Source organism: Dermacentor silvarum, chromosome 8 (assembly GCF_013339745.2).
Source record: "Dermacentor silvarum isolate Dsil-2018 chromosome 8, BIME_Dsil_1.4, whole genome shotgun sequence".
NCBI classification, from domain to species: domain Eukaryota; kingdom Metazoa; phylum Arthropoda; class Arachnida; order Ixodida; family Ixodidae; genus Dermacentor; species Dermacentor silvarum.
In genome coordinates, this window is record NC_051161.1 from 78,358,384 (window position 1) to 78,502,562 (window position 144,179).

The window sequence follows — 144,179 nt, forward strand, 5'->3', positions numbered from 1 at the left end:
GCGGTGGCCTGTCTTGAAGCGTGCACAGGTAATAAAGTTGCCATTGCTGTCAAAGCCTCCTTGTGCAACAGTTGGCGTTTGAAATACGAAGTGGCAGTAACCATTAAGGACTTTTACCAACTCCACAGGCGTAAATGCACATAAAGTGTAGCCCAGCAGATCTGCGTAAAGGTACGCCGCTTTGCATGTTGTCGAAACAAGACTAAGAGTTCACATTCTCAGTTAATGGTGGTCATACAAGAATTAGCTTTTAAAACCACGAAAAAATTATGCACATATCTAAAAATCTTAAGCACCTTTGCATCATGAAGGGCCCGAGCCAACTCTGTCAAAGGACAGGTAGAAACATATTGCACAATACTGGCGCTACACACGAGCCAATACAAATTCTGTTCATTCGAATATAAACATTGTCATTGCAAAGTACATATGTCGAGCACAAGTAAAACTCTAGTAAGTCCATAAAATTATCAACTGAGATACATGCGGTTCTTTCAAAAGTAAGGACACCATTCTGTTCAAGAGAGGGTATTAAAGTTGTGAACAGTTTTAACGGTAGTGGCGAATAAATCTACGGCATTGAAGCTTTTCAGGAACTGCGTAACGTAACCTGAGTTTTTAACGAGGAACGGATCCTTCAGCTGAAGCGTACTAAGATGCTTGAAAAGATATCTACCTGCTTACGACGTCTTGCCATGATAATCGCTCACTAACAGTATAATCTGCGTGGAATTTTTGGCTCATATGCTTTCACACCGAAAAACATTCGACAAAACGGCTTGCTTTCAAAGCACTCACAGCCTTAGAATGCTTCCATAGGTTAAGTGATTTGCACCGCCTGATAGCCACCCGCCGCGGTAGCTCAGTCAGCTAAGGCGTTGCGCTGCTGAGCTCGAGATCGCGGGATCGAATCCCGGCCGCGGCGGCCGCACTTCGATGGAGGCGAAATGCAAAAACGCCCGTGTGCTTGCGTTATAGTGCACGTTAAAGAACCCCAGGTGGTCAAAATTAATCCGGAGCCCTCCACTACGGCGTGCCTCATAATCAGAACTGGTTTTGGCACGTAAAACCCCAGAAAGAAGAAGAAGAACCGCCTGATAGCCTTGGCCTTTACCTTGCTATTCTTTGCGCGCCTTTGTCCCTGAAAACTACGGTTGACTGAACAACAAATCCAACCTTGCCCCGGCCCTCCTTGTCCACCCTCCCAGCCTTTCCCACCGTGGGCTCATTCCTATAGCCGTTTCGGTTAGCGATGGTGTCCGCCGCCGCCGCTGCTGACCGTAAAGCCGCTATCGCCGGAAATGCGAAGAAAAAAGTACCCGGTCACCGCTGGGATCGAACCAAGGCCCGCTGCGCAGGTGTTGGATACTTTACCACTGAGCCACGCAAGCGCTTGCAATCAGGCAGCGGAAAAATGCCCTGTAAACGTGCCTAGGCAGGCGCGCGGGTGCAGACGACCCGAGCCTTCGCCAGTATGGTGGCGCCATCTAGGTAAGGCACCTGTAAACGCAGCGTGCGCAGGCACAGACGACGAGATGCGATTCAGACGAGGCGCGTAATAAAAAAAAACGCGATACCCAGCCTCCGCCAGTATGGTGCCGCCATCAAGTTAAGGTGCCTGCAAACGCAGCGTGCCCGAGAGGTAAGTTGCATATAGCAATTGCATGCTGCAGGTAACTGGACCTGTTTAACTCGAGCCGGCTAGGTGACTGTTTGTCACCAGCTTGTTTTGAAGATTCCAATAAACAATCATGATCATCATGATCATCAACAACAACGAAGTACCGTGCCACGGGTCAAACGATATGAGATGTGCGTCACCTATTCTGGGTACCTCTTCAGTAACACGTTGTGGCGTCTCCTCACAAGGTACGAACCGCTGCTGAAGAAGCGAATCGTAGAGCTACGTGCGCGGCTACAACCAGACATCATCGGGCTCTGCAGACTGCTGCGCAGAGAGCATTACAAGCCGCAGCTCGCTGTCGACGCTGGGCACACCGTTCAGATCGTTCTAGTCAAAACGAGGCGAAGAGACTTAGCCGCGAAGACTCTGTTGTGCTTGGTGCCGAAATAGGAACTACTCTTGAGCCGCTCCACCAGCTTATGCTGTGACTGTGCGGCGTGTGCTGCGCCGGCCTGTTACCTCTTTTCTTCCTTTGATGCTGTGGGTCTAATTCACTTTAATCAACACGCATAAAATACCCAACAAGTCATTCTACAACGTACTTGCCTTTATTTTCTCAGTTACTGCCTTGTCTACTCTTTGCACTATGCTTTGTGCTTTGTTGTGCATTCTAATATTATTCTGTCCTCTATAATGCCGGTGCTTTGCGCCCAAGGAAGTTTTACATTTGAATGAGAATGTAGCATTTTCTTAAGTTTGCCTCTGTCCCCTACGCTAGAAAGTTCGATAGGCACTGCTTGCACTTGAGTATGACATTTTTTAAATAAAAGAAATCATATAATTCATCTTTTGCACTGCTTGTCTTCATCTGTTTGCACTGCAATTATTTCGTATTCTTGCTCTTTGTGGCATTTCAGAACAGGAATGTCTATAATAGTTGACATCGTTTAACCATTTTGCACATCATGCTGATGTATACTTAAAGTACATCGCCAAAATGAATGTAATGAATAGAAGTTAATTATTTCAGAGTAGTGCCTCTTTGCATGCTGGCACAGCCACGACTTGTGGCAATTAGGCAACAACGCTACAGGCAGCGCTGCTTCTGCAGAATACAGTTACGCTCTAAAGACCCAGCATCGCTGTTCGTATCTGCATTTTAATGTTTGCATTCCTTGAGTACTTAACGCACTTTCCAGGGGCTATCTATCTATCTATCTATCTATCTATCTATCTATCTATCTATCTATCTATCTATCTATCTATCTATCTATCTATCTATCTATCTATCTATCTATCTATCTATCTATCTATCTATCTATCTATCTATCTATCTATCTATCTATCTATCTATCTATCTCCAGATTAGCGAGGTAGTCGCACCACACTTCGCTCCGCTTGCAACGTGCAGCACGAGACATTGTCCGCACCAGCCAACATATCGCGAATTAGTTCGAAAACTCAACGCTGTCAGGGCTGGATCTTTCTCGTGTTAGCTCCGACAGTTAATGGTGACCCGATAATGAACACGCAACCCCAACCATCCCGCATGGATCCCGCCGGCTCTTCCACCCAGCCTACCGGTCCTGACGCCCAAGAAGACGCCAGACCTAACAGTGCTGCGGTGGCTGCGATCCAACACGTCAACCTGCCACCATTTTGGCCAAACAACCCCTGCACATGGTTACTGCAGGTCAAGGCGTACTTCCGTCTACGGCAAATCACCAGCCAACAGACCAGGTACTGGCATCTGGTGTCCTCCTTACCTCCGGACGTAGCCGAAGACTTCACAGATATTTTAGCTTCGCCGCACCCGAGCCATCCCTACGACACGTTGAAGGAAGCTATCATTTCCCGCAAGTCCGAGTCTGAACACAGCAGACTCCAACAGCTCATCACGGCCACAGAGCTCGGTGACCGTCGCCCATCCCAGCTCCTGCGACACATGCGCCAGCTCATTGGCGGGACCTCCGCCCCTCAAGAGGAGAAGCTTTTGCGTGAGTTGTTCCTTCAGCGCTTACCGCAGAGCATGGTCCCGGTCCTCGTCGCTGCAGGAGATGTCCCAGTAGACACGCTCGCTGAAATGGCTGATCGAGTGGCAGACTACTCGCGGGCACATAGCCTCAACGCCATGACCACGTCGCCACCGGCCACTGCTGCAGACCCCGCGCTCGCGAGCATCGACAACCGTTTGGACGCCATTGTCAGACGTCTCGATGACTGCGTACCTGCGCATCGCCGATCGGCATCCAGGTTCCAGTTCCACAGTCGCTTCTCGACGTCTCCACGCTCTCCGGGACTTCAGACAACCGACGCGCCACAGGACGACTCGTCCTCGACCATGTGCTGGTACCACCGCCGATTTGGGGCCTCTGCACGCAAGTGCACTCGCCCGTGCTCCTGGTCGGGAAATGCGACGACCGGCCACTGACGGCGGCGAGTGGTCCTGGTAGAACGTCATGCCGCCTTTTCTATGTTTCCGATAAGATCACTGGCGCTTGCTTCCTCGTCGACACAGGAGCCCAGGTTAGCGTCATACCGGCCTCCTGTGCAGATCGCCGTCGCAACGAACAGACCTGCCCACTCCAAGCGATCAACAACTCCGCCATTCCCACATACGGCCAACGCTCTCTTACACTTGACTTTGGACTACGCCGTACGTTCCGCTGGATTTTCATCCTCGCTGACGTCTCGCAAGCTGTTCTTGGAGCTGACTTCCTCAGTTTTTTCAACCTTGCTGTGGACATGCATGCTCATCGCCTCATCGATCTCAACACGCGCCTATCCATCAACGGTATACCCTGCACTTCCTCGTCAACGAGCCTTCGAGCTCTCACACCTGCTTCGCCGTATGCAAAAATTCTCGCTGACTTCCCCAACCTCACGAAGCCGCACACCAGAGAGTCACCGGTGAAGCATTCCGTCACTCACCACATTGTGACCACTGGACCTCCCGTTTTTACACGGCCTCGTCGACTTTCTGGAGAACGCCTCACCATCGCCCGCCGTGAGTTTGAGCACATGCTTGAACTTGGCATTGTGCGGCCTTCCTCCAGCAACTGGGCATCGCCACTCCACATGGTCCCGAAGAAAGATGCAGCCCTGACAGCGTTGAGTTTTCGAACTAATTTTTTATTCGCGCTCTGCACCTGCCGCGCGTTCGAATGCCAACTTCTTCTTCCTTGACGGGCGCCGCATGCTGAGGCGCTACACACGTATAGAACTGCACTCAAATTTCGCATTAGGGATGTAGTGAAGTGCCAAGAGGCGCATGGACGACGACAGCGTGTAAAATATGCAAGCACGTGCACCGTTCTCTGCAGGACGACACCTCGCTGCACGTGCACTCATGGCGTCGAAAAATGATAAATCACGAAAATTACGAATAAGCAAGCTCCATAAAAGGGCACTGAGCGATCAGAAAATAACGCGTGGCTCGTGCAGGCTACAGAAGGAGAAGGGACCACGTCAGCAGAGCGGACGGAGCTGAGAAGCGGAGCAAGGGTAGATGCTTTCACTTGGGTCGGACGTCAACGTTCGGGAAGCCAACAGCTGTCGGAGGGACACGCTTGAGGCCAACGCACGAAGGGACGTCTTAACGACACGTCTTCCGCTCCCGTCAACCAGCCGACGAACCAGAGTCTGCGAGAGCTCGCGCACCGTCTCCGCTCGTGCAGTTCATCGAAAGATGTACCACGCCAGATTCGGAGGACACCAGCCAAACTGTGAGCGCGCTGTGGTAGTCGGTTGGGACGCTTTGCAGTGCCGCTTGGTCTCGCTTGCCCCCATGCCCTGTGTCCGTGTACTTGCACATTTCTGACTCTCACAATTAAGCCTGCTCCCCGAGCCACATCGTAACAAGGAAGTATCATATTCGTCGGTGAATTCGTCGGTAATTGATGCCAACTTGGGTCGCAGGGTATGTGTCAGTAGCTAAGCGTCTTTGAGTGCAAACCTGTGTAGCTAAGCACTTGCCACCGGCAATGTGCGGGAATACCATGACGAGAAATATCCCTTAAATTTCTTCGATGCTGAGCGGTGTCATACCCCTCGTCAGGAGGGTTCTTCAAGGACAGAGTAACCCAACGCATTAGCAGGCTGCACCACACATGCACTGGGTATGAGAAGCTTTACGATGAACGCATCACACGCCAATGCTTTAGCGAGCTGCGCCATGAATGCACTGGGCTTTCTTTACCGCTCTTCAACGAACCTTTCGTCAACTTGGATCACGGAGTATGTGCCGCTGAGTGTGCAGGAAGCGACGGAACACTTTTCGGTGTTCGTAGGCACCGGCGCGCCATGCTTCTCGTCTCGGAGGCCACTCTCGGACTTCGCGGTAGCGCCACGAGATGGCGCAGCCCGTCCAGGATGAAGTACGATGTTGCCCTTGCAACGTGCGCCTTTATGTACAGGGTGTCCCAGCTAACGTTAGCCAAACTGTTCAACAAAGAAAAAAAATTGCAACCTCGCTGCATGGTGCGGTCTTAAGACCTACGGCGTTTAGTCGTCAGACCGTTGGCGCTTTATTATTGTATCTTGGATCAGGTTTTAAATATTTTTTTTCGTTGAACATCTTGGCTGTAGTTAGGTACACCTTGTATGTATGTCTCTGTACGGCCTGGAAGTCCTTCAGGAGCTTTTTTTTTCTTTTTTATCACGAACTTCTTACCTTTCGTCGGAAATCTTATATTTAGAGTGTTTCGTAAGCTAGTCATACAGCAGCCATTCTTGCTTCGGATGTTTGTTTGCAAACAGGCTGTGAAATTGTTAGGGTCTATTTGTATACTTTTTTTATTGACGATTAGTGATCGTGTGTTTAGTTTAAATCGATCCTAATTGTCTGTGACAGTTTTTTTTGTCACTAGTCAATGTAAGCATCACACCTAATTAAACCGAAATAAGTATTCCTGCTATAAATATATGCGTCTGGGTTTGACTATTAGATATTAGAATCGGTAGTGTATACTTATTTCGATTTGTAATCGAAACATTTGATATTCACCCACTCTACTAATTCGCGAAATTCCTTTAAGTATTCTTCTGAACTTAACGTCATGAGCGACAAAGTACGCCCGCCCAGCCTAGGAACTCGCTCGAAAAAATGCCATGTTCGTTTACCTTCATAGGCTTTTTTTTTACACAGACTTACATAGCACGAAAAAAGAAAAAAAAAAAGAAAAGAACACCCTGTATATGCTCACGCTGCGTAATGCGAAGGTTGTCGATTCTGTCTCCAGCGGCGACAAGTTATATTTCCGTCCACTTTCATTTTCCCTTTTGTTCTTTAGTTTCTACATTTCCCTTTCAACCACAGCTGATTACGCCTATGCTTCGCTTGCCTTCGTTGCCTGCTGTTTTATATGGTCAAGATTAACAAAACTCGAGTGCCTCTGTGTCCCTTCTCCCTGTTTATACAAATAAATTTGAGATGAGGACAATGCAAACGAAAAAAAAAATCAGGAACTGGACTGACAATCCCATGAAGATTCTATTACTACTTGGATAATACGCTGCCAGACCTTTCTAAAAGCGAGCTGAAACAACTGTCTTTCGTTTATATATATAAATTGATGTCCCGCAACCCTAAACCCTAAAGCCGCCATAACGCGGTGGCGACGTGTTATCAAGGCGTGCCCGCAAGTTCGTGGTTCGATGCAGAGGTGTGGAAGAATCACACCTGCAGACGGTGCGTTGCGTGGTTGGGTGCGTTACGTGCGCAGCAAGCTCATTGGCTTCAGCACGCTTTCCATGATCTTGTGTGGTCGTTTGAGGTGCGGGTTGCTGCTCGGTGTATGCACGGCGCACAGCTTGACAAGCAGAGCCGTGGCCCCACCACACGACATCACGGCTAACAGGGTGAAGTACCAGTAGCGCTGAAACATGAAGATGACCCTGTATTACAAGCCAAGCAGGGCAATGCATGTTAGCATGCTGCCTCGTTTCGCGTTTACACCATAGTCGCATACTTATTACGCAGAGCCCCAATTACAGTGCGCCAATTGAGACGTCTAGTGGTATGAAAGTTTGGCGGATGCCACGCATATGGGGGAGTGCGCCTATACTAGAACAAATGCTAGGCAAACATGAGGTTACGGATGCATCCTTTCATGTAGATTGACGCAATGGAATGAAATGTTTATGTATTACAGCTCACAAGAAATCATCACACGTTCGTCGATGCCGGCCAGCTCCAATAATGTGTCACAGAAAGACAAATATATGAATTTCTGATTCCCTACAACACACAGTACACGTGCCCTTTCTCGCCATGTGCTAGCCATGTGGTGAAGATGTTCATGTCCAACGCATCACAATAAATAAAGGCGAGCGAAACCATTGCCGAGCGGCCTGTTCTTTTTTGCGATAGTTGTAGTACATGCACGAAAAGCAATTTCACAGCATATGCGTACTTGCATTCTGTTGTTCTGCTTGCTTGATTGATTGATAGGGCTTAACGTCCCAGAGCAACACTAAGGCTACGACAAATGCCGTAGTGGAGGGTTCGGGAATAATTTTGGCCACCTGACGTTGTTTAACGTGCATAGAAATCTAAGTCCACGGGCGTTTTTGCATTTCGCCTCATTGAAGCTGTGGGTGGGAGCCAAGCCCGCGACCTCGCGCTCCGAACGCTATAGCTACTTCAACACAATAGTGACTGCAGACTGCTGTTCTCAAGGGAGGCATAACGTAAAATAATCCTGAGTTCAGCACCTCAAAGGCTGTACAGCACAAATGAACCATAACGAAACAAAAGGGTGCTCTTACCACGAGCAAATTCTGTATGCCCTGCCCGCCAAACACGAGCCAGTGTAGACGGGCGAGGGGTCCCTCGGCGTCCACCAGGCGGCACCGCTGGAAGACGTCGCAATAGCCACGCAGGTTGTCGCACGGCGCTCCGGGCTCCATCTTCTTGTTGCAGAAGTCCTTCATGCGCTCGAAGTGGCACGCCTCCATGCATGCGCTGCCGGTCACTGCACGCCCAAAGATGACACCATGGCAACGGACAGAACGCCGGTCGCTCCGCTGAAGCGTGGTGTCGGCCATCACGTGCGTCGCACGAGAAAGAAAGTATCCCCCAAAGTGACAAGCCTAATTTTGCCGTTAAGAAGAACGCGCGAGGGCGATTACGAATGGACGTTGCCTCTTCGGCAGGCGGTCTGACGAAGCTGGACGCTGCATCACTTACCGAAGTCTTGTAATTGCTGTCTACGAGATTGCGCGTTCCGGCTACGCTGCTCCGGCTGCATACACAACGTCGTATTTTCAACACCGAAGGTTCTCTAACGCTATATTTATGCCATAGTGGAGAGGTCTGCAGGAGCCTTCGAATAAACAATGCTGTCACCATGCACAGCAAACTCGTTCGAGGCCCGAACACTGTAGGCTATGGCGTCATCCGGTTAATACGAACCGAAGCACAATTCTGAGAAAAGTTCGGCTGAACAGCGGTTAGTTACTGGTACCAAGCAGTTGAGCATTTGGTTTTCGCAGATGCTTCGCAGATACAACAGAAAGTGGGCTACCAAAGTTCGTACATGTTACCAGACAACGCTAGCTAGCCAGATAATGCCCGCCATGCTACAGTGTGCTAGCATTCTAGTACACTGTATTCATGCTAATTTCTGCCGGTATCGCGCTCCCTGTGTCCGCTCTTCTTGTGTGTACGCAAGGGTTTCGGGTGCGCTATTCTAAATGACCATCAGTCTGTCAGGTGACAAACGAGTCCCAACGGCTGTAATGAAAAGAGAGCACACGCGGAACATCGCCATTCCTTTTTGCATTTTCTGACATCGCCTATGCATGAAACGGTCATTTCCCTGTTATATACACAAGATAAGAGTGTGGCAGCAGGTGTAAGGTACGCGTATACCATTCTCCCGGCAGGCGATGAGGCACATGTCGTCCGGCGTGTGGTGCGACCTGGTGAGGTAGCACTGCTCGAGGTCGTACAGGCGACATACGGAGCCCGTGCACTCGCCTGCCTGGCACACCTGGCTACGGTGGTTGCACAGCACGCCGTCGCGCTTGTGTTCAGAAGGCGGGCACTTGCCGCCCGAACCGCTGACGTCGTAGCGTTAAGGCGCGAACGCTTACGTTTGGCGCCGTGAAGCATGACCAAGCGGGTTTCCGAGCGGCTGAAGTCTAATGCTCCGGATGACAATATTGTTACGTAAAACGACGCAAGGCGGGACTATTTACACTGTATTTACACTACACAGACACAGTAGCCAAGATGGTGGACAGCCACCAGGGGTGCTCTGCAGGATGTGCCGAGTTTCTCGTTCGCACGAGTTTTACCCGAGTTTGCTCGATGGTAGTCAGTGAACGGAGATAGCAAGGAACGTGCAAAAACAGCAGGTAAAAAGAAATGTAGAGATAAAGCCGCGTATGACAACATGAGCGCACCCTGCGCGGCACAGTGCTTCCGCGCTTCAAGCACACAAGACTGCGCAACAAAATGCGCCAGCGCCGCGTATTGTTATCAACGTATTATCGCAATTTAGCAATACCGTCACTGTCCCGCTCTCTATCTGCCCACCTGCCGTGAGCGGTTTGCCACGCCTTTCTCGGGCGCGTCAACGGCGTGCCTCCTCTTTCGGGCATTATCTCTCTATCTTCCGTCGAATGCGAACGGGGCACATGCGGTGCGTTCTTGGGCCTACACTTTCCCTCAATCGAATACTTTAAAATACAACAAATAAAATAACGAACATTTTATTTCTTAATGTATCGGTTTTTCGTTTTGAATGGCATAAATTTGTGATAACAAACGAAGATCGAGCGAATTATTAAATTTTGCACTTTTTGCACTTTTTGCGACAGTGAGGCGAATGCTTACAATCGGACACATTCTAGAGTGTCGCACGCACGAGGGAACTCATGCAGTGAGCAGTCGCCAGGGGCGCTGCAGGGCTATGTTCGATAAAGTCGATGCGATAATGACGCATAAAGTCAGTCATGACAATGATCTGTCGATTCCCTGCCTATTAAGGGAATGGCAACGCAGCGCTGCGGCATGGCTGTTCACCGCAGGTGCTTCACTGAGGCGGCTGTTAAGGCCGCCGCTTTACCAACTAAAAACGACACTCTAGCCATAGAGACGGGAGCAACGGCTGTCGCTGCACGATGTCTGTGTGGCATTCTAAGGGTCCGTAGTGACGCACCACAGTGAAAATGCACCAGTTTATCTGCGTGGCGAAGCCTCCGCGATGCATTGCGAAGAAAGCATGCTGCCCATCGACACAATTCATCGCTCGTCATCGCTTGCCCAGTGAAGGTGTCTCCGCGCGCATGTACGCAGAATTTGAGTGTGTTGTGCATTCCAAGCACTCCAATGTGCTTGCCGATTGCTTCTGCTGCGGAGCTAGCAGCAGTCGCAGATGGATATCGTAACGACAGCACAGAAATCGCATTTCGGCGCGTGAGGACTCTTGTGTGTAGTTAGGAAATTAAGACTTCGAACGCGGGAAGGTGTTGCAACTGTTTAGTGTGCCGTGCTTGTGATGAATAAATGACATCGCACTGGGTCTAGAAAAGCGAGCGTTTCTCGACGCTGACCGTGTTTGCGACACTGCGGCTCTGATACATCACCGATGATAGAGCAGCCATCTCAAACGACAGCTGCGATACGTTGTCGTTGGTAAACACTACGCACTGCTCAGCATCGTCGTCCACCACGGCGCATCGACGCCTTGCAAGCAGTTACAGTGGCGTGCCGATAATTATTTCCTATGCGCTGCATAGCCACAATGCAAGCAATGAAACAGTGCTGGGGTGCCATGACAGCGCAAGAAGATATATGCAGAGGCGAGCGAAAGTCGACGCTTTGTTTTTGATAGTGGTGCTCAGTACATCACCGATAACAGTGTGTTTTGCATGCTTTATTTCGGCAGTCAAGATTGTTGATGCCTCTCAGTTCCGCACCACGTCGCTGTTGCCGAAAAATAAGTTGGGCGTGGCGAAAACGTGGTGGGCGCGCGCACCAGTTACATGCCTCGCGTGGGGCGTCATCTATGGTTTTGATTGACAGGCGAACTCGTGCGAAACTCGTACATCGCGAAACCCCCCTCGAGTTGAACTCGGGAACATGGCGGCGGCGGCAGCAGCCTGTGTCATCGCATCCAGCGGCAGCAAGTGTCAATATGACCGTCTGGACCCGTTCACCTACATGACCGACGTAGAGTTTCAGCGTCATTTTTGCCTTTCCAAAACGTCAGTGCGCTGGCTGTGTGACGAGTTAGGCGAAGGCCCTCGTCTTCGCCTATGCTTTCAGAGCACAGACTGGTGTGACTAGGCTGCGGAGGAAAAGTTTGTGCGATTGCTTCGGCTCTCTCCGGCTTCAAGCGCTGTTCGTCCACCGCGCCCCAGCCCCAGGCCAGGTCTGGCGGCGTCATCAGAGTACTGGGGCACCTGCGAGCACCTGGCGTTCAACCCGGACCAACCAACCTGCGAAGGCGAAGTGGTCACATTATATAGGAAGACTCAGAATGGACGCCGGGCTGCCTTCCGGTGAAACAGGTGCTGAAAGCAGTTTTCGCAGTTACATGGTACCGCTGCACTGCACGGGCAGAGAGGTGAAGGAAGTTACTTCGCCAACACGGACCACCTCAGTCGTCCGAACCACCACCTCTCCAGGCGAGAAATGATTTGGCTCACGTACTACGTGAGCAAAAGCATAGACATATGGCTGTTGAAGGAGATGACCGGCGACTTGTTTCCTCTATCGGAGCACGCCATCGCCGACTGGAGGAACTACACCCGTAAGGTCGCCAGAAACGAGCTGATGGCGCGACCTCCATTCAGTGGCCCCGGGAAGATAGCGCAAATTGACGAGTGCCTTCTTCACGGCGAGCAAAAGTACAATCGAGGCCGCCTAATGACGGGCGACAACGTTCCGCCGAGCCACCAAAATTACGGCGGTGTTAAAGATGATGGCCCATGGGTCTTCGGCATGTTCTGTGCGACCAAAGGGGTGCGGCGACTTTGAAGGTCGACCGACGAAAGCGGCGACACTAGGCGCAATTATTGCAGCCAATGTTCAACCGGGGACCATTAATATTGACGAATTGGCCGCATACAACTGTATCCCAAATTTACTGGATCCTAATGGGGCTATGCATCAACCTGCATTAGGATACAGTCAACCACAGCGTGAACTTTGTGGGCCCCATTACGGGCGTTCACACGCAAAAAATAGAAAGTTATTGTAAAAAAAGTGAAGCGCCACCTCGTCAGCGGTGGGTACACGGCAACTGCACCGATGCTGGAGTGCCACCTTGGATAGATGTGGTGGCCGTCAACAGCCACGTGCGCTGCAAAGACCCTTTCTTGCGTTTGTTAGAAGCCACGGATCGCTCGGGCTACCCAGTATAAAGATTCTTTCTTTCCTGCGGTTGTTATGAGCCATCGCTCGGCGCTATCCAGTATGAAGGTGCATCATAAAGTAAAAAAAAAAGCATTTTTCTGACCCTTGTACGAGTGCTTTCTGGCATTCCTGAGTGCTTACACGGTAAGCGCGCGGCAAACCATTTCTGCGCTAGCCGACGCTCACTTCGTCTCGCAGCCTTACTTTAGCGCGAGCAATGTGCGATCTGTTAAAGCCTAGTGGGAAAACCAGGCACACAGCAATCTGTGCTCTGAAATGGGAGCGCAAGCACGTAGCGAGCCGCACCAATTCAATCCAGAGGAAAGAGGAGGAGCAACGAGCGATCTGTTGATAGCCTAGTGCGAGAACCAAGCGCACACCAATCTGGGCTCGGAAATGCTAGCGCAAGCACGTAGCGAGCCGCGCCAATCCAATCCAGAGGAAAAAAAAGTATGAAACGAAACGTACGAAATAACGTACTAAACTACGAATTAGTCTAATACACATTCAGTGTACACCTTCTAATCTTTAAAATGCTTATAACCCACGTTAGTGTGACTAATAATATTATATACTGAATGCATTTATTTCATAACTTGCTTGTGCCTGTAATGCACTCAGTGGAACGACAAACAAGTGAAAGAGGGCACGACCATGAACTAACCTTATCAACACGTGAGGCCCAGTTTGTCCACCGCCCATATGGCAACGCCCAAGGGATGATAGCCACCCAGAGGGAATCTAGATAAACCAATGAAACTAGAGGCGTGCCGACGGACAAACTTGAGTCTTGTTACCATTAGTTCTTTCATCTTGGGGCGTCGTTAGAGCTCGTTAATATCCCGAGTTTCGCCAAACTTGACGCATCCTGCATAGCACCCCAGCACTCGACAGAACCGTCTTCTTTATCGTCTGCCCCAGGCAGAATGTGTGTCTCGTAGCATTACCCCCGGCGGTAGAAGCGCCGTCTCGGCACACTTCAAACATTGTCGTTAGAAGGAGGGTGGTATGCTTTCAGTCTGCTGACGTGAACTACGTCACTGGGAGTGATCGCAGGCGGCAATGTCGGAGAGACGGGAACAATCTCGCAGGTGACGTCCGTGACCTGGCGGATGATTCGGTAAGGACCCGTGTACCGAGATAACTTCTCGAACAAGCCAACACGACGGAATGGACACCACAGGAGAACTAAGGCACCGGGTGAGAAGCGAACGTCGTGATGCCGGCTGTCATAGAGGCGCTTTTGAGTCACTCGCGAGGCCGACAGCCTAGAGCGGGTGATCTGACGCGCGTCATCGGCACGAGCGATGGCATCACGTGCATATTGTGTCAGCGTCGGAAGAAACCTGCGACTCTACCCGCTGGTCTCCTTCAGCCAATTGACGTTCCAGCCGATCCATTTTATCGAGTGAGCCTGGACTTGCTGGGTCCCTTTCCAATTTCCACGAAAGGCAACAAATGGATTGCAGTCGCTACGGATTATATCACTCGATTTGCAATTACTCGAGCGTTGCCAACCAGCTGCGCCACAGACGTAGCCGACTTCCTACTGTACGACGTCATCCTCCAACATGGTGCTCCACGTCACCTACTCACAGATCGCGGTCGCTGCTTCCTGTCTCGTGTGATTGACGATCTACTTCGATCATGTGCTACTCATCACACCTTCACGACCTCATATCACCCTCAAACTAATGGACTCACCGAACGCTTAAACCGTACACTGACCGACATGCTTTCCATGTACGTTTCCGATGACCACCATGATTGGGACGTTGCGCTCCGGTTCGTCACATTTGCATACAACGCATCGCGTCATGAAACTGCCGGCTACTCACCCTTCTACCTTCTCTTTGGACGCAATCCCTTACTACCCTTTGACACCTTGCTCCCTTCTGATCCGGCCTCCACGTCCACGACTTCCTATGCGCAAGATGTCATCACGCGTGCGCTCGTCGCGCGCACAGTAGCCCGCGCTCGGCTCACGTCATCGCAGACCGCACAAAAGGCCATCTACGATCGTCGACACCGGGATACTGATTTTCCACCGGGCTCTCTCGTCCTTCTCTGGCTCCCATCTCGTCGTGTCGGCCTGTGTGAAAAGTTAATGTCGCGGTACGTCGGACCCTACCGCGTGCTGCGCCAGGTGACTCCTGTCACCTATGAGATATCTCCCATGGCATCCACCTCATCGACGGCCGCACCGCGAAGTGACATCGTACATGTTTCCCGCCTCAAACTTTACAACTGTGATAACCAATTTTGATCACAACAAGCACCGGGATGGTGCTTCATCGGCCGGGGATAATGTCACGAGCAATGGCAAAGACAAAGACATTGTACTGCAGGCTGGGTCAGAGGCTCTCTTGTCGGACTGAAAACCAGCTGGAACCTGTGCGCTCTGTGCAGTCTTGACTAGGCAAGCGCTAGCTATTCAGGGTTAATTAAATACTCCCCGTAACAATATATTCGCTAGGCGGCGCGGCAGCAGCCGGAAGTAGGGTGTCCATTGGTAACGTCGGTTCACGGCCAAATAGCATATAAAAGCGTGATTAACCGGCGGTATCGTGACGCGATGGATTGTAGGCGAAGGTAACGTAAGGCAGCGCCAGCTCCCAGTCACAGTGGTCAGAGGAAACATACATTAAGAGCATGTCCATGAGGGTGCGATTTAGGCGCTCGGTGAAGCCATTTGTATGAGGATGGTAGGCGGTGGTCAACTTGTGCTGCGTTCAGGAGGAGCGCAAAAGATCGTTGATTACTCGGGATTAAAATGCGCGGCCTCGATCTGTGAGCAATTTGGCTAGGGGCGCCATGGTGTAGAATAACATCGTGGAGCAAAAATTCGGCAACGTCTGTAGCAGTGCTGGTGGGGAACGCTCGAGTGATAGCATACCCGGTCGCATAATCGATAGCAACGGCAACCCACTTGTTGCCGGATCTTGACTCAGGAAAAGGACCGAGAAGGTCTAAACCAACGCGAAAGAATGGTTTGATCGGGATGAAGAGTGGTTGAAGCAGTCCAGCACGGGGTGCGGCAGGACGTTTCCGACGTTGCCATTAATCGCAGGAGGTCACGTAACGTCGAACAAACCGGGCGAGACCGCGCCAAATGAACCGGAGCCGGACACGGTCGTACGTGCGGGATACGCCAAGGCTACCAGCAGTTGGTTCATCGTGAAGCTAATGCAGTACCGTTGAACGCAGATGTTTAGGCACAACGAGGAGCAGCTCAAGGCCATCGGACTGGACGTTACGGCGGTAAAGTGTGCCATTCACGAGGACGAACATGCGCAGTGAGGCGTCGTTAGGTGCAGATTCCAGCTGGTCAATGAGCTATCGCAAAGAAGCATCACGGCGTTGTTCGACACCAATCTGGAAAAAGATGAGACATGGACGTGACGCAAGCGCTAGGTTCGATTTGCGATCCGTCTGGTTGGTCAACAGGGTAGCGGGACAAGCAGTCCGCGTCCAGATGGAGGCGGCCAGACTTGTAGGTAACTGAGTAAGAGTACTCCTGAAGGCGCAGCGCCCAACGACCAAGTCGTCCAGTAGGGTCCGGCAGTGAGGAAAGCCAACAGAGAGCGTGATGATCAGTGACAACACGAAAAGGGCGGCCATACAAATAAGGACGGAATTTTGAAACCGCCCAGACAAGGGCAAGACATTGCCTTTCCGGGATCGAGTAATTGCGTTCAGATTTCGAAAGGAGACGACTTGCGTACGCAATAACACGATCAATGACGCGTTGGTTTGCACTGATGCCGTGACCACTAGCGTCTGTGCGCACTTCTGTGGGAGCAGCTGGGTCAAAATTGGCAAGAATAGGTGGAGTCGTTAGGGCGGCGATGAGCTCAGAGAAGGCGTCAGCTTGTAGAGTACCCCTAAAAAACGGGACGTCTTGCTTGAGAAGGTCAGTGAGTGGACGTGCGAGCGCCGCAAGTTTTTCACGAAACGGCGAAAGTATATATAGGAACACAGCCCCACAAAACTACGAACGTCATGGACAGACCGTGGGACGGGGAAGTTCGGGGCAGCGCATACCTTCGCTGGGTCTGGTCGGACACCGGAAGCGTCATCGAGGTGTCCCAGCACAGTAATTAGACGAAGAGCGAAGTGGCACTTCGAGGAATTGAGCTGGAGGCCAACTCGTCGGAAAATTGCTAGAATGGTCGGAAGCCGCTCGAGGTGTGTTGCGAAAGTGGGAGAGAAAATTATCACGTTGTCCAGGTAACATAAACACGTAGACCATTTAAATCCTTGAAGCAGTGTGTCCATCATTCTCTCAAAGGTGGCTGGTGCGTTGCAGAGACCCAAAGGCATGACCTTGAATTGGTAAAGGCCATCAGGGGTCACGAAGGCGGTCTTCTCGCGATCGAGGTCGTCAACAGCGATTTGCCAGTAGCCAGATCGAAGGTCCAGAGATGAAAAGAAAGTCGCACCATGGAGGCAGTCGAGGGCGTCGTCGATACGTGGAAGAGGGTACGCGGCCTTCTTGGTGATTTTGTTGAGGTGCCGATAATCAATGCAGAAACGCCAGGAGCCATCTTTCTTCTTTACTAATACGACGGGGGAGGCCCAAGGACTAGATGATGGTTCAATGATGTCCTTCGCAACCATTTTAGCCACTCTGCTTTTTGAATAACATCGCGCTCTGATGCGGACACACGGTAAGGTCGACGGTGAATGTGCAAAGAGTCGCCAGTGTTGATTCGGTGGGTGACAATCTTAGTCTGACCCAGGGGTCAATCACGAATGTCGAAAATGTCGCTGTATGAGGCCAAAACCCGGCAGAGAGCGTCGGCCTGGTCAGGCGAAAGGTCTGATCCAATCAGTTTGCGAAAAATGCTGTCATGAGAACTTGGTGACCGGGAAACTTCAGCTTCTTCAGGAGCAGTTATGGCGACAACCTTGACGTCATGGTCTTTTATAGCGGTGAGGTGGGCAAGCGACATCTTGTGGGGCAACACTTGGGAGGTCAGACCAAAGTTTAGTAGCGGGAAGAACACACAGTTATCAGCTAATGTCGCGATGGTATGTGGCAGAGTAACATTGCGCGTCAGGCGTACGTCAGTAATCGTCGTGACGATATAGTCACCGTCAGGAACGGGTGGGGTCGATGACAAACACACGTACGTGACGGCTCGAGGCGGTAGGCGAACAAAAGCGGTGGGGCAGCGGCTGACGGGCGTTTCACATGCATTTGGTACAAGAGGAAGATCGAGGCAGAGTGTTTCAGAAGAACAATCAATTAAGGCCGAGTGTGCCGAAAGAAAGTCAAGGCCAAAGATAAGGTCCTGGTGGCAGTGAGCAAGGACTGCAAAAAGGACGACAGTCTGACGACAGTGATCGGAATGTGCACCACCCATGACAGACCGGCAATGCTGACACGGGCGGTGCACATTCCGATCACTTGAACAGCACCAGCGGCAACACGTATTGTCTGTGTCGTAGACGGCGTCATAATCTTCTGCAGGCGGCGGCGTAAAGGGGCGCACATAATAGACAAGTCTGCACCAGTGTCGATGAGGGCGGTCACAGGAACATTGTCGACTTTGACTTCTAGGAGGCTATGGTGAGTGGGAAGAGTCAGCAGAGGATTTGCAGGGGACGACGGCATTGCAGCTTCACCTGCATAAGCTGCACTATCTAGTTTTCCGGCGGCGAGCGTCCAGAGAAGGACGGCGAGGAAAAGCGGCGAGGCTGCGGAGAGCGGGACTGGCGGCGTTGCGGCGACGGGGAGCGGGAGAAGCGGCGAACAGGAGCAGTGGCGTCAGGGGGAAGAGGCTCGTGGGAGGACGACGGGTAGTAAGTAGGGAAACCAGCGGCTGAACGTCTAGAAGGAGCAGGGTGCATAGAGGTCTGGCGAGATGCGTAGGTCCAACGGCGACGACAATAACGAGCAATGTGCCCGGCCTGATGACAGGAGAAGCAGATGGGCTGATCGTCGGGTGTTCTCCATTCCGCAGGATTGCGGAAGGAGACAGGAGAGGTGTAGGATCGTCGAGTGGGTCCAGAGGAATAAGGCCGAGCATCAAGACGAGTCAGTGGGCACGCCGATGGAAGGCCGAGATTGGCAAACTCCTGCCTGACTACAGCTTGAATGAGGGACACTGATGGCTGCATTGGGTCACTGGCGTGGGATGTAAACACAGGTGGTTGCATAGGTGCAGGACGGGCAGCTTCAATCTCGCGACGAACAATGCGCGTAACGTGGTCACAGGTGGGGGCAGGCGAACGGCATCACACGATGAACTTGCAGCCGTATTGGGCAGCCGGGTGAATCTCTGGGTTATACGGCGGCTCTTGGCGTGTTCAAACCGCCAACACTCTTTGATGATTGTGTCGACGGTGTCAACGTTGGTATACACGAGCACGTTAAAGGCATCATCGGTAATACCTTTGAGCACATGAGAAACCCTCTCGGACTCAGGCATGTGCTCGTCAACCTGGTGACAAAGAGCGATAACGTCATGAATATAAGAGACGTATGACTCGGAGGATGTCTGTGCCGGCCAGTGCCGTCACCGAAAAGGTCGCGGATCTTCTCTTTGAAAGAGTCCCAGCTTGTAATGTCAGCCTCGTGCGTCTCGAACCACACACGCGGTGGGCCATCGAGGTAAAAAAGCACGTTGGCGAGCATAAGGGTCGGGTCCCACGTGTAGCTGGCGCTGATCCGTTCGTAAACGTTGAGCCATTTGTCGACGTCAACCCCACCCTGGCCGGAAAAGACACCAGGATCACGAGAAGGAGGCAGAACGATGTAGGTGGGAGCCACGGGAGGGGCAGGGGGTGAAGACGATGTGCCTGCACCGACGGACATGGTCGGAAGCGTGATGAAGCGGCCGTTGCGGAGCCCCGTGATGGAAACAGGGAACTACCCAGCATTTACACCACAAAGATGTTACGCAAGGCGGGATTATTTACACTATGTTTACACTACACAGACACAGTAGCCAAGATGGTGGACAGCCACCAGCACTCGACAGAACCATCTTTGTCGTCTGCCCCAGGAAGAATGTGTCTCTTAGCAATATCTTCGGCAGCTTATGCTGAATCGGTAGAAGAGTTTTCATTTTTTTAGAAAGACGCTTCAAAAAGTGTAAACTGTAATCAGCTTAGACGTTAGTGAATGACTATAAAATCGAGCTGTCCACAAACGCAAGCACTTCACTAGCCGAGATGGCGTTATAATTTGATGAAAAACGCAGGAAACTACGTCCCCCGTGACTGCGTCGTATGTTGCTGTTACCAACCCACTGACCCTTTCTCATCCTGTCTCCGGTCCTTCTTCAGGCTTCAAGCGCTGAAAGTACCGATCATGAATTGTTTATATAAACGTGGGCAGTATGGATGATCTTTAGATTAAAGAACGCTGCAAAGAAGGCTGTCTCGTAAGCCCGGTGCGACCACATATAATGGGAATAGGCAACTGCGAAGAGGTGCTTCACCAACGTTCCGCATTAAGCGCTTTTCTCGTCGAAGAAGTAATCGCTGTGCTGACTAAACAATGTGCGGGAGAAGAAGCACACATTATTCAGCGGACGAGAAAGGTAGCCGTGCGTTGTCCCAAGAAGCAGTTGAAAGGAGGACTCATTATATAAGGGCAGCCACTGGAAGGCTTCGAGTGCAGCTGAACCAGCAGGGCTGAAATTGGTTACATGGAAAGAGACGTTACGGGAATACGAGTAGGGTGTGAGGTTTAAGGGTGTTTCAGGGGTTTGGTGCGACTATGGAATTCGGATAATTAAGATGAGCGTTTAAAACTGATACATTACCGAAACGCGGACTTTGACATTAGCACGTGCGTGAGTCTGCAATGGTCGGAGCGATCGTAAATAGGAGTAGCACAGTAAGCGATTGGGCCTCAACCAATGGCTGACTATAGTAGTTCCAGAACGCAAATAACCAATGGCGGCATGTTCACACTCAGATGAATGCGAGATCGTCATCACTTGGTCACTCCAAGCATCGTTAACTAACATCACTGCTGCTTTCCAGATCACATACGCCATTGTGCTGATTTAGAGAATGCGGTATAAGCACGTAACCACATCAGCGGCAAGGATACTCGCAGTAGGCCTCGAACTGGCAGTCGTCGTCCTTCCTGCACACCCAGGTAGAATTGTGGTACTGGCAGCTGTCGCTGCAGCAGGCGCTATTCGATGGGCTGCGGCAGAACAATATGGGTGAGCAGCACACTGTAGTCACGTGTCGGTGGTATGCGCTACGCAGACGGGGAAAAAATGTTCAACCAACGCGCATGGTCTTGCAAAGCAATAATGAGCTTTCATTCACTCGTGTTTGCATTGCACATTATTGCATCGTAAGCCTCGTCATGGGGGACGGTCTTGGCTAAAAGTTATTTCCGCTTTCTCTTTGTTCAGTTGACGTGTGCGCTCGCTTGTCCTTGCTAGATTCGTAGATGTGTCGCCTATAGATGGCGTGCTGTTGGCTCGCACCTGAGTTGCTTCCCGGGAGCGCCTGCGAAGCGTTCATTGGAGGGAACGGGGACGAGACGTGTTCCAGCTGCCAAAGAAAAATGCGGTCTCGCACTGTTTCTTCATTGCGCCGTAAATCGTGCAGTGAGCAGCGAGCGACAAATGAAGATGGAGAGTGAATGTTTGGGTAAGGGGCGAGCCAAAGTGGGTGGCTCGAGTCGCGCCAACCGCCGGCGCAAGTTACGAGGTGAGGACTCATTGGTCCCAGCACTGGGCGTGGGAATGTGCATGACCGAGCAAGCAGAGCTGTTTGATAATTGAGAGGTAACGGACCGTCTTTCAAGTGCCCGATCGGGGCGACAGATTGCCGCTGAGGCCTTTGCTCAGCCAGTTTCATTTGTGTATTCATTTTACTTGTTCGTTACTCGCAGCGTAACATGTAGTGTCTCTGTTTACAGTTAAATTCAGTTTGAGTTACTTTCATCGAATATCGTAGAGTCCTTAAAGGCTGTTTCACATGGTGCGATTTTCATCGCACCGGAATTGCGCTTTTCCGTCGCATGCGATGAAAATCGCAGTCGCAGGGCTGATTCTGCGATTTTCGGCTGCGACCAACCGGTTGGTCGCAGCGTCGCAACGTCGAAATTGCGCCGAGAGCTACTTCGCGGTCTGTTTTGGAAAATGGCGGTGGTCGCTCAACGCAACATTTATAGATACTTTTTTTGTCTATAAATATTGGCTCAAGAAGCCTCGAACAGTGCAACTAATTGAGTGGATCCTTGGACTGCGCAATCGGTACGTAACATAAGCACCGACACGTGAACAGTGCAGATAAAAAAGGAGGAAAGAGACGCTTAATTCTGCAGCTCTTCAGGGAGCACGGCGAAGAACGCGCGTTTGCTCTCCGACGTGCGTTCGCTCCCCGTGAAAGCGCGCGTCCCTCGCGCCCTTTCACTCGCACATGCAGCATCCGGAGCGCGGCGACGATTTCATCGCCGTTGACGTCATACGGAACCTCACGGCGATGGCGACGGCGACGCCGACGGCAGAAATCTGCTTTGGAGTGTCCATATAATTGCTATCGCAATAAAACTCGTAGGTGAGATTCGGTTTGGTGATTTTTATGCGTTTGTTGACACGCTACGTTGATAATCACGCGACGCTTTTTTTCTAGGTTGGCTTTGGGTGCTGATAGCACGTACTTTTGCGTGATTTTCAGTTATTCACACGCACTGCTAGTTGGTAAATACTACGAGGTGTCCCTCACGGGAAGGCATGGCCTTCGGATGTCATCCCAATTTTCTGGTTGTAGAGGCAACTCGCGATATACGAAAACGCCACAGTTTTAGCATGGTATGCTTTTACGGATGGAACAATTTAAAGAATATGCAACTACGGACAAATGCTACAGTCAATAGGTCACGCTATACGCGCGACTATTTAGTTGCAGGCGGTTGGTTTGGGCTTTCATGCGCATTTTCCCCAATGAATTATCTCATTTCAAGGTTCTGTGACTTCCGCTGCGAGACGCGACTGCTTATCAAGCTCGCAAAGCGAACGTGCAAACTATATATCGTAATGAATGTTCTACAATAGCATATTTAACGCTTTGACTGGGAGTAAACAGTATTGTCAATTTGTTTTCGAAGCAATATTTTAACAGTTTTTTTCACATTTTTCTGATTATCATTTTTCTCCTGCACAAAAACCAATAAATCTTCAGTGTGTTGCAGACTTTGTATCCTTACTGCATCTGTATTAACCCTCACATTAAAAGGTAATTGCATATTTCGCTTACTTCAGTGCATCGAACTACTTTTGTTTATGCTGGTTGTAACATATCGCAGTAATCTAAGAAACTACTTCACCATAAAGATCCTTGCCTTTTTTTGGTTCTCTGTCTCTACTTCCTGTAAAACACATGCAATAATGCGAAAAGCAGGCAAACACCTTGTTTTTATAAGCAGTACATAACTCATTAAACAAAAGCAGATCAACATTGTGCAGTGAAGTCAGCCGGTTGCATTCCTTCCTGCGAATGATAGCATCTTTTCAAGTGTGGGTGGTTCTTGCATGTCCACAGCTCATAAAATGTGCAGACTGATCACGAGGCATAGGTATTGCCCATCAAGATGGAGGCAATGTTGCTAATGAGTCTGCACTTACATGTAATACCGTATAAACTCGTATAACCATATCCCATCATTACTCAGTCGAGATTGCTCAGAGTCATATTGGCCTAAATTCTACTCGGTCGAGTTTGATCTGACTAATATTCACAAAGATTCTACTCAGGCAAGCTAGCACCGAGTCATATTCACCGAAAATCTACTTATCCGAGCTTGCTCTGACTCACAGTCACCAAAATTCTACTCAACTGAGCTTGCTCTGACTTATATTCATCAACATTCTACTCAGGTGAGTTTGCACTGAGTCATATTCACCAAAAGTCTACTTGCCGAGCTTAATTTGACTCATATTCGCCAAAATTATACTCAGATGAGCTTGCCCTGACTACCACGTGACAATATTCACTAAAAGTTTACTCAACCGAGCTTGCTCTTACTCGTATTCACCAAAATTCTACTCAGATGAGCTTGCTCTGACTTATATTGATCAAAATTCTACTCAGGCGAGCTTGCACTGAGTCATATTTACCAAAAATATGCTTAGCCGAGCATGCTCCGACTCATATTCACCAAAATTCTACTCAACTGAGCTTGCTCTGACTTATGAAACACAGAAAGCCATTGCGACATATGGCAGACAAAGTGGCTTGTTTCGAGTAGTGTAGAAGGGGTTGACCAGCCCGTGCGAGAGCGGCGGAACTGAACATGCAGCTGAGTGTGCATAAAGCGGGAGATGAAAGACTGAGCTGAAGATGTGCCTCAGCCAACAATCCGGGAACCCACACTCCTTTCCCACCTAATCCCCAACAGTGGCATAGAGCCGTCCCCTTCCTTAAAATAAAGGCTTTATTCATTCATTCATATTCATCACAATTCTACTCCGGCGAGCTTGCAATGAGTCATGTTCACCAAAAATCTACTTAGCCGAGCTTGCTATGACTCATATTCACCAAAATTATACTCAGATGAGCTTGCCCTGACTACCACATGACAATATTCACTAAAAGTTTACTCAACGGAGCTTGCTCTCACTCGTATTCACCGAAATTCTACTCAGTCAGGCTCACAAGAACTCAGACTCATGGTTAGTTCGAAGTCTTAGTGAGCCGACGTTTTAGTGAGTTCACCGTACTATGTATACATTACATTATGTGACCAGGGGTGCTATGCAGGATGCCCCGAGTTTGGCAAAACTCGGGATCTTCACGAGCTCTGGCGACGCCCCAAGATGAAAGAACTAATGGTAACAATACAAAGTTTGTCCGTCGGCACACCTCCAGTTTCATTGGTTTATCTAGATTCACTCTGGGTGGCCAGATCCCTTGGGCGTTTCTATATGGGCGGTCGACAAACTGGGGCTCACGTGATCATGCGGTCAGTGCATGGTAGTGCATTCTTTCACTTGTTTGTCGTTCCACCGAGTGCATTAGAGGCACAAGCAAGTTATCAAATAAATGCATTTAGTACAATGATATTAGTCACATTACCGTAGGGTATAGGTGTTTTAAAGTTTACAAATTGTACACTCAATGTGTATTAGACTAATTTGTAGTTTAATCGTTTCGCGTTATACCACGAGGGCACGCTCGCCCTCCTCTTTCTTCCTCTGGATTGGATTGGCGCGGCTCGCTACGTGCTTGCGCTACCATTACCGAGTACAGATTGGTGTGCGCTTGGTTTTCGCACTGGGCTTTGAACAGATCGCTCGTTGCTCTTTCTCTTTCCTCTAGATTTAATAGGCGCGGTTCCCTACGTGCTTGCGCTCCCATTTCCGAGCACAGATTGGTGTGCGCCTGATTTTTACACTGGGCTTTGAACAGATCGCTCGTTGCTCGTGCTAAAGTAAGGCTTCGAGACGAAGGGAGCGTCGGCTAGCGCAGAAGTGGTTTGTCCGCGCGCTTACCGTGTAAGCACTCAGGAATGTCGGAAAACACTCATGCAAGGATAAAAAAAAACTACGCTTTATTTTCTTTTACATTGTAACGCACCTTCATACTGGCTAGCGCCGAGCGGTGGATTCTAACAACCGCAGGAAAGAGTCTTTATACTGGGTAGCCGCAGCGATCCGTGGCTTCTAACAAACGCAAGAAAGGGTCTTTGCAGCGCATGTGGCCGTTGAGTGCCACCACATTCATCCCAGGCGGGACTCCAGCATCAGTGAAGTTACTCTGTACCCAATGCTGACGAGGTGGCGCTTCACGTTTTGACAATAACTTTCTATTTTTCGCGTGTGAACGCCCGTGTTGGTTTCCACAAAGTGCACGCTGTGGTTAACTGTCTCCCAATGCAGATTAAGGCATAGCCCGTTAGCATCCACTGAATTTGGGACACAGTTGTATGCGGCCAATTCGTCACTATGAATAATGGTCCCCGGTTGAACATTGGCTGCAATAATGGCGCCTAGCGTCGCCGCCTTTCGTCGGTCGACCTTGAAAAGTAGCAGCACCCCTCAGGTCGCGCAGACCATGCCGAAGACCCATGGGCCACCATCTTTAACACCACCGTAGTTTTGGCGGCTCGGCGGAACGTTGTCGCCCGTCATTAGGCGGCCTCGATTGCACTTTTGCTCGCCGCGAAGAAGGCACTCGTCATTTTGCGCTGTCTTCCCGGGGCCACCGACAGGAGCTCGCGCCAGCAGCTCGTCCCTCGCGACCTTACTGGGGTAGCTCCTCCAGTCGGCGATGGCGTGCTCCGATAGAGGAAACAAGTCTACGGTCTCTTTCAACATCCATATGTCTACGCTTTTGCTCACGCAGTACGTGAGTCAAATCATTTGGCGCCTGGACAGGTGGTCGTTCGGACGGCCGAGGCGGTCCGTGTTGGCGCAGTAACTTCCTTCGCCTCTCTGCCCGTGCCGTGCAGCGGTACCGTGTACCTGCCAAAACTGATTTCGGCACCAAAACTGATTTCGGCACTGGAAGGCAGCCCGGCGTCCATTCTGAGTCTTCCAATATAATGTGACTACTTCGCCTGCGCAGGTTGGTTGGTCCGGGTTGAACCCCAGGTGCTCGCAGGTGCTCCAGTACTCCGATGACGACGCCGGACCTGGCCTGGGGCTGGGGTGCGGTGGACGAGCTTGCTTGAAACAGGAGAGAGCCGAAGCGATCGCACAAACTATTCCTCCGCAGCCTAGTCACACCAGTCTACGCTGGGAAAGCATAATTTGCCCGCCACCCTATCTCCGCAAACGACGGCCTTCGCCTAACTCGTCACACAGCCAGCGCACTCACGTTTTGGAAAGGCAAAAATGACGCTGAAACTCTACGTCGGACATGTAGTTGAACGGGTCCAGATGGTCATAGTGACGCTTGCTGCCGCTGGATGCGATTACACAGGCTGCTGCTGCCGCCACCATGTTCCCGAGTTCAACTCGAGGGGGGTTTCGCGATGTACGAGTTTGGCCCGAGTTCGCGTGTCAATCAAAACCATACGTCACGCCCCGCGCGAGGCATGTAACTCTTGTGCGCGCGCCCGCCACGGTTGGGCCACGCCCAACTTATTTTCCGGCAACAGCGACGTGGTGCGGAACTGAGAGGCATCAACAATCTTGACCGCTGACAGAAAATGCGCACAGCACACTGTCATCGGTGATGCACTGTAACTGAGAACCACTATCAAAAACAAAGCGGCGACTTTCGCTGGCTCATGCATCTATCTTCTTAGGCTGTGATGGCCCTACAACATGGTTCATTGTCTGCATTGTAGCGACGTAGCGCGCAGCAAATAATTATCGGAACGACACTGTAGCTGCTTGCGAAGGTGTCGATGCGCCGTGGTGGATGACGATGCTGAGCAGTGCGTAGTGTTTTCCAACGTAAAGGTATCACAGCTGTTGAGATGGCTGCTCTGTCATCGGTGGTGTATCGGATCTGCAGTGTCGCGAAAACGGTCAGCGCCGAGAAACGCTCGCTTTTTAAACCCAGTGCGATGGCATTTCTTCATCACAAGCACGGCACACTAATTAGTTGCCACCCCTTCCTGCGTTCGAAGTTTAATTTCCTAACTGCACACAGGAGCCATCACCCGCTAAAATGAGATTGCTGCGCTGTCGTTACTATATCTATCTGCGATCGCTGTTAGCTCAGCAGCAGAGGCAATCGGCAAGCACATTGGAGAGAACAACACACTCAAACTCTGCGTATACATGCGAACGGAGGCACCTTCACTGGGCAAGCGATGACAAGCGATGAATTGTGTCACTGCTCGCAGATAAACGGGCGCATTTTCACTGTGCTGCGTCACTACGGACCCTAGAATACCGCACAGCAATTTTGCAGTGACAACCATTGCTTCCGTCGTTTCAGTTGGTAAAGCGGCGGCCTTAATAGCCGCCTAAGTGAAGCACCTGCCCTGAACAACCATGCTGCAGCGCTGCGTGGCCATTCCCCCAATAGTCAGGAAATGGAAAGATCACTGTCATGGCTGACTTTATCAATGATTAGAGTGCCTCGATGCGCGCGGGCATCAAGGCACCCTATCAAGGATAGCACTGCAGTGCCCCTGGCGACTGCTCACCGTATGAACTCCCTCGTGCGTGCGACGCTCTAAAATGTATCCGCTTGTAAGCTTTCGCCTCACTGTCGCCACTCACGGCAAAAAAGTGCAAAATTTAATAATTCGCTTGACCTCTGTTTGTCATCAAACATTTATGGCATTCCAAACGAAAAACAGATACTTCAAGAAATAATGTGTTTCTTATGTCATTTCGTGTATTTTAACTTAATCGATTGAGGGAAAGTGTAGGCGCAACAATGCACCGCATGTGCCCTGTTCGCATTCGACGGAGGATAGAAAGATAATGCTCGAAAGAGGAGGCACGCCCTTTACGCGAACTAGAAAGGCGTGGCAAGTGGCTCACGGCAAGTGTGCAGATAGACAGCGGTACAGTCACGGTATTGCTAAATGGTGATAATACGTTGATAACAATACGCGGCGCTGGCGCGTTTTGCTGCGCAGTCTTCTGTGCTTGAAGCACGGAATCACTGTGCCGCGCAGGGTGCGCTCATGTTGTCATACGCGGCTTTATCTCGACATTTATTTTTGCCTGCTGTTCTTGCACGTTCCTTGCTATCTCCGTTCACTGACTGCCATTGAGCAAACTCGGGTGAAACTCGTACGAACGAGAAACTCGGCGCATCCTGCATAGCACCCCTGTGCGGTGAATAACCAAACATTGCATATGAGTAAGTGTTGCATCGGGTGAAATAACTGTACACACTGCAGTTAGTTTTATAGTGTTTAACTCACGATTGCGTGAAAGCTTCGCCTCATGTCGATTCAAGCAAGTGCATTGGATCTGCATCATATTTTTTTGCCAAAAGCTGGCTGTCCTGGCCATTACTGGGTGGCCACATTTTGTACATTTCAACACAAAGTTGAATAAATGACTGTGGTACAATATATTAAAAAAAGATGCTTGCATCACTGCACGTATAACAATCAGAACATGATACGAACACATGCACATAAGATTTACACAAATTATAAATACATAAACAGAAGGAATCAGCTAGCCACCACCTATTGAAAAAAAAAAATAAAAAGCACAGGCCAATTCTGCAATCGGTCTACATATAACCATTTTCCTTGCCAGGTACACGGGCTATATAGGAGAAACACACGTGCAACCTAGCAGTTACCTCGAGGTAGCAGCTATGGACGCTTTTGCATTCGCAGCTGGCCACTCAACCAGTCACGTGTGTTCAGTGTGTACATGTACTTAGGCACACTTTTTATCTCCTGAAAATTTGAGAATGTTTGGATTCTGAGGCTCGCAAAGGTAAATATTTGTATTACATTCTCGTTCAAGGGGCTCATACGAAAGCTTAGAGATATTGTCAGTGCCCCTCACTTTCCCTCAGAACATAAGTAGTCTGCAGCAAGCAGCAAGAAAGGGAATCAGCTTCCCCTGTTTTCAGCATTTGGTTAACACAGGCAATTCAGGGAGGCATAAAGTTTTGCTAATACAATCGGTTCGGGAATACCAGATTAGATTGTACCTTGACGCTTTCCTTGCACTTTCTTATTTTGGTCAAATAATCTAGTTTGAAATGGCTCCAGTTAGCGTGCTCTAACATTGGTTTAATATGGGTTAAGCACATGACTAGCTCAATAGACTGGGATGCTGCCTTTCATTGCCAGTAAAGGAACCATAGTGTCTGCTCCAGTTGAATATGTTTTTGGTTATCTGGAGTTTTGAGCCTCACTTTTAAGATAATGTGCTCAAGCAGGTAGAAGCACACGTATGCTATTAGCGGATAGTTTCGATAGCTCCTTACTTTACACTTGACACTATGAATACAAAATTTTAGCGTTCGATTTTGTTATTAAACAAACAAACTTACTCCTAACAAGGTATTTTAATATTAGCCGTGGGGCTACGCGGCTGCGCTACGTACTGCAGAATATTGACTTAAGCTTCTTGATACAGATTCAAAGCTCACTAACAGCGCGTGAAACTGGACGAGAAAATAGATGACGCCCATGTATGTCAAAATGATATCATACTACGTACACAAGTAACTGCAGCTAGAGCACTTCACGGGCTCGGGCATACCCGAAAGCCCGGGCCCGGCCCGGCTCGTGGGCCGGGTCGGGCCGGGTAGAGCAGTTTTCTCACGGGCTCGGGTCGGGCTCGGGCACGGCACCTGCATTTTGACCCGGGCCCGGGCCGGGCTCGGGCTTTCTGGTGGAGTGCACGTAGAACTTTGTGTGGGCCTAGGTGGTGCATACTTGATAAACTTTTTAGAGCAAAAACAAGAGACAAGGCGCCTGTCCTGTGTTTACCTGCCTTTTGTGCCTTGTCTCTTGTTTGGCTCTAAAAAGTTTATCAAGGAGTGCATGTAACGTGCGGCGAGTTATCCTCGCACATCTCGACTCTGAAAAACATATTTTTTTCGGTCTCGGGCCCTGTTCGGGCCGGGCTCGGGCCTAAGGTAAAGGAGTGGCGGGCGGGCTGGGCGGGTAACGTAAATTATTTCCGGGCTCGGGCCGGACCCGGGTCTCGCCATAAAACTTATGGTCGGGCTCGGACGCGCCGCCCAACGTAAAAACGGGCCCGGGCCAGGCCCGGGCTTAAAAAATCGGCCCGTGCAGTGCTCTAACTGCAGCTAACAGGAAGAGCAATGCATTTCGCCTCACATCTTGAGAACGTACATACAGTGGTGGGCACTGTTAGGGTGAACGCCTCATTAGTACTCAAGTTGGTATAACTTCAACATACCCTCTACTTCAGGGGGGAAAAGTGCCGAATGCGACGCCTAATGATGGTGCCGATAAAACAAATAATAGTTTTCTTTATTTCGCGCTAAACATTAACTGCTATAGGCTCGTTAATACTAATTAGGTGTTCACCCTAACAGTGCTCACCACTGTACATCTCTAAGAACTGGTGCTAGCGCCTCGAAATTTGTGTGCCTGTCGTCATGGCTTGCTCCAACTTATCTCTTACAACATACCAACTAACTAATTGCATAAGATAGCCATTATCACGCAGATACTGCGTTCTCAGCCGCCAATGACCCACAGGCAAATAAAAAAAGGAGCGTGCTTTTAACTTTGCTGCGCTGTGTAGTAACCGATATCTTATCCTGAAGTAAACCGCATACGTCTTCAAGTCAATTTTTTATGCATAACATTGCTGTGTACGTTGTTCGTAAAGATTTTTTTTCAAAAGTCAAAAGCGGGCTCCCTCACCTGCACTTGGCGTCTGGTCGCAGCGTGCAGCCCTTGCGATTTAGTAGGCCATGCTCGCGCGGGTAGCAGCAGGCCTCGCGGCACTCCTGCCAGTCGTAACCACAGTCGCATTCTTCATTCTCTTCCCGTATAGAGTTGCCACAGAAGGGGCCGCGGAGCTCTGCGGGGTCGGGCAAGAAACAAAGAAGCACACACACCCTGAGCTCCCCGTCCCCAGCATGTGGCTATCTTCGGAGGTGTAGACTTATCAGTGCGACAGCATATATGAGCGTACTCCGGCATCAGATTGTGTTCAGCGGTGGGTACGCCTCATATCGCTAGCAATATGAATCAGCCGCAGAGAAGTACCATGCACGCGTTGACTATATAGTGTCGCGGTGTGACCCCAACAAGTTCACTAAATAGTCGGCCGATAATTATTGAGTGAATGGATGATTGTAAATTATGTTGTTCTGGCTGCAGAACTACTACGTAGCGCGGTGCTCGTGTTCGCACTTAAGCAGTTTTGTTGGAGCTAAATAAATTTCTGGAGTTATACTTCCCGGAGGAAACCCAAAAGGCTCTCCGGAATTCGGCCGTCCCGAGGGATGAATCCATGGACGGGAGGACTGTGTGTTGGCAAGTCTTCGATTGCTTGGCGAATAGAAGTCCTGAGCACTCCTATAGATCAGGTGCTCCAGGTCAGAACATGGTATATGTACCAACGGTTGCTCCCGCAGGGATCGCCACACTTCTCCTGCAACAACGGTGTCTGGAGAGCGCCACGACCATTTCGTCGCAGAACCGTGCTCCGACGAAACCTGGAACCATCGCAACTATGATACCCTGGCATCATCCGTCTTATTTCGCTATATGTATACTTGCTCTGCACGAGAGTAGTATAGTATGTTCTTCGAATAACGTATTTGGCCGGACTAGAACATTTCAAAAGCTGAGCCAGTTGGTGAGAATTTTTTCTTTGACAAGTCAGGGGTAAAGAAAGTTGACACACACTTTAGCATACGATAAAGAAGATGAAGGCGAAAGCCTGCCCGCTCACGAGACATTCATTACATTAATTACCACTGTGATTGTAATGTATTGTTACTTCTTATTACTTTTATCCCACCAAAGGTCGTGGTTCGAGTGCTTTGAATTGACTCTACCTTATTTAATATTGTCTTCATTAACTTCGTCCTAGTTAACACCAAAGGTCGTGGGTTCGAGTGCCTTAATTCTATCTTAATTAGCCGTGCTGTAATTAACTTCGCCTTAATTAACACCAAATATATATAGTGGGCTCGACTCTCGTGCTTCACGATGTCAATTGGAATCCAACTTGGAGATATGGCCGGTTCGCCCATATCTCCAAGTTGGTTCGACTTCCACCAAATGTGGTGGGTTCGAGTGCGCTTATTAAGTATATCTTGAATGTACTTTAATTAACTTTGGCTTAATCAACACCACAGGTCGTGCTGACGCTTCTTCTTCGTTTCGGCTTCACACTTAGGGCGAATGGGGCCATTCAAAGGTCGTGGGTGTTAATTAATTTCGTCGTAATTAGTGGCAGTCGAATGCACATGCAGTGCATTCGACTGCCACTAAAGGTCGAGGGTTCGAATCTCAACGAATTTCGGTGTCATGAATTTCGGTGCCATAACGCAGTACGGCGCAACGCCAGATATCGGATTTTTCTTCCCATAAGCCGTCTAAGACTATCGCCTCAATAAAGGAACGAGAAAACGCTTTATTTTTAAACGTTCCAATTTGAACGCTTGTGCTTTAGCGCTTCTTGTATCCGTGCTTTCAGTGCCTAACTTTTCAGACCACCCTTCAGGTATGGTTTCTTCTACCGCTACTGTGCAGCAGGGCCATGTCTAATCTGTGTAGGCAGTACATAGCTACGTGTTTGCATTTACCCAGACAAAGCATACCCCCGATGCCCCCGGCGCCCGATCGCGGTAGAAAAAATGCCGGCATGTCATCCCTTAATGCATCCGGTGATTTTCAGTGTTCGATTTTCAGCCTTCGATCGCATTGACATCACGCAACGCGCAAGCGACTGCTCGCATCGCTGCCATATGGGCCTGCTTCACATCGCGTAAGCGACGAGGCAAATCTTGCAAGGAATACTTACAAGGCAAATCTTAGAACTCACAAAAAGTGTACATGTGTAATGAGTTGTGCGCAGTTCACAAGATATGCGTACGGTATATAAGCAGACATATGAGGCGCTGCTTGAATGGTTTACTATGTGCAATATGTAGGGTGCGGCATTGCAAATCTACGTTTACAGTCACTTCAAGGGAGTGCGAGTCCTGCGTATTCACAATTCATCTACCTTCCGTAGGCAAACTAATCGCGCTCTGCAGAGCTTTTTCCTCATACAGCTGCGCCAAGAGACGCGAACAACATGGACGTCGCTGAGTGAAAGGTCCAGTGACTGCGAAATGGAACGTTAAATTGCTGTCATAAAAGCGCGATATGTGGTTGTGTTTCGTTGTATCTCACTGATCGACAAGCTGCCCAGCCGACTGGCTTTCAATGTTGAAGGACCTCAAGCTCTTTGCTTAGCATTACAGCGTTGAAATTCTTTATTATTCCGTCTTACGTCACAATAATTGATGCTCGAAACTTTCTTCTTTTTTGACTACTTCTACTTCTACGAGGTTATCTTAAGAGGAAGCTTTAGCTCGGGCCCAACTTCGATGCCGCCTATACAAGTGCATGTAAAATGCAGGAATGCTTTTCTGAGATCACCACTGGGCCAATTTCAATGATATGTGTTGCATTTGAGAGATAAAGTTACATTCTAGTGACTGTTGCATGCGGGATTTCGATTGAGCACTGGAATTTTTTTAGTAGAATTTTCAAAAATTCGTAAGTTTGAGAAAAATAGAAGCAAGAAGTATACTAATTCGTAGCTCTGCACCTAGAATACATATCGCAGTTCTGTAAACAGCATCCATTCGAGCATCTAGAGCGGACAAGTTTTAATCGTCGATTTGTATCTTACGTGAATTTTTTATACTCTTTACAAGGGTTTCGCACAAGTTCTACTCGCAAATTAGTGCTATATTTGAGAGCCATGTACAATATATCAATTTTGTCCACTTTAGTCGTACTATTAGGTGAAATTGTGTTATAATCTTTTATTGCTGAGTTAGAGAGTTGATAATGTCAGTTTGCGAAAATTTCCAATTATTGTTGATATTTATGAAAAAATTGACGGCCTAAAAAAATTCACAACCCGCAGTCACTAGATTCTAACTGTTTTTTAAAAAATCAACAAATGCCATCAAATTTGGGGCAGCGGTTGCCGAGAAAAACGATTTCTCCTTTCCCATGTCTTTAGACAGGAGGTCCCGACCTGAACCTTCCTCTTAAAGATACACCTTAAAGACATGTAACATCAAAGAGGACAGTTAACTATGTTTACTTTGGTGGGTCAATTGTAATTAATGGAGTGCCGCTAATTCTTTGCACCTATAGCCTCGAAAACGTGAGTAGTCTGACATGTTGAATCAAACGGTGCGTGTCGGTAGGGACTTTTCTAGGGCCCCAGCCACTGTGCGTGCTCGTAAAGCACGAAGAGAACGACTACGCGAGCTTTATTCTCGAGCATGGTTATTGTGCACCGTTTGTTGCTTTTCGTATGCCGTAACCACGTATCGTGGTATCGAATCCAAGCTGCAGCAGACGCATTTCGACCTGTTTGAATGCAGACCCACTATCGGGCCATTTCTGTACACGTTAGGCAGACTCGATCAGGCGGTCAACATTTATCCGCGTCTCTTCGCTACGGCGTCCACGTCACCCATTGTATTGCTCCGGCATATATGAAGCTGCTACGTTTAAGGATGACCGAGAATAACAAGGGCATCCAAGGAGCTCGATTTTCTATTAGTCACAACTGTCCAAAAAACAATAACAGACAGTGGATGGGGAATGATCATCTAGCATGCGTGATGCGGAATACGTGGGTTTGGCTCCCTCCTGTGGCAAGTTATCTTTTTGGCCTCCTTCATTGTACTTCACGTCATTACTTCTAAGTCGCAATTAAACATTATTATTTTCACCACGACTTTCTCTGCTTTCCTCGCTTGTTTCTTCGCATAGTTGTGGTTACATTCAGTGTACCCCCTGTTAGAAATAGTAGAACCAAAGTTAAAGGACGCTTTCACGCTCGCACGCACGCTCGCACGCACGCTCGCACGCACGCTCGCACGCACGCTCGCACGCACGCACGCTCGCACGTACGCACGTACACATGCACGCACGCATTCGCGCACACGTACACGCACACACGCACACGCACACACACGCACGCGAAGAATGTGCCTTATGTGTGTCAGAACGACGACCGTTTCTGATGCTTCTCGGCTCGATCACGATGACATGGTCCCGGGAGGTCGTTCCCGTCGGAGGCACTCACCCTGGAGGCAGTTTGCGCGGGAACCCTCTCCAGAGAACATCTGAACTAGGACAGCCGAGATACTACGGATGCTGCACACGGAGAAGCGCCGGTTGTTGGGCATCGTGCCGTGAGAGGCGCTGGAAAACATCAGGAAGTTGCCCCCACTGCCACCGGGTACGCACTCGGGAGGGTCGTGCTGCAGGGAACGGGTGGAACATGCACTAGGCATCTCACGCGGTGGCAATCACGATGCATAGTAGAGCAGCCTGCCATGCTTCAAGCACTAAGCATTTGCAGGCCCGACTGTGATTGCAGGCCGGACTGTGATTAGCCGTCACGCTTAACGAAATTGTACTACATCGTGGAAAGGCTAACCTAGTCGTAATGGGCTTGTGGCGGCTTAAGACACGAGACTGTTTGTCTTCAGTGAAAGTTGCGTACAACTGGCGGTTAACTGTTGCATTTCCGCTGGACAAACGTCTATAATGCGAAGACGAAACAATTTTCGTTGCCGACAGCTTACGAAACTTCGGGATACAATGGACGACTCTCAACGCACCGTGCTGTCAATGCACCAAAAATTATGCGACGTTACGAAAAGTCGTAGTTTCGCCCGAAAGGTGAAGTACAGATAGCGATAGCCAAGTATTAGACAACGATACCAAACAAGGTTCGCAGTTTTATAGGCCGTGTAGATTGCAGTAGACATTCACTTATTGAATTCAAAATGTGGTGTCACATGCAACCGGGCAAATTGCCATGAACAAGTATCATTCGACGACCACGAACATTCGTTGTCACAACGCTGGCATAGAGTCGCTGTATAGGCTCCCTTCAGGGAGCCTATACAGTAACTCTACGCTAGCAGAATGAAGAGCGCCAGCAGCGGTGAGCGAATTCCCCTTCGTGCTTCCTCTCGTTTCAACGCGAAGAAAGCGCGCGAGAACACAGTGCACATGAACCCATAAGAAATCTCGGCTCGCCTAGGTTTTGCATCAACCCTTGATTACCTCCCAGATAAGGTTTCCTCGGCCGCCACTCCGTGCGCAGCCGAGGAAACCTTTCTCGCGTTTGCCCAAGCAAGAAGTCCTAGAGAGAAATCTGGGAGCTTTATGCTGGGGACTCTTGCTTCTGATGTACATTTCCCTAGGTACCACGGATGACTACGCGCTTTGCTCCCGCTTACCCGCCGCTAAAGCTTCTGTTCACACGGCATCGTACCAGCCGATACACAATTCGTAATGGCGAAGCGACAGATTTTTGTCGTCACTGGTTGCTCCATGTCACTGGGGCGAACGTAACATAAGGTTCGCAAATTCGCAGTGTGCCTTCGGCGCTCTGCCAGTGCCAGGATCGTCGGCCACGGGTGGAGTACTTGCCACCTGGGCACGCTTTGCGTGTGCGCCACCCACCCATGAACAGGATAGCCTCCAAGTGAATACTTTACAATAAACGAAATTCGCAGTAACAACTTGTCATTATTCATTTCGCTGCCGCCGCTAAAGTGGCGCCGCGACAACACACCGCACACCAAGCCACCATATCCTCCTCGGGTCATGCTCGCACGCTTTCTATCGCACCTACAGCATAGGGCACGCGGGCGAGATATTACGTCGAACATTATACGGAACCTCCGAGTGACGGTGACGGCGGAGATTCGCCTGGAGCGTCCATATATTCGCTATCGCAATAAAGTGCCATTGGAATGTCTGTTATCTCCTTCGTCACATTCGTTCGCACCAGCACAGCCAATCCACGTACGCTGAAAATGTTATAATGATCGATTGCGAGCACGTATTCGGCCCCACGTACGAACCACCCGCTTGCGACCACGTACCTCGGCGCCGAAGCTGTGTCCCAGTTCGTGGGCGAAGGTGACCTCGGAGACCCTGAGGGGCAAGCGCACGTTCTTGTTGACGAAAGTGACGATACCCGTGTTCAGGCTGACGTAGCCGGTGAAGTCAGAGGCCAACTGCAGCGTCACGTCCGACTGGAACTTCTCGCACAAGCCGCCCGCGTTGCCTGTGAACATCGGGGGTCGAAGCGCATTAGGTTTACCATAGGTGGTTTGAGTACGTGTTCGAGAATGACATTAGTGCAGCGTGGGCCCAGTCAAAATCGGTTAGGGAATGTGTTTACCGTGAACATTTAGGTTCATCGGCACTTAGTGCGATACTATAGACTGGTGTTTGGATGTTAAACGTTACTTGCGTGCATCACTTTCATTTGTATACGCAGTACATAGAACACAAAGCGAGATGTGTTTGCTTCAGGCGTTCTTTTGCGCCATTGTTCATAGGCTGCGAGAAGGTTAGCGATGTTATTGCCTCACACGGCGATACGCATCTTGGCAGAAGTACTTTAATTAAATGATGAGGCTTCACGTGCCAAGCCCACAATATGATTATGAGGCATGCGGCCGTGGGGGACTTGGTTTCAATTTTTATCACATGGGATTCTTTAACGTGCACCTAAATCCGAGCACACGGGCGTTCTTGCATTTCGCCTCCGTCGAAATGCGGCAGCGCGGTCGGGATCGAATCCGCGTCCTCAAGAACGCAACTGCCACCAAACTACAGCGGCAGGTACAGAAGTGTTGATTTCATGGGCGGCCGCTTCCGTAGTGTCGTCTTGACGCTACGTCTGTTTCCCGCTTGGTAAATTTGCACGGTGCTTATTTTTAAGAAATAGTATGAATGTACTGCAACGTACCTTAAATTACAGTTTATTCAGTTTGTCCGTAAATGCTGCCATGTCTAGAAATAGCGTTTCTTATGTCTTCTTTTCTTCTCTCCCGCCCTCCCCCATGTTTGCGAACTGCGAGCGAGCAGTCGCAAGGTTGTTCATTTCCTGACTGCGTCGGCTTTATATAAAGCCCCTTCACTGCATCGGTGTGCGGGGGCTTTAGTTCTTCTACCTATTCTCTGCCTCCTCTCCCTATCTCATCCCTGCCATTTTAACTACCTCGTCTCTGGATTGCTGCACGTTAGTACAAATGTGAGGGCTGCAGTTTCTGCAGTGCTTTTTTTTTTTGCCGGGGGTCACGGTATGCAGTGCTTTGCCGGGAGTCCCACAGCAGTCGAGAGGGTATTGTGGCGACGCCTACGGAGCTCCAGAAGCCATTGCGACGACGCGATAGAAAGGTACAAACGAGTTTCTCGTGTGTGTCCCTGATCTTTTTCTTTGTCCTGTGGCGGTAGCGCTGTTCATAAGTATTATGAGTTTCTCGCGTCGACTTTCCTCTGTGCCCTGCTCCTGCCACGTATAGTATATACATGGTCTGTACCACCTGCCGACGCGGTGTGAAAGACAGTGACATTAGCAGCAGCAATTGAAAAGTCGAAGGAAGCGAGACAGTAAGCTTCACTTTAAAAGCGTAACGTGTTGATAGCGGCGTAAAATGATGAAATGCCCCGTTGAAAGAGTCATTGCCCCCGATATTGCCAGAAATTTCGATGATGCGCTAGAAGTTGAAGAACACTGTCCAAGAAGCGTCCTACTGCAAGATTTTTTTATATACGGGGTGTTTTCTTGGCTGCATCTAATTTTTAGGATTGCCTGTAGCAGATAGCAGAATTCTAACCCTTGATCTAAATTACTCTATGAGGCGGTCATAACGTTCAAGAGAAATAAAAATGATCGATTTTATAATTAACATAGTTACGCTAATAATATTTTAAATTATTTTCTTTACGGGACAACGGGACATATTTAAATCTACGAATTGTAGCTGGTGAGCTAGTATTCAAGGCATATGTACTTGGAACGAATTCTCAGGGCTGCGCCAGTTTTGACATATTAATTTTCAAGGTGTCCGACGAAGTGCATTGGCGTTCCACTTATTTTTGTGCTTCAATGCATGAACAGCGTTTTTCTTTACAAGTAAATGGAACAACATTTCATTTTTACCGCACATTTGACGGCGCATATCTAGAAACCGGTGCCATCCTCAGAATTCGTTCCAAGTTGATATGCCTTGCGTGCTCACTAGCTACAAGTCGTAGACTGAAATATGTGCCGTAAAGTGTAATTATTTAAAAGGTTTGATTATGTTAACTTTCAATTAAACATTTTCATATCTCGTCGAAGTAACGGCATAGCGTACGTAATTTAGATCAAAGGTTTTAGAATTGTGCTACCTGCCACGGGCAATTTCGTGAAATTTGGTGCAGCCAAAAGAGAACAACATCATATACATAAAGCGTGCAGCCTGGCCTAGATAGAAGCCAATGCGAGGTCGTGCGAGGAGTCTATCTACCCTCTCCACGGTAGAAGCCCTCTCCCATTGCTTCGACTGGTGCCCGCAAGAGCATTCCGGTCCCGACCTCTTCACCTTTTGTCGCTAACCCCGCCATGGCAAACCCTGCCTTTATTATTGTAATTAATTTCTTGTCTCGCTTCTCGTTTAGCGGCGCATTTCCAAAGGCGCATCTGCGCGTTTCCCGGAAATATACGGACGTTGTTCATGTTGTTTCTTCGTGCGCTGCAGGCACCATTCGTGTAATGCAGCAGTTCGATTGCATGCGGCATCACTTCGCTTACAGGCCGAAAGGCTTCTCCTGTAGCCCTTCTTTCGGGCGAGGCGGAAAGGTCTGGGAACAAGCGCATGGCGAGCTTTTTTTTTTTTTTTTTCCTCTCTGGTGTTCTGGGGCTCTATTCTCGACACACGTGGCGGCTGCACGACCGCCATTATCCGCCATGTTGACTCTCTGATTGTACGCCGAGAGGCCACATGTTTTAAAATTTCAGCAGGGAAGCGGAACGTTTGCAAAATGCAATTTCGCGTTTTCATCGAAATGAGGAAACGCGACGCGGAGCTGCAAATTTTATCGACTAATACATTTTGCTTGTCCTTGGCGGCTATATTGCGACGTTAGCGCTTCAAAAAGAAAGTGAACGGTAGCATGAAGAATCCCGCGCAATGAATCTGCAATTTCGCGAATATGTGGTGGCGGTCCGAGATAGCCGCCATGTCAGCTTGCTGATTGGCTGAAGGAATATCCCGTCAGGAGCGTCACAGGAAGGGCTGTTTGGTAAACGTCAATTTGACGTGGCGTGACGTTGCGCTGGGTCGCAATGGCAGTGATATTTCGCCGTAATATGTGGTGCGACCAGCGACGCAAATTATTCTAATGAGCGGCCACATGCAATGACGGCCGAGAGGCGCGCGTATCGCCTCATTTCCCCCGTCGTTTGGGACCATGAAAATCTTTTGTTCATAACACATGCTCATAGCATTTGCATCGCTCTCGGGTGACGTTGGCATTTGTGTTTTGAGCCATCATTTTTTTTAAAGCACGATTATTCGAGATAATATTGGTTTAACATTACCAACCTTCTGCGACTTTTTGCACTTTTCACTGCTGCGTTTGTATTTTAATCAAGATTAATGACTATTCCCATCATCACAGGCTACGACAACGGCGGATTTTTAATTTATAAAAAGAAATGCACGCAAGACGGCGTCTTGAAGTTTGTTTTTCTTTCACGCGGTGGGAGTAAGCAGCGAAGTGAACAAGAGATGGCAGCGATGGCGCTTGCGTCACGCACGTGGTTATACCTGTGGCGCGAAAACACTGCAGGCTTTATGAAGTTTGCTCGTGGGGATGCGTGCTGAGAAATGATGAAATCGTATTACCGTATATAACACGATAATGTCGTCAAAACTCTCCTATGCGTAGCCATAAAAATAATGACAATATATATAGTATTGAGCTTATAAGATTTGATCAGTAAATTTATTTTTAACAGTCTTTTCACTAAATATTATGTTTTAGTTATGCCTTTAGTACCAGCGAAAAACTACAGGTGGCACGCGTGGTATGTTAGTGAAGATTAAAGGGTGGTTTTTGTGAATTATTTCAATGCAATGACGATTTTATCTTAAAACCGAAATCACAGATGTGTGTTGGTACTGAGGAAGTCTCAGAAGTGTAATGCGTGCGTTTAGAGAATGAGGCCTATAAATACACATTGGTATTATCAGGTTAGATTGTGACATGATGCTGTGGCGAATATTCTCACTTACGCTTCATTTGGATTGTTGTGTGCTCTGCATATACGTATAGTGGGAAACCCTATATGATCCTCTGTATATGTCATGCTCTACGATGCCATGTGATGTGAGGTCGCGCAGTAAACGTCTTGGTGCAACAAGCCTTGAACGGGAAATGTGGATATTTTTTCCACTGATAAGTTGGCCCCGTGAAATGTAGATGGCCCTGCCGTGCCCCCCCAAGCCGCCATTTCAGCACGTATGGGCTTCTATGGCAGCTTCGCTATCATGCGTATATATATATATATATATATATATATATATATATATATATATATATATATATATATATATATACCTTGTCGCGCACACAAAAAAAGAAAGAACACCTTCGATGCACGAAGCTGTCAGCGTGTGGCAACGCTTGTGCGACCTGATTTTTGCTCACCAAACTCTCTTCAGTGTAGTGAAACACTAAAAGATCACGTGACGTAGCCGGGAGACGTCTATTGATTCATGCTGCAACTTGTCGAAAACGTTTGTCCGCCGTTTTCAAAGGTCGTGCATATGTAACCTGACTTGAAAAATGTTATTTCGCACAGTCGAAGCGAAAACCCAGCGCGAATAGAGCAACCACAGCTTCGATTAGTTGCGTACACGGAGTGTGATTATCAGCTTCGACGAACAGCATAACCAGCGGAGCTCCGACTTTTCCCATCAGAAGCGTTTTCTCGAGGGCGCCAGAAGTCTGCGGTATTGTATTACCATTCAAGGCTTGACATGAAAACTAAAGAGCGTATGAGTGATTTTTTCAAAGCACTTATTTCAGATTTGAAGCGCACATCGGCGCACGAGGGGGGGGGGGGGGGGGGTCGGTATAGGTTTCGATCCAAAACAGTGCGCCTCTTGTGAATGCCATCCGGACAAATATGTACGTACAATTACTGTCTGACTTGGCTTCGTTGATTCGTGGCAGCAAAGTGAAGTTCGCTGTTCATTATTTGCGGGACGATAATGGCGATTACTGCATTTCAGTGCCCTGAAATGCAGTAATCATTTGGTATTCATTTTGAATTTAACTATTCAGATTAGGACACGCCAGCCGAAACAGTCTTCCCACTTTAGGCCTACCGAGCTCTTGCGTCGGCAACCGCCCTCGAAAACAGCGGTCATTTATGGCTCAATTTTTGTCATTTACAAGAGATGAGAGAAAGAGAATGCCTTCATCACCACTTGGTTCTTACGAACGTTACGTGTCTCTAATAAATCTGGTCACATTTGGTAAAGGGCACGAACCATCGCTTCAGCTGGTGCCGCCATGTTTGTTTACGCAAAGCTTAGTGGGCTCCACGTGGGTGAGCGTGGACCCAATGAAGCGGTTAGCGTTCAGCGTACGCGCAGTGGTGAGACGCTGTTAGCTGGGAATACCCTGGGCTTAGGTGGCTCTGTTCTAAAGCTGCCTATTATTACGGTCGGACAGAAGTAAATTCTATAGGTGATGTAATATTTTGACGTGTACGGTGGACGTATACCGTTGATCTCAGCGACGTAGGCGAGACCCAGCGTGCCTTCGGGATAGTCACGGTACGTCCACAGGTACGACAGGCAGTAGTTGTTGTGGTTGGTCTTGGACAGCAGCGCCAGCGTGTGCGTGGCGTCCAGCACATCGCTGCAGTACGGGTTCGTGCGCCGTTCCGAGCCTTCGCAGTGGCTGGAATCGTTGATCTGTGGAGGGGAACCAGCAAATAACGATTTGTACGTAGGAGCCAGGAAAGCTTTACTAAATCGTGCTTACCAGTGGGTCGACAGCGCGCGGCTTCGTTTCTCCTTCTGCGAGCGGTCGATGCATCGGAATTTATCAGTCTGAGAGAAGCGTCTCTTCGCAATACTTTATTATAATCAGAGGTAAGCTTGGTTACGGGTGTAAATTAAGCACGAAGTGTCCCCAGTTGGAGTTCTACCAAACATAATTATACGTCAGAAACATCCGAGATCGGGAGTGCTTTGCAGGGAGTTCACGCGAGCGTGTTCACTGTTTTTTGAACTGTCTGCTGGGATACGTAGGAGTAGGTAGTGTCTGGAGTATCTCAAAACAAGAATCCTCGATTGTGCTGTAAAATGATGATAGAATGAATGTTTGGTCGAGTTGGTTATTCATTTCCAAAAACCAGCGAACTGACAAAGACAGCGACAAAGAGCTGAATTTTTTTGAAGCTCTTGTGAAACACGTACAGTGCGGCCCGCTGTTGGAGGGAACACATAGAGCATCAAGAAAGTGCCAAAGTTCCCACAGTCTTCGCAATTTGCAGCATATATGACTTGTGGTTTGTGACGCTGGAATCTTTCTACACCCCTGCGAACTGCGCCGACATTACGTCATTGCGTCAGAATGTGGTTGCATCATGACATCCCCCGGTAGTTACAGATAAAGTGCCCGCAAAGTGAGGATGGATGGATGGATGGATGGATGCGATGAGCGTCCCCTTTGAAACGGGGTGGTGGGTGGCGCCTCCAAGCTGCTGTATTTATTTTGCCTAATGTACTACCTATATGTTTGAGAAAACACATGAAGACAAAGAATTCCCAGCATCACACTTTTTGAACCATTACTAGAAACTCTGTTTCTGTAGGCCTCCGTTGTTTGTGGTCTCCCTACAATTTTCTGCCACCATACCTCCAATCGCCTCTTACTGTTGAGAACCGCGCACCAGAGGAATGCCTCCTTTTAACAATGTGCTGCGAAGTACACTTATAGTATACGCAGTGCTACACATCCATGCGACTCATACGCAATACGGGAGACCTAGGTCAACAGTGACCAAAAAAAAAGAGACAATAAACGAAAGAACGTATTTATAACTGTAGTCGTGCACTTCAGAAAACAGCGGCATTTGCCCCTCAAAGGCGGATGGACATGAGCCCCCACCAATAGGCGTGCACTCTAGACGGACGCCATGTGCCGGACTTCCGGTGACCCCGCCGACGGAGAACACGGCAGCCCGCGCTTTGAGCAGGGCCGAGTCGCGTCAGCGGGACTATTTCTTTAGTCGCGGTGGCTATCGGATGCCGCTCTTCGGTCATCTGGGCGGGGCCTCTCCCGTCTTATAAAGTTGTTCCCGACTATAGTTACTGTCTGGCCGAGAATTTTTGGGTGTCTCGCGTAGTTACAACTGCCTACCTGCAAGCGTTGCACGATGAACGAGATGTCCGTGATGCCGTTGAAGTTGGTACGCCCGAAGATTTCCGAGGCTGACGCTACGTGCGTGAACACCATCTCCGTGATGGCGGCGCGCACCTTGGCCACGTCGTCGTGTAGATCCGAAGACACTACCTGCGTAATGAAATGCAGTGAACCACACTACAATCAAAAAGTGACATTAACCATGTCTATTGGTGCATTTCAAATGACTGTTATTGAGCAGTGGCGTCCATAACCTGATGACTTCAACGCGTACATGAAACAACAGAGGTGACACTGCATCAATTCAGGAGTGAGTTAACCTGCGCGATTGGCTGTTGCTTCAAAGATATTACAAAAAAGAAAAAGAGTGGCGGTGCATAGGCGGAGAAAGATGCGAGGTATCAGGCGGTGGTCGGCAGATTAGCAATAGGTAAAAAACAAACTGGGCTCACAGTTTGAATAGGCACCGTCTACGCAACACAGTATTGTGTCGACTACCTGGAATTAAAAAAAATGAAATTGTCATTCCAAGACTCCGGCGGCTTTGGCAGCTTGCCGGGCCCGCAACACAAGCTGTTCCTGGTTGCGCGGGTACGAACTGGACAACACGGCCTCCCACTGTTCGGATGTGTGGTTGAGGATGGAGGGTAGTGTCGGCGTGTTGGGACATACCCAGGTACAGTGACGGGTACACGTCGCAGTGGGGGCATTTATTGACCCTTTTCGCGGCGATCCCGTGGGCGCTGCCATATTTGATCACGTGGTGACGCGTCCATTGCTTGCCTCAACTGCCTCCGTTGCCTCCTTGTTTACAATGGAAGTGTATGACGCCGGCGCGGCTTAGAAAACCTCTGTTTTCGGAGATATCGTGATGGACGACACGAAGCTTTGATCACACCTTCAGAGAACACGCAAAAGCGCTTTCGGAGCTGATTAAGTTATGTCCAAATGGCGCAAGCAGCGTATATGGTGCTTGTTCTAAAAGCGGGGCTAAATATGTATTCCAAGCTATCCAAACGTTCCGCTCATGAAGTCAGTCAGGATTAGTGTGTTTTGCTCTTTGTTCTTTATTCGGCAAATATTTTGAAGAAGTGGCTTTTCAGTTTCTGACTCAGTGAAGTTCCTCGGTGCGGCCACTATCTGATTATTTTCTTCCTAATCGCTCGCGGGTGTGCTCAGTTCCGATAGATTTGTTCTAGCTGCGCACATGACTTGAAACGTAGCTGTTTGTTACATTGTAATACCTTGTAGCAAATATATATTACAGCTAGTAAAGCCCGTTTCACATGGTGCGATTTTGTCTGCGAATTCGCACGTGCGAATTCGCAGCTGCGGAAACTAGGCCGCCGGACCCTTCATGTGTGCGTTTTTTCGATGTTCGGCGTGCTGAAAATCTCTGCGAAAAACGCAGATGCGGTGGTAGCCACTGTAGCGGTGGAAACAGACGACCAATAGGAGGCGGCTCGCTCATACGTCACCGCCAGTCAGAATGCTTAACGAGTATGCAAAAAAACGCAGCTGCCGTAGATCCATGTGAAACGGGATTGCGAATTTCGCATCTGCGGAAATAGCAGCTGCGAAAAACGCACTGCAAAATCGCACCATGTGAAACGGGCTTAACTCGCTTACTCTTGTGGACGGTCACGAAACATTCAGCTTCGACCATTCGTGCGCCATCGGTGTAGTCCGTCATTGATTGTGCGTATACAGTGCGCATATATTCAAGTGTGCGCCCATTCACTTATTCTTGATACGTCGGCGATCCAGTGGGCATAAGTCTTCCTGCCATTTGGGACAGATGCGTATAGATAACGTGCGCGAAACTTACTATGACAGGAAGCGGTGCTGCTCCCTTTGTCATTTTTTAACGAGTGATACTCACTCTTGCCGACGTTCTGGCGATGAAGCCCTTTCTTTGAAGGTTAGCGATACAAGGCTGGCGGATGAGCAAATTTGTGTATGCTCGAGGAAAGCCGTACATCTGGAAGTACCGGTAACACGTTTGGACAGTTGCAGCAGCGGTTCGCCAACTTGGCCACACAGATTCATTCCATTCCTAAACATGCCAGTCACCATTTTTGCAGTCAACTACTGCACACGTCTTTAATCCACATGATTAAATCTAGCATGATTGGAGCACAGTGTGTTAGCGAAAACTCAGTTACATTTCCAACAGCTGATCGCACAGAAGAAAGGTAGAAGCGGTAATGGTTTCGTATTTGTGCGCGGTCGCTGAGGAGACGTATGGCGCGCCGCCGTGAGCGCCATCTCGTTTCTCGAAAACAAACTGCTCCGTGAAAAGGGTCAATAGGGATAGAGGGTGCGGTGTGTAGCGTCGTATAAGATGAGCTGTGGGAAAGTGGTAGTTTCAAGTTGACGCCAAGCGACAGCGTCTTCGCGAGGCAGATATTTGAGTTGAGGGGGATAGATGCGGAGGGAGGAGAGAGAGAGAGAGAGAGAGAAGCAGTAGTGTTGGAGGATGGTGTTTTACTGGGGATGTACAGGGTCCACCTGTTAGTCACGGTTTTCATGTTCCGGAGCCCGGGTCGCACATGGTCGGGCGACAGCGTGAACTTTGTCGTTTCTGCGAAGAATTTCATGGCCCGGGGTACATACTATTTCTACCCCGGGATATATGATTAGGAACTGCCAAGGATACGGTAGGCTGCAGCGGAAATCCGTCCTTTCACAACGTTGTGACCGTCAGCTTGATAGCCCGTGACGACTGCGATGTACTCATGTGCGGGGCGGGATATGAGGGCGAGTGGGACGGCCGCTTTATGTGCTTCTGTGAGGATTGTGTAGGTTAAGGATGCCGTAACCACTTCATAGAAGTCGACATCGATCACGCTGACGGTGGGGGCGTGAGTGGCAACGTCGGTCTACAGATACCCGGCAGTGCACCGTCACACTTCTGAAGTGCCTGGGCTCTAGCCTAGCGACGGCGGGTGTGATGGTCCGGGTGCATATTTCTGGGGATAGGAGCGACACGAATGCAGTTGCGTACTACCGACGTAGGCTGGTGGCTAACCTTGTAGCCAGCTGTGGTGATGGGGTAGGCGGGTGAGCACCATGCGACTTTACGTGAGCGCAAGGCGTTCTTCAGGGAAATGAACTCTCGGAAACTAACGACGGGCTAGTTTCGCTTAGCTTGATCTCAATTAAATGACATATAGTATCAATAAAATCGTCGCTGTCTTTAGGACCTGGGTTCGAATGCTGCTAGGCAAATAAATACATTGTTGCAAACATGCCCTCTGATGTAGTCGATGTTGCTGTATAGTGGATCGGCAAAACAACCTTACAGTCTAGAGAAATGTCATTATCGATCACACTGCCATAGGCGTCCATATATTTTGCCGATACAGCGCAGAAAAGGATATCACAAATTAAAAAGTTAATTCGTTCATTATATGTGCAATCGCCTGAATGAATGTGCTAGCTGAATTGGCAGTTGTTTCATTTCTCGGACCTAGATGTTTGCGAGAATGCCTGAATACACAATCTACATGCAACGTTACTTCAGGTTTTCAGAACTAGTGACGTCTAATCAGCTTGAAGACCAGATTGGAACTTCCTTTAACAAAAAATAAATGTGTTCAAACAAATTTAACTAAGAGACAAATCGGTCACTGGCTTAACTGCGGCTGTATAGGAAACGCTGATATAGCGCAGATTTAGTAAATTTAATTTTAAATGTCCCCTACCGCGTTTCTATTTGCGCCTACCAGATGGCGCCACAGCACTCTGTTTATTAGTCTTTAGTAGGCTGCCTCGATGTGCGCGCCATTGAGGTACCCTAGTCATTTGATGTAACTAAAATCCGAAGAAAAACATTTTATAATATTTCAAAAAGCAGCGCGCTACAGCTTTAAGTAAGACTAGGGTGTCCAGCGCTGTGTTATATGACAAATTCTGCCGGTGACGACCATTCATGCGTAGCGTTTGCGCATAGCGCAGGGAATATTGATCAGGTTTTGTTAGCATGTCGCAGTGTACATACAGATAGAAATGTGAACGTGGACCGGGTCCCAAGGCCTGGATTAAACATAGGAGGGAAAACATGAATTGATATGAGGTGGCCAAGAATTGCAAAAAGACAGCTGGAATATTGGTGGTGTGAAGATAGCGAATAGAAAAAAAAACATTACATTACCTTTAAGGCAACAATTATTTTAATGTTCAAGGGTTTTTAAACACGAGCCATGGGGTCTTCAGGGAAAAGAAATAACGCAGCAGCAGGTTAGACGCAGCGAGCTATGTGACATCAGTCACTACCACTCCATTTCAAAACGGAAGCTCACAAAATCCATCCCAATTTATCGCCGACGTCACAGAATCGGTATTGATACATTTTTAACTTCCCGGTCAAATTGGGCACTTTCGATCGCGCTCAAGCGCGATCATGATCAAATTTCTCGACCGTAATTGGCTCATCTCCACAGCTTGCGAGAAAAAGTAAATCGCGATCGAGAAATCCCGATCGATAAATCCTGATCGAGCCAGTCGAAAGCCAACCCCTATCAAGCTGGATCGCGATCAAAAAAGCTCGTGTTACTGGTGCATTACAAGCTCTAAAGATGACGCAAGAAAAGCACACCATGACTTGAATCTGCAACTACTGTGCGGTTCTCAGTGTCATCTTGCACAATTTTTGAGCGATACTTAATTTTTTTCAATCCTGTATGGTCACTATTAAATTAAGCTGCCCTTCTAGACTTTCCTATAGATTGCTTGTTATTTCGTTCTCTTGTAACATTATACTAGCGTTCTCTAGCGTCCTATATCGTGTTTTTATATTTGTGTCATGCACCTCCTACTAGGGACAGAAGGCCTTCAGTATGCTGTTAATAGAATAATGAAATAAATACGGGCCAGTTAGCTCAGCTTTCTTCTCCAATTACTATGCAGAACGCCCTCCCAGGAAATGCGTGCAATCGGCGTGGCGAGCCGCAGCCGTATTGCGCTGAAATTTCCTCTCAACAATGGCAAAGCACCTGTGCGCGTACCCACCTCGTAGAGTGTGTGGTCGACTGCGATATCCAGGTTGCACACCCTCTGTACGCCGCTGCGCAGGCCCCACTGCATGCCCGCCCGGAGTTCTCCGGCACCGACGACCATCCTCCGGTTGGACCACCGGGGTTCGGTGTCGGGTGGCGCGTTACCGAGGGCGCTGCCGTTGGTCCGGTGCGTCTGCGGCGCCGCGGTCTCCACAGAAGGGGACGCTTCGGCAAACGCCATGGACGGTTCAGCTCGTCTCGTCTTGGTCGGCTGCACAGCGGTGCCGATTGCCACACATGCATCATGCACGCGATCGATGGAATGCGATGGATATGTGGCTTTGGTGCCTCTCGCTCAAACATAATTAATTTATTTATCTAAGTTCAGATAGTATCATGGCTAGAGGGCGTTACGGAGAAAGGAGCGGGGAAATATAAACATTCGCATGCCATGCATTTGACGATAGTAATGATAAGCTGCAGATTTAAAAGTTTTCTTAGTGCGGGTTAAGAGTGGTGTTAGCAATAAGGGTGGTTCCAGTTGAAGCTTGCGATAGAGATGACAAGGTCACTAAACAGCAAGTTTAATAAAGAGATTGAAACTCAACTTGCTCGCACCTTCTGTCATGACAACACAACATCAAATGTGTTACTAGACAATGGTACTTCTCTTCGTCATCATGACAAGCCTGTTTTTATAGCACAGCTCTTATGCGCCCGTTTCTGCGGCGAGCTACAGCGTTGTCCCTCGGGGCCAGCGAAGGATGAAAGCGGACGCGGAGCGCAGCGGCAGATGCAATACATCGATAGCAAAGAGCGCGCGAGGTGGAAAGCGGAGAAGGAGGGTGCAGTGAAACCATGAGGTGGAAAGCAGAGGAGGAGGGCATGCGGAAAGCGTGAAAAGAAAAGCGTAATGCCGCGCAAGACGGGCTTTGCGGCGACGATGGCTACGAGATGGCGCCAGAGTAGCGCGCGTCGTCTGTTCGGAAACAAAGTGCTGCATGAGCGGAGGTCTTTCTGCGGCGGCTGCTGTGAATCGCGCCCACGCGTCACCCACGCGCCGCCTCTCGCAATCTTCAGATTACCGAGGCAGTCGCGCCCCACTTCGCTCCGTTTGCAACGTGCCGCACCAGACAGATTGTCAACTCCAGCTAATACATCACGAAATAAAATTGCGCATTAGAGAGTATCGTAATCGTCGGTGAATATTTTTATGTCCCCTGCAAGACGAAGTGCTCTCCCAGAGATCTGAAATTACCCGTATTGCGCTAGCTTATTCCAAGTGGCTGCAAATTTAGTAATTTCATCCCGTCACCTAATTTCCTGCTTTATTTATTAATTTATTTATTATACTCTCAAGACCAAAAAGGTATTACAGAGGGGAGTGGGGTAAAAAGACGTTGTCCTCGACGGCACGTCCCTTCCCCTGGCACCTATTCAGTAACTGTAATGATCCACGGGTTATCTGCCCTACGCCATACATGGCCGGCGCAGCTCCCTTTTATTTAAGGCGAAAGCCTTATATGTCTCGTTTTCAGGTGACCTTGAAAACATGGAGCGAAAATTCGGACAGAAAATCGGCAAGAAACATCTACAAAAATTAATAAATCAATAAGATCATTACATACCCCATAACATATTATATATCGATCGATAGGTAATTACGCGAGGAAAATAAATGTCGATAAATGATCACAATAGCCAATAAATTATTTACGATAATCAACATGACAAAGCGGAAAAATGGGTAAAAAAACTCGAAAAGTGGCCTACAACCGAAAATGAATGATAGTAATGAGTAATGATGGTAATGGTAATGATAAAAAATGGCTATACATACTGTTGAATGAGGTCAATTAAGAGTGAATTGATGGCAAGGTAAAGGGGTTTAATTGGGTGATAGGAGTCAAGCGGCAATGATGAGATAGAGTGAGCTAAGATAATGAAGAGTAAATGAGAGTAATTAAGTGTGAATGAAGGTAAATCAAGTGGTGATAGCGTGAATCAAGAGTGATGAAAATTGGAAATTTGGATTAATTGGGCAAACCAAGCGTGATGGACGTAAAACCGAGATGACAGATTGAATGAAGGTCAACCAAGCAGTGACAGGGTGAATCAAGAGTGAATCAAGTGTGAATTAAGATTGAATCAAGGGGTTGTGAAGTGGGGGAGTGACTTGCAAAAAAATGTGAGTTTTGAGGGTCCAAGAGAAAGGGACTCGGCAAAAAAGAGGGCTGAGTTGCGATCCGAGTTTGGTGCATAAAGAATGACATGCAAAAACGACTGCCTCATATGGGTTCAGAGTGAGGATGACTCAGGGAAAATGAGTCCTGAGCCATGGTCCGTGTTTGTTGAAATAAGGATGACTTGCAAACTTGGCTTTGAAAAAATATGGGTTCGGAGTGAAGTTGACTCAGCAAAATCATGGTCTTCGTGTCATTGAGTAAGCGGCGCTCGGGCTTTCGCCTTCAAGTCGTATTAGTTGTAGCATAAGGGACCCCGTCCGATTTTTCGCTTAATGTCAACTAGAACATCGGATATCGCCGTTTGCTCTCTGAACCACACCACTCTCGTTTAATCTCTTCACGTCTTCATGTCTTTTCATGGCTCTCTGAGCAGTCCTGAACTTAATCTCTAGCTTCTTTGCTTACCTTAAGGTTTCTACCCCATATGCTAGCACCGGTAGAATGCAATGATTGTGCGCTTTTCTTTTCGAATACAGTGCTAAGCTTCCGATAAGGATTTGAGAATGCCTGCCGGATGCACTCCAACCTATTTTTATTCCTCGGCAAAATTCATTCTCGTGATCAGGTTCCCCTGTGAGTAAGTGACCTGGATAAATGTACTCCTGCACAGATTCTATAGGCTGACTGTCGATCACGAATTCTTGATTTCTTGCCAGGCTATTGAACATTACCTTTGTCTTCTGCATACTAATCTTCAAGCCTGGCCTTACACTTCATCGGTTAATTTTATCAATAATTTGCTGCAATTCATCCTCAGTGTTGCTGTACAGGACAATGTCATCTGCAAATCGAAGGTTGATGTATTCGCCTTTGATCCTCAATCCTAAGCCTTCCCAGTCTAATAGTAGAAATACTTCTAAGCAGGCAGTGAATAGCATAACAGAGATTGTGAGGCTCCTTTCTGAGAGAGAGACTCCTTTCTTGATAGGTTTTTCTACTTTTGTTGTGGGGAATTAAGGTAGCTGCGAAATCTTTGTAGTTATTTCCTAAGATATCCAAGTATGCCCCTTGTACTCCTTGATTACACATTGCTTCCATGACTGCTGGTACCTTTACTGAATCAAATGACATTTCCTAATCTATGAAAGCCATATAAAAATATTAGTTGTACTCCGCACATTTCTCATGTACCTGATCGATGGCATGTATCATTCACGCAATTGAGAAATCTGCTTCCTTTCTTGGGGGCATAATACATAGTGTACATAAATCGGCCATGGTAGAGCCCGAGGGCCAGCTGTAAAAACCGAGATTGACTGAAGCAAGAAAACGTACAGAAAAACATACAGAAAAATGAACCTTTTGAAGCTTTACGGAATTTTTAGAAAATCTCCTGTGGCAGCTAGCGTAATTCTTATCACTGAGCTGGGTTATTCGATGAGGTGGACATTAGTAGCAGGAAAAATCGAAACACATATTCAAATATTTAACAAACATTCCCTAATTAACTTCTTAATGACTTTACGACGCATATTGCAATTTACGAATTGTAGCTAGTGAGCTTGTCCGGCGTATACACTTGGAATGAATTTCCAGAATGACACCAGTCTGGAGATATGCGCAAACTCGCCCGAAAAATGCACTGTATCACTTACTTTTTTACCAAAATGCTGTTTTGTGCATTGAAGCACAAAAGTAACTGGAACGCCCATGTATTTCGTCCCACACATTGGGAAATAATATCTCGAAACTGGTGTCATCCTGGGAAATTCAATTCAAGTGCATGCGTGTTGCAAACTCACCGGCTACAATTCGTACATTGCAATATGTTTCGAAGAGTACATAACTAAGAAGTTCATTAGTTAATTTTTTTTAATTAGTTGCACATGTGTTTCGATTTCTCGTTTCTTGAAATAACCCAGCTCAACGATAAGAATGATTCAACTTGTCACAGGCGACTTTTAAATTTCCGTAAAGCTTAGCTTTGAACAAACGGTATAATAGTTTAATTCGGTTGCCTTTTTTTCCCGAAGATGGTGTTGAAATGTGTTTTCTGCAATGCATTACAGTTCGTTGTGCAGTCACTGATTCTGAGGAAAGCACACACGATAAATGAAGCGCATTTAAGCAACAACAACAACACGGACGTCTATTGCAGAATGATGACATCATCCCAATGATCTCCAATTACCTCGGACTCTGCCTCATGAAGTTCGTTCACTAGTGTCTAAATAATAAAAAAAGCATATCAATGCGCAACATGTCGTCCACCTTTCCTTATAATTGATTATGAACACATTCCGAATGGAGCAAGCTTCCGCATAGCAGTGAACGTTGCCAGTCTCACTCGTCCGAAGACCCGTCCGCGCGGTTTTTACCATATAACAAACCTGAAGAGGTGCTTACTTTGTCCATGTACATAGAGCTGTTATACTTTTGCCACCTAACCCTAACGCTTAAACAAAAACTTTCTAGTATAGCAGTCGGTTATGGAATCGACTTTAATAGCAATTGCGTTCTCGAGCTGTCCTCGAATCTCGGCAGGATGATAGAGACGCTCACTGTGGCAGATCCGCGCCAATGGCGTCGTCGAATATCGTCCAGGATTCCCTGCGCGTGTCCGTGCACTCCGCATCCGGCGCCATCGAAGCTCACGTCCTTCGCGGCGTATATGAGCGAGTGGAAGAGTGCCGTGGGCGAGGAGGTCGAGGACAGGTAAGGGCCGGCGCGCTCCACGTAGAAGTCCCCGCCGTCGTCGCCCGGCGTCAGCGAGATGCGTCCACTGAACACGCCGTCCATCATGGCGCCCACCACGCGGCTGCCGGGAGCGCCTGCGAGGCAACGGCACTTCGAAACCGCGCGTTGCGCTAAAGAACAGAGACCCGGGCTAGGTAGTATGCAGTACAACAGTTAGCTAGGCATGTTTATTGCGAATGTAACTTGAAAATTACTTCGAGTTCGCCACCGACTCGTTAGCCTTGCGATCTTGCGTGAAAATCGAATTCTGTGGTCTATCTTGTACAATGACTCATTTGATATTGAAGCATTTCTGGTTCGTCCTACACAAATTAAGATGTAAAATGCTAGAAGCTTTTTCGCAGTGCCGTGCGAACGGCTTGCAAGTGAAGGCCGTAAGAGCAACCTTTTAAAAGCATGCATCGTTTCTCCGATTTCGCGTTTAGCCCGTAGGTCCTAGTTGACCTTAATCCTGATTAAGAACACTGCAATATCGCCATGCCCCTCGAAATTGATCATTAACGTGTCTGAGCAGGGCGTTGTAGAGTTAAGTCAACTATTTTTTGCAGAAGGTACTTTTTTATTAAAGTAGAAATTATACGAACTTGCGAAGCATGATCGCGCCGTCGGCGCCGTCGCAGCCATCTTGCTGTCATAGTATCAAAGGCGCATGCACGGCCCACGCGCGCAGGGTTAGGACGTTTCCAGCGACCCGCAGTGGGCGTCTGAATGAAAAAAAACCAAAAAAACATGGTGAATCAAAGCGGACGCAACGTAATGTTCTACTCAACCAGTCCGACCGGAACCAGGGCAGCGTTCTGACTTCAGCTGCGGGCATAAGCGCTACGCCCATACGCACAGCAGCGTTCCTCCTGAGGGAACTGTGTGCATACCATGCATACTGCGGTGCACACACTGGTTTGAGCGGAACGGTTAGCAAAGGCCCCTAGGCCAGGGTCCTTTCAGTTTCAGTTCATTATTCTATAAACATAGTGAATGGCTTACGGATATTATACAGACGATAATTTTTAATACTGTTTTGGTCGCGCTTAATCTACCCAATCCTTTCCTCGGGCGCCAACAAACACTAACGGTTTTCTGTCGGTCACATGTCGCACACCATGCTGCAACGCATGTAACGCCACTCCCGGGGTTCCACAGTGCGCCTGCGTTGTGTCACGCCTTGACAGATATACCAGGCGTAAAGCTATTACGACGTAAAACTATTCCAAACTTCTTCTATTCTATCCCTGCAGCAAGTTATGCACGATTGGTGAACATTTTTCGGCCCAACCCCACTTCGCCTTTCTTTCACGCCAGGTTGCGAAGACCGCGAAAACTCCCCACCGGATATGACGTACAGGCACTCATTACGAATGATTAGACGGAACAAAAGGAAAGACATTTCGTTCCATTCTGCGTCTTTCTCACAATTAGCATTCCGGGATTGGTTAAAATGTTTTCCGCTACGCCCACTTCGCCTGTATGTCATGCGACGTCACAAACCCGGGAGAACACACCACGTCAAAGTGACGTGTACGCCTTAAAGATGCATGCATATGCCGATCGAAATTGTTTTTCCTTTGGCGGGGGGGGGGGGGGGGGGGGGGGGGAGCGGGAGACTGCCTTGCTCAGAAAGAAATAGAGGATGTCTAGCCACCGATTGCTCTGGCACCAGCTGCTCGGAGCTACCCGGGAGAATGAATTTATTTGCGTGTAAGAAAAAAAAAAAGATAGCATGGCAATATAACGTTGTCGAGTCCTTTTGGACAAGTATGGCATCGCTCTGCCAACTCTTGTTCGCTGTATAGGTTCGTTTTAGCGGCATTTTTAACCTTCCGTTCAACGCCGCCGCGATATTCGACCACCCACCACATGCTAAGCAAGGGGAAGCGGGCCAATCGCAAACGCTGGCACCACCCTCCTCATCAGGTCGTCTACTTTCACTGCGTTAGATGAGCCCAACCGATACCCTCTCAACTTCACCACTTGTCAGCCAATTAGATAAGAAAAACCTGTGAAGGTAGGCAATGCTATTCACTTTGAGAGTAACCGCAAGCCCGATGCTTGCGGTTACGTAAGTTTGACGTTAGGAGATTGGACTAAAGTAGGAAAGGAACAGCTTTACGTAATAGGACCTTTGTATCGCGTGCTGCGTCGCGCCATGCCGCATCTGCGTATGGTTAGAACATCGTATGTGGAGTTGAAGCGCCAAACCGTGCGGCCAATGCTTCGTCTTCGGGCGAAACTGCTAATTATTCTTTACCATGCTGGTAGGATTTATTGACACGTGACATTAGCACGCGTTGTACGGCGCACGCGTACCTGCGACGTGTCCGGAATATATGTGGTCGAGGTTGGCCTGGACACGCCCTCGGCTCGTCACCAGGGAGAAGTCCTCCGAGAAGGTGGACCGATCCTGGGTCAGCTGCAGCCGGAACTCCCTACGAGCCACCGCGCATAAGGGAAAACCCTGCTTTTACTCAATGTGCAGTTAAACGTATATGTCTAGTAAAGTTGGATTTATAAAGCACACTTGTAGGACACCGAAAATGCCACCGTTATTGTGTTCTGAGTGAGTGAAGCTATTTAGGCTGCATGCATGGGCTATATATATTATAAAAGCACGCGTTTTTTCATACGGCACCACACTACGCCGACACAAGCGCCGCCGCGGTTACCGCACCTCCCATGCATCTGCCGCAACCGCTGCTGCGGCCGAGCCGGCACTTCCCCCAGCCAGATGCTATTCCACAGAAGCGCAGGCCGCGTGCGCAGGCGCTGTCGCCACACCCTTTCCCCTTCTCCCACTCCCGTCTCTAGCGCTGCAGCGCGGTCGCCATCGCTGAGCCGTGCTCCCTCAAGGGCTGCAGAAGATAGCGCCAACCTTTCCCTTTCCCTCAAGAACCACTTATCATCGGTCGCCACGCTATTTCGCCCGCTCCCCTCTTCTAACGAGCGCGCGTGGCGTTATAACCGCAGAAGCGCAGGCCACGTGCACAATCGTTTGCATTCCTGCCCACGGTACCCTTGAAGAAACTGCCAACATCAGCCTCATTCTCTTCGTCAACGGGCAACCCAGGGGTTGCGGTGAAGACCGAATTTGGCTGGACCCTGCAAGGAGCGATTCCCAGCAGTAGCTCAGCTGCCTGCTGCTCAACCGTGGCAGTGCTTCGTGCCGGCGTGTTCGCTGACACAACCAGCTTATCCAAAGAGCTTAAATCCATTTGGGAACTTGAGAGCATTGAAATTATCGACTCTTGTGCCCCAACAAACGAAGAAAGCAAAGAAGTCATGAGCACATTCTCGGCATCGGTAAAGAACAGGGACAAGCGCTATGAGGTAACACTCCCCTGGAAACCCCTGAACATGCAACTCGCCGACAACAAAGCTGTTGCAAAGAATCGCTTGACTAGCCCCACGAAAAAGTTAATGAAAGATGAGGCGACACTCATCAAGTATGACGAAGCTATCCGTCAGTACCTGGAACAGGTGTTCGCGGAACGACTTCCATCAGAAGAAATCATCAACGACGCAAGCAGAGTATACTACATGCCTCATCGTGCGGTCTTTAGGCCTGACAGCCTTTCGACCAAGATTAGAGTCGTATTTGACGCATCTTCTGCCGATGCAGGTTGTATATCTCTGAACGAAGCCCTGGAACCAGGACCGAACTTGAATCCAGATTTGCTTAAAGTATTGCTGAACTTCAGAATTCATCGCATAGGATTAACTGCCGACGTTGAAAAGGCATTTTTGCAAATTTCGGTGCAACCGGCAGATCGCGACGCCCTCCGATTCTTCTGGTATGGACATCTTCCAACGAAAGAAGACCCAGACCCCCCCATTGAAGTCTGGAGAATGACACGGGTGCCTTTTGGCGTGACAAGTAGTTCATTGCTCCTCGCAGCCACCGTGCGCCACCATCTGTCTACGACAGGAGATTATCCGGAAATAAGGAAAACCATCAGCGAGAGCCTTTATGTAGACGACCTCATATCAGGAGCGAACACAGAGGAGGAGGCTGCAGACTTCAACCGAGGGGCACTAGATGTCATGAATCGTGCCAGTATGACACTGCGCAAGTGGAACTCAAATTCCAAGAAACTGCAACAGCTGTTCAACGATGAGGGAACCGGATGCGCCCTTGGCTACGTGGAATGTCCGACAGCAAGTGTCTCACGGGTCCTTTTGGCATTTTTCATGGAGGCCATTTTAGATTTCCTCGACCGAAACAGCAACACGAAACGATTCATCCTTCAGGCATCGGCTCGTATATATGACCCGCTTGGTCTCATTTCGTCTGTCACAGTGACAACCAAGTTGATGTTTCAGACACTGTGGGAATTGGGTATTGAGTGGGACGCCCCTCTGCCTGAAGAAGTCAAATCAGCTTGCAATGGATGCAGTGGCACACCCAGCTGCACCATTTAACGGACGTAACAGTGCCAAGACGATATGGTAGCTTACTCAACGATAGCTCAAAGGAAGTGCACATCTTCACAGATGCAAGCCCCAAAGCTTACGGCGCAGTTGTATATCTGCGCATATTCGGGGTCGAAGAAGCAAATGTGACTCTAGTCCTCTCAAAATCTCGAGTAGCACCGATTAGGAGAATTTCTCTCCCACGACTGGAATTGATGGGCATGGTGATAGGTGCTCGACTGAGGGAATATTTGGAGCGATCCCTGAACCTCCTAATAGCCAAACGGTATCTGTGGACAGATTCATCTATTGCTCTGCATTGGGTGCGAGGTCCCGCACAACAATGGAAGCCCTTTGTCGCTAACAGAGTGGTGGAAATTCAGCAGCGAACGGATCCAGACATCTGGAATCACTGTTCTGGAATCGAAAATCCCGCCGACCTTTTGACAAGGGGAGTCACACCTAGATCACTCAAATCGAGCTCAATTTGGTGGAATTGACCTGCTTGGCTTTCACAGCCATCTAATTGCTGGCCAAGTCATGAAGGCATCACTGACATGACCATCGCTGAGGAAGAAAGAAGAACACTTCGAGTTCACAACGTAACCGTAAAGGAATCTGTCTTGCCTCTGCAACAATACAGCTCCCTCTCTAAACTGGTTCGCGTGACAGCTTGGGTATTACGATTTTCCTACAACGCCAGGCACCCCAACCAGAAATACGAAGGGCCTCTTACGATAGAGGAAATTCAAAAGGCACACACCTGTTTGATTCTTCAAGCACAGTTCGAGGCCTTCCAAAATGAACTCCAATGTCTTCGCCGCTCGACACGCATGCCAAGGGATTCCCCGATACGTGATCTCAGCGTCATCTGTGACGACAATGGAGTGCTCAGAGTGGGAGGAAGACTTAATGCAGCCGAGTTGTCGTACAAAGTCAAGCATCCTATCATCCTCCGGTCGAGACATCCCTTCACAGAGCTAACGACCAATGTAACCCACCAACGTCTCCTGCATGCTGGTGCACTGGAGACTCTTACCGAACTGAGGGAACAGTACTGGATCGTGCGGGGAAGACAAATGGTGAAAAAAAAATGTCACAGTTTCGCCCTAAGGGCGAAGCAATGAAAGCGATAGCAACACAGCAATGTCATACGAAGTAAGGTGAGCGGCTTTGCTAGCAATATGAATTGTAGTAAACATGAGCTGATTAAGTAAGCAGGTGTTCTGCGGCGTAAGTAGACCGACATGAAGAGAGACTCGATGACCACGAGAAGGCGTGTGTGAAAGGGTGGTGTTGATGAGAAGCGCTTCCCGTGGACAGCGCGTGCGAAGGGACACACCTGTAGCGCTGCACTGCCGATCCGTGCAGCATTGCATGTGTAGCGTGCGTTGGAAAATGTGGCCCGACTATTACTAACTGAATGAACAAGCGTGGTGTGAGCGCGCACAAACAAACATGAATAGATCACACTGAATGACTGCAGACGGCTGTCAAAACGCTGGCAGCAAGCGCATACGCCGCGGCGGGCAAAGGTACGTGCGGTCTATCGCTTCAACGGAAACTGAGTGGCGAATTCACAGCGCATACAAAGGTCTGAGCCGTGTAGAGATAAGAGACGTTGCGGGCGAGCGACGAGCGCGGTTGTTGGCAGAGTAGAAGTGCCCCGCTCCCTCCGGCGCTGGCTTCCCGCTTCCTTGCTTGCGCGTGGGAGATTGAGTGCGTTCGCTCTCCGTGATAGCGCGCGTCCCCGCACGCTTCCGCTCGGGCATACGGCGCGCGGCGAAGATTTTATCTATACGGAACCTCACGGCGACGGCGGCGACGACGCCGACGGCGACGGCGACGCTGACGGCAGAAATCCGATTTAAGTGTCCATATAATTGCTATCGCAATAAAAGGTGCTCAGGAAATGTGTGACTTGCAACCGTTTTAACAGCCGTGCTGCTACTGAGCCAGTCGCCTCTCTGCCTCGTGAGAGGGTGACACAAGCGCCACCCTTTGATGTTACCGGTGTAGACTTTGCTGGACCACTGAACACAAAGGATCAAGGAAATAACCGGAAGTCTTACATCGTTATTTTCATGTGCGCAGTGACTCGCGCAATACACCTTGAACTGGTGACCGACATGTCCACCTCAAACTTCCTGATGGCGTTCCGAAGATTTATCTCGAGAAGAGGAGTCTGTCGAGTCATCTTTTCTGACAACGCCAAGACATTCCAGCGCGCTTCTAAGGATCTAAAGCGACTGTGGACAACAGTACGAGGAGAAGACATTCAGAACTTCTTCACAAGCGACCAGATCCGCTGGAAATTTATAGCTGAGAAAGCCGCTTGGTGGGGCGGATTATGGGAAAGGATGGTTCGGTCCGTGAAAATATTTTTGAAGAAGGTCTTGGGAAACAGCTACTGCAACTTCGAGGAGCTCACGACAATACTAATTGAAATCGAAGCTGTCATCAACTCTCGACCTCTGGCCTACGTCTACACGGAGGCGAACGAAACCGAACCTCTATCACCATCGCACTTTCTGATAGGAAAGCGACTGACTACTCTTCCTGACAGCGGTTCCGCTACAGAGACAGCTCAGCCACATGGTCAACTGAATCGTCGCTGGCGCTACCGCCAAAGGATGGTCGATCAATTTTGGCGTCTCTGGCAAAAGGAGTACCTGACAAGTCCCCAAACAGCACATTTCGCTATGCCGAATTCGTCAAGCGCACTGAAAAAAGGAACTCTCGTTTTGGTTCATGAACACTATCTACCAAGGCAGCTCTGGAAAATTGGACAAGTGGCAGAAGTTCTCCTCGGACGAGATGGAAGAATTAGAGCCTGCATGGTACGCATGCCTAATGGAACCACATTGAGAAGACCGATTCAACTGTTGTACCCTCATGGAATACATTTACGAATGACCTGAAGCTCATTCCGGGGGGAGTATGAAGAAACTGCCAACATCAGCCTCATTCTCTTCGTCAACGGGCAACCCTGTACTCCTCCGAACTCGCTCGGCAACGGGCATCCCTATCGAAATAAAGTTTTTTTGTTCACCTCAAACTAGGCAGTCGGTTCTTTTGACCTGCCATAATTTCCTCAACCCTCTCTGGGACCGCATGCGGGGGATGCCTACGGGGCTAGAGGTAAACAGCATCGCTGTAAAAGACATGCAATAACGAAAGGGAAGTTGTGACGCTGCACTGAAGTTTCCGATCGCAGTAACGTCATATATTTTGATATCATCTGCTCCGTCAAGCACAGGGATATATATATATATATATATATATATATATATATATATATAGGGTGTCCTACGTACATTTAGCCAAACATTAAATATATGCAAATGCAACGTAGCTGGACAGAACCAAGATAATGTAGCTCGCCGTCGCTTGGAGATACTCAGATTATTTCTTGCATTCCGCCGAAATACATCACTAGTCTTCATTAATTAATCAACTTCCCAAGTAATATATTGAGGTGTAAAGGTCTAATGAGAAAATTCTAGAGGGACATGAAACACCCCCAATACAGCTTTCTGTTGCTCGATACGTGCTACATAAGTGTTTGCCAAACATAAAATACATGAAAGAAGCGTGACGCAAATTGTGTCAAGCGGCCAGTCATGCGGCACTTTTACGTCCCCGCGGGCATCTCATCAGAATGAAGCGATTTTGCATCAAATTCCGGAACTGAATTTTTTCACACGCTGATTGATTGACGGACACGAAAAATGCACAGAACCCTATCCTTAGACAGCTTCGCTGTAAAAACGTGTGCGGCGCAGCCTGGTGGTGCTTGAATACAGTCCCAGGCAAGGGGGCAGGCTTCGTGACAATTGGAATAGCATGGCTGACTACAGTCGCTCACTACAGAGGCTACGAGGTTCACTGCAGTCGCACGGCATACTCGTGTTCTGGCCTTGGTGGCGAGGTAGGGAGCCTACATGCACGTCATGTGTAAGGCGCATGATTGTTTCGTATACTTTCGCAGGGTCGCGAGTTCCCCACGTGCTATGTGTACAGGGAAGGGTCCACTCCCCTACGCGTCCGGACGCAACCGCTTGGGTTTCCTTTGTGGTTTCTTTAGGGGTCAGAAGGCCCGTGTGGTGTCGGGCGACGAGTCACAGTGAGCGCCATGGGGTTGCGGTGCGGATGGAACGCATTCGGAGAACGTCGTCTTGTAAACACAGAGTTTGGATGCCGCCAACAGTGACAATTTTTTCCACGCAGACAAACCTTGTGCGCGACTGGGGCACGCGGTGTTGTGGCCCCGTCTCCAGAGTCATTTGCTGGCTGAATACGCCGTCGAGGTTTGAGATAGCCTGGCAATAAATTGTGCGTGCCTATGGCGCTTTTCGCTGAGGCCCTCACTGACTACGTGGAAATAGGAAAGGGAAACGCAGCTGTAAAGGAAAACTGTTTTGATTTCCAGTACATTTGCTGTTAATAGTAAGCCCATCCCTTTGGGTTGTGGCCTATCAAACTTAACTCTCATTGGCAATTGCATCTGTAAGACCAGCCAACGGACCTACCACCCTTTTTTGTCTGTTTGACCTATATTAATCCTGATGATATCCTGTCTCTGAGTCTAGGCTGAAATCAGGATAGCTGATAGATCAGGAGGCTCCGTACAATGTACGTTGAGGGAGTCTGGGCTGCAATCAGATTTGCTGATATATCAATGAGGCACCGTACAGTAGTCTGGGCTCTAACAGTCACTGAGACAGTCGAAAAGTGAGACACCACTTTCTCTGCTGTTGAAGTTGTAATTCACTTGTTTTATCTGCCATGTATCGGCATAGAGTACTTTACCAATAAACGCCTTCATGGCCATCTGGTCTGACTCGCAACCTGTCTGCGTTTGATAATCGCTGCTGATGATCACACGAGAGACTTCACGTTCCAGCAAAGAACATAGAAGCAAGAAGAACCGATGAGAAAGCATTACTTTATGCATCTAGGCTCCCTATCGGTACAGTGTACTAGAATGGGCTAGTGTGTTCAGGGAGGATTCATGGCTGACTTCTCCTGTGGACGTGGCCAGGTGGCGCCACTTGAGTATGGGCTGGAAGGGACAGCACGAAAAGTTCTTTGCTATTTGAGGCTCGAGCTGGTTGTCTTAGGACACAAACATACTGGAGCAAATATTCGCAACTAGATGAGGCTTGTGTACGCTGCAGCAAAAATTCGAAGACCACTTAGCATATCCAAATGAAATGCGAAAGGATTCACCCAGTGAGACCCGTAGGAGACGTACTCCTTCCAAAAGCCCTCCTTTTTAATGTGGATGGAAGCATCGACCGGCCAGCTGTCCTGATAATCAAGAGACGTTTAGAGTATTGGTGGAAAAAAAAGCAGGGAAGAGATTGATGTGACCGGATCCATTACAGGCCTAAGTAGCAGTCGAAGGTAGACAGAGAAGCGTTGAGGAAGCGAAAAAAGATTAAAGAGGTGCATACAAAAATGTTCGAATGAAAAAGATGTTTAGCGTATCTGAGTAACTCAAGCAGGCTTGGTGACTATTTATCCCCACCCCGTTACGAATGGGATGTAAATAAATAAATCATCATCATCATCATCATCTGTATGGAATCAGCTTGTTTCCCCCGACACGCTCGGCAACGACCGCTTGTTGCTCTGGTTGCACTTATGAATGTTTGAAATTTTAGTTTTGTTTTATTCAAAGTCATCGCAAACTCCGAGGTGCAGTACTGCGTGAGGAGAGTCAGGAAATACTAACAATATTGAAAAGGAACGGAAGTCAACTTGTCACATAATTTAGCAATATGAGATGAAATCTTCTACAATAGTTAGCGGTAAAAGTCACAACTATTGCTTGTACATCTGCAGAAACTCATGCTGCAAAAAATCAACGACTGTGGAAATGCATATGCACATCATACAGTTACATTCCACACATGACGAAAAACATATCAAGAAAAACCTACTCCTCCCTATGCAGATGCAACTGAAACAATAGATAAACATTATGTGAAGAGACCGCATAGTTATTCCTAAAAGTCACAGAATCAACAAAGTATTGGATATAGCAAGAGTAATTAATGACAGAACGATAAGTTTGTCACTTTTAGGTAATATGAATAATACGAACAAACCGCCCAATAATGAATTAACTAGATAATGTGTGATTATTATTAACCACACGGTTTAACTACTTGAGTAACCGTTGGTGCATTCGGATACTTCAACTTAGTTTAATCATTAATCGTTTAATTAAGAGCAGTTGACAATGTTGAGGTGACAACCGCTGTGTACAGCTCAACCTGGAAAAAGCTCAAGGAAAAGCAAGCCTTTATTTTAAACGAATGCGTCACTTAATCTATATGAACCAGAAAATATATTACAAACAACACAAACATCAAAGCACACGCGAGACACGCCCAACCAGCACAACTGACAACTGCAGGAATGAGCGACGGACGTTCTCCGCGGCGTTAATGTAGCTTGAGCTGGCGTCCAAACGCGGGACCTTTCTAAGCTTTCCGCTTTACGCCAGTGTACAGTCCCAGCGGCAAAAAAGATTGGCACAAGTGAGTGGCGGCCGGCACAATAACGGCATGCTTTCTGACGGCCACCCCTGCTTTGGAAGAATAGAATGTTCTGCTCCCGTCATCAGTCACTTTAGGCGGTTGTTGCGATTTTGCCGCTCCGGCCACCAGTCACTTGTGCTAATACTTGTACACTGAGACTGTACGTCGTAGTCAATGTATGGCGCGCGCCACTCCTGAAAACACCCCTTTCTGGTACGCTGTAGCTGTGGCGAGGTAAAGCCTTATGGCGAGGTAAGGCCAGGTGCACAGCAGTGCACTTCTCTTTGCAGAATCCAGCTCTACCAAGCGCAGCAGTAGCTCCTCCTTCCTCCCACTTATCGACATACGGACCCCTTCTGTTCCTTATTGTACTATAGAGAGAATCATACACACACGCACGCATGGACTCGAACTTGCAGTAAACAGAGCACTTGCCTTCCGTGGGCCTTGAAGGCCACCTGCACCGTGCGTGGCCTGCTGCTGTCGTGTCGATGAGCGGCGGCCGATCGCTTCCAACGACCCAGCCCGTGCATGGGGACGGGTTCGTACGACAGGGGCTCGTAGTGGCGCACGAAACGGTTCAGCAATCGCGCTGCGCGAGTACTCGCTGCTCTCAGTGACAAGCGTGCACACGACACTCTTACCGCTAAAGGTGCCGAGTATCAACACATCGTAGCACGTACTGAATTGATGCTTGTGCCTCCAATTGCGAAAGGTAATATCGTTCACTTGTTAAAAGCATGCCATAGGTAGACATATGAAAAAGCAAAAAAAAAAAAGACACTTCGGAGGTAGACTGATGAGAAACTATTAAAAAAAAAACAAGACTTTGCAGGTATATAGGCTGATTAGAAACTATTGAATATTGTACAGTGATTTAGACTGATGGGTCATTCTTTTAATGATAAGCTTTGCTTTTCGAATTGTGCCCTCGGATCGCAGAACCAATGACGGCACTCCGGCGTCATAGATTTCACTGTTCTTGTTTATTTCGGTTCTTTTTGCTAAGAAAAAAAAATCCAGTCGGAGTTTGTGGCGCTTGTGCTCTCGAACGCCGTATCACATTGATAAACCTATGATTGAGGTAAAAGTGCGCCTATCTTCACCTCCCCCCCCCCTTAATTGCAGAAATGTAGTATATTATATTAACAACCGCAATTTAAGCATATTAATGAGGAACCCAATGAGTGGCGCTGGCTGATGCAATACCAAAGCCAGATCTTCTACACATGCAAAAATGTTCAAGGAAGTAATTGGGAGAACAGGGCCTTCGATATTGCGCATCGATGCCTTTTCCTGTGCTATGCCTGTTCGCGTGTTTCGTAGTCAGAGGGGAGCTCAGCCCGAATTATCGATGCGATCAGTCAGCCGCGAACGGTGATTGGCAAGAGTTGCACCAAATAGAATAGAAGGCATCGCTACAAAATCGTAATCCAGCCATCCAAATTAGCTCAATGCCAGAGCATTGAGGAATATGTGGGTTGGACCCCCGTCGCCGGCCAGTCTTTTTTCGGCCACTTTCATTTCAATTTTCCTTGTCACTTCTGCTCGTTGAGTAAACACCACAGGTAATTGCTCCCCGCGCTTTCCTTGGTTTTCATGTCTACTGGCTTCATCTTCTAGCATCTAATGAAAGCGGTGCAGCAGAGCGCCAAATACGAAAGTAAATAATGTACTGAAGCCTTGTTCACTTACCGGCCTGTATCTCGTGGCTGAGGAGCGCCACTGTGGCAAGCAGAGAAGCAGCGAGACTTCTTGGTGAGCGCCCCACCGGCACTTCCATCATGAGCGACCATTCAGAAGAAGAAGAAGAAGAAGATGATGATGATGGTGAGCCCTTATAAAAAACATGGCACGCACCCACAATGGGGGATGTGACACGAATCGGGTGGTTGTGCACACAGTTCATAATTTCAGAAAAATGAGCTTGAGAAGGTAAAGCTTAAAGAGATTTGTGTAAATCAGAAGTGAAACTAGACGAATTGATGAATATATTTTAAAAGAAATAAAAGGAAGATTTATTAAACAACCTATATTTACAAGAAAATATAGTGGAAATAGTAAGGAAGGTAAGAATTAGCGTGCTATGTGGCTTGTTGCTTGAATGAAATCCCACACAGCGTCAAACACACGTCTCTATGGCTAAACTGCCGAATTGCCGAAGACCCAAGGATGTGTAATACACCAGAACTTCAAGCCACGCTTACTAAATGATGGTACAAAAAGTGTGTTTTTTCTTAGCCCTAAACTGGCAGCAGATTACAATTGCGCGATTAGCGCAATCGGTGACTATCTATTCGCTCAGTCGTTTTGCCTTCTGAACACGCAACAGCGGAATACTAGGTGGGCACTGTCGCTTGTAATCATCACTATAGTTTTTGAAGACAGGAAAATGGGGGCTCAGGCACCAGCGACATCTTTATCTCTTGAACAATTACTAGAGGGAACTCCGGCGCTGTGAGCGTTTAGTAACCACGGAAATGATGCTTAGTACATCTATTAGTGAAAGCTTCGTGCTTGTGGCTTGGCTTCAGACCTTGTAGGGTCTTCTTTTACTTTCGCTTCATCTGCCTCCATCGGCCTAAATTTCGAAAGCATTTCCTCCATTTCTAAATGCAGAAGGCAATACGACTCTGCGAACATGTAAATTGACTCCGAATTGTTGCATGCGTAACGCGACATGTTGTTGAACATTCACAACTTCACAACGTCACAACACCGTCGGAAGTCAGGAGGACGAAGCTTAGACAAATCCATGTAAACTTCCCATGGGGAAGTATAAGCCTCAAATATATATTTGAGGCGTATTTGCGTAAATATATAGTATAAAAGGCGCATACGCCTTATCACGCCTCAAACGTATTTACTACAACATGAAGTACGTGATAGTTTAGATCCCCGATGCAGGAGTTCACACGCGCTAAATTTTTTTCACCTTAACGCAGGATCATCAAAGAACAAGCTCGATGAGCTCACTGCTTTACTTGGAAGTTTAGGGTTTTCCTTCGATTTTGTAATGATTTCAGAAACATAGCTTAATGATAATGATGATATTCAGTTGCATGCTTATACAACGTTTTCTATGAACCGGAGTGGATGTCGCAGTCGTCTGTATTCTGGCCAGCGATAACTTAGAACGTGAGGTGATAGAACAATGGTGGAATGCGTCGGCTGATGTGGAGATTGTTTCAATAACTGGCATTAATAATATAATTTGAGCAATCTATAGACACGAAATGGAGATGTGTCAGCATTCCTTGTGGACATGGATTCATATCTTTCATTAATTTTTAAGCATAAATATGATGGTGCCATAAGTGGCGAGCTCAATAAAGACATGTCATATACTACCACTTGCAGCGTCAATTTTAAAGTTATGCTTGGATTCTTTGGTTTCACTGTGGCCACCAGAGCACCAACCCGCATCCCACCAACTTCATAAACCATGATCCACTCGTTTATTACTAACATTCAGCCATCATTTACACATTCAGGGGTTATATGCATGGGTCATTCCACGCGAAACATCCCCGACCCCAAAAGTGACCATCGCCGATTCTCTTGTAAAAAAATGGGGCTAGTTGATGATTGTGTCACCGAGCTTTTACCAAAGTATTTTTGTCGTAATGTTTTTTTCGGTGGCGTAAGCGCTCTTTGAAATTTCTGCGAAGGCTTGTTAAAGAACGCCAGGTGGTCAAAATTAATCCGCAGTCCCCCATTACGGTGTGCCTCATAATCACATCATGGTTTTGGCACGTAAAACTCCAGAATTTTATTTTGATTTTAAGTCTCCGCGAAGGCGGAGAAGTTGGTTTGAGGTAATTGGTTTTAGTCAAGTGTGAGACTGGGTACAATGGCAAATCTTATTTTCGAATATTTTACTGTCGTGGTTAATTACTGTAGACGTAACAGGTGGACACATTTATTAACTTTCGGCGTTTAATTAGCTGAGTTCAAAAGCAAAAATTGCACGATTTCAGTTTGTTTCATAGACATCCTACCATAGATATATTTCATAGACATATTTTCTACCGACGCGTAAGCTTAAACTAAAAATAATGTTCTACTATGAAATGAAAGACTTTTCCAGAAGATTACTTCCAAATTTGGCAAAAAGCGACTATTTGACGATGCTAGGATCTAAATTAAGCATTAGGCCATCCAGATAAACATACGCGAAATGAGTCGTTACACGCACCGACCTTTTATCTTGCGATCTAGAAATTTTAATGTGAGTAAATTTAGTTTGAGACGAGGAAAGAATTTTCGAAGTCCACAACCAATCTCACCGTAGCCACTTCCTAAGTGTGCCTTCACTGCAAAACACGTGCGGGCGACAATTGAATTCTTGCAGTGCTTATGAACTCTTTATGCATAAAATATAGGTGCACTCTTTTTTATACGCAGAAAATGGCAGAGAAGTCTCCGTTTATCCTGTTTTAATGTTAATGCTCCAGCAACGACGTTCGTATGTCAATACATCTGTGTAATGAAAGTAAACCATGACTGCTTCGAGGTCGTCTTCAGGGCAGGATAATTACCCGACACGAGATATTGTTCATGGCGCTGATTTGTCGTTTTGTAAGTACTACAGATCAGCAGATTACAAATTATGCAAGAAGCTGAATCATCGACACTCCACCCGAACCGTGGCAAAGGAGACCCATGTCAAGAAGTGTCCAGTTTGCAGGCTATAGTCTGCTGTGAGGGTCCGTGAGCCTGGTCAAGCGCCGTTTTTGTTCTGGTGTGAAGCAGCAAAGAATAAATGACCATGCGATTAGTCTACCTCCGCGTACGACGGAATGAGGCTGAGTTGGCCACTATCTGACACTGTGAAAAAAAAAAAAAAAAAAGCTGACACCTTGCAGACCGACCGTCCCGAGCTCCAAAATTACAAGTGAAGTGATGAACGTACTCCGTTTATGGTGTATTTTATCATCATACTTACCATCAGCCTATATTGGTGTCCACTGCAGGACGAAGGCACCAGATCCTTAGATCTCCAATTACCCTGTCTTTTGCACTAGCTGATTCAAACTTTCGCCTGCAAATTTTATTTATACAACTGTAAAGCGACCCCGAACGCGTTCGCTTGGCAACCACAGTGCATACGTGTTCCAGAAAAATCGCCGGCGGCGTTTGCGTGTCCTGCAGTGAAGACGCAATATGGGAGTGCCTACCGGTGAGATAAATAATTAATTATTTAATTAATTAATTTCATTACCTTCAAGACCCGAAGGCGTTACAGAAGGGAGTGGGGAACCATTGTACACAGTGAAACAAGAACAAAATAATGCACCTGCTAAGAGTATGAATAACATTCAATTGCATATTTAAATACAATTACATCGGTCAGTTGGGCAATAGATGTGGGCAGGTGATTCCAGTCATTCGAGTTAATTGGAATAAAGGAATCATCAAAAGAAATTTGTACGGGAGAAAGGAACATGTACGTTGTGTTGGGGATCAAATCTGTTCAATACGTAGCATGGCTTCGAAAGAAGATCATGCTTTAATTGCAGATTGTGATACATTTTATGAAAAAGAACTAAACGAGACAACTCCCTGCGTGAACGAAGAGGTGCAACGCCTAAATCTGTTTTTGTAGACGATACTCTAGATATGCGTGCATAGTCTGAAAGAATGAAACATGCGCTGCAATATTGGACAGAGTCCAAAGTATGGATCCAAGCCAGATTGCCTGGAAAAGTGCTTGATTTCATAGTGAAACATTATTTTTAGCATAAATTATGCCAAATGGCAGAAAGCAGCAAAAAATATTGTTGGTACAAGGCTAATGATCTTTAGGCAAATCATTTCGGAAAACGCCCAATTTTTGCTGTTTTACTGAGCCTACTAAACGCGCGAAGTTCATAAATGTGTTCACCTATGACGTCACACAAAAGAACCACGGTAGTTGAACATTCGAAAATAAGATTTGTCATTGTACCTAGCTTCACACTTTGACTAAAAAAAAAAAAAACTCAATGCCCCTTTTTTAAAGGAAGGTGGTTGAACGCGAAGCTTTCTCCCATGCAAACTGAATCGAAGTCCAAAGCCAACGACCACGCAACGAACCCAAGAAATGCTGAGCGACCCAATGCGATATATACGTGACTTGATTGCTTGTTTAGGATTGTATTTCTTGAACGCTGAGGTTGAATGAAGACACATTTTGTTAAGTTACCATAGGCTATATTAAAGATCATGTAGCCGTTGATTACACTCACACTTTCACGGACGACTCTACACTTGCACAGTATTGTCTTGTGATCGCTGTAGTAGACGGTCAGAGGCTCTGCCGTTGTCGATACACGGGATCGGCCTTACGGACACGATAGCACTCGCGCTTACGTTCGCGTACGGCAGCCTCTTCTGCCGTGCGCTGCACTCGCGGCCTACCCATAGTGGCGGCCGGGAATGCATAGCTTGACGAGCGTAATGCAATGCAGATATATACAGTAGGTCTAGGCACCGGGGCGTTGCAGTTCTCATATTTCTTATCGGTGCAACTGAGAATGTAAACTGTAGTGTTCTACGATACTTATATCATGCGCGGTTGTTCTATTGTGTGCGCAGATGCCCAGCCAATGTTCTATTGTGTGCGCAGATGCGCAGACAGTTCTATTGTGTGTGTTGGCTTTCCTGCAGTGCGTTTTCAACGCTCACGGACGAATAAGTGAGACATAGAAAGCATTGCTTTAAAATTTGCTTCCAACCAACTTTTGCTTCGTTGCGGAAAATTCAAAGAGATTGTACGCCATCAAAATTTTTTTTGGAGAAATATATCTTGGTGAAACCTCCTTCACACAATCACCAACAAGCTCATTTTTTTGCCAGAGAATCGGCCATGGTCCCTTTTGGGGTGTAGGACGTTTCGCGTGAAATGACCCTGTTGCGATCGAAGTGCTCACATAGGCATATATCACAAGGAAATGATGAAACGGCTACGACCAAACGATTTAGTTCCATAAAGAACCAAAGGCGCTGTACTCACGATTGGAAAGGCTTTGAGGCGTCACTACAGGAAGGAACGTAAGAAATATCCACAACCCCACGGGCGGCTGGACAGGTCCCAGGCAGTCGACCTGAGGCGGTTGCAGACGGGCACTTTCACCAACCCCTACCACCTGCACCGCCTGTGGACCGCGCTGCACCCGTCGCCCGGCTGCCGTGGTTCGAGCACGAATGGGCCGATATGGCCCATATGCTTTGGGAATGCCAACGCCATGAGGAAGAAGGACCAAGAGGAAGGGGGAAGACATAAGCAGGACCCTCTGACGCGGGGCGCCTCGCTGAGAGATGGCAAGCCGCCCTCTTCAGCGAGGCACCTGAGGACTAGGAGTGGACCGTCCAGCGGGCCAGGGCCATTGCCGAGGATCTCGGAAGATTTTTCTCCGGCGATGGACCCCTGGCAGTCTAGCCCTAGGCACCAACAGCCATAACCGTTGGACAAATAAAGTTTATTCCTATCCTATCCTTGAGAAACCGCTCTTTAAACATAAAATCCACCCTTCAATTTCGATAAAGCGTGTAGCAGGGGCCCGGTTGGAAAAGTTTCGTCATGAAATCATCATTATCATCAGCCTCTATTTATGTCCACTGCAGGAAGAAGGCCTCTGCCTGTGATCTCCAACTACATCTGTCTTGCGCTAACGGATTCCATTTATTCTTCTGTAAGTTTTCTTAAGATCAAGGTCCCCTGTGGGTAAATGAACTAGATAAACGTACTCCTTTGCAGACACTGGAGGCTGACTGGCAATCCTGAATTCGTGTTCCCTTGCCCGCCCGTTAAACATTATCTTTGTCTTCTGCATATTAATCTTCAACCAAATTCTTAAACTTTTTCGATTAAGGTCCTCAATCATTTGCTGTAATTCGTCTCCATCGTTGCTGAATAGAACAATGTCATCTGCAAACCGAAGGTTGCTCAGATATTCGCCATGATCCTCATTCCTAAGCCTTCCCAGTCTAAGAGCTTGAATACTTCTTCTAAGCATGCAGTGAATTGCATTGGAGAGATTGTGTCTCCTTGCATGACCCCTTTCTTGATAGGTAACTTTTTACTTTTCTTGTGGAGAATCAAGGTAGCTGTGTAATCCTTGAAGACATTTGCCAAGAAATTCACGTATGACTCCTGTACTCCTTTATTATGCAATGCCTCTATGACTGCTGGTATCTCTAGTGAATCAAATGCTTTTTCATAATCTATGAAAGCCATATAAGGAGGTCGATTGTACTCCGCAGATTTCTCTATTTATTTATTCACGTTGCCTCACAGGCTCCAGCATCGGAGCATTATGTGAGGATATAAATTACCTGATTGATGAGATGGATATAATCCATTGTAGAATATCCCTTCCTGAAGCCAGCCTGTTTTCTTGGTTGGCTGAAGTCGAGTAATCCCTGGTTCTATTGGAAATTATTTTGGTAAATATTTTATACAACACTGAAAGCAAGCTAATGGGTCTATACTTCAATTCTTCAACATCTCCCTTCTTATGGAATAGTATAATGCTGGCGTTCTTCCAGCTCGGGTGCACTTGAAGTCGTGAGGCATTGCGTATAAAGGCCGCAAGCTTTTTAAGCATGATTTGTCCTTCATCTTTTATTAAATCGACTGTTATTCCATCTTCTCCAGCAGCTTTTCCCCTGGTCATGTCTTTCAAGGCCCTTCTAACTTCATCGCTAGTTATAGAAGGAACCTCTGTATCTTGTTCATCATTACTTGGAATGAAAGTTGCTTGGCTGCTCTGGGAACTGTAGAGATAAGCATAGAATTCTGCCGCTGTTTTTACTGTCATCGAAATTGCTGATGATATTACCTTGCTTACCTTTCAGTGCATACAATTTGCCTTGTACTATGCCAAGTTTTTTTCTCACTGATTTCATGCTGCGTCCATATTTTACTGCTTCCTCAATCTTTTCCACGTTATAATTTCGGTTATCTCTTACTCTCTTCTTCTTGATCAGTTTCGACAGTCAAGCGAATTCTATCTGATCTCTCAATTTTACACTTTCATGTTTTGTCATTTCTTTATTAGGTCCTTTGTTACTTGGGAGAGCGTACCTACCGTTTCTTTATTAGGTCCTTTGTTACTTGGGAGAGCGTACCTACTGGTTGCCTTGGTGCCTTACCTCCCACTTCAATTGCTGCTTCTGAGATCAGCCTAGTTACGGTTTCATTCATTCTCTGTATGTTGTCTTCATCGTCCTGTTTTAAAGCTGCATATTTGTTAGCGAGCATGAACCTGAATTGATCTGCTTTTACCCTTACTGCATCTAGGTTGGCCTGTTTCTTCTTAACTAATTTTATTCTTTCTCTCTTCAAATTGAGAGAAATCCTGGACCTCAATAACCTATGGTCGCTGCACTTTACCCTACATAACACTTCTACATCCTTCACCATGCTGGGATCGGCAGAGAGTATGATATCTGTTTCATTCCTTATTTCTCCATTAGGGCTTTTACAGGTCCACTTCCTGTTGCTGCGCTTCCTGAAAAAGATATTCATTATTCGGAGCCTATTATATTCCTCGAATTCTACCAATATCTCTCCACTAGTGTTCCTAGGATCAATGCCGTAATTGCCAACTGCTTGCTCTCTCCCCCCCCCCCCCACTTTTCCATTGCAGTCACCCATGCTTATAGTATACTGAGTTTGCACTCCTTTCTCATTGCTAATTCGACATCTTCATAAAATTGCTTTATTTCTTCATCATCGTGACTGGAGGTTGGGGCGTAGGCTTGTACTACCTTCATTCTATACCTCCTATTCAGCTTTATTACTACGACTGGTACCCTCATTATTGCTGTAGAAATCATCAATGTTGCTCGATATGTACTTAAGGACTAGAAATACTACCTCGAATTCTCTCTTATCTCGAAGACCTCTGTATCAGAGGACGTGGTCGTTAGTCAGCACTGTATAAGCCTCAACAGTTCTAACCTCACTAAGGCCAATAATATCCCCGGCAATAACTGATAATTCTTCAAATCGCCCTGCTGAGCTATAGCCTCACTCGATAGGGTGCGCGTGTTGAACGTTGCCAGGTTCAGTTTCCAGTGGTGGCCTGTCCAGACCCAGAAATTCTTAGCACCCTCCGCCGCGTCGCAGGTCTGACTGCCGCCTTTGTAAGGTGCTTCGCAGCCGCTGGGGACTGAGGGCTATGGGTTAATTGTAGGAGTCCTGAGGGAGGTAGTGGCAGAATACTGCACCAGGGAGGCCAATTCCTGTTCTGGTGAGAGAGTGACGTTGTTGAAGCTTAGTGGGCCTTCCTAATTTGGCGGCACCTGGACTAGTATAGCCCCACTAGCTCTCGGCGATATATTTTTTCGCCGGTGTCAGGTGCCACTCCATGCCTGAAATGTCATGAAATGTCATATGTCGATTGGGCCAACCTTTGTATATGGAGGAAAGTGTAGAGAAAGCTTATGATTTATTCCTACAAAAGTTCTCGTACATTCACAGCAAGTATTTCCCGCTCATAAATAAGCAGCCTTCAAACAAAATACGCAAGCTATAGATTACACGTGACCTACACATACGGATTAAAGGCCCCCTCCCTAGGTCTAGCCATCTTGAGCTTACAAGCGCAGTGCATACAATGTAAGCTAGCAATCGTGTCTGCTAAGTATTACATCCCTACGCGCAGCGGACCGAACTTAAATTTCAAACGCAACGCCTTTTGCCCTTCTCCTCGTGGGCACCGAGCTCCCAGCCGGAGAGTCGACGTATATTGCGCAAGTGCGGAGTGCCATCATAGTGACACGTGACTTTGATAATTATTCAAGGCAACAACAGTTATTTATTTGATCTGTTGCTTCAATTAAAGTTTAGAGAAATAATAAAATCTACAAACCGAATGTCTGCGTGTGTTTGTTTTACTTCGTACCGTAGGAAGAGGGATGCACTTCTGTTTCGTCGACTAGTTCCCACGCTTGCTCGGAGATAATGAATCTATGTCATTTTTCTACTGTGTTCCGTCACTGCGATAATGCTTTTTCATCTTCTCGTATCTGCCTCAGTGCTTGTGACTGAGGCTCACAATTATACCGCTAATCAGGTGTTCTTGTACAGAGCGCGTAAGATCGTCCGCTGCGCGAAACGAGACAAACGCACCAGCTCGCGAGCAAGACGTTCACCGGAAGTGCGCAACTATGCAAAAATAGGGAAACTGTTTTAAAGCCGCAGTTTCGTCCGAAAGGCGAAGCTTCGATTGCGATCGCAAGATAGTGGGCAGCTATAATAAGTAAGGATATTAGATTTATCGGCCGTATAATCTAAATTAACAAGCATAGTCTAACATGTGCACAGGTAAGCAGTAACACATCTGGCTCGATGACCTGTCGAAAACTAGCTGTCAAAACGCTGTAGTGAGGAGGCGCGGCAGCAGCAGCGAGCGAATTGACCTTCGTGCCGTCTGTCGCTTCAACGTGAGCTAAACGTCGAAAGCACAGCGCATACGAAGCTACCGGCCCTGGGAGTACTTAGTCCACACCGCAGATCGCTGTGAAGATGATGCCCGCGTGGGCGCGCTGTTGTCTCCGTCGCAGATCAGTTGCAAGATACGGCGCCATCCCGGCCGCGCCTTAAGCAGCAGCCGCCGGGGTAGAACGCTCCCCCCCCCCCTTCCATCTCCCCCCCCCCCCCTTCCATCTCCTCCCCTCAATTGCCTCGCGCGCGACAGAAGACGACGCGCTTCCGCACCGCCGTCCTCCCTCGCGCGTGCGAGATTGAGCCGCGGTCGTCTGCTTACCCTCGCAAGCTTTCAGTCGCACATACGGCGTACGGCGCGCGGCGACGATGTTATTGTGTTTGGACTTTATACGGAACATCACGGCGACGACAACGGTGATGGCGACGGCCGAAATGCTCTTGGAATGTCCACATAATTACTACCGCAATAAAATGCAATGGATCATACTCCCGTAAGGCTGAGGCTACAAGCGCTCAACATAGTGAAGCGATTAGTGCATACTTTAATTGAAATCACTCATACAACGCATAGAACAGCATACGTTTCAATCCCCGGCTGGGAGCATGGAACTGAAATTCGAAGAGAAACGTCGTTGGCGCGAGTCTTACGCTGTTATACGCGCGCGCGAAGCAGCAGGTAAGCGTCGAAAACGAGCCAAACGGAGCCGAACTGCAAAGCAGCAACGTGACGATACGAGACTGCGCATTACCAAGTGTGCAGCATGTTTTCGCCTTCACGTGTTACAGGAGTGTAATATGCTGCCGAATGTTTTCTTCTTGTGGTATTTAATCATCCGAATCATCCATGCCTGAGTCATCCATTACATGTGACCAGTGTTGTACGGAACGGCGTTCCAAGGAACGGCGTTCCTGGAACTAGTTCCTTTTGGGAGGAACGGACTAACGCCACCGTTCCATTAAGGGTCGGTGGAACTGTAACGGTAACGCGTTACGTTTATGAAGGAACGGCAGAGGGAATGGCTTTCCTTCTATAAACGTTCCACAGCAATGAACAGACCCACGCACACGCAGCACGTCGGGCAGGGTGGATGGTGGATGGGCGACTACGCGAGGCGCAAAGAACTACCGCTTGCCTGTCACGTGACTGTGGGGCATTATTTCGTAAGATCTCTGTTGTATGTTTTATTGCTAGGCTTCAAGATTGCCACGTGACGCTCCCTCCTGTAGTTTCTTTCCTCCATGCCGGCATGCGGGCCTGCCGCAAGGGAACAATGACGTCAGGATCGCAGCGCCGTTCGAGGGACTTCGCAGCGGATAGAAAGTTTCCAGTCCTCACGTCCTCACGGGTACCGACCCTTCCAGCCGAGGCACAGGATGAGCTGGCATGGTTCTTGCTGCTTCCAATTGATTACCGCTGTCGCATGAAGAACTTTGAGGGACTGAACCAACTTTTCCTCAAGTACAGCAAGGTAGCACCCTCAAGCCCTTCAGTGGAACGGCTCTTCAACATTGCTAATGAAGTGCTAACGAAAAATTCACCGGCCCTTCCCATGTAGAGAAAATCTGGGTAAACGAAGCGTGTAACAAGACGACGCTGTCGTAGGCGTTCCGCTTCTTTTGCCCTAAGCTCACGGTGGGCGGCTCTTGACTGACGTTTGTCCTCAACATCGCGCTCCCACAACTTGGGGTCCGCGGCACTTCGCTGACGTTTCGCCTTGACTTCAGAAGCCCTCACGCTAATATCGGCACGTCGACGACGAGCTCTTTGCTGAGCTAGTTCGCGGCGCCGTCGCTCAAACGTAGCCTGTTCCTCGGCGGAACGCACCATGCGTGGGGCTTCCCATCCGGATACCAAAACTGATGTGAGGCGAGGGAAGCCCGTCGGAGCGCGCGTCAAGCCCCTTTCCTTTCCCTCCCCGTGACACACCAAACGACCCTGATTGGCCGACTGCGTCACGTGATCCGGCGCCGGCGCAGATTTCCCTGCACCTGCTCTAGTCTGGGAGCGGAGCTCACATGTGCGGCCCCGGTATTAGCCACACGTGATTTCTTTCTTTCTTTCGTTCTCTCTTTCTTTCTTCCTTCCTTTTTCTTTCTTTTTTTCTTTCCTTCCTCCCTTCCATCCTTTCATTTTTGTCCCTGGACCATATGCGCATATCCGATGCGGGTATGCACCATGCGTGATTTTATTATCGTTAATCGTGACGTAACTGAAGAGCATGTGAGGTTATTGATGTCATGACGTATCAGCCATGTTAGTCATACATTTCTACCCTTCCATGCCAATTTTGGTATATTCCGAGCGAACTAGACGCGAGTTTTCGACACGTTCTCGATAGGGTTTTAGCGTGAACACCACCACCATCACCGCCAATACTTGTGAGGCAATACAAGCTTCGCTTGAAAACCGGGTTCGTCGGTCAGGCACCAACATCAAGATGCAACTCGTGCTGATTTCAAACAAGGGACTTAACTAAGTTGCGAATATCTGTTCTGGACATTTTTTTTGCCACTCACACTGCAATATTGAATTAGCATTCATTAAACGCCTATGTATTGTTTCTTTCGATGTGGTTTCTTGTGCAAGAAATTTAATTATATTGGTGCAAGTGAGTAACTTTCTATTTGCACATCTGAATCGCACTATCCTGACTGCGCATTTTGAAGACCGAAGTAGGCAGCGCCATATGTTTTGCATATGTAATAGACGAGCACTAAAGTTGAAGTTAGACATCTCTGGAGTACGAGTATGTTCGGTGCTCCCTGAAAAAATTCTTATAAGAGCGTTTCATTGGATTCTTTTTATTCCCAGATAATCTGTTGCCGGCTATGTTCAAATTATTATAACATATGTAGTTCAATGTGAGTTTTAAATGGCTCATTTATTTCGCCTCAGGATTATCCGACACTATATTTTATTTAAATGATCACAAAATGTAACGTTAATGTAATGACACGTTCCAATGTTCGAAGTGTAACTGGAACGCGTTCCTTTCGCATTATAGGAACGTGTAACCGGAACTCGCTTCAATATTGGGAAGTAACGAGGAACGAGCTTTCGTTCCTGTTTTAGAGGAACGTGTACAACACTGCATGCGACATGCTTGACCTATTCGCCTTTCAAGAAGCTATCTCTTACGTGATAGCATTTAAGTATGCACCCTCACTTCTCGACTCCAATGACCTTTCTGGAAAAAGTTCCGAGAAAACATTTGAGGATCATTAGCAAAATGATTTTCTGTCGAAATCGTCTCGGTGCGTCATCACGTATAAGTTAGTCCACGATGAGGCGTGAATGTTGGGCTTATGTATCCGGGCCACGGCGGGCGCATTTCGATGGGGGCGAAATGCGAAAACACCCGTGTACTTAGACTTAGGTTCACGTTAAAGAACCCCAGGTGGTACAAATTTCCGGAGTCCCCAACTACGGCATGCCTCATAATCAGATCGTGGTTTTGGCACGTAAAACCCCAGAATTGAATTTTTTGGGGGCTTATGCAGACTAGCAGCCATATCAACTACATCAGCGTACGACTTGACTAAGTGGTGATGCAAAGGTAGTTTTCACCTCAAAACGTGTCCAATGAACGTACGACACTATTGATGCACGTATTCTTACAGCATGCAGAAAATCAAGCATGACAATGACGGCAGAACACGCAACCGTAGAAGAAATCCGCAAGATCTTAACGAAATTAATACTTTGCCAGTTTGGCTTCCCTCTTCCGAACTTTTTCTGGTGGGTTCTACATGAAACATCCACAATGTCATTTTAATGCATACACAAGATCTGTCATGCGAAGCGTCATGGGTGCCTTTTTATATAAGACAGTTTTCGAATAGCATTTGTCGCGTTATGCAAGTTAAGCGCAATTGTACCTTTGCGGGATGTTACGGTGCGTGTCCCTTAAAGTGTTTTAGTTTAACTTGCCGGAACATTCTTCACGGTTAACGAGCAGGAACTTGGTCTCATCATGTTTTCAAATACGCATCGAGCATGTGGCTCTTCTTATAGAAAATGTTGCTTCCTTCACATTGATGAAAGCTCCAGGCCTGGATTCCCGCCCCAACGACATTCGCTGACGCACTTATGGATTCTGTACTTGCAAAGTGAACCTGTTATAACAGTTGTAAAGCAACATAAATATTTAAGTGACTAAACTGAGTTGATTGTGTGGCATTAAAACGGAATAAACGCTGGTTTTGTTTTATCTATTTTTGTATAAAGTCTATAGTATAAAGTATCATATAGTATAATATAGTAACACTATAAGGATTATAAGACATTGTAAAGGAACAGAGACAGAGACAGCACCCATTCCTTGGCCGGCTGTTCTATTCTCTTCTCGTCGTCATCACAGCGCCCGCGACCAAGTTCACTTCGCCTTTACATTCGGCTACGCTGCAAGTTTCCGGCTCGCTTGTCCACGCAACTTGTCCACGCGCTGGTGCTGGAAAAACATTGCATTAAAGACTTGGGAAAACAAGTAGTCGTCGTCCAGACCGTCCAGGGCCCAACCAGCTTCTCCGGAGGTCGGCACTGTCTGTTGCGCTCTGGTCGCAGGTCCCGCCGACGGTTATCTCGTCTCAGTTGAAAAAAAAAAAGTTGCGGTCTGTCGCAGTGCGAAGGGGCTTCAAGGTGCTGGAACCAGCTGGTCTTGGCAAAACGTGGAGTGCAGCCGCACTGTGCTCTTCAGAAGCCGTACCGTCGGCAGTATTTTACTGGTCTGCAATGTGCATTGTGAAAGGCGGTGTTGCGAGCTTTTTAAGGCTCGAAGCAGGGTACGGCTGTGTCTGCGTCGAAACCGATGGTGCATAAGAATGGATAGTTGGGCGAGTTGGTACGGTGTCTTCTTCGCGCTTATATCAAGAATATGAAACCGATGGTCTTTTGCGCGTCTTTTTAGATGACTTTTTGTGCGTATCCCGCGTTGATAGTCTCTTGTGCGTCTTGCAGTCTCTTGCAGTCTTGCCGTCTCCGTATTCGGCAAATGACTGCTGCGAAGTCAGAAGGTGTGGTTCCAACCGCGTGCGCAGTACTTCAGGTCGAGGATCCATGGACAGATTGGTGTGGTCCTGTAGTTGTAGCGCTCCATCAACGGAGCTCGACAAAATACTCGATGGTTGATCCTTCTCACAGAATAGGAAGATGATGACGGGCCCACGATACCCAGCGGGAAAGATGCTTGAACTCGGTGCTCTTGAACTCGAACCTCGTTTTCGGCGCCCGTCGTTCTGAGCTGAGCCTCGAGTATGAGCCCAGTGGCCTCCCGGCAGTGGGCCACAGATGAGGCGGTGGCCCGCCGAGAGCTATCTATTGCCTGGTGCGGAGATGATATCGTCGTCCGGTGAGCCGGCACAGATGGTCATGTCGAAGAAGGAGTGGTGGTCGCCATGCGCCCCCCACCGTCCCCGGCACAGCCGACGGCGACACCCGACGAGCTGGTGTCTACGGCGGGGCAGCCGGTGGCCCTTCCTGTCGAGGCCTTGCTTGCCACACTTGCCGCAGGATCGGAGCAGTAGCTCTCCGGAGCGTCGGGCGCAGAACTGCGCTGATCGGACTCACCCCAGGCATGAGGAAGCGGGCCTAAAGCAGCCATTATAGCTGCACTCCATTGAGGCCACGACCCATGTTGGATGCCGGCGTAGTTTTCCCATGCCTTGGCGGCACCGCAGAGTCGTTTCGCAGCGACCAGCCCTGTTGTGTGGTCTGGTCAGGCAAGACGACCACCCAAGGCATTGATGTGGCGATACCAAAGGATGATGTCGTCTTGGAAGCCGCAAAACGTCGGTATTTCCATGAACGCCGGCTGCAGGGAAGCGTGGACGGCGTTCCCAGGCAGGACGCCACCGCTGACCGACGCGAAAGCGGTAGTCATAACCTGGAGCTCTTGTGCCAGCTCGGCGATGGCGTGGACGAGGTTATCCGAACATCCCTGTCCTAGATCCACCGAGTAGGCTTGGACGCCGCCCCCGGACGGTGCTGAGGGTATTTGCGACGGTGGTAGGGTGGTGGACCCCATACCTGAGGTAGCGTGAACGGCGTTCCTGGGAAGGAGGGACCCGGTACGCCGAAGAACCGTGCGAGGAATACTTAGGGCTGGAACGCGGCAGGTTCATTGTAGACTGCGCCATTTTAAAGGAACAGAGACAGAGACAGCACCCGTTCCTTGTCTTGTCTTGTTTCTAAACTTTGGTGCATACCCACTACGGGGGATTGGCCAAGAAGCAGGCGGTTTCAACTATGTTTATGAGAAATTTAACAAAAACTTAATCTGCATAGCAGTCGTTAGAAAAATACTATTAAGAATTTTGAGCTGAAGCAATTTTGTCATAAAGGCGTGAAAAAATAGGAATAATAGGAATTGAGCCGTTAGGCCCGGCTGTTCTAATCACTCCCCGTCGTCTTCCCAGCACCCGCCTTGCGAGCGCCCGCGGCCAAGTTCACTTCGTCTTTACAATCTACATATTTTTTCGCATACTGACAACAATACTGAGAGTCTCCACTTTTTTTCAATTTTATTACTGCTTCTGATGACCGGCGTCACACAGCGTTCTTTTTGCTAAGCAGTTCACATAGCAAACGGCTACTGCTCGTGACAAAACAAGTTAAAACGGACTAAAATCAAGGCAAGTTATGTAGAAGTTACGTAGCAAGCATATTTCACATTGTTGTTGCATCGCAGCAATTATTCCTCCGGTCTATTAGTCAGACGTTATATTCTATTTTTCACTTTTGTGCTTTGGCGAAACCGGAAGTGGTACCTGATCTACCACTTCCGGTTTTAAAACCGCGCATGAAATGCTTGGGACAACCTCGACTGAACTCTTTTGGCTGGCTCTGTAAACGCTGCCTTTGAGAAATAGTGTTAAGCAACTTTTTAAAAATTTTTTACACATGAAAAGAACCCAACAACATTATTTGAAAGTATCGTTTGAAGTATACTTCAATAAAAAACTAGAGTGAACAAACTAAAATACTATGGGACGCATGCATATGCCACCAGGACTCTAGAAGACAACAGACGCGAGTCCTGGCCCTGTCGTCACGCGAGCCGCCATAACAGCGCCTCCGTAGGCCGCAGTCGTGGCTAATAGTTATGCCAAGGTCGATCCAAATTGGTCTCGAAGCTTGGGACTGACTGCTGTTCAGAACCAATTTTCATGGACATTAGCAAGGGTGGTTATGGGAGCAGTGATTGAAGAGCAACTATGCGAGAAGGGAACAAATACACACAAAAAAATTACCGACGAGTACCATACTCCCTAATTGCGAAATTGAGCTCAGTTGTATACGTGTTTTCATTTCGCGATATATTGGCTGGCACGGACAAGATCTCTCGTGCGTTACGTTGCGAATGGAGTGAAGTGTGGCGCGACTGCCTCCCCAATCTGGAGATTGCGAGAGCCAACGCATGGGTGACACGTGGTGACACGTGGGCGCGATTCACAGCAGCCGCCGGCCGCCGACAGACCTCCCAGATGTGGCTCGCTACCCTGGACGCCATCTTGTATACATCGTCGCCGCGCTGCACTTTTCTTCTCGCGCTTTCGCCAAACCCTCCACCGCTTTCCGCCTCATGGTTCCGCGGCAGCCTCCTCTCTGCTTTCCTCCTCGCCATCTTCGCTCTCGGCGCTTTTTTTTTATCGCCTGCTGCGCTCCGCGTTCGCTTCGCATCTTTCGCTGTGCTCGTTCGCTCGGTTACGCCGAGGGACCACGCCGATGCTCGCCGCAAGAACGGGCGCCTAGGAGCTGCGCTCTAAAAGCGTTTTTTAAATTTAAGTAAGACACAGTTTGATTCTATCAAGAAAAAAAAAAAGAAAACGTCGCAATTTAGCCCGAAAGGCAAAGCATCGATTGGGCTAGCAAATTAACGGACATCTATGCGAAGTAAGGAAAGCAGTTTTATCGGCCGTATGAACTTGTAAACATAGGCATACTAATAAATTAACAAGCTTGGTATCACACGCGCACTAGCAAATATCAACGCATCTCACTCGATGACCGCGGAAACTAGCTGTGAAAACGCTGTAGTGAGCAAGCGCGGGAGCAGCAGCCAGCAAATTGGCCTTCGTGCCGCCGCTCGCATAAAAGCCAACTAAGGCGCGAAAAACAGTGTAGGGTGGACTCTTCCCCGCCGCTGGTGGCTGTCAAGATACAGGCGCCTGGGAGGGCGCGCGCGCGCTGCGTAGAACGCGAGTGTAGGGTGCCTCGATGCCAGCGCCGACGGCGGCGCTGGGCATCGAGGCACCCTACGCGAGTGCGCGGTTGCGCGGGCCGCGTGGAGTAAAACCCCCTCCCCCACTCCCTAACTCTGCCCTGGAGCGCTGCGCGTGGCTGGAAGACTGCGTGCTTCCTTCCCCTCTCTTGCGTGCGCGAGATTGAGCCTCGGTCGCTGCTTCACCCTCGCACGCTTTCACTCGCACATACAGTATACGGCGCGTGCGATTTTAGCGCCCGTGGACTTTATACGGAGCCTCACGACGATGGCGACGACGATGGCGACTCTGACGGCGGAAATGAGCCTGGAGTGCTCATATTGTCACGTACGAGTTTGTTGTGCTGTGGACGAAATGACGCTGGGACGTGAAGACGAGGTTGAAGTGTCTCGTAGATCGGTAGATGGTGTTACCCTGGTTACTGAGCTAGAACCTTGTGACTGTATATATTGTGAATACATATATGTTCTCCCCGTAAAATTTTTGGTGGACGTGTGGGGTAATCTCGCCACAAGCCGCCCTGGATCTTTGCAGCGGGCGTCAGATCGGTTCCGCTGTTATGGCTACTGACGCTGCATCCGCCGCTCTGACATCAGCGCAAGTAGTGCTAACACAGCTACGTCACCCGGGAATCTTCCTTGAAACTGGCAAGGTTGACGTCGAAGACTGACTGACGTCGTATGAGCGCGTCGGTGAGCACAACAAGTGGGCTGCCACACGTTTGCTGGCTAAAGTGATCTTTTACATGGCAAGAACCGCGCAGGTATGGTTCAAGAAGCATGCAGCCGTTATTACAAGCTGGGACTCCTGCAAGGAAAACCTGCGCGATCTTTTGGGGAGACCTGTGGGACGACAGAGGCGTGAAGAAAGATTATCTACATTGACGGAGAACAGATGTGCTTCAAGATAGACACGGGAGAAGATGTAAATGCAGTGCCACCGGGAATAGTGACTACTTTGAAAATTGTTACTCCAACAACGATAAAACTATATGGCGCCGGGGGATCGACAGCCGCTAAAAGTACTAGGCAAGCTAACCACCGTGCTTAGTTGTGGCGAAAACAGCTTCCATGATGAGCTGTATGTATTGGAAGGCCTAGACGAGGCTCTCCTTGGACTTCGAACAAGTTTGGGTTTGAAGCCTGTGCAACTTCTACAGCCGGTTACGGAAAATCAACGAGAGAAGTACAGAGCGAAATTCCCTGAACTATTCACGGGTCTTGGAGAAATGCAAGGAGAATACCAGATCAAACTGGATGCAGAGGCCAGTCTAGTATCCGTCAGTACTTCCCGCAGAGTACCCTTGGCATTGCTTGGGAAGGTCGAGGCCGTGCTGAAAGACATGGAGAGCAAAGTCATTATTAGAGGCCGGATCTTTAGGCATCAAAAAAGCGCATTTTATGCGCCAAAAATAGGCAGGCAAAACAATGTTTTAGGCCTCCAACGTCGTAAATATAGCCACAATAAATTTTTACATAAATGCAAATAATTTCAAACGAAAACGTGCGCGGCCTATATCTACGATAGGAAAACAAGAAATGTCATTGTCTATGGCGGCACAAAGGCTCCAACAGTTGAACATAGCCATGCAATTGTCCTATAAAACTGCTGGACTAATGGCGATCGATTGGCTCCATTCAATAAGCACACTGCTCATATTCATGTTGAATGGCCACTGTACTCGAGCGTCGCATATAGTGAAACAGGCATGAGAAAGTATACTTGAAAGCTGGGAATACTGATTAAAAACCGATACTTTATGTTTGCCTGACGCAATTAAGTTAAGACACAACAAAAACAGACAAATAACAAATGCAAGAGAGACTACGGTTTATTAAGAAATTAGCATGTTCTTACATGAGGACTGTTAGGTACAACTCTTCGCAATTTTCTCATGTACAATGACATTATCCGAATAGTACAGGCCAGACCTCCCAACACTGCCAAATACACTTCCGCCCATTTGAAGTGCACATGTTTGAAGAAATATATTTGGATAGCACGCGGAACGTAGTCTAAGAATCACTTTCAAGATTGTGGAAACAATAGCAAACTATCACCTTCTTCAGAGTTTTGGATTCAAAATTGTGCCTCTTGTCACTGAGAATATCTCGTACGTTGAGAAGGAACGCCCAACGGCGGTGAACACCTTAAAAAGTAAATTACAAGCAAAACAAAAGCCGCGTGCACATCACATTTTTCTTTCTTCTTTTGCTCTTCACTCTCCTTTCCCCTGACGGCTCTCCGCGGTTTCGCATTCGCCAACCGCTCGCGCAATGTCAGCGCGGCGGTGTATGCTGGCCGGCGCGTACCATTTCAATGCTGCTAGCAGTTGTTTTCCGGGAGTTGGTTGAACTAAAGAACTAGGTTTAACCCCATAGAGTTCCGAACAGTCAATGTTGCCCGGTAACATGAATAACGATCTCTAAGTGCACTCGAAAGCGAAACTTGAGGCTAAATAGTGTTCCTATAGGCGCCGATATTGAAAATAGGCGTTTACGGGCATTTATAGGCACTTAGGCACAAACGCCAAAATAGGCATTTATAGGCACTATAAAAACACTATGAAAGCCCTTCTTAACCTCTAATTCATGATCATATATCAAAGTGGGGCGATAGGAGCGCAAGGAACAAAAAAGGCATTTGCCTAAAATCCGGTTTCTAGTCATTATCCGAAAAGTGGAAGAGCCAACTACGTGGTGCTCAGCGATGGTAGTAGTTCCCGAATCGAATGGCGAAGTCAGAACTTGTGACGATGTGACGAACCTCAACAAAGCCGTCGAAAGGGAGAAACTGATCTTTCCATCAGTGGAAGAAGCATTAGGAATACTGTCAGGAGCCAAGTTATTTTCGAAACTGCATGCAAAAGCCGGATTTTGGCAGGTCAAACTCTCTGAACATTCACAATTGCTCACAACATTCATAACCCAATTTGGAACGTCTTACTTTCAAAGGTTGCCTTTTGGGATATTTTCAGCGCCTGAACACTTCCAGAGGAGGATGACTCAGATTATAGAAGGCATACCGGGAGTAGTGTGTTACATGGATCAAATTTTGGTCCCCGGAGCTACACTTCCAGAACATGACAGGCGGCTGGAGGAAGTTTTATCGAAGGTGAAAGCCGCAGGGGTGACATTGAATGAAAAATGTGAGTTTGCAAAAACTTCAGTGAAGTTCTTGGGTCCTATCCTGAGTGAAAACGGGATTCAACCAGATCCTGGAAGAGTAAAATCAATAGTAGATTTTGCCATACCATGCACAGTAACAGAGGTGCGTCAGCACCTGGCAAACAAAGTGGGAAAGTTTATACGAACCTGTCCGACAAGATGACACACCTCAGAGAACTCTTCAGAAAAGACATGGAGTGGAGGTGGGATGTGCAACAGCAGCAAGCATTTGACCAGGTGGACAAAGCCGTCCAAGAAGCAGCGGTACTCACGGTGTATGACCCCAAACAACAGCTGATACTTGCTGCAGATGCCTCTTCCTACGGTCTTGGTGCTGTGTTATTGCAGAAGGACAAGGATGGACGTGTAGAACCAGTTGCTTTTGCGTCGAAAGGACTGAGTGAAACGGAGTGCAGGTATGCTCAAATCGAGAAAAAGGCATACGCTGTTAACTGGGCCTGTGACCGCTTGGAAAAGTTCCTTATAGGGACGAAGTTTCATGTGCAAACGAACCACAGACGTCTGATTCCACTGCTAGGAGATCGAGACCTAGACAAGATCCCAGCAAGAATTCAGAAATTCAAGCTGAGACTGATGTGTTTTCACTATTCCGCCGAGCATGTTCCTGGGAAAGGGATGTGGACAGCAGACGCGCTCTCTAGAGCCCCAGTAGAACCTGCAGAGAGCATGGAAGACGAAGTTGAGGCATATGTTCAGGTAGTCACAGGATTGCTACCAGCATCGAGCAGCTACAGAGGAAAGATCCAGTGTGCTGACAGATAATGGAATATTGCACTAGAAGCTGGCCAAGCAGGAAAAGAATTCCGCCTGAGCTAGCCTCGTACTTCAAATATAGAGACAGTCTCACAGTGCAAGACAATATGCTGGTAACAGACAACAGGTTGGTTATCTCAAAGACTCCCTGGAAGAAAGTTGTTTGCCAACTGCACGCGGGACATCAAGGGGTGTCAAAGAGTAGAGAAAGGGCAAAAATGTCAGTGTGGTGGCCCGGGATAAGTGCTCAAATTCAACAGATTGTTGCAAACCGCCCCACCTGTATTCAAGAACGAACTCCGAGAGCAGAGCCCATGATAGAGTAGGAGCTACCAGATTATCTCTGGCAGAAAGTTGCTGCTGACTTGTTTGAACTGAGAGGAAAGCAGTATTTAGTCGGTGTAGACTATTACTCCCGATATATAGTAGTCTGTCATCTACGAGAGACGACTACGGATACAGTGATAGCTCTGTTGAAGTGATTGTTTGCCCGTCGTGGAATACCAGAGACGTTTAGGTCCGACAACGGACCTCAATTCATGTCCTGGAAGTTCGTCAACATCACAAAAGAGCACCAAATAAAGCATGTCAAGAGCAGTCCGCACTACCCCAAGAGCAACGGTGAAGCAGCAAGGATGGTGAAAATTGCCAAAGACATCCTCGAGAAAGCTGAAGGTCCAAACTTGGGACTACTTATGTACAGGACGACTCCTGGACGTTGTGGCTCGGCCCTGCGCAGTTTTTTTTGGGAAGACAGCTGAGGACGACTTTACCTACCCTGCCATCCCAGTTAACCCCTAAACTGCCGAACCACTAGGAATTCCGCAGAAGAGATAAAAAAGAGAAGTGGAAGCAAGCCTTAAATTACAACAAGAGACACAATGTCAGCGATCGAGGTGAGCTGACCGCTGGAAGGTCAGTGTGGGTAAAAATATCTGGCTTAGTGGGCCGTCTGGTGAAGAACAACAACCCAAGATCCTGGGTCGTTGATACTCCGCAGCGAAAACTTGTTCGGAACACATATCATTTGATCCCCACAATGGCAACCCAGGAAGACCACGTAGACATCGCAGATTGGTAGGAAATGGAACCAACTTCACGAGAGCAGGAGGAAAGGCCCGAAAGGATAACTACAAGGGATGAAGAGGAGAGCGTTGACCCCAACCGGAGTGAAGAAGTGGGTGTTTACTCAAGATATGGTCGACGCATTGTGAAACCCATTAGATTTCAGGACTGACCGTGTCTTCTGACTGGGGAAGAGAGATGTGGAATTAAATGGTCGGTGTAGTTTAATAAAGAACGTTGATACGATTCTTCAGTTGGCAGCGCACCTTGGGTCTTGACGTGCGTCTCTGTCTCGTTGATCGAACCCAAAAGTAACACAAGTTATGACAGAGCTAACGTCTCGTGTCCAGACATCAACCGAATCGTACGTCGCGTATATTCAAGACGTTCTGGCTCTCTGCCGTAAAGCGGACGCGGACATGCTGGAGGCCGATAGGGTTGGACACATCTTGAAGGGCATTGCGGACGATGCGTTCAACCTCCTGCTTTGCAGGAAGTTCTCTGCGGCTGAGTCCATCATTAAGAAATGCCGGAATTTTGAGCAAGCGAAAAGCAAACTCATCGCAGCACGCTTTGACCGACTTCCAAATAAGCCTGCCACTTCCTCCTGCAACATCCCTCCGGCATCACATCCGCCAACAACGCCAAACTGGACACAGGTCATCCGTCGTGAACTTGAGGCTATGGCTCCAGCTTCTCACTGTCTCCATACGCACGACAACATGACCAACTCGCTCATTCACCCTTTTGTCCGCCAAAAAATTGCAAACATGGACATCCAGTCTGCCGACCGCCCACGTCCCACGTCTACCACTCCTGTCATTGCCTCTGCTGCACGTCGACATGTCGTTCCCGACTCGATATCGGAATTACTCTGAGTTGCGGACACCGGATGACAGGCCAATTTGCTTCCCTTGCTCCCGGGTCGGTCACATATCCAGCCACTGCCGTAGTAGCCGCTGTTACTCCTCGCCTCGACCATATGCTGACCGCCGCTTCGACCGAGACTCTCGGCCTCTGTGGCCCCTCTCTGAACCATACAATGCCAGCCTTCCATCTCGGGGAAACACCGCTAGCCGCTCGCCCTCGCCGCAACGCCATCAGTCCCGTTCGCTTACACCTCGACGTCTCTCGTCCCCGTCTTACGCGGGCCGCTTCTCAGGAAACTAAGCAATGCAGCCCCGGAGGTGAGGCTGCATTTACGACTCGGACTGCAACACCTCTACTGACGCCTAGTGCTCGACCGAACTTTGTTGAATTTTGTGTTGATGATGTACCCGTTAAAGCCCTCATTGACACTGGCGCTCAGGTGTCGGTTATGCTATCCGATGTTCGTAGCCGTCTCCGCATAGTCCTGACACCTGCCGAGTAGCCTGGTGTTCGCGTAGCTAATGGCAGTATTACAGCCGCGATGGGAAGGCGCGCTGCTCGTGTTACCATTGCCGACCGTCCAGTGTTAGTGCTGTTCACTGTACTGACCCAGTGTCCCCACGAGGTGATTCTTGGAATCGACTTTCTGACTGCCCATTCAGCACTTATTCACTGTAAAACCGGCACCCTTTGCCTTGAGTTGCCCCATTACGTTGCCGAAGAGGCCGACAACCACAAGTCCCGACTTCGTTCTGCTGAATTTGTTCGACTGCAACCTGAAGCTACTACCTATACGTCCTCATGTCGCCTTGTACACTGCTTCGAGATAGTCCTTACGTGGTGTCTCCACTTTGCGACGTCTTCTTGGCACGCCAAATTGCACCACCAAGCTGAATTGTGACTCTTGTCAACAATCGAGCGTGGCTTCCTATTCTGAACTTTGGTTCGTATCTGCAAGTGCTCCCTGAGAGTGTATTTCTCGCTATGCTGTCCCCTTTGGAAGACTGTGCAGTGGCTGCTGCAACGTCCGAACCACGAATCGACACTGCTGCAGCTTCCGACCCTCCTACCCTATGCAGCGACAAGTTTAAGACAATGATAGCTGCTGGCGTACGACCTGCTTAAGCCGACGCCCCTCGCGGCATTCTCATGTCGTGTGAAGACATCCTTGATTTCGGGGCGCTATAACGTAAAATGATTCCAATTTCTGCAATCATCCTCCACGATTGGTCAAAACATTTTCGGGCCACTCCAAACTTCGCCCGTCTGTCACGCGATGTCAAGAAAACCGCGATAGCTCCCCACCTGGTATAACGTGTACGCAATGATTATGCATGATTAAACCGCACAAAAGAAAAATGATTCTTCCTGATTCGACGCATGTTCACCATTAGCCCTCTGCTATTGGTCCAATGTTGTCTGGCTACGCCCACTTCGCCTGTCTGTCACGCGACCTCACAAAACCGCGAAAACTCACCACGTCACAGTGACGCGTACGCGAAAAAAATGCATTAATATGCCGAAAAAAACTGACAAATTTTCTGACTAGCCACAGAAGATGGCTACCCGCCAATCGCTCAGGTTCTCGCAACTCGCACCTGCGTACTGAGCATGTATTTATTTGCGCATGATAAACCTTTTTGCGTGGTAGTTAAACGTTATCGAGCCCTTTCGGCATGCATACGACATCGCTCTGCCAAATCTTCCTTACTGAGGATTCGTTTTAGTGGCATTCTTATCCTTCCGTTGCACGCCGCCGCGATTTTCGACCAGCCACCGCAAGCTAAGTAAGGCAAAGCGGACCAATACGGAGAAGCCGGCACCACCCTCTTCATAATGCGGTTATCTATTTTCACTGCGCTAGTGTTGAAACCCTCTCCACTAGAGCGTGCTCCTCGACTCTTGTCAGCCATGCAATTAAATAAAAAAAATGATGAGTGTAGACAATGCTATTGGTTTTGAAAGCGAACAAAGGTGACCTCCGATAAATGAGGAGAATGTTTGATTGGGTTGTTCAGACAACGCTGCGGGTCAGCGCCCGATGCTTGCGTCAATGGTTACGTAAATTTGATGGCAGGAGTTTGGAATCAAAACAGTTTGGAAACATTTTACGTTATAGCGCCCTTGGAAATCGCCCGCTAGGTCACACCCGTGTCGTCACCCTTCCAGTCCACACTGGTGACGCTCCTCACACAAGAGGCCTTACCGTGTGTCAGCGGTAGAACGCCAGGTGAACGAAACGGAGGTTGACAAAATGCTCTTCAAAGATATCATCGAGCCTTCCTACAGTCCGTGGGCGTCTCCTGTTGTTTTGGTAAAAAAGAAGTACCTGGTGATTTTGTATTGATTATCGCCACCGCAATAAGATTACCAAAAAGGACGCGTATCCGCTTCCGCGCATTGATGACGCGCTGAACTGCTTACACGGTGCCAGTTATTTTTCGTTGATTAATTTGTGCTCTGCCTACCGGCAAATCACAGTGAATGAGCGAGATCGCTAAAACGCCGCCTTCGCCACCCCAGATGGTCTCTACCAATTTAAAGTGATGCCTTTCGGACTGTGTAATGCTCTGCTACCTTCGAGCGCATGATGCACTCTCTTCTGCGCGGATACAAATGGACCACATGCCTCTGCTACCATGATGATGTCATTGTTTTTTCACCGACGTTTGAGAGCCACCTCCATCGACTCTCAGCTATCCTTGATGTTTTTTGACGAGCCGGCCTACAACTAAATTCTGCAAAATGCCATTTCCGCCGCCGCCAAATGCGAGTACTTCGTCACTTGGTTGACGCTGCTGGCGTACAGCCTGATCCTGGCAATGTTCGTGCCGTCGGCGAGTTTCCACTTCCGTGTTCTTCTACCGATGTCCGTAGTTTCCTAGGCTTGTGTTCCTATTTTCGGCAATTTATCCAGAACATTGCCGAAAGCGCTCGTCCTCTCACAGACCTCCTTAAAAAGGGCACCATTTTTGTTGGGGATCTGACCAGGCTGAAGAATTTTCAACGCTTCTCAGTCACCTTATCAATCCACCCGTTTTGGGTCATTTTGATCCGCATGCTTACACAGAAGTTTACACGAATGCAAGCGGCCATGTCATTGGCGCTATATTCTGAAAAGGACAGCGGGACACTGATCAAGTGATCGCGTAATGGTAGCCATCTTCTTTCATCCCCAGAACGAAACTACTCTATAACAGAACGTGAATGCTTGGCCTTTGTTTGGTCCATTGCTATGTTGCGCCCTTACCTCTTCGGCCGACATTTCGCCGTCGTGACAGATCATCATGCCTTATGTTGGCTATCTTCACTGAGACATCTGACAGGCCACCTTGGCCGCTGGGCTTGAGGCCTGCAAGAGTACACATTTTCTTTGTCCTACAAATCTGGGGGGCTACATAAGGACGCCGACTGCCTATCCCGCTATCGTGTCGACCCACCTGATGGCACCGAAACCGATACAGGCACCTGCGTTTTGTCGATCTCCGACTTCTCCCGCATTGCCGAGGAGCATCGTCTTGACCCCTATTCGCGATCCATCATCGAACGCGTATACCTCGGAACAACAGGACGTTTCTCTTTGTATGTTTGTTCTCCAGGATGGGACATTATATCAACGCAATATAAAGCCACATGGTGCTGACCTGCTTCTCGCACTTCCCAAGCATCTGCGCTCGACAATTCTCTCGCAGTGACACGATGTGCCCACCGCTGGTCATTTGGGTGTCTCCTGTACACACAACCGTGTGCGCAGACGATTTTTCTGGCCTGGGCTATATCGCTCGGTTCGCAGCTACGTCGCTTGCTGCGAACTTCGCCAACGCCACAAGAAGCCTCCAATATCTCCCGCTGGGCACCTTCAGACCATAGATATCCCCAGTGAGCCATTTTTCTTCGTGGGCCCGGACTTTCTTGGCCCTTTTCGAACCTCATCCTCGGGCAACAAGTGGTGACCGTTGTGACGGACTATACCACGCGTTATGCCATAACACGAGCCCTCCCTACGGGCGGCGCAACCGATGCAGCTGATTTTCTCCTCCCTGAAGTGATCCTTCATCATGGTGCCCCACGTCAGCTACTCACTGATCGAGGCTGCTGTTTTCTTTCTAATCGACGACCTTCTTCGCTCTTGCTCAGCGTCCCACAAGTTCATGACAGCTTACCGCCCACACACAAACAGACTTACCGAGTGTCTCAACCGTACACTCATGGACATGCTCTCCATGTACGTGTCTGATGATCCCTGGGATTGAGACTGCAACTTACCCTTCGTGACGGTAGCATACAATTCACCGCTTCACGATATTGCTGGTTATGCCCCGTTCTATCTACTATATGATCGTGACCCACTCCTGCCTCTTGACTCGCTGCTCCCTTCTGATGCTCACACTACCACGTTCTATGCTCACGACGTCATTGTTCGCGCAACCACAGCACGTCGCATTGCTTGTCACCGCCTTCTGGGGTCTCAGACTATCCAAAAGCACCGTTACGACAATCGTCATCGGGACGCTCATTTCAGCCCTGGGTCCCTTGTCCTGCTTTGGTTACTCTCCCGTCGCGTCGGCCATTGCGAAAAACTGCTGCCGCGATATGTCGGACCATGCCGACTTCTTCGCCAAGTCACCAGCCTGATATATGAGATATCACCTATCACTTCGACCTCCTCTACCCCACCAAGAACTGATATCGTGCACGTTATGCGACTAAAGCCTTTATAACTAGCACACTGATTCGACAACCTATGAAGCATGGTGACGATGCTTCTGCCGCCGGAGGTGAATGTCACGTGTGAGTATAATGAAAAGTATAATGGTTCCAGTACTTACACTTGGAAACTCGCTTGTTTCCTTAAAATCAGGAGTACAATCAGGGCTCGATTGAAACCAAAAGTCAGTGGGACGCCTCGCACTGGACTCTCACGGGGAGTCTCCAAATGAAGCTGTGCAGGGTGATACGGGCTGGACAAGTTTTGCAGCGAGGGAAGCTGAGAGTAAAATTGATTTTGAAGATGGACTGAGAAATATGGAAGAAAGTAAATGGGTTGCGAGATTGTTAACATATTTGTTCAGGAAAAACATTGACTCAGAGTGGAGGAAAAGAACTAGAAAGCTTACCAGCAAGTATGCGACCAGTATGGTCAGCAACATGGCACCAAAGAACCTCAAACGCAGATTGAGAGAAGCTGAGGCAGTTTCATGGATGGCGGAAATTGAAAAGAAACCTGCTATAACTACCAAAGAGAAAAAAACTAAATCAGGAAAGGAACATTTTATGATAACTCAAAGGGAAGCTTCTTACTTTTCGAGGCAAGATCAGGATGCTTAGAACGCGTGCTTATGAAGTGAAGCGGGGTACAACAAGGAAGAAGAAGCATGTGCTGTGTAACCATTTTTAAAATTAAATTGTGAAGATATCTGCCCAATGGTAGGCTTAGGCTCCTCTGGTGTCTCTGGAGCCCTTGGGTTCAATGATAGCAGGGGAAAGTAAATATGTCTGCAATAGAGATAAGTCAGAGGTGAGTGAAAAATTTGGTTGCGGAAAAGGAGGGAGGTCACGAAGAAAGGAGGCGTACAAAAATAAAATTCCCAGTAGTGGATCAGAAAACATGATGCTAGGAAATCTGTTTTCTTTTTTTACAGTTAATTGTTAAGGGCCAGTTCCTCCATTATCGTGTCCGCGTGTAGAAAAGAACCATCATCATCAGCATTTTGGCTCCATGTGCGTGGAGGTTTGGCTCCACCTGCGTGGCTGTTTCCCGCCAGTTTTGCCTTAGCACGAGTGTCAAAAGGCATGACTAACACGACTGATTGGTCATGACATCATTAACATCACGTGCTGGTCAGTTACCTCAAAATTAGCGATAATAAAATCACGTGTGGCGCTTACCCGCATATCCAATGCAGGTATGAGACAAGGGACAAGAGAGAAATAAAGAAAGAGGGAAGGAAGGAACGAAAAAAAGAAAGAGTGAAAGTCAGAAGGAAGGTAAGAAAGAAATCACGTGTGGCTCACACCCGCTTTGGTTTTGTGGGTATGAGCCGCCGGGAGAACAAGCGGGAGTGATCTCACATAATCCTCACGCTGCCGTGTAGTGTGCCGAGGCTATGAATGCTGTGGCTTATGCTCTAGTCTAGGACAATGGGGTGGACTTGGAACAGCGAACGCAATACTTGGCCATCGCGCTGGGCGATATCAAGACGCCAGTTTCCTTGCTCTTTGACGAACATGCCGAAGATGCTCAATATGATCAATAATGATACTGTATAAACTCAATATAGCAATATTCACTGCAGCAGACCCACCATAGGCACGGCTTCGCTGGCTTCAATGTTCACAGTAGTGGAAGGGCTCTCAACTTTTTCCCTTTTTTTTAGATAGGCATGACATTAGGCAAAATAATAATAACAGCTTGGTCGCGCAACCCGCGGCCCCGTGTCAAAGGGGACGCTCATAGCATCCATTCACCATGAGGCTGTTGGAGCTGAAAGAAGAGCGGTCATAAAGCTTTGGAATGACTTCGAGGAGGGAGGGAGTGGTTGCCCATGGAAGGGTAGAGGATCGGGAGGTGCGGCTGAAAAGGAGAGGGCGGAGGGAAACGGCACGCCTTGACCGCCAAGGTTGTTTGCTTTTCACCGGATGCTTACCTGGAGCGCAGAGGTAAGCGAAGTCGCCGAACGCGCGTCTGGCCACATTTTAACGTGCCTGTAGGCGCGGATGCGCGACGCCTCCGGATCTCTAACGACGCAGTTTCGCTTCGTACGCACTCACCGTCGCGTCTTCATCAGCGTACGCTTTCAGCAGTAGTTTGAAAATATGTTTTAGATATACCTATGACACCTGCTATTCACGCTGCACAGCAACACTGGCCTTGCCTGCTTGCAGTCGATGTCATTGATTCGTCCTTCGAGTGAAACTGTAATTAATAAAAGACTGAGCACATTTATGAACTTGTATTTGTGAATGCGCAACGAAGTTGCCACTGCTTCTTAGAATACAGGTTTCACGTTCATCTTATGACCGATTACTCTGAAAGACGGGTCAACCAATTTTCATTTCGCTGGTCCCAATGTCCGTAATCTTTTTGACGTTGAGTGTACATACTGTAAATTATATTCCACAAGCTCTGGAATGTACTCGCACATTTCAGCAACAAGTCGGGCGTACATTACTCTGTGTTAGAAAAATAATGGCAGAGAATAATAGTTCTTTTCATCAGCTCACGAGTATCAGATTTATGTGACTCCTTTAAAATTAAAATGAAAGTGCGTTCACGCATGTGACAACAAATATCTAAAGATAAAAAAAAGAAAGTACACTGAGCGGACACGTGCGGTCCGCGCACTCCATCCGGTGTATGTTCTGATTTTTATCGTAGGTGAATGCGCAAACCCCACAGATACCAGCGGCACCGGATATCGAATATAATGCTTTAAACGAGCTCTACAGCCTTCAGCGCACACATTTTTCATCGCAGGTGTTTAGTGCAAAGCGTGGGCGTGAAGCCTGACTCGCGACGCGCTGAATTCTGCTTTTCTCGTACGAGACACCTGCAACCAACATCTGAACCGAACTTTCGACCACGCTTGTTCCATTGGCAACGTTTGATCTTCGTGTGCTACACTAAGCAAATGAAATGACAAATCGTTCATGAAATAGATGATGGCCTAACCATCGTGCCAGCTTAACAAAAAGCTATTAGAGGCCTGTTGTGCTCGCTGAGGAGGATGAGCAGGTGAAGTGTTTGCTAACTGCAAGTGGGCCGAACCTTGCAAACAAAGCCTTATAAAACGTAAGGGAATCGTTCATAGTAAACTTTAAATAAAACGCCTTTTGACTTAGGCTAGCGCCTGGCGAGCGTGTTAGCCTAGCGTCTCCTATAGCGCAGGGATCAGATTGTGTTGGCGATAACAACGCAGCCTGTTGACGCCGTCTACTACAGAGGTACCGAAAAGTGATCCGTACTCAGAGCCTGTAACACTAGATTTAAACGCATTTCTAGAAGTATTCGTGAATGTAGATGCGGATTCATGCCAAAAAAGAGACAGCTGAACCCCATTTCATGAAAGCGGGACACTAGACTCCGAATCTAGCATCGCTTACCTTTGCGTTCGCCTTTGTACACTCTGTAAGATCAACACGGGCGACTCGTAGTAATTATAGTCTCGACACGAAGGAAGAAGAAACGGACAGGTCTAGAGCGCAGTTGCAAATTTCAAATTTTATACCGGCTGGGGTGGTACAGCTGGTCTTGGCGTAGCGACAGGAGGTAGCGGGTTGGACTCTAGGCCGAGGCGACCGCGTTAGATTAGAGGTAGCATGGAAAATTTTCGTTCCCAAAATTTAGGTATGCACCAAGGCTCTAGTCGTGCGGCGAAAATTAATCTTGAGCCCTCCGCTGCGACCTCTCTCATAGTCCACGGTGTCGCTCAGGATCGTTAGATACAAATAATTGATCAATCAATTTTTTTGCGAATTAGCTTTAACGGGCTCTTTTCTGCGTTCAAGCAATTGCGGTCATCACGAACTTAACCCGTGCAGCCTGAAAGAAATCTCCTTGTGAACCATTAGGGTTACGGAATGGATACCAAGAGAAGGGAAGCGCAGTCGAAGTCGCCAAAAAACCAGATGGGATCATGAAGTTAGGAAATTTGCAGGCGCAAGTTGGAATACGCTAGCGCAAGACAGGGGTAATTGTAGACGATAGGGTTATGGTAGCCCTCGGGCTGCTCTTCACGCTGCACAGCAGCACTGGCCTCACCTGCTTGCTGTGGATGTCATTGATTCGTCCTTGGAGTAAAACTGTAATTAATAAAGGACTGAGTACATTTATGAACTTGTATTTGTGAATGCGGAACGAAGTTGCCACTGCTTCTTAGAATATAGGTTTCACGTTCATCTTATGACCGATTACTCTGAAAGACGGGTCAACCAATTTTCGTTTCGCTGGTCCCAATGTCCGTAATCATTTTGACGTTGAGTGCACATAGTCTAAATGATATTCCACAAGCTATGGGATGTTCTCACACATTTCAGCCACTAGTCGGGCATACATTACTTTGTGTCAGAAAAGTAATGGCAGAGACGAATAGTTCTTTTCATCGGCTCACGAGTATCAGATATATGTGACCCCTTTATAATTAAATTGAAAGTGCGTTCACGCATGTGACAACAAATATCTAAAGATTAAAAAAAAAAGAAAGTACACTGAGAGGACACGTGCGGTCCGCGCACTCCATCCGGTGTATGTTCTGATTTTTATCGTATAGGTGAATGCGCTAACCCCGCTTCCTCTTTGTTGCCTGCTAATTAGATACTAGCTGCACCGGATATCGAATATAATGCTCTAAAAGAACACTGCAGCCTTCAGAGCACACAACATTTTTCATCGCAGGTGTTTGGTGCCAAGCGTGGGGGCGAACCCTGACTGGCGACACGCTGAATTCTGCTTTTCTCGTACGAGACACCTGCGACCAATATCCGAACCTAACTTTCGACCACGCTTGTTAAATTGGCAACGTTTGATCTTTGTGTGCTACACTAAGCAAATTAAACGACAGATCGTTCATGAAATAGATGATGGCCGAACCATCGTGCCAGCTTAACAAAAAGCAATTGGAGGGCTGTTGCGCTCCCTGAGGAGGATGAGGAGGTGAAGTGTTGCTAACTCCAAGTGGGCCGAGCCTTGCAAACAAAGCCTTACAAAAAACAAGGAAATTCTTCTTAGTAAACTTTAAATAACACGCCTTTTGTGACTTAGGCTAGCGCCTGGCGAGCGTGTCCTATAGTGCAGGTTAACTATACTGTGTTAACTGTGATAACTATACTGTGATAACTATACTGGTTAAATATACTGTGTTAACGATAACAACGCAGCATGTTGACGCAGTCTACTACACACGTACCGAAAAGTGATCCGTACTCACAGCCTGTAACACTAGATTTAAACGCGTTTCTAGAAGTATTCGTGAATGTAGATGCGAATTCATGCCAAAAAAAGAGACCGCTGAACTGCATTTCATGAAAGCGGGACCGTAGACTCGGAGTCGAACAGCATCGAGTCCTGTGTTTCCAAGGCAAGGTATTTTTCCATGTACAGAAAAGTACAGACTGCACTCAAGTCCTTCCATATATGAGTTGTTGTGATGTGTAACTGCGGATAGAGCACTGCACGGGCCGATTTTTCCAGCCCGGGCCCGGTCCGGGCCCGTTTTTACGTTGGGCAGCCCGCCCGAGCCCGATCAAAACTTCTATGGCGAGACCCGGGGCCGGCCCGGGCCCGGAAATAATCTACATTACCCGCCCGGCCCGGCCCGCCACCCCTTTACCTTAGGCCCGAGCCCGGCCCGAGCCCGACTCCAAACCGGCCCGAACCCGGCCCGAGACCGAAAAATAATGTTTTTCAGAGTTGAGAAGCCCGAAAATAACTCGCTGCACGCTACATGCACACCAACAGAAGGCCCGAGCCCGGCCCGGGCCCGCGTCAAAAAAACCGAGCCCGGCCCGAGCCCGTGAAAAAACTGTTCTACCCGGCCCGGCCCGGCCCGTGGGCCGGGCCGGGCTCAGGCTTTTGGGTAAGCCCGAGCCCGTGCAGTGCTCTAACTGCGGACTCCAAAACGCATTTCCAAACCCTTGAAAGTCAGAGTAGATGTCCAACTATTTTTTTATTGCGATAGCAATTATATGGACACTTCAACCGGATTTATGCCGTCAGCGTCACCATCATCGTCGCGGTGAGGTTCCGTATAAAGTCCAAGGGCGACAAAATTGTCGCCGCACGCCGTATGCGCGAGTAAAAGCGCGCGGGGCACGCGCTATCACGGAGAGCGAACCCTCGGCGCAAAGCAAACGCGACCGTCCCGCGAAAGACCGTGGGGGTACCAAATACGTATCTTGCAACCAGGCGCAAGGGGAACTGGCCACTCAATCTCCAACGCTAAAGCAAGAAAGCGGGAAGGCAGCGCGGGAGGGTGATCTATTCATGTTTGCTCGTGCGCGCTGACACCACGCTTGTTAATTCAGTTAGTAAGCGAATGTGCCCAAGTTTATGCACCCGATAAAACTACTATACCTACTCCGAATAGCTCTCTACTAATTTGCTATCGCACTTGATTCTTCGCCTTTCGGGCGAAACAGCGACATTTTTTTTTATCTCACGCATCAACCTTCCAGCGAGGCCGTTGCTTTCGGGATGATACGGCGTCCATAATTTCAACGTTATTCCACTACACTCCGCCGATTTTTTCAGCTATTGTATGCAGAAAGCTGGCCCGTTGTGCTATACTATGACTTCAGTGGTCTTGAACATTTCCCGTTCCATGAAGGCGAAATCGATGTTTGCGTCTAGCCCTCCGCATTTCAGTGCTGCCATTCTTGTGCGCTCTAAGATGGCAACAAAAAAGCCTGTGTATTCCTGACTCCTTCACCTGAATTTTTTATCACCATAATTCGAGATGGATGACTGCAAACGGCCCCCTTGAATTCGCTAGAACAACCATTTTGTTTCCCCGTAGTTTACATTTATCTTTCGCGATTTGACAAGAATGGTAAGCTTGAACATAATTCGAGCCATCCATCTTCATGCCTTCCCACGTGAAGCGTTGGCTAAACTTCATAAACATCTTCCCAGTTCTTAGATCACCACCATATTTTACAGCTCTCATGCTACAGACGCAAGACCTTCGGTCAGCTTGTTTCTGGCACATAACATTTCCCATATTGTAGCCTTAGTTCTTCTGTGTGTTCTTCCTGAGTGCACACACATTTCCGGTATCGAGTGTTGGTGAAATGTGCAGCCTCGACATTGCGTCCACTTTGGGTAGCTTGTCTCCGGGTCTGTGAGTAACCTTAAATGTAAGTTCGCATATCCATTAGCAACTCTGTCTTTCGGTTGCGAGAGGTTCAATTGGTGCGTAAGAGCCTGCTTGTCGGTGAACAGTTTAAAGTGGTGGTCTTTAATGTACGTTATAAAGTACCTTGCTGCCATCATCACTTCCAAGGTTCCTTTTCTCTTGTCACATAATGTTGCCGTGCTTTAGTGAAAGTGCACGAGTAATAGCTGACGACCATTAGCCGGCGTCCCGGTCGCTCTGCGTCGTTGCGCTGGTAGATGACGGTACCTGTTCCACACAGCGAGGCGTATGTACTGAACTCGAAACCGCCTCAGGTTAGACGGCTTGGTTTGCCAGTAACAATTTTTATTACAGCTATGTAGATCCTGCCAGCTTGTGACATCGTTTTCCGTCACGTAGTAGCATGGTAGTGCCTGTCGGTGCGGTGCTTTTACAACGAAGCAGCGCGTCCCTCAAATGCCTCCTCGTGTTAATTGTCAGAAATCAAGCCGACAAGCTGATGTGAAACGCTAATGCCACTGAAGCAAGGAGGGCCAGCATACGCGCCCAGGTGCAAGAATGATGTAACTGGATAATTTATATCCCGGCACAATGATTGGATAATTCCGAACGGGGCTCTCGACCCCGGACGCCTTCCTCTTGATGCGGGAGAAGGTCCTGAGCCGAGTCACCGTAGGACGTGAGAACCTCATACTGGCCCTATACCTCAAGGCTTCCTTTGACAACATTTCACACGAGGCAATCCTCTCAGAACTAAGCGAAATGGGCTGCGGCGAATGAAACTTGAACTACGTGAAATCTTTTAATTCCGGTCGGACAGGCGACCATTGAGATCGGGCAGATACGGTCGGACCCTTTCTTCATGCTCAACAAAGGCATGCCACAAGGAACGATCGTATCGGCCCTGCTTTTCAACCACGCAAGGCGGAGACTAGCTCGCTGCTCTAGATGAGATCTCGCAGCTCGGTTACATGCTGTACGAATGATGACATTAGGCTTTGGGCGACAAAGGGATCTCTAGGCCAAAAGGAGGGAGCAACGCTGCAGAGGGCCGCGACGGTGGTCTGAGTGTTTGCAGAGTGTGCCTGGAGTAGCGGGCTCTGCTGTGCGCCGATGAAGACGGAGGTCATCCGCGTGCCTACCCAATGCTACAAGAGCAATGGAGCGATCAACCTTAACGCTGACGACCATCGCGATTTCCGAAAATTTCAAAAGCCTGGATCTGTGGCTACTGGATCCAGAGGAATGACAGGGCCACGCACATGATTGCCACTCTAAACATGACATCCAGGCAGATTGCACGAATAATTAGGAGAATTACAAACCCGCCGGGGTGGCTCAGTCAGCTAAGGTGTTGCGCTGCTGAGCACGAGGTCGCGGGATCGAATCCAGGCCCCGGCGACCGCGTTTAGATGGAGGTCCAATGCAAAAACGCCCGTGTGCTTGCGTTGTAGTGCACGTTAAAGAACCCCAGGTGGTTAAAATTAATTGGGAGCTGTCCACTATGGTGTGCCTCATACTCAGAACTGGTTTGGGCACGTAAAACCAGATTAGGAGAATTACATATCAATTACGCGGATTTCAGCAGCAGCGGCCGTGACCAGCAAAGCGAGCACACGTCTATATTTGCTACGTATTTTACAGCTGCATCAGGAAAAAAAAAAGCTGGGAATCTGGGAATCGTCTGCCGTACCTGACCGACGCTGCTGCGGGAACTGGTGGGGCGCCATCCTTTTATCGGGAAATAAAACTATAACGATAAGAGTGCCGGACGTCACTGGCAGCCACAGCGACGCCACGGTTATATCGGCTGCTACACCTCCGAGGTCAACACGAAGTGCTTCACGAGCGCCAATTTGTCCCCTTCTATTTGGCAGGCCGTGCTTCTGAGAAGGAAGAAAATTCAGAGCTGTTCCCCTATGTGGAAATGGAAGACCAACGAAGCGGTTGGTTTCGTTTAAATACCTTTTTTTTTCATTTGGTACTTATGTTAAATGGTTGAAAATACACAACACATACCTTCGTTGCGTCACCGCGCGCCGCATGCTGTATATGCCAAGTGAAAGCCAGTGTAGGCTACTAGATTCACGTCCACCTTGCACCCTCGGCCGGAACACGTAGGGCCGCTGCGCGTTCGGCTTCGCATCCATGCGCACTGTTGAGCGCACCGGCGCTCCTTGAATGCGCGCTGTTCCGTTTCGGAACAATCGACACGAGCCTTATCCCCACCGAGCCCAAAGGGCAACTGATGACTTAACTAGAGAAATGGCTATGCCAAGAGAGACTGACACACAGCTATTGGTTGGTAGACTATTACGTTTTATCACTGACGTTTCCACACGTATCGTCATAGAATAGCGTTTGGGCAACAGCGCTCATCGCTCCAACGCATTGTTTGTGTCTCTTTTAGTACCACGTGTGACAAGGGTAGTTCAAGGGCGCGTTACAGGTACCCGAGCCCACAGGGGCATGTGTCAGTGAGCTTGGACTCTTTCTGCACTATCACTAGAAGTGGCCCACTTGAAAGGGATATATGCCATTAAGCTTGGACCGTTGATGCACTATCACTAGAAGCAGCCCACTTGAAAGAGATATTTGCCATTGAGCTTGGCCCCTGTCTGCACTATCACTAGAAGCGGCCCACTTGAAAGGGATATGTGCCATTGAGCTTGGACCCTTGATGCACTATCACTAGAAGCGACCCACTTGAATGGGTCATGTGCCATTGAGCTTGGACCCTTCCTGCACTATCACTAGAAGCGGCCCACATGACAGGGACATGTGCCATTGAGCTTGGACCCTTGATGCACTATCACTAGAAGCGGCTCACTTGAAAAGGATATGTGCCATTGAGCTTGGACTCTTTCTGCATTGTGACTAGAAGCGGCCCACTTGAAAGGCATATGTGCCATTGAGCTTGGACCCTTGATTCACTATCACTAGAAGCGGCCTACTTGAAAGGGATATGTGCCATTGAGCTTGGACCCTTGATGCACTATCACTAGAAGCGGCCCACTTGAAAAGGATATGTGCCATTGAGCTTGGACTCTTTCTGCATTGTGACTAGAAGAGGCCCACTTGAAAGGGATATGTGCCATTGAGCTTGGACCCTTGATGCACTATCACTAGAAACGGCCCACTTGAAAGGGTCATGTGCCATTGAGCTTGGACCCTTCCTGCACTATCACTATAAGCGGCCCACATGAAAGGGATATGTGCCATTGAGCTTGGACCCTTGATGCACTATCACTAGAAGTGGCCCACTTGAAAGGGTCATGTGCCATTGAGCTTGGACCCTTCCTGCACTATCGCTAGAAGCGGCCCACATGAAAGGGATATGTGCCATTGAGCTTGGACCCTTGATGCACTATCACTAGAAGCGGCCCACTTGAAAGGGTCATGTGCCATTGAGCTTGGACCCTTGATGCACTATCACTAGAAGCGGCCCACTTGAAAGGGTCATGTGCCATTGAGCTTGGACCCTTCCTGCACTATCACTAGAAGCGGCCCACATGAAAGGGTCATGTGCCAGTGAGCTTGGACCCTTCCTGCACTATCACTAGAAGCGGCCCACTTGAAATGGATATTTGCCATTGAGCTTGGACCCTTTATGCACTATCACTAGAAGCGGCCCACTTGAAAGGGATATGTGCCATTGAGCTTGGACCCTTGGTGCCCTATCAGTAGAAGCGGCCCACTTGAAAGAGATATTTGCCTTTGAGCTTGGACCTTTGATGGACTATCACTAGAAGCGGCCTACTTGAAAGGGATATGTGCCATTAAGCTTGGACCCTTGATGCACTATCACTAGAAGCGGCCCACTTGAAAGGGATATTTGCCATTGAGCTTGGACCTTTGATGCACTATCACTAGAAGCGGCCCACTTGAAAGGGTCATGTGCCATTGAGCTTGGACCCTTCCTGCACTATCACTAGAAGCGGCCCACATGAAAGGGATATGTGCCATTGAGCTTGGATCCTTGATGCACTATCGCTAGAAGCGGCCCACTTGAAAGGGTCATGGGCCATTGAGCTTGGACCCTTCCTACACTATCACTAGAAGCGGCCCACACGAAAGGGATATGTGCCATTGAGCTTAGACCCTTGATGCACTATCACTAGAAGAGGCCCACTTGAAAGGGATATATGCCATTAAGCTTGGACCATTGATGCACTATCACTAGAAGCGGCCCACTTGAAAGGGATATTTGCCATTGAGCTTGGACCCTTTCTGCACTATCACTAGAAGCGGCCCACTTGAAAGGGATATGTGCCATTGAGCTTGGACCCTTGATGCACTATCACTAGAAGCGGCCCACTTGAATGGGTCATGTGCCATTGAGCTTGGACCCTTCCTGCACTATCACTAGAAGCGGCCCACATGAAAGGGACATGTGCCATTGAGCTTGGACCCTTGATGCACTATCACTAGAAGCGGCCCACTTGAAAAGGATATGTGCCATTGAGCTTGGACTCTTTCTGCATTGTGACTAGAAGCGGCCCACTTGAAAGGCATATGTGCCATTGAGCTTGGACCCTTGATTCACTATCACTAGAAGCGGCCTACTTGAAAGGGATATGTGCCATTGAGCTTGGACCCTTGATGCACTATCACTAGAAGCGGCCCACTTGAAAAGGATATGTGCCATTGAGCTTGGACTCTTTCTGCATTGTGACTAGAAGAGGCCCACTTGAAAGGGATATGTGCCATTGAGCTTGGACCCTTGATGCACTATCACTAGAAACGGCCCACTTGAAAGGGTCATGTGCCATTGAGCTTGGACCCTTCCTGCACTATCACTATAAGCGGCCCACATGAAAGGGATATGTGCCATTGAGCTTGGACCCTTGATGCACTATCACTAGAAGTGGCCCACTTGAAAGGGTCATGTGCCATTGAGCTTGAACCCTTCCTGCACTATCGCTAGAAGCGGCCCACATGAAAGGGATATGTGCCATTGAGCTTGGACCCTTGATGCACTATCACTAGAAGCGGCCCACTTGAAAGGGTCATGTGCCATTGAGCTTGGACCCTTCCTGCACTATCACTAGAAGCGGCCCACATGAAAGGGATATGTGCCATTGAGCTTGGACCCTTGATGCACTATCACTAGAAGCGGCCCACTTGAAAGGGTCATGTGCCATTGAGCTTGGACCCTTGATGCACTATCACTAGAAGCGGCCCACTTGAAAGGGTCATGTGCCATTGAGCTTGGACCCTTCCTGCACTATCACTAGAAGCGGCCCACATGAAAGGGATATGTGCCATTGAGCTTGGACCCTTGATGCACTATCACTAGAAGCGGCCCACATGAAAGGGATATGTGCCATTGAGCTTGGACCCTTGATGCACTATCACTAGAAGCGGCCCACTTGAAAGGGTCATGTGCCATTGAGCTTGGACCCTTGATGCACTATCACTAGAAACGGCCCACTTGAAAGGGTCATGTGCCATTGAGCTTGGACCCTTCCTGCACTATCACTAGAAGCGGCCCACATGAAAGGGATATGTGCCATTGAGCTTGGACCCTTGATGCACTATCACTAGAAGCGGCCCACATGAAAGGGATATGTGCCATTGAGCTTGGACCCTTGATGCACTATCACTAGAAGCGGCCCACTTGAAAGGGTCATGTGCCATTGAGCTTGGACCCTTGCTGCACTATCACTAGAAGCGGCCCACATGAAAGGGTCATGTGCCAGTGAGCTTGGACCCTTCCTGCACTATCACTAGAAGCGGCCCACTTGAAATGGATATTTGCCATTGAGCTTGGACCCTTTATGCACTATCACTAGAAGCGGCCCACTTGAAAGGGATATGTGCCATTGAGCATGGACCCTTGGTGCCCTATCAGTAGAAGCGGCCCACTTGAAAGAGATATTTGCCTTTGAGCTTGGCCCTTTGATGGACTATCACTAGAAGCGGCCTACTTGAAAGGGATATGTGCCATTAAGCTTGGACCCTTGATGCACTATCACTAGAAGCGGCCCACTTGAAAGGGATATTTGCCATTGAGCTTGGACCTTTGATGCACTATCACTAGAAGCGGCCCACTTGAAAGGGTCATGTGCCATTGAGCTTGGACCCTTCCTGCACTATCACTAGAAGCGGCCCACATGAAAGGGATATGTGCCATTGAGCTTGGATCCTTGATGCACTATCGCTAGAAGTGGCCCACTTGAAAGGGATATGTGCCATTGAGCTTGGACCCTTGATGCACTATTACTAGAAGCGGCCCACTTGAAAAGGATATGTGCCATTGAGCTTGGACTCTTTCTGCATTGTGACTAGAAGCGGCCCACTTGCAAGGAATATGCGCCATTGAGCTTGGACCCTTGATGCACTATCACTAGAAGCAGCCCACTTGAAAAGGTCATGTGCCATTGAGCTTGGACTCTTTCTGCATTGTGAGTAGAAGCGGCCCACTTGAAAGGGATATGTGTCATTGAGCTTGGACCTTGATGCACTATCACTAGAAGCGGCCCACTTGAAAGGATATGTGCCATTGAGCTTCGACTGTTTCTGCATTGTGACTAGAAGCGGCCCACTTGAAAGGGATATGTGCTATTGAGCTTGGACCCTTGATGCACTATCACTAGAAGCGGCCCACTTGAAAGGGTCATGTGCCCTTGAGCTTGGACTCTTTCTGCATTGTGACTAGAAGCGGCCCACTTGAAAGGGATATGTGCCATTGAGCTTGGACCTTTGATGCACTATCACTAGAAGCGGCCCACTTGAAAGGGATATGTGCCATTGAGCTTGGACCCTTCCTGAACTATCACTAGAAGCGGCCCACTTGAAATGGATATTTGCCATTGAGCTTGGACCCTTTATGCACCATCACTAGAAGCGGCCCACTTGAAAAGGATATGTGCCATTGAGCTTGGACCCTTGGTGCCCTATCACTAGAAGCGGCCCACTTGAAAGGGATATTTGCCATTGAGGTTGGACCCTTGATGCACTTTCACTAGAAGCGGCGTACTTGAAAGGGATATGTGCCATTAAGCTTGGACCCTTGATGCACTATCACTAGAAGCGGCCCACTTGAAAGGGATATGTGCCATTGAGCTTGGACCCTCTATGCACTATCACTAGAAGCGGCCCACTTGAAAAGGATATGTGCCATTGAGCTTGGACTCTTTCTGCATTGTGAGTAGAAGCGGCCCCCATGAAAGGGATATGTGTCATTGAGCTTGGACTCTTTCTGCGTTGTGACTAGAAGCGGCCCACTTGAAAGGGATATGTGCCACTGAGCTTGGACCCTTTCTGCACTATCACTAGGATCAGCCCACATCCCTATTGCAAAAACCACCGTCTTCCAGTGCCTTCCAGTGTGAAACCAGCGCGTTTTTTGACACTGGGTGGCACTGGGGGCGCTGACGCACGCTGGGAGTCACTGCGACACCGGTAAGATCGCTGGATAAGAGCTGGGTCACACTGGACGAGACGCTGGTGTCACTGCTACGACGCTGGGGCGAACTGGTGTGCGCTGTACACGCGCTGGTTGTCGCTGGAGTTCGGTGGTTCGTACTGGCAACTGCGCTGGTTTCGTTTGTGCCGCACAGCCGCTGTATAGGCGCTGTTGAATATTAAATGCTTGATACATTTTATGGGTATGTCCTGTGCAAAAAACAGACTCCTGTCCTAAATAGCGCTATAATTGGGGGTCATAAATGTCTGTTTCGTGTCGGTGGTGTTGCAGCTTGCAATAAAGGAGCGTCAGCTGCCCATGCTTATGCGACACTGAAGATCACTTTCGGTTTGTGCATTTCCCTTTTGACTGTGCGGATAGCTGTATTCGTGAACGAAATTACGCAAATGCAGATAACGCCTCGTTTTCCAGTAGTTTGTACACAAGCGATGACTGCCAGTTGTCGCAGTGTTGTGCAGTCAACACGAAACCCAGCAGCCGTTTAGACGCGTTCGAACGGACCTCAGGAAGCCTGCCGCTGATTGATGCTATCGCACCGACAGCAAATTGAGGTGATTCATGCGCTTACACTTTCTATAGTGCACTAAAAATAACAGTTAAAAGGTTCTGAAGCTCAAATACAAACATTTTCGCATTCATCAGGTACTGGCGCAGAGATCGCTCACTTCCACCGAAGGTTAGGCCTACCGTACCCGCTGAGTCCGTCTATACTCTAGGTCTGGGCTGAGGAATGAACTAGTCTAACGATGATAAACCACTGTGTAGTTCTGCTCTCCCATCGGTGTTTTTAAACAGACCTTCTTTCGTGTCTACATTGTCAGCACAACAAGCGATGAGCGCTGATATGACGCGCTATAAACATACCTATATGTGCTTTCGCCGAAGGCTGCCATCCGCATTAACCGACCGCTTCTCTGGCGGAGATAAGTGAATACACATGCGTGCCGATTGAAATGCATTGTTGAGCTATGGAAATGTTTCATTACGTTTGCACGAAGAACAAGAAACGGCTGTCAAAATCAGCAGTAACAGCCCGTACAGCGTCCAGGGCGGCGGTTCATGTAAGGCTTTTCTCGGAGTTAATATACCATTCGCTAAAGCAGATAAGTGTTGAAGCACTTCCAGGACTACTATGCGATACGGACAACAACTTTTTCATTCTCATAGAGGCGTAAGTATTAGTTGCGGGGCGATAGGCGCATCTACCATGTCTGTGCGAGACATCTGTGCAAAACTGCAAATGCGTCAGCGTGTTGACATGGCAAATTATGAATCGGCTATCACGAATCGGCGTGGCGTAGTGGTAGGGTCAGAGGTGGTCATAGCGCACGAAGACACGGACAAGAACGAGAGAACAGGACGAGCGCTAACTTTCAACTGAGTGTTTCAACTGCAAGACCACCTCTGATGTAAATGACCAACTAGCCCAAAAAGCCATACTTGTAATGGTAGGGTACTTAGGTTAGGATCTGTAGGTCGGAGGTTCAAATTCTAGCGGCTTTATTGCTTTTACATTTTTCTTGTTTGTTTATTGCATTACAGCGCTCTCTGTTCCTTTTCGTATGTGAAAAAAATATATATGGTAGCCAGGCACCACGTATTTCTCGCTTTAGAGCTGCACTTCGCACCAGCACCCGGCGCCCAGTGCCTCCCAGTATACCGCGCCTTGCCAGCGTCCAAGCATCCAGTGCGCGACACTGGGCCCATAATCAGGCATGGCACTGGGCTTTGGTACTGGGTTTTGCAAGAGGGATGACAGAGATATGTGCCATTGAGCTTAGACCCTTCCTGCACTACCACTAGAATCTGCCCACATGACAGGATATGTGCCATTGAGCTTGGACCCTTTATGCACTATCGCTACAATCGTCCTGCATGACAGGGATATTTGCCATTGAGCTTGGACCCTTTCTGCACTATCACTAGGATCGGCCGTCATGACAGGGATATGTGCCATTGAGCTTGGACCCTTTTGCACTATCACTAGGATCGGCCCACATGACAGGGGTATGTGCCATTGAACATGGACGCTTTCTGCACTACCACTGGGATCGGCTAAGATGACAGGTGTGTGTGCCATTGAACATGGAAACTTTCAGCTTATCACTACAATCGGCCCACATGACAGGGATATGTGCCATTGAACATGGACCCTTTCTGCACTATCACTAGGATCGGCCCACATGACAGGGGTATGTGCCATTCAACATAGACCCTTTCTGCATATCACTAGGATCGGCCCACATGACAGGGATATGTGCCATTGAGCTTGGCCCCTTTATGCGCTATCACTAGGATCGGCCCACATGACAGGGGTGTGTGCCACTGAGCTTGGACCATTTCTGCACTACCACTAGAACCGGCCCACATGACAGGGCCATTGATATGTGTCATTGATTTTAGACCCTTCCTGCACTATCACTAGGATCGGCCCTCATGACAGGAATATGTGCCATTGAGCTTGGACCCTTTGTGCATATCACTAGGATCGGCTCACATGACAGGGGCATGTGCCATTGAACAGGGACGCTTTCTGCACTATCACAACCGTCGGCTCACTTGTTTTTGTCAACATCTCGGACACATTTTTTTCCGGGATCCTAGCCATAGACAGCTTCGCTGTAAAAATGATTTAAACCTGCTCTAATGGCAACAGTTTTCTTGATGCTCGAGATTGGGGCGGCGATCCGGCGTGTCGTCTGCCACGCGCTCGCCGTGTGTGCGTTTTTTTCGGCAGACGCAATAGGAAACTATCACGAGTTACGTTGTTCATACAGTCTGCATCATTCTAACAGCTGTCATTTTCAGCCTCTTTTTTTGTAATGACAATTTCTTTTTAAGTGTGTGGTTGTTGATGTACTGAATGCAGCACATCTGTGTTGCTTTAATTTTACCCCATTCCGTTATGGTGCGCGAGCCAGCCTGCCATAGCACGTGGCCATTGTGTTTCGGAAGGACAGTATTAGGGAGTGAAATTTCCTTTGTTTCGCCATTTTATTAGCAACTTTTGTATAGCAAGAGTTAAAACACTAAAAAAATAATATTGCAGACCTGAAAATCTAGCCTCTACAATACCAACTGCACATTCTATAGACGCTTATACACAAATCTTTCAATTTTCGAATAGCAAAATTCATGTTTTTTTGTGCTTTGCATGTGACAACACAACGAACGAAAATCGCAATAGTTATCTGAGATTACTTATGCAAAAAAATCACCCCCAAGCACTCCGTACAGATGTTTAACCAGTGAAGCTTAAACGTGGGGCCCCAGTGTTTATGACTGGGCTAATTCCGACGGTTCATTAAAGTATTTCTCAATTACTGGTTACCACTTTGTCTTTCTTAACGAGGTTACTCACACGTTCAGATCCGACGGAGAGAATAACGTCATTGACGGTATGCCCACCGTCTGCCGTTGTCGATTGCGTTCGATGTCTCGAGTTTGCTCGGCGGCGTGGTTAGCAGTATTTACCGGCCATTGCTGCTTGGGATTCTGCGAAATTAAATTGCGTGAAAAATAAATGTGTGCATTACGTAAGACAATGAACAGCTCATACCCCCTTAAAGGGATACGGACACAAAATCTGAAAATTTTACGAAAATGCTGAAAATGAATCCGCAGTGTGTGATTACACTGAAAAGAAGTAGTCACTTAGCTCATTTTCGAGCCGATGGCTTTATTTTTGGCAATTTGTGAGCGCGTGCCTCACTTCCCGACCGGCGAGAATTGGAAGGCGTGACGTCACGACACCCTCGTCGGATAGCCAGCCGCCTGGCCGCGCTCATTCGAAGCGCGCCGACACCGCCATCGCGAGCATGCATTCGAGTTCTGGTGCCTCCTGCCAGCGATGAGCACACGTCTGAAGACGAGGACCATTCCAAAGGGGCAAGAAATATTACCGCTTACGATTACGAGCCTTCGGCGTCAAGCGACGAAGAAGAGCAGGTGGCCGTGGAAGTGCCGGTCAGGTTTTTATTTATTTATTTACTTATTTATTTTACGATACTGCAGGCCCTCCTCGGGCCCATGCAGGAGTGGTTACAAAATGAGATATAGTACAAAAAAAGGAGAAAAAGAGAAAAAAGTTAAACCATTTTTTCGAACCGTTGCGCAAAGATTTCGCTCTGCACCAGGCACTTGCGCAAAAATTATTTGTCATTTTCTCTGTAAACTTGCTTTTTCAAGAGCGCACGCAGATGAGGTAGCTGCGGGGTACTTCAGCATTGCGTGGATGACTGAATAGTTGTTTATGCTGTGGGCGTGAGCAAGTGCTGGGAGGTATCCGTACCTCCAAGACTCTCACGTCCACTTCTCCAGCCGGCCGAGAGATGACAGCACCTGTCTGGCATTCTGCCCAGTTTTTTCTGCTTTTAGCCTAGGGTTGGTAATATCGATGAACGATTAATCGATTAATCGATTAAATGTATCCCGCAAAACGATTAATCTTCATCGATGTCCACCTTTCATTTAATCGACTTAATCGATTAGGCCTGTTCGAATTATCGTTTTCGATAGTTCGACAGGAGTGGCACGAGATTTTGAAATCTTACTGGAATGGCGGCCCACGAGCAGTGTCTGTGCGGCTGGGGTGGAGCGACTGTCGACTGTCTTTCCGAGTCCAGAGTGATGCCGAGCCGAGCGCTTCCCCTCTTTTCCCGACGCCACCGCACACGGCACAACGCCGCGCGAAGTCGGAGGCTTGCGATGCGCTCGCATTTCAAGGCACACTTTAGCAACCCAGTCGTTCATCGTAGTGCCACTCCCAGTCCACTAAAAATGTTCCACAGCATGCGCGCCGGCTTAGACCATGTATTTGACATAGCGACGGAGTTCTATATTCTCGCATGCTGGTTGGGTGCCATTCAAAGTAGGTGTATATCAAAGTAGGTAGGCATTCAAGTAGTAAAGCTGTATCCTACTATAGGTGAAATCGTATATGGCTAGGCGAAATCGCCTGTGTACACAAAACTATCATCATCAGCATTGGCTCGCGCGCAATCGCCTTCCGCAACTGGCTCGTTGGCGCCCCTCGGGTTGCGCTCGTGCTCGTGCTCGGCATGCGCTCGGGCCACTGCTCCCACGTTCGTCGTCGTCTTCTTCCATAGCTGGCTGCGTAGCCGCAAATCATTCCAGCGTAGAATTTCACTTCTCTTCTGTCGTCGTAATGGGGAAGCCGCGTTTACGGTGCTATGGGCCATTGCTTAAGGGGGTATGAGACATTCATTGTCTTACGTGACGGACAGATTTAATTTTGAAGCAATTTAATTTCGAAGAATCGCAAGCGGCAGTGGCGGGCGAATGCTGCTAATCACGCCGCCGAGCAAACTTGACACATGGAACTCAAGCGACAAGGGCGAACTGCGGGCATACGGTCAGTGACGTTCTCTCCGTCGCAGCCGAACGTGTGTGTAACCTCATATTTGAGAAATACTTTAATGAACATTAGGGATTACCCCAGTGATAAATACCGGGGCTGCACGTTCTAGGTTCGCTGGTTAACCATCTTCACGGAGTGGTAGGGCTGACGAACTTTTTCATTCTAAACTAAGTGCCATTTTATAAGTTATATTGTTTGTCTTGTCAAAAGCCACTAGTGCCAACTATAGTTAGTCTTTAACAAGGTAAAGATTACCTTTAATAAACGTTTATACATTTTTGTTTCAAACTTGATTTCACCTCTCAAACATTAAAACAGGGCCCTACAATAATAGTTTCAGCCTTTTTGAAAGTGCGCGGCAAAAATTTCGATTAATCGATTAATTGATGAAAAACCCTGCATCGAAATCGATTATAGATTAAAGGCTAAAACGATGAACGATTAATCGTTAAACGAATAAAATAATTCATCGACCATCCCTATTTTAGCCTGTGGAGAATCGGAGCTGTGTGTGTGTGTCTGATCTCGCGAGTCGCGCTCGCTAGCCTTGTATTGTTTTGCTATGCGTTGCCAACATTTTTAAAGACATTACTGCCTTTGTGCCCGGACTCGGGCTTCTCGCCCCAGCCTCGCCCTCACACTGCTCAAGAAGGCTGCAAGTGAACGAAAACAGTACCGACATCTTTTCGCCTCTTGTCAAACGCGCCGCTGATCATTTCTGCCTTGCGTTTTCGTGAGAATACCGATGGCACAGCGTCATGCTTTAGGCGTTGCATATTGAGCGGCATGCCGAGGCTTTTCAGTACAGCCGGGCTGGTCACATAATTATCGTCGACGAAGTGGTTCGCGCAAATGAAGTCATTTTTTTGGTCTCCAGTCTGGGTGTGATGGCTGACAGGCAGGTATCCAAAGTTTACGCACCTTCTCGTCTCTGGGAAATGTGTGCGACGGCGTGTCACTGACCGCCGATGCTATTATAACAGCAATGTCTGGGCATTTCCTTCCGCCGCGACGAACGCGTCAATACCGAGGGACGACCGCGGGAAGGCGCATGTAAGACACACCACCTGCGTGTAGCGCCGACGGGGATAATGTTTCGGACGGACCACGTGCGAAGATCGCCGAAAGGGGTTAAACAAACGTTGCAAGGGAAGGACACCCCCGGAAACACTGCGACGGCTCTGACCGACCTTGGCCGCGCGCACGTGCGCGGGTGGGTGTTATGACGTCAAATTTCAGCTTCTGCCGGCGGCCGCTTGGAGGAAAGGTGACACCGAGGAGGAGGAATAAACTATATTTAGAGAAATGAGCAGACGATAAAATCGTCCGAGGTGGGCGGTGTCCCTAGTCCAGGAAGCCGTGGCAACCGAAATTCGCAAAAAAAAAAAAGATGTTTCTCGCTCTTTTTTTCAAAGCGGCTTGTTGTATTCGTCATTTTCTAGAGTTCAACTTTCGTTCCGAAGTAAAAAACTACCCGCCACCTTTTGTGTCCGTATCTCTTTAATTTTTTTGTTTTGCATGCGCAAGAACTCGGGTCCCACGCGAACGCACTCATGCCACTGCTCGCGCGTTCGTCGTCTTCTTCCACAGCTGGCTCGTCGGCGTCCCCCGGATATGTATTTTGAGTAGATTAATTATCAACAGGCACCGTTTTCAAGATAAGTAGACTTCCAGGTAGATAAAAAAGGTTTCTAAAATATTTGCCGCTGTGTGACCCGCGTCGGCCATATATACGTTCACACCGCCCTCTCTTTGTCTGCATTCCAAGCGCTTGCTCATCTAGGCTCATTTCCTTCCGCTCTCCCGTGGTAGCGGTACCGTCGAAACATTACGCGTGTCTAGTTTCCTCTGTCTCCTCGGTGTGGCGGTCCCGTCGTCCACGCGAATGTATATAAAAAACCAGAAAGACAAGTTGCAGTTATCCATTTGGAATTTCACTTCTCTTCTGTCGTCATAATGGGGGAGCCGCGTATAGTCCAGACTCCCCAGGAGCAACGCGTCCACGAACAGTGACGGCAGGAACAGAGATGAGAACGCAATTGTCGCTGGTGCTGACGATTGCGTTCATCAATTCCACGTGAGGTCGCTATCAATCTTACGTTTAATAGCAGACATAGCGACGAAGCTTCGCGTGCTAGCGCATGATTTTGCATTCACAGAATATAATTCTATTCACTTAATACACGGTATATGAATAAATTTCACGTACCGCCTTTCGTGTGGCCCTATACATATTCTTACAGATTCCCAGCAAGCATGGCGAAACTACGCACAAGGATAGATTTCACCGATCGGACATAAAAATCTACACAAGATGCAAAATATTCCACTAGTTCACCTAATCTGGACACCTGGGCATGCGTCTCTCCCTGGCAATGAGCGCATGCATGCGACAGCCCGAGGTATAACCCTCCAGGCACCGGTGGAAGACCAGTCCAACCCAGACAAGGTGGAAACGATACCGCGTACATACACGCATATACTACAACACCACAGACTATCCCGTAGAAGCATTCCCTCCACCACACAGTGAAGCTAAACCGTGCAGATGTAGCCGCTTGGCGCCAGCTCCAAACTAATACGTTCCCCAGCCTTGCTCTCCGTCACACTTTTTACCCTAGCCAGTACCCCGACAAATGTCATTTCTGTGGTGGTCACCCAAACCTCTACAATTCTACGTGGGAATGCTCAAAACCGCCCGGCTTACCTAGAATACATAACCCCTCCCCATCCCAGTGGGAAGCCGCTCTTTCCAGCACAGCCTTCGACGACCAGCGATACCTGATCGACCGGGCCAGCCGGATAGCAGCAGCAAATGGGGCCCTGGACTGCGGGCTCCACCCTCTGGGACTTCGTTACAAATCATCAAATGAAGTTTTCTACCACTACTACTACTTTACCATTGTGTGACTAAACACTTATGCATCGTCTCTGGCTTGGAGATAGAATCAAGAATATATACGTCTTGGTTGTAAACATCGTCGACAGCCCACCCATGTGGCAACAGCGAAACAATCAGCATAGTTCCTCGGCTCGTCTCACAACAAAAAATTCCACAAAAACATTCTGCGGCATCCGCTGCTGCAGCCGCACCGGCAGCAATATATTTTGTAAATTGTTCAGGCAGTGACTAGCGTATATGACTCGGTCTTGCGCAAAAGGTTGACGTAATAACCACAGATGCGCAGGCCATGTGCACACGCGCTGAGAACGAGAACATCCGACAATATAAAGCGAGAACATCAGGGCATCGTTGCTAGAACTGAACGAGATCATCCGGGCCACCAGTAAAAAGGTAAGAAAATGCGGTCTCTGGCCCCCAACCTTTTGCACAGGACCGCATTACATACGGTAGTTACTGCCCAAACAAGTTACAAAAAATATTGCTCACGAGTTTTCCTAATGTTTGTTCACAATGTCACTCAAGCTGTAACATCGAGAACGCTGAAGGTATTTTGGCATTTCCAACAGCGACGTTCCTAAGGCAGATTACAGGGCACCATACACTTGATTGTCATCTATTGGCACTGAGATAGGGTTTCCTGGGCTCTTTTCAGCGCCTAGTGGTCCGCGAGTTCCGCGGCGTGGGTTCTGTACCGCCTCCTGGGATAGATGGGGCCACGGTGCGTAACCAGGCCGGCAGCGTCCGGCACGCTGCGGATGGTTGCGTGGTGTGGTGTGTGTGTGTGTGTGTGTGTGGGGGGGGGGGATGCCCTTGCAACCATGCACTATACCCATTTTGAGATTATGGCTAGTATCATCTCCAGCGAATATGCTTTCAGTAGCCATTTCATGCTTACATCTATTCTCGCTTACGGGATAACTAGAATGTTTGTAAAATGCACATCACTTCCTGTCCAGTTTTTGCTGGCTGCGTTTATCGGAGTCCCTCGTCAAACATCGATGGTATGCGTTTCTTGTACGCATACCTGCACTTTCTCGTTCTTACAAGTAGGGTTTTACTGCTTGGTGATATTAACCTCCCTGATATCGACTGGCTCACGATGCAGCATCCTTCACCCTCTTCCGACAGAATTTGTGATACTGTTACGCGCAGTAATAGCTATCCAGTAACAGAGGCGCAGCTGTCGGCACCGGTCGGGCGTCAGGTCGGGAGACGCAGCAGGCAGCAGGAAAACCTATAGGTTGGCAAATTCTTGCCGCACAACTGCCTGAATGAGAGAGGTCACTGGTGCTGGTTCGTCAATGGTGTGGTAAAGTGGGCATGGATGGAACGGGGCAGGACTTGTAGCCGCGAGCTCGCGGCGAACAATACGTGCGACGTTCTCATTTAAGTGTGGTGAAGCTATAAGGTCCACGCAAGACGACGTCGCAGCGGTGTTAGGGGACCGGGAGAACTGTGGAATGTCGCGGAGGCTTTTGGCGAGCTGAAAGCGGCGGCATTCCTTGACAATGACGTCGATGGTTGAAACATTGTTGAAGACCAACAAGTTGAACGCGTCGTCCGCGATCTCTTTGAGTACGTGGCCGACTTTGTCAACCTCAGCCATATTCTCGTCGTCTTTCCGACAAAGAGTCAGCACGTCTTGTAGGTACGAGACATACAAGTCAGTAGAAGACTGAACTCGGGTAGCAAGCTCTTTTTTAGCAGCCGGCTGCAGACCAGTCGGATTTCCAAAGAGGTCGCTGAGATTCTCCTTGAAATCATCCCAACTAGAGATCTCGTCCTCCTGTGTCTGGAGTTAGACGCCAGGTGTTCCACTCAAGTAGAATAGGAAATTCTCATAGCATAATGGTAGGGTGCCAGTGGTTGCTTCGGCTAACACGCTCATACGGGCTGAGCCAGTCGTCAACGTCGAGATTATCCTCAACGTCGAGAATATGCCAGGATCGCGGGGAGTGGCAACCGTGACGTACGTCGTTGTCGGGGTCGCAGGAGTAGAAGCAGACGAGATGTCGTCACCGGGAGCCATGGCGGAAAGCAGGACGGCACGGCAGCTGCGGAGCTTCGTGGCGAGGACGGAGAACAGCACCCTCCACCAAAATGTTACGCGAACGAAGGAATAAGAACTGGAGAATATTTACAAAATATGTTTACAAAGGATAACTGCAGTGCTGGCCAGTTCAGCCTACAGCTCGAAAGCCAGAAGCAGTTCGTCTTCGTCGGGGCGCACGCGCGCATCATCCACAAGAAACACGCAATATGCATGCATTTAATACTTATGCTAACATTTGACTTCTCTTAATTTAGGAAGCAGCCCACCCGTGTGTAGGGGCGTTCCTCAAACATACTTGACGTGGTGTTTGTTAGGGACCATTTCCCCTTGGATAAAGTCAGCGTTGAGTTAATAGACGGCATATCGGACCACAATATACTATTGTGTTCCATTCGGGTGCGTGACCATATAAAGTCCTCCAAATCCCTTTTAACTTTTCTTGATTTCAAGAATGATGATGTATTAGGTGTGTTGACCACCTATTACACGAATTTAGTTCGTTTGAGCAGCTTGCTAGCCATCCGGATGCTGATATCGAATTGTTGTGGCATAGATTTAAAGAAGCTGTATTAGATTGCATTTATTACTACATACCAACCAAAACAAAGATAGCAAAAAATTGCAATCCATAGAAAAATTACAACATTCCACAGCTACCTTGGTTCGCCAGAAGAAACGTAGAAAGTTACCTATCAAGAAATGGGTCAGGCAAGGAGACACAATCTTTCCACTGCATGCTTAGAAGAAGTATTCAAGCTCTTGGACTGGAAAGGCTTAGGAGTGATCATCAACGGCAAATATCTCAGCAACCCTCGGTTTGCAGAGGACATTGTCCCATTCAGCAACAATGGAGACGAATCACAACAAATGATTGAGGACCTTAATCGAGAAAGTGTAAGAGTGGGGTTGAAGATTATTATGCAGAAGACAAAGATAATGTCCAACAGCCTGGCAAGGGAACACGAATTCAGGATTGCCAGTCAGCCTCCAGTGTCTGCAAAGGAGTACGTTTATCTAGTTCATTTACTAACAGGGGACCTTGATCATAAGAAAACTTACAGAAGAATAAATTTGGGTTGGAGGGCCAACGGCAGGGATTACCAAATCCTGGCTGGGAGCTTGCCACTGTCGTTGAAAAGAAAAGTGTACAAGCGCCAACACTATAGCCACTAAGCAACCACAGCGGGTCAGAACTCCGAACGTTTCAGAAATATTTGTTCCATTGTTTTATAGACGGCGAACTTAGACATCAAGGGGCGGTTCTTCCCAGTGCTAAAACGTCCTATCCTTTGTGCTCTGACAATGTTGTCGCCGGTTATATTAGGATTTAGCGTATCATTAACGACTTCCATCACTTTTTTTTTCAGACAACGCGGCGACGTCCTGTGTTCCACAGAACACAAGATTTTCGTGGCGGGAGTGCTCTTCCGTATCGTCAAGCCTTACGCGCAAGTCATGTGACAGATTCCCAAAATTTTTCATTGTTTAACTTAACTGATTCACTTTGCTCAGCGAGTGATCAATGTTCGCTTTCTGGTTTTCAACTTTTTCAAGCCTTTCACTGATGTCAGAGATCGCCGCAGTGACTGTTGCTCAACTTTAAGCTCAACAATTATGTTAGACATCTTCTTTTCCACATCTTCGATTGTAATGGCCCTCTGATATGAGTATTCAACAGTTCTCAGTAATTCAGTAAAGGCATTAATTTATTTTTTAGGGCGGACAAAAATTACTTTCTACCAAACAGCGAACATCGATCACTAGCAGGGCTAAGTGAAAGTGTTACGCGAAACAGTGCAAAATTTTGGGAAAGTGTCACATGGCTTGCGTGAAAGGCTTGATGATGCGGAAGAGCACTCCCGCCACGAATATCTTGTGCTGTGCATTTAGAAGGCGTCAAAACTGCGTTGAGGCAGGCAATGTCGTTTGTTTCATAGGGTATGATCGGACAGTTTGCATATCACTCTCATTTTTACACGCGACTCACAAGCTTTCGCTGTGCTGTAAAAAGCCGGTTATTAGCGTACATTCTTGTGCCTTTAAAACGTTGTTTATGTTACAATAGCTTGTAGAGGCTGTCTGTCGGCCTTGCCCACAAAAATGAGGGTATCAGGCTCAATGGAGCTTCAAAATTTCTAATCTCAACGGGTAGTCTCGACAGGACTGACTCATAGCGCCGATCGCAAGGGACGCGCGTGCATTTTTCTGGAAGCGTCAAAAATCTTGTCTGCTAGCGCACAACGTAGATGCTTCGTCTCGCTTCAACGGGAGGAGCGCCGGTCGCCGAGCTGTGCGGACGTGCCTCCGCATCGCTCCGGCGTTTTGCATCTCTGCGATCTTTTATGTGCCAAATTTCGCCCGGATTTTTGTCTCATCGTCTGCGACTCATCCCCCGATCACGAGGAAGTGCGGATTTACGTCTCCGAGTCAGTTTTGCGCATCTTTCGACCCTTTTCCCCTTTACGCCACCGGAGCCTAGTTGGACCTAGCTACGAGTACGCCCGTCGCTCCGAGCGGCGTCGGCACGGCTAGGCTTGACATGGCCGGGAGCGCTTCGGCGCCACTTCTATCCACTCTGAGCGTCTCCAACTCCGCCGAAAGGGGCGAAGAAGACGAAATTGAAGCAATGGAGGGAACCGACTGGCAATTGGTTCAATCAAAATCGGCTAAGAAGAAGCAAGCGGCGGAACGCGGCAAGTCTCAACCCAACGCTTCTAGAAGCTTCCAAGAAAGCGGCAGGGTTGGCGCCAAAAGCAGTCGCCGGGCGGCTGCCTTAAAGAAGAGAGTGAGCGGGGCTTCGCGTATGCCGGAGCTACCGTCTACGCATTGCAAGATCATCGTCAGACCATCGGTCTGGATTTACGCAAAACCAGTTGCTACGGCATCTCCACCGCCATCTTCACCGCGGCCGGAATCACCGCCACCCAAGCCTCTACTGACTTGGTTTGCACCAATGTCGTGCAAAACATCGTTGTGGTGTGCACCGAAAAAAAAAAAGAGAATGCTCGCAAGATCTTGGCTCTCAAGAACATTCGCGTCAACGGCAAGGAGCACGAAGTGGCGGTGTACGCCGCCGCCGAAGGCAACTACGTTAAGGGAGTGGTCCGCAACGTCGAGCGCGACATCGGCGACGCCGAGCTCGCAAGGCTCATCGTACACCGGGGAAACCCCTCGGTTCGCGGAGTGAAGCGCATCAAGGAAACCGGCTCCGTCGTCGTTCTCTTCTACGGAGAAGACGTCCCCAGCTACATCAGAGTCGGCCAAGCAATAGTTCGGTGCTACCTCTTCAAGAAACAGATTGAGGTGTGTAGAAAGTGCAATAGAGTTGGTCATCGCGCGGACGTCTGCCCCACTCCAATGGTCAACGTGTGCCGCAACTGTTGCGCCAAGGACCCGAAGCAGGAGCACTCGTGCCATGTTAGATGCAAACTCTGCGGCAAGGGTCACCCTACCGGAGACAAAGCCTGCCAACAGAAGTACCAGACCCCCTTTGTCGTTCGACAGAGGCGAAAGGAACGAGAGATGGAACGTGCCTTCAAAGTGGACCTGCAGGATTTCCCAACGCTCGAGGCCGGGCAGCCTGGGCCGTCTTCTGGTGGCTGGCTGCAGCCTTTCATCATGGGAGACGGACCCGCGCTTCCCGCCACTGCGAAATGGACCTCCAAAGAAAAGAATCCAGAACCTTCTAGAACATCAGCTGGACCCTCTACCCAGGTAAGCGGGGGCACCGTCACCGCTAAGGAGTCAGGGGAGCTTCAGAAAGTCAGGAACGAGAACGCAAAACTCAGCTTAGAGTTAGCGGAGGTCAGAAAGGAAATGGCGGCGCTCAAAACCACGTTCTCAGCATCGAGACAGGATGGCGACCAAAATGGCGCCAACGGTCGCAAGCGCCGAGCTGTAGGTGACGTTCCCGAGGTTGACGTAACAGACAGCCTTAACCAAATCAAAGAATCCTTGAGGCAGATTTCTTCGATGCTTCAAGAAATCAACAAAGATATAGTAATACCCAAGGCACAGAATCGCTTTATTAATTTTCGCCTAAGGGACCTTGAATGTAGGATGGATTTCCCACCCGCCGTGGTTGCTCAGTGGCTATGGTGTTGGGCGGCTGAGCACGAGGTCGCGGGATCAAATCCCGGCCACGGCGGCCGCATTTCGATGGCGGCGCAATGCGAAAACACCCGTGTACTTGTGCACGTTAAAGAACCCCAGGTGGTCCAAATTTCCGGAGTCCCCCACTACGGCGTGCCTCATAATCAGAAATGGTTTTGGCACGTAAAACCCCATAATTAAATTAGGATGGATTTCCCGAAGCCTCCGCCGCTCCCGACAGATTATCGCAGTTAATAACAGACCCCGCCGTTGTGGCGAAGCTCGCGCTAAAGCAGATACCGCGCCCTGAAAGCGTTCCGAAGTCTCAGCCTTGTGCTGAAACTAAATCATAATCATGGCTGTGGCATCTAACACCGACTTTCGTGTCTGGCAGTGGAACTGCTGCAGATTAAAAAAGAAAAAAAAAATCAGTATTAGCTCAATATCTTCGACCGTGTGAATCAAAACCTCAGGTAATTCTACTTCAAGAAACGATCACGCCCGGAACTACGTTTAGTGCTTACGAGTCTTTTGATCGCGTCAAGAACGGTGGCAGAGGAGTCGTTACTCTGGTCAAAAGGGGCATCACAGTCATTGAACACGAAGACATAGCTAAGCGTTCTAACGCCGAATATGTATGTACAGAACTGTTACCGGGTAAGAACATGCGCAGGGGATTGCTTATCCTCAACGTATACAGTTCGCCAAGGCGATACGACGAGCGCTTTTACAGCCTCATCGGAAAAGCAGTAAAGATGGCTACCGACGCCGGCATACCGCTCGTAGTAGCCGGCGACTTTAACGCACCTCACTCCACGTGGGGTTACGTTAGAGACTCGCCCAAGGGGGTTTCGATATGCAAAGCCATACAGGACTTTCATCTCACGCTACTCACTGACTCTGGTTTCCTCACGCGCATAGGCAACTCGGTAACGAGACCGTCGACCCCAGACCTCTCTCTGGTCGCCTATGACGGCAAGTCATCATGGCGAAACATGGGGGAAGATCTGGGGTCCGATCATATTATCATTGAAATGACACTGCATGCGCAATGCAAAACCACCAGAATTCAGCGCATAGTTGATTGGGATCTCTTTAGATTCAGAAGGAGAGACAAAGCCCCTCCCAACCACTACGGCGAGTGGATAGAAACACTCTTCTCCGATGTCTCTGCCTCCACTAAGGAGACAGAGACGGAAGATGATTTCCCAACCATGGACAGTCACTTAGCGCACATGTTAGAGGATAAAATGGCTCTCAAAGAACGGTGGGCAAAGAACAACTCAACAGGTCACTAAGGAAACGCATCGCCAAGATTAATGCAGAAATTGCCTGGTACTCCAACGTGTTAGAACAGAAACACTGGGTCGAAACGTGTGACAAAGTCGACGGGCAGATGAGGGTGGGCGGCAAGTGGAACTTGCTCAAACACCTTCTGAAACCCACCGACACCCCCGCCACCCAGAGATCGGCCATCGAGAGACTCGCTCACCGAGCTCTCACTCTTCGTAGCAAAGATTGGGTCATGAATGATCTCGCCGCAATTCATCTGCGGCCTGACACCATCTCATCCACGCTGCCGCGCGGCTACGCCGGAAATGATTCCGGTGAGCTGGACGGCTACATATCGGAATGGGAAGTCAGGTCTGCACTTCACAAACTCAATAGCACCTCGGCGCCGGGCACTGATCGCGTCAAGAACCGCATGCTCAGAAACCTTGACGACAAGTCGGTATCCTTCCTGACAGATCTATTTAACAAACATTGGAAGAACGGCTCGTATCCACAAGAATGGAAGCACGCCACCGTCATACTGATACCCAAACCTGGTAAGAAGTGCACGACAGAGAATCTTAGACCGATCTCACTCACATCGTGTCGAACATGTCATAAACGATAGGGTCTCTGAGCACATAGAGCGCAACGAACTCTTCCCACCCAACATGGTAGGCTTTCGCCCACACTTATCAACACAAGACGCCATGCTTCTAATCAAATCGCAGGTCATCGACGTCTCCACCAGAGATCCAAGAGTCATTTTGGCTCTGGATCTAAAAAAGGCGTTCGATACCATACTTCACGATCACATCCTAGAAGCCATCTCCAAGCTTGGTCTCGGTAGGCGTTTCTTTGACTTCGTTAGGCAGTTCCTGTCAGGCAGAACGGCTACCATCAAGTTAGGGGAAGTGAAGTTAGACAAGTTCCAACTAGGCAACACTGGTACCCCGCAAGGGCCAGTGATTTCGCCCCTTCTCTTTAGCATCTGCATGACGGCTCTCGCTAGAGAGCTCGATAACAACAGCGACATCGGCTCCGCCATCTATGCCGACGACATCACCGTTTGGTCCCGGGGCGGCTTGGTGGGCCACACTGAGAGTACGCTCCAAGAAGCCGTACGTACGGTCGAGAAACACTTTTCTCGTATGCAACTCGCACTATCAGACAACAAGTCCGAGCTCCTGGTCTACCAACCCATCCGCATGGGACGACGCCCTAAAGGATGGAGACCGCCGGCGGAGATCGACATACACTTGATCACTAAGAACGGCGCGGAAATACCCCGCAAAGACACCATACGCGTGCTAGGCATGCTTATCTCGGAGAACGGCAGGAATGCAGCTACGATACAGAAGCTGCAACAGCACACCGCTGCCACCGTTCGGCTCATTCAAAGGATCTCAGGCAGAAGAGGAGGCATCAAGGAGGACAACCGCCTCCGGCTATTCCATGCCTTTCTTCTAAGCCATGTCAATTACGTCGCCTCCATGCACGTCTGGAGCGCTGCCGAAAAGGCCAAACTCGAAGTCCTTATTAGGCAGACTGTCAAAAAGGTCTTAGGGCTCCCTTCTAGAATGAGTACCACAAAGCTCGAGGCGTTGGGCGTGCACAATAAGCTCGACGAATTAATAGAAGCGCAGCGCACTGCCCAGATTTCCAGGCTTTCGAGCACTGGAGCGGGCAAGGCGATTCTAGCCAGAGCAGGCATCACCTCTCCCCTGACTAAGGAGAGAGCAGTTCCATTGCCAGACACCGTAAGGTCGACGATCACGGTTTATCCACTTCCACGAAACATGAATCCGGTACATAATCAGGGTAGAAGGAAAGCGCGGGCTAAAGCCTACCTCTCTCTGCTAAACAGCAGAAGAGAAAACGCGCTTTTCGTAGACGCATCTCGTTCGGGACCAAATAGCTTCGTGGCCGCCGTGGTAGACATGAGCGGCCGCACCGTTAGTGCCGCCTCTGTAAGGACCAAGTCCGTCGTGGTAGCCGAACAAGTCGCCATCTCTCTGGCGTTAACGGTTAGACATCCATTCCTCATCTCTTCTGATTCCATGACGGCCGTCAGGTCGTTCGACGCCAATCAAATCTCTTTGGATGCTTACAGCATTCTCACTCACAACAAAGTATTTCCTCACGAGTTGACGTGGTTTCCCGCCCACATGGGCGCCTCCGTCGACGGCATCGCCAATCCCAGCGAACTGGCTCACGCTCGGGCGCGAGGACTCATTCACCGCCCCGGGCAAACGAGCCCCCCGCCCACTGCGGGGGAGTGAAGTGGCGGTGGCGCCGACGGGGACCCGTTGACTACCTTTCACGAGATAACTTCGCATTAGAGACGAGACAGGAAATCCTTCACGGATCCGCATAGAGAATTAACTAGGAGGCCGGAGATAGCTCTCCGACTCCTCCAGACTGAATCCTTCCCGTCGCCGGCCACCATGGCCATGTACACGGACATGTCACCTAACTGCTTGGCATGTAATGAACTCGCAACCTTTCCTCATTTGATGTAGCGGTGCCCCCGCTTACGCGTCTCCACAAGGAAGCATCACGTCAACGAGATGGACTCCTTCCACTGCATCGCAAGCTCAGACCTTGCGCACCAACTCCGGGCGGTCTAGGGAGCCTGTGAAGCGATCGGGAACCTTTGGTTCCCGACCCCTACGCGGGCGATGCCCTCGGCGGGATCCTAGGGACCCTCTTCCCAGGACGCAAATAAAGTTAATCTGTCTGTCTGTCTGTCTGTCTGTCTGTAGCACACAACGTAAAAAAAAGTTGTCGCAGTTTCACCTGAAAGACGAAGCATCAATTGCGATAGCAAATTTGTAGAGAGCTATACGGAGTAAGGATAGTAGTTCTATCATCTGTATATATTTGGACATGCAGCAGCACCAGCAACGCGCAGAACTGTTGTCGACGCCGTCGGCGTTTCGCCCGCGTTCGCGCAAAATGCGTGCGGCGTTGGTGACTGTTGCCGGAGCCTCCGATATAAATAGCCACTTGGTTCCGCAGCTAAACGTCGCCTCCCTTCCCTTCCCCCCACGGCATTTCGCGCGTCGGAAGAAGGCGCGTTTGCTCTACATATATGGTGATTGTAAAGGAGGAAAGAGACGCCTACTTCTGCAGCCCTTAAGGGAGCACGGCGCAGAACACGCGTTTGTTCTCCGCCGTGCGTTCACTCTCCGTGAAAGCGCGCGTCCCTCGCGCCCTTTCACTCGCACATACAGCGTTCGGCGGCGTGCGGTGACGATTTCATCTCCCTTGACGTCATACGGAACCTCACGGCGACGCCGACGGCAGAAATCTGCTTTGGAGTGTCATACACGCTGCCATACACGCTGTATGGCTTTGCTGTGAGATCCCACGAGTCTGACAACCGCCCTGGCCATTTCAGTCAGCTCATTGAATGCAGGACAAGCGAGGACATTAAGAAGCCATCCCTGTTTCTCAAATCCTTGCTCGTTCACTCAGCCTTGGTCACAGATGTGATACTCTGGTGTTCAAAACGAATGCCAGCGCTATCTCTGAAAGATTTTGTTGGAAATAGTGTTGATAGTGTGCAGATTTTTTTAATGCATTCGCATTTTTAGAGTACGTCACACACTTTCAGGGGGCTCACTATCTGTGTGTGTGTGTGTATAATTGCTATCGAAATAAAATACTTGGCGCCGTGAAGGCAATCTAGGGCGCCGTCTATGCGTGGGAATGGGTAGACGTCTTTTTTGGCAATCTTATTAAGATTACGGTAGTCAACGCGAAATTTCGAACTGTCGTCTTTCTTTTTAACCACAATCACAGAATAAGACCAAGGGCTGCAGGAAGGCTCGCATATATCTTTGCCGAGCATCTTGCCGACCCCCTTTTGAATGATGTGGCGCTCAGCTGGAGATACTCGGTATGGTCATCGTTTGATTAGATGGGCATCGCCAGTGTTTATGCGGTGCTTCACAGCGCAGGTTTGACCCAGAGGATGGTCACAAAGGTCAAAGACGCCGCTGTAGGAGGAGAGGAGGCGAAGGAGATCGTCAGCTTGGTGGGGCGAAAGGTCTGGAGCGATCATTTTGTTCAGGCCTGTAGGAGGCAGATCTCGCGAAGCAGACGGGATATCGGCGGTGCACGAGCGAGCAATATCAGGTGGAGACAAGGCCGAGATAACGTACTCGTAGGAGGGCGTCAGCATAGCGAGGGAAATGCCCTGTGGGAGCACTTGTGAGCCCAGTCCGAAATTCACCACAGGAAGACAAGTAAGATTGTCCGGTAGAGTTATAACAGTGCCAGGAATGCCAACACTGGGCTTCAACAGAACGGCAGTGATGGGAGTGAACACATAGTCACCGTCAGGTACTGGTGGGGATGGGCGTCACAGCAACATAAGTCACGCCTTGCGGCCGCAAACGGACGTGCTCAACAGAACAGCGGCGACTTGTGATTGACCTACCAATTACACTTGGTAGGTCAAGTTGTACCGTACCAGCGGAACAATCGATGAGGGTGGAGTGGGCAGATAAAAGGTCACGACCGAGGATCACGTCATTGGAACAGTGGACGAGGACGGTGAAATAAACATAAGTTTGTTGGCTGGCAACCCTGACACGTGCGGTACAGAGGCCAGCTACGGGAGACGTACCACCGTCGGCCAGACGTACAACAGGTGATGGGGCAGGGATCATAACTTTCTTCAACTGCTGACGGAGGTGAGAGCGCATAACAGAAATATGGGCGCCGGTGTCAATCAAAGCTGTAACAGGTAGGTCATCAACTTCAACGTCGATCAGGTTCTGATTAGTAGGGAGCGTCAAGAGAGGAATTTGAGGGAAAGTCGTTGCAGAAGCGTTACCTCCAGAGCTGCAGCCGTCAGTTTTCCGAAGGAAAACGCCTGGCGTAGGACGGGGACTGGCAACGGCGTGGTGGAGGTGAACGAGAAGGTCGGCGTCGTGGTGAGGGCGAGCGGCTGTACTCGGCGGCGTTCCTAGTGTCCGCAGCAAATGTTTCTGGTTCAGCTTGGGATGGTACCTGGGGTGGACTTCGGGGTGGATAGCGGAAGCTGGAGAAGCTTGGTCGAGAAAGCACGGGCCAAGGGCTGCGGCAGTACCGTGAAATACGTCCAACACGTCCACATCGGAAGCAAATTGGCTTATAGTCTGGTGTCCTCCACGCATTCGGATCACGATAATTCGGAGTAGGACAATGGCGTTGGACAGGGTTGAAGCCGGCCGAAGGGTAAAGGTCAGGGCGGTTGACAGAGTAGATGTTTTGAAGGCCCACGTTTGCCAATTCTTGACGAACAACCGATTGTATAAATGAAATGGTCGGTTGGGTATCACTGGGCTCCCCTCGCATGAAATGTGCAGGCGATGCTGCTTCGATTCGGGTGATAGTCTCTGATGTGGAAGGCTGAGTCATCATACGAACGTCGCTGCCGTGTTTGGGAGGTGGGCGAAGTGGTGGGCAATACGTAGGGTTTTAGCTTCTTCGAAGCGTCGGCATTCAGTAAGAATCTAGGTGACTGTCGAAGAGTTTTTAAACACGAGCAGCTGAAAGGCATCGTCCGCGATCCCTTTCAGCACATGCGCGACCTTATCGGCTTCTGTCATTTTGGCGTCAACTTTCCGACAAAGGGCCAGCACATCCTGAATGTACGTCAGGTACGACTCGGTAGACGCCTGCGCACGCGAGGCAAGTTCTTTTTTGGTGGCACGTTGGCAGCCTGCAGGTTGGCCAAACAACTCCCGAAGTTGAGTCTTGCATAAGCTCCAGCTCGTGATGACCTCTTCGTTGTTATCGAACCAGGCCTTCGTAGTTCCCTTCAGATAACATAAGACGTTCGCCAGCATCAAGGTTGGGTCCAACCTATAATGTGCGCTGACGCATTCATAGAGGCGAATCCACTCGTTGACGCCAGAGGTTCTTCAAAGGTGTTAGCCGAAGCTCAACTCCTCTCACAGAAAACACCCACAGGAAGGAACGTACTCGAGAGCCTCCGTTACAACACCCAACCCCAAGCCCACAAACATAAGAGTTACCACACGCCATCAGAAGCTGGAACAGGGTAACCCCGGTCCCGAAAACATGAACGCGCACCACCACTCCGGCAGGAGGCAAGCAAGGACCGAATGCATCGAAAAAAAAATTTAGATTTATGAATGCAGCCCGATTTACCGAAGCTACACTCTATGCAGGCAACGCTAAGAAAGCAGTAGCAGCAGTGACCGACCGCAGAGGAACAATAACCTCCAGCGTGTCGAAATCCCCTAGCTTCAACACGGAAGCGGAGGAAGTCGCCATGGCACTCGCTATCCAAGAGAGAAGAAAATCAAGGGAACCACTGGTAATTTTAAGAAATTACAAAACAGAATGCAGGAATTTCGAAAGTGGAAGGATTCGAAGGAACGCCCACCGATTCCTCGTGGCCTCCTACCGACATCGGGAAGGTAGAGAGGTGAACCCACTACCTTTGGTGACAGTCAAACACGCGACCTTTGGTGTTAATTAAGGCGAATTTAATTAAGGGCTAGTAAATAATGTAGGGTTAATTAGGGTACTCGAACCAACGACCTTTGGTGGGAGAAAACAAGCAATCGGAAGGAACAACGCATTAGAATGCAAATCTTAAGTATTGTAACCCCTTCAAACAACAATTGTGATCGACTGTCGATAAATGTATGAAATTTACATAATCTTATGCCAAGGTGCTACAGACTCCATTAATATCAAGGCAAGGTAGTAGAATGGCTCTTTCTGCATTTTATGAAGAGTCACCATATTTACAGATTGATTAGTTATCTAATTATTTTGCCACAGTAATGATAGGTTTTTCATAAAAATAATTGAACCAATAAGGCGAATTACTTCCACAAGGTATTAATTGCTTGGAAGCATTACTAGAAAGCAAAAACTTCTTTCGCAATTGCTATATAAACGTCTCACGTCCCGTAGTGTAGTGTCTGTAGTGTCTTACCCAAAGTGATCTTCGGTTGCGATACATTTCCCTCAGACGTAAAATGAAGGTGCATGAGGTAAGCCGAACGTTCGATTTAGCCAAAGCTTAATTTTTGTGGTCTATTCAACCATTTGAAACTGCACCATTTAAACTGCACCATTTTTTATCTTCAAATGCACAATGAAGTTCTTTATGATTGAGCCTATACATGGCGAAAATACTGTATTTGGCGCCTATATATGTCCTCAAATAACAGCCATAACTCATGTTAGAGGCTCATAAAACAGAATTTGTTACAGCCTAAATTTCCGGTCTCTACTGATGATGTTTCTTTTCAGCCGCTTGGTTGAAGATGCGAGCACGGATAGAAGCCGGCATTGTCCACTCTCCTTATCCCTACTGCCCACCGGTGCATGACACATCTTTCTATGGATTTCTCATGGAAAGGCTTCCGACGCATGGATGCAAGACGGCACTGGTAAGACACAGAAATAGCTTTCAGAACAGAACAGGTATGCATTGCGAAGAATGTGCGCGAACAAATCTAGGGCTACAATATGTGGAAACACAAAGCGTACCAAAGTTCGTTGAAGCCAAGAAAAGTACTGGAGAACGGGAACGATTCAGTTGGAGTGCATAGCAGTTTTCTATTTTGCATACTGTGCAGAAGATTACAATACATGAGCTAAAGCCCCAACCAGACGTACGCGTTGGAACGCGTCCGCAGGCGCCGTGCGCCTGAGAGAGATTGCGGTTGTGAAGAGGAAGAGGCAGAAAATTGCGCCACTTCCTCCTCACAACCACAATCTCTCTCAGGCGCACGGCGCCTGCGGACGCGTTCCAACGCGTACGTCTGGTTGGGGCTTAAGAAACGGTATCGGCGCTTTGTGGTTTGTACTACATGTTTTCCTTTTTTTTTTCTAATTCCAACCTACTCTTGACCAATCCTTGCAGTTATGCGCCATCAATAGAGTGAATCCAAATCAAACGAAACTTAACGTAGCGCTGTTGTGCGGAGCATTGAGTACGCTGCGAATGTGTGGAGAGAGCGTTTTAGGGGCGAAGCTCCTTAGGGTGTGGGTCTGTCCCTCCTCTGTAGTAGTAGTCGTCGTAGTCGTCGTAGTAGGTAGCCACGTCTACTTTTATGAGAAAAAAAAATTCCGAGAGTTGTGGCCGTAGCGGAATCGAACCAGGTACACCTCGCTTCTGAACGCGTGGCGCTAACCACTACGCCACGAAGCGCACATGGATAGACGCACCCCGATGGCAATAAATACCCAACATTAACGAAAGACGGCGCGTTTCTAACGCGTTTGTGCTAGCGCGTTACGGCCCGTGCAAGAAGCTGGTGTAAGACGCTGTGGGCCTCCGCCTTACCCCCGTATTCATAAACGCTGATGGCGTCGGCAAACGCGGTGCACGTTCCGGCATCTGTAAACGGCTGCGTAAGACGCTGTGGCCTCTTCCCCTTAGAGTACTGCACGTTTCTAACGCGTTTGTGCTAGCGTCCCCTTAAGCGGGAGATGGTGCAATTATAATGAAGGGCGGTGTTATAAAATAGGAATGACGTCACATATGGCGCGTGTCATTGGTGGAAGTCAATCGTTCGATTTAGTGCGGCGAGACTGGGCGAATTACACGGAAGATTCACGGTTTACCGATGATTCCCTCCGGAGCTTCGCCCACTCATCATCATTCACCCCGTGGATATGCGGTGTTTTTTTTTCCTCAACAGACCTGCGGAAGAACATACCACAAACAAGCAGAGATGAGTACGTGCGTGCTTCCAGTTGTTCTTGCTTCATATAGTTAAACCGTGTTTACAACGTAGTACATGCACTGCTTACATAGTGTGGCGACGAAAGTAAATGAACGTCTAAAGTCTGCACGAGATGTGTTTGGAACCTCAACCTTGATGGCGTGAAAAGGCGGCGTAAGATTTCAGATACGTATGTCAAGAAAGGCGACCTGGAAGGTACCTTGCAAAGCAACAACATTTTAGAATTAAGTGCAGAATAAGGCCAACGCTTTGACGTGCCACTTTACGTGGTCACTAGGCTGATGCCCCAATGTGATTTTATTGAACTATTTCTCGCTGTGATATGAAATCAATAAACAGTCGCAATGGTAGAATTTTTATGCGGTGACGGTTGCTTACATCTTTCCCGCAGATATGTGGGCATGACAAGGTGACTTATTTGGAGCTGCGGGACAAACTACGGCTTTGTGCGGCATGGTTCCGGAGTCAAGGCATCGGCAAGGGCGACAGAGTCTATGTGCACGTCGACAACTCTATAGAAAGTTTCGTCGCTTTGTGCGGGGTCCCGTTGGCGGGAGCCACTTTGATTTCATCGGACTGCATGTGGGCTGAAGGTGAGGGAGCAAGATTGCGTGTAAGGGCATACGCTTAGACAATGCAAGACTCGTGACTGGAGAAGATAGAACAACGTCAGTTAGTTCAAGTTCATCGGGACACAATTCAAAGGGGTTAAGAGATGGTAATAAAATAGGAGAGGTAGAAAGGAAGGCACCATCAATGCGAACACGTTCCGTTGTCCAGCACCTCACGCCTACAATCTGTCACTGAGGCCAGTCGATTTCATGAGCCGTAACAATGCCCACGCCCCTTTCTAAGCCTTCGATGCTTGGTGATAATCTCTATTAATGCTTTTCTCTGAAAATGAACTGCTGTCTACTCAGTTCCCACTCCGAAGAAAGTCGCGCTCGATGTCATAGCGATAACAAAAACACAATACGTCTTCGATCCATGGTCACAATTGCATGAGTCACTGATAGCTGTCTGACATTGCAAAAAGAAATGAGTAGGCTTTCGTAAACGCCGCCCCTTACCACAGGCGGGGCAGTAAGTTGCATCACGGCGGAAGAAGTCCTAAGGAATCTTGAGGTTTATTGTAGGATCATGCCAGTAGAGACGATCGGGGTGTTTCACAAAGTTTGAGTCTTGGTTTGAGCATGTAAGCGAAGATCCTTCGCAGCGTCTGTTCTTGGTAAGGGTATGAGAACAGCCTGCTTTCTCTTCAGCAAAAATAGGGACTCATCAAGTGCGAATGTAAGACAATTTAATGGAACTTCAGCTTTTTTGATATGAAAGGTAGCCGCATACATTTGGGTTGATATTTGTTCGTGGAAATATCGTTGTAGTCTTAGGAAGAGAAGCTAAACAAACTTCAAGCTACAAAGACGGAGCCAATGCGGGACTTGCTTGCCTGCGAATTGCGCTTGTCGTAAAATTGCATCAGAAGGGCATGCAAACGCTACTGCACTTCTTGAGATCGACCTGAATGTGTGAACGCCTGTAACTGGAACGCCTTTCCTGTTACCTGTTCCTGTTCCCGTTCTTTTCTCTCCTCCCTGTCTAATTGCCCTCTTTTTAACCCCGGTTTCCCCCATCCCAGTGCCGGGTAGCAAACCGAGAACTCACATTTGGTTAACCTCACTGACTTTCCCCCCCTCTCTCTCTTATAAAATAAACGACTGATTAAAACTGCTGCTATGGTTTCTGATGTAATGCACGTGACTTCGTCTGGCCAGGACAGTACAGGTATACCTAGCCAAGGACCGATCGAAAACCCGGGATATTGTTCGGAAAAGCTCACCATATCTAGTTTATAATCTTACTCAAAATTGTAGACAAAGCTATACGCCTGGCCGCATTGCATAAGATGACTGTGCAGATAAATATTTTAAGATATATATACCTATATTAAGTTCTTTGTAGGGAAATATACACGCGGCCATTATCAGGATAGGAGCTGATCGGTAGTGTAATGAAGTCGACGAATGACCAAGCACTGCCAATATAGGCAAAAAACAAACAGAATAATAGAGAAACAGACATTGACCAAACTGACAAAAATAACAGAGCTTCGCTTTAATAATAGCGTGGCGCCTTTTGCAGGTGATATACTCGAGAAAATAAAGATGGCCGCTGCCACCCACGTGCTCACGGACGAGAGTTACGCCGAAATGTTTACCCGGATCACGAAGTGTTGCAACATCAAAGTGCGTAAACGAGCTTTTATGCCCTTTATTTCCCAGTTTTTCGTGTTAATTTTGATCACAAACTAAACAGAAACGGGACTGCAGATTTCTTTTTGTGTTTATTTTTCTGTTATTATGCAATGCAGCTGATAATGCAGATTTCAATTCATCCGAAATTCAGTATAGCTTATTGCTTCACCATGTAACATCTTCTTAATTTACTGTAATAGTCGCAGACACCTTGCAAAGCAACCGAAAAAAAAAAAACTTGGAGGACGCTTAAGCTTCGCCTTTAAGAGGAGAATGCTGTAGCGTTATCGGGACCCGTTCGCATCGCATCGTTCGCATACGGCAAGTAGGCTTCATTTACTGCAACACTGAACGTGAGAAAGCCATCTTACAAAGACGAAGCTTACACCGATCCCCTTAAAGTCGGCTTCACTTTTAAACTGAAATGTACTGCTGGAAAGGAGTTTTTCCAGGGGCAATGAAAAAAAAAATGATGGAATGCTTACCTTACCTCCTTTTATAGCGACTCTGTTAAGGGCTCAGTCTCCGATGGTCGTGTCCGCGTGTAGAAAAAAAAAAACTATCATTGGCTCGATCATTTTTTCTTTCGCACTTTTAATATTTCAGTCTGAAAAGTTTAACATGAAAGGCATGCGCTGTCGGTGTTTTGTTTCATGACATCTGTTTATGGGCTGTCATTCTCAAAATTATGAAGAGCTGTGTAAACTTAGACATGTAGCAGCACCAGCAACGCGATGAACTGTTTTCGACGGCGGCGGCGTTTTGCCCGCGTTCGCACTGAACGCGCCCAGCGTTGGCGACGTGTTAATGAAGAACGTGCCAACCTTTGCCGTACACCCTATGGCGGTGTACCGTAGCAACCATAAGGTCCCTGTGGTCACTAAATAAATGAAAACCACCGGATATTTCTCATTCTTTAATAGCTAAAATAACCAATTACACCATCAAATCTTAATAGTCATAATTGGAAATACATAAGTCCCACCATAGTACAGCTTCGCTGGTCTTCCATCTCTACCCCATTGGAAGGGCTGACAGATTTCTGTCGCACTTTTCTCTCAAGCTGCCCGATTTCAGGCCCAATTGTTTTACGAATACTTAGCGGTCGTCCTAGGTCCGCGTATTTTTTCAAGCGAAGCTTGTATTGGCTCACAAGTTTTGATAGCGTAGTAGTCAAGCAAAAACTCCCGTGTGGCGTATACCCGCATTGCATATGCGGGTATGAGCCAGGGACAAGAAAGAAGAAAAGAAATAAATAAAAAAAGGAATAAAATAAAAATTGTCGTAGTTTCACCCGAAAGACGAAACATCAATTGCGATTGCAAATTAGTAGAGAGCTATACGGAGTAAGGATTGTAGTTTTATCAGCTGTATAAACTTGGACATGTAGCAGCATCAGCAGTGCGAAGGACTGTTGTCGACGCCGTCAGCGTTTTGCCCGCGCTCGCACCGAACGCGCGCGGCGTTGGTGACTGTTGGCGGTGCCTCTGGGGGCGGCTCGGAGGTTTTCGACGAGATCAGAATGGGACACTCGTCGAGATGCGTCGGAAATCTTACCCACCTTCTCGCCTCGCAACATTTTATTGCAATAGCAATTATATGGACACTCCAAAGCAGATTTCTGCCGTCGCCGTCGCCGTCGCCGTGAGCTTCCGTATGACGTCAATGGAGATGAAATCGTCGCCGTGCGCCGCCGAACGCTGTATGTGCGAGTGAAAGGGCACGAGGGACGCGCGCTTTCACGGGGAGTGAACGCACGGCGGAGAACAAACGCGCGTTCTGTGCCGTGCTCCCTTAAGGGCTGCAGAAGTAGGCGTCTCTTTCCTCCTTTACCAACACCATATATGTAGAGCAAACGCGCCTTCTTCTGACACACGAAAGGCCGTGGGGGGGGGGGGAGGGGGAGGGAAGGGAGGCGACGTTTAGCTGCGGCACCAAGTGCGTATTTATATGAGAGGCTCCGGCAACAGTCACCAACGCCGCACGCATTTTGTGCGAACACGGGCAAAACGCCGAGGGCGTCGACAACAGTTCTGCGTGTTGCCGGTGCTGCTGCATGTCCAAGTTTATACAGCTGATAAAGCTACTATCATTACTCCGTATAGCTCTCTACAAATTTGCTATCGCAATTGATGCTTCGCCTTTCAGGTGAAACTGCGACAACTTTTTTATATAAATACGCATTTGGTGTCGCAGATAAACGTCACCTCCCCTCCCTCCCTCCCTCAAGTCCCCCCACGGCCTTTCATGCGACGGAAAAAGTCACGTTTGCTCTCTATATATGGTGATTGTAGAGGAGGAAAGAGATGCTTAAGTTTGCATCCCTTCAGGGCGCACGGCGCAGAAAGACCGTTTTCTCTCCGACGTGCGTTCGCTCCCCGTGAAAGCGCGCGTCCCTCGCGCCCTTTCACTCGCACATACAGCGTTCGGAGTGCGGCGACGATTTCATCGCCGCCGACGTCATACGTAACCTCACGGCGACAGCGACGACGACGCCGAGCAGAGAAATTCGCTTTGGAGTGTCCATATAATTGCTATCGCAATAAAAGGAACGAAGGAAGAAAGGAAGGAAGAAAGAAAGAGCAGGTGCGGGGAAAGCTGCCCCGAAGCCGTATCACGAGATGCGCACGACCAATCAGGGTCGTTTGGTGCGTCACAGGAAGGGAAAGGGAAGGAAAGGGGGTTGGCGCGCACTCCGCCGGGCTTCCCTCGCCTCCGATCAGTTTCAGCGTCTTCTGAGGAACGCCACGCGTTCCGCCAAGGCTGCGTTTGAGCAACGGCGCCACGAACGTGCTTGGGAAAGGGCTAGTCGTCGCAGGGCCGATTCTAGCGTTAGGACTTCCGAAGCCCAGTCGAAACGTCAGCGGAGAACCGCGGACCCTGAGTTGCGGGAGCACGATGTTGAGGCCAAACTTCAGCGGAGAGCCGCCGACCCCGAGTTGTGGGAGCGCGATGTTGAGGGCTTGAGGCCAATCGTCCGCGTCGTCTTGCCCTCCAGGAACCCGACAAAGGTAGTGCATGCCTCGGCAACGTAGCGCCAACTTCCCCGGTGCGACGGCCATGTTTCAACGCGAGTTTATCAACCGGAACTTCGGAGCCAGCTGTAGTGCGTGCGTGTGATCGGTTGTTCTTCGAGCACAACGTGGTACTCGTCAGTGCAATTCATTCCGAGGAGCACCGAAGATGCACACGGCAAGCTTCGCTTACCCCCATTTCCTCGACAGGGGAGGGGCTACTCATCTTTACAGCAAAGTTGTTATAGGCTTGGCTCCAGGAAATCGCGTCCGGCTTCGGAAGTAGATAGATAGACCGGAACTAGTTCAACGACTTTCGGTTCCATGTGCGTGGGGGTTTGGCTCCATCTACTTGGTGGTTTCCCGCCAGCTTTGCCTTAGCACAAGTGTCCTAAGTAGTAGAGATTTATTGAAGGAAATGACGCGTATTTGTGCTGCCCAATAAGGAGCAAGACGAAGCGGCAGGGGAAGGGGAAGTGGGAGATAAAGATAAGGACAAGGGAAGGGAAGGAGGAGCAGCAAGAGTCTCATCCGATCATGGAGGAGGTCGGTGATGAAGGCGATGGCCTGCTGGGGGCGAGCGCTTATGGATGGGCAGTGATGCCGTTCAACTACACAAACTCCAAGAGGCTATGGAGAGCTCGGAGGTGGGGATGCGATAGGAACAGGAGGTCGCAGGTTGTCCCAACAGGTAGACCCCTGTTGCCTGTAGGCAGAGTCATAACGGAGGATGGACGGTCCATTGTTATACCCCTCACCACCGCCGATTCCTCGTTCCCAAGTGTCGTGATACTCGGCGGAGGCACGTCCCACCAATCGTTGTGCCCCTTTGTCTCATGACGTAGAGATCGCGCCAGCGCTGTTATCAGCAGTTGCCCTTTGGACTCGCTGTAGGACGGACGCTCGTTTAACCACATCTTCCAGGTTCCTGACGTCAGGATCTTGACGATGCCTGCAGTGTGCCGCGGCTATGAACGCTGTGGCTCACATGCTAGTCTATGGCGATGGGGTGGACTTGGCGCAGCAAACGCACTATTTGGCCATCGCGCCGGGCGAAAACAAGACTGCGGTGCCCTTGCTCTTTGACGAACATGCCGAAGACGCTCAATGTAGCCAATAATTATAATACGTAAATTCACTATAGCAATATTCACTATGGCAGACCCACCATAGTCACAGCTTCGCTGGCATCCATCTTCACACTAGTAGAAGGGCTCTGAATGTTTTATTTAATGCATTAGCATTGGAAGTGTCATAGTGGGAAAAAACTGTGGCTCCAATCCACGCTGGGAAGGTGGTTGGACAGTGAAGCTGTAAACAACACCAACAACGATTACTAATTGTGACGTCACTTGAATTCACACAGGTGGCTCTGAAAGGTAGACAAATGAAAGGTACTTAATCACACCCGTTATTAATTCACAACGACATTATATTCACGCTGTTCTTCTGGCATCTTTACTTTCCGTGGACTACTAATGGTAGCCTGGAATGAACTGAATGAGTTGCTAAACCGTGGTGACGTCGCTACGTGATTTCTATGCTGTTGGGTAATTTTCTACTCGGAGTAGCTTACGCAACCGTAATCTTTACCGGGAAACACACGCAAGAGAAGGAACGTGCTTCGAATTATTCGCAGACGTAATTAGCTTAAAATATATAGTTTGCACAATTCACTCGAGGGTATTGAATGACGTCAACCCCTTTCGAAGCAGCTGCAAACGTAATCTTTACCGGAACACGTCGCAGGGTGTCCCCACTGTTCACACGTGAGTTGTTATCCATCATGTGCTTTTGATGCTTGTTTTGTCGTTTTTCTTTCGAAAACGAGTGCGGAGCTGCATGATGTATGCTTGATTTCAAAGGAGATATGCTGTGTGCATTGCCTGGAGTTTTTTGCTTACGCGAACGACACTAAAATTTCCGTGGCTGGTAGAGGTATGCAGCTTCGTTGCAAAAAGTGTACTGCTGCCAGCACGCTTAACACGAACGCTTCGCAGTGTGGCCTGGACCGACATGGACTGACGCCAGCGCCGCGAAGTGTTGTGCGCTGTTATCTCAGTATGTTTGCGGCGGCAGGCGATAGCTGGAGCGCAGCTCGATTTAACTGTTCGACTTGCCGTTCGCTTGTGTCTGGCCGGCGAGCAGAGTGATTTCACGTGACAGGTCCGTTTCGCCACGTTTCGATCGCGGCTGCGGTCTCACGCGCGCCCAGAAAACACGTTGCAGTTTGCTTATCTCGACAAAGAGGAATGGCGTGCGACAGCTTGCTTTGCGGAGTGACTGAACCGAACAATCAACGACAAGCTGGCAATATATGTGTCCGCCGACCACCAGGATTGAGACACTGCCTTGCCTTTTGTGACTTTCGCGTATAGCACATACGTCAAGACATGGCACCATTGGTTATTTGCCTTTCGTTCTCTTATTCCGTCGAAATCCTACGTTGCCCATGGACACGCTGGTGCCTTCAGTCGTGTGCACTCCCCCCCCCCCCCCCCCCCCCGATCGAGTATGCTCGAGATGCTCTTGCCCGTGCCAACCATGCACGTCAAGTTGCCCGCACTCGATTCAGCGAGTCGCCGGTCCACGAAAAATCTCGGTACAATAGTCATCACAGAACAACACACATTGCTCCTGGGTCTCTCCAGAAAAGCTGCCGTTGCCGTATAGCGGCCCATATCGAGTGCGCTGCCAAGTGACTGACGTAACGTACGAAAATGCTCCATTCTGTTTGTCCCCCATCGGCTCAACACCGCACCGCCATAGTGCACGTCGTCCGCCAGAAGCCCTATCCTGTCGCAGACACTTATTAACCCTGTTTGCAGTGAACCATTACCGTGCCGTCGTATTTTGGCTGCACAGAGTCGGTGTTTTCGATGCCGGAGGGTAATGTTATGAGCCACCTATCATGCGGATGAAGAAGACGTTGCATAGCAGACGAGAAAGCGTACGAGCTGTGGGCCAGCCCGCCATCCTTGTTGTTGTGGTGCCACTCGCTGTCACTCTGTAAATATTGTATATAAACCCTTTTTGACACCTGCCCATAAGTGCCCATGCATACACTGTAATGAGAGAAGCCTCATAATGAGAACTGGTTTTGGCACGTACAACCGTATAAAGAAGAAGAGATTGGCAGAACCAGACAGCCAGTCGTCCGCAAAATGATGATGATGATGATATCCTCAGCACATGGCTCGTACCCACTCCGGGGGATCGGCCAAGAATTGGGCACCTGAACTTTTAGATACGGTTTTTGAAACTACTGTTACAGTGCAATTTAGAAAAATGCCTGTTTTACTTCTGCCTCTTCTTTTCTCTGCCTCTTCTGCCCTAGGCTCGCGCGCCCGCAGTCCGAGCGCGCGAGCCTAGGTGCATCTTTCTCTTCATTACACTCAGCCACGTTGCCAAAGATATCTCAAGTGGTTGTGAGGGCACGATGATGATGTAAAACCAGCGAAATCTGGCCTGTGCGCAATCTCTGGGGGACGGCACTGAGTGTTGCGATCGGGTCGCATGTCTTGTCGATGATTATGCCGTCGCAATTGAGCACGTAGCGCAGGAGATCGTGCACAACGAGCAGCCGCTCTTCTGAGCCGTCGCGTGCTTCTTCGCAACGTGGCCGCAATATTATCGAGGCTCGTCGTTGCGCTCGAATCAGCCGCATTAAACGAAAATCCGTGAGCATTCCGCGACTTGTCTTCTGCGCGTCTCTTTCGGTGTCTTGCGCGTGTTGCGCGTCTTTTGCGTGCGGGCAGGTCTCTGCTGGTGGTGACCTTCAGCGAGGCCTGCCTGAGTGCGCTGTGAACGGCAGCGAATTCGTCCAACGGATTCGTAGACATGCAACGGCGTGGCTCCGACGAGTAAGGAAGCGTCTCCCTGCCACGATGCGTGGATAGGTCTGGTTCCTGGAGTGGCAGTGTCGGTGTCTCCAT

The 144,179-nt window shown here is 48.6% G+C and overlaps 2 protein-coding genes across 2 annotated transcripts; both read right to left on the reverse strand.

Moving 5' to 3' along the window:
• Positions 1-7,222: 7,222 nt before the first annotated feature.
• Positions 7,223-37,685, reverse strand: LOC119462221 (disintegrin and metalloproteinase domain-containing protein 10). The gene is made up of 7 exons (XM_049672891.1): positions 37,491-37,685; positions 35,672-35,849; positions 31,258-31,417; positions 21,064-21,162; positions 9,498-9,688; positions 8,393-8,598; positions 7,223-7,500 (listed from the first exon to the last, which is right to left on the reverse strand). Exons 1-7 carry the CDS (start codon positions 37,683-37,685, stop codon positions 7,336-7,338), a joined length of 1,194 nt encoding a protein of 397 aa, XP_049528848.1. The 3' UTR covers positions 7,223-7,335.
• A 3,914-nt stretch (positions 37,686-41,599) lies between these two features.
• Positions 41,600-66,313, reverse strand: LOC125947676 (disintegrin and metalloproteinase domain-containing protein 10-like). The gene is made up of 7 exons (XM_049672892.1): positions 66,159-66,313; positions 57,077-57,191; positions 54,578-54,846; positions 49,843-50,100; positions 44,827-44,979; positions 43,181-43,373; positions 41,600-41,613 (listed from the first exon to the last, which is right to left on the reverse strand). Exons 1-7 carry the CDS (start codon positions 66,258-66,260, stop codon positions 41,600-41,602), a joined length of 1,104 nt encoding a protein of 367 aa, XP_049528849.1. The 5' UTR covers positions 66,261-66,313.
• Positions 66,314-144,179: the final 77,866 nt, after the last annotated feature.

Excerpts from the sequence above, each read along its gene's own strand:
- LOC125947676 (XM_049672892.1), bottom strand. The coding sequence starts at position 66,260 with ATGCACGGGCTGGGTCGTTGGAAGCGATCGGCCGCCGCTCATCGACAC. Across the intron at positions 57,192-66,158 it reads TCAAGGCCCACGGAAGGCAA|TTCCGGCTGCAGCTGACCCA; the intron begins GTGCTCTGTTTA and ends GCTCGTAGGGAG. Across the intron at positions 43,374-44,826 it reads TCATCGTGCAACGCTTGCAG|ATCAACGATTCCAGCCACTG; the intron begins GTAGGCAGTTGT and ends TCCCCTCCACAG.
- LOC119462221 (XM_049672891.1), bottom strand. The coding sequence starts at position 37,685 with ATGTTCACAGGCAACGCGGGCGGCTTGTGCGAGAAGTTCCAGTCGGAC. Across the intron at positions 8,599-9,497 it reads CATCGCCTGCCGGGAGAATG|TGACCGGCAGCGCATGCATG; the intron begins GTATACGCGTAC and ends TTGGGCGTGCAG. Across the intron at positions 7,501-8,392 it reads GCATACAGAATTTGCTCGTG|CGCTACTGGTACTTCACCCT; the intron begins GTAAGAGCACCC and ends TTCATGTTTCAG.